The 144179-nt window shown below is 37.2% G+C and overlaps 5 protein-coding genes across 6 annotated transcripts; 2 read left to right on the top strand and 3 right to left on the bottom strand.

Annotated features, from left to right (window-relative positions):
* Nucleotides 1-49432: 49432 nt before the first annotated feature.
* Nucleotides 49433-55897, bottom strand: irf8 (interferon regulatory factor 8). The gene is made up of 9 exons (XM_066714087.1): nt 55589-55897; nt 54568-54752; nt 53596-53779; nt 53093-53175; nt 52668-52776; nt 51611-51658; nt 50878-51264; nt 50471-50586; nt 49433-50153 (listed from the first exon to the last, which is right to left on the bottom strand). Exons 2-9 carry the CDS (start codon nt 54742-54744, stop codon nt 49965-49967), a joined length of 1293 nt encoding a protein of 430 aa, XP_066570184.1. The 5' UTR covers nt 54745-54752; nt 55589-55897; the 3' UTR covers nt 49433-49964.
* Nucleotides 55898-65194: 9297 nt separating this feature from the next.
* dusp22a (dual specificity phosphatase 22a) lies at nt 65195-120316 on the bottom strand. Its single transcript, XM_066714086.1, has 7 exons — nt 120029-120316; nt 119116-119149; nt 111699-111781; nt 110503-110552; nt 79540-79614; nt 78782-78953; nt 65195-67738 (listed from the first exon to the last, which is right to left on the bottom strand). The coding sequence occupies exons 1-7, from the start codon at nt 120047-120049 to the stop codon at nt 67532-67534; spliced, it is 642 nt and encodes a 213-aa protein (XP_066570183.1). The 5' UTR covers nt 120050-120316; the 3' UTR covers nt 65195-67531.
* Nucleotides 120317-127411: 7095 nt separating this feature from the next.
* Nucleotides 127412-131018, bottom strand: cox4i1 (cytochrome c oxidase subunit 4I1). Of its 2 annotated transcripts, none has more exons than XM_066714085.1 (5): nt 130900-131018; nt 129839-129915; nt 129084-129248; nt 128631-128762; nt 127412-127699 (listed from the first exon to the last, which is right to left on the bottom strand). In XM_066714085.1, exons 2-5 carry the CDS (start codon nt 129912-129914, stop codon nt 127563-127565), a joined length of 510 nt encoding a protein of 169 aa, XP_066570182.1. In that variant the 5' UTR covers nt 129915; nt 130900-131018; the 3' UTR covers nt 127412-127562. The 2 variants fall into 2 exon arrangements, with proteins under 2 accessions (XP_066570182.1, XP_066570181.1); XM_066714084.1 differs by having other exon boundaries at nt 130892-130961.
* Nucleotides 131019-131229: 211 nt separating this feature from the next.
* Nucleotides 131230-136212, top strand: emc8 (ER membrane protein complex subunit 8). Its single transcript, XM_066714083.1, has 5 exons — nt 131230-131966; nt 132876-132952; nt 133067-133136; nt 133342-133436; nt 133534-136212. Exons 1-5 carry the CDS (start codon nt 131766-131768, stop codon nt 133691-133693), a joined length of 603 nt encoding a protein of 200 aa, XP_066570180.1. The 5' UTR covers nt 131230-131765; the 3' UTR covers nt 133694-136212.
* Nucleotides 136213-139214: 3002 nt separating this feature from the next.
* gins2 (GINS complex subunit 2) lies at nt 139215-143962 on the top strand. The gene is made up of 5 exons (XM_066714082.1): nt 139215-139468; nt 139718-139832; nt 141856-141955; nt 142316-142442; nt 143353-143962. Exons 1-5 carry the CDS (start codon nt 139379-139381, stop codon nt 143479-143481), a joined length of 561 nt encoding a protein of 186 aa, XP_066570179.1. The 5' UTR covers nt 139215-139378; the 3' UTR covers nt 143482-143962.
* Nucleotides 143963-144179: the final 217 nt, after the last annotated feature.

Raw genomic sequence — 144179 nt, 5'->3', positions numbered from 1 at the left:
CGCCACTGGCAGAAAGGAAGTCATTTGTCTCTCACCAAAAATATCTCCCACCACCAACTGCCCACCCCCCTTGTGTTACTAATTGTTTCATCATCTGCTTCAGACTAGAAAACCAATAATTTATCCTGGATAACTTTTATTTGGGCAAGAACACATGAGATTGCACAGCTGTGAATCGACTGTACTGTGTTGCTGCTTTTCTGTGTTCTTTTAGGTTTTTTTTGTAAACCATCACATTTTTTTTTTGTTCTCTGCATCACAACATATTTCCAATGTCTGAGTAACTTGGACATGCAAATGTTGAAATGAAATGTTAGCTCTGCCCTTGGGAGTATACAATTTAAATTACTTAAATCTAATCAATTCATAACATACACCGTGTTCCATCATTTATGTGAATTCGTCCGTTCTGACATTTGAATAGATTAATGTGTATTTTGTAGTAAATTCGTAGAAATAAAATGTTTAAATAATGAAAAGAGACACTGTAAATAATAAATATATAGAGAAGTATATTAGAAAAAATAATAATAATTAATTTCTGTGATCAGATGCTTACACGCCCTCTGCATTAACTCAATCCACTGGAATCTCTACAGTTACAATCTTTACTTGAGCTTTGACTTGATTGAACCTATCTGAGCTCTTTCTTAGGTCTAATGCAGGTGATGATTTATAGCTGCATTACAGTCTTCTGCAGACTGAATACGTATTTAGAAAATTCTTATAAGAAACAATTGACCAAATAAGTATAGTTTAATTAACAATGGGTGTTAAAATAAATAAGTCACCAAATAACATTTGTTTTGGAGGCATACTTTGAAGAGCAAATTTATGTAAGAACTGACTGTGTTTTCAAAATACAGACCATCCTTTAATTTCCTTCAGATACATTAACTTTCATGTGGAAATTTGTGATGTATAGAGGTGATTCATGTCTTGTGCACCAGAAACCACAGGGAGACATTTAGCGCAAACTATGTCCATTTATCACTCCACTTGTCCTCACAGGCCTGTCTTTATTGGAGTTCCTTGTTGATAAGCAGGATTTATTTCATGATTATAATTCCACGATGGCTTTCACTTGTCATCATTATATAAATACTCCACCCCCGTGCTTAGCAGAAATAAATATTTTTGTTTCTCTGCTCTCCAAAGACAACCACTCAGGTGCTGAAGCGAGGCACGGCAGCAGAAGATTAGAAATGATCCACCTTGCAGCCCTGGTCCTAAATAAACAGCTCAGGGTTTGTAGTTAGGCTGCATGCCGGATCTAGGCCTTCTGCGGCAGCTGTTAGCATCTACATTCTTGACACACAGCCCCAGCGGGGGGGCGGGTTGGCTGTAGCTCAGCCTGGCGCAAGATCTCCTTTTAAGAGACATTTTTCCCTTTTCAGGCCGATTCTGTCAAGGTTTACCCCCTGCTTATTAAAGGCTTGTGTTTTCACAAACTCTGGCAGCACCATAATATTGTGTCAGGGCACACAGGCCTTCCAGTTTAATCAGGAAAATTATGAGGCAGGTTACATAATCCTGTGTGTTGGTAAAGCAAATCTCCCCAAGGAACAGCCAGCAGCTCTTAAAATGAAGAATGGATCAGACTCTCTTCTCATGACCACATCCTGAAAGCCAGTGCAGTATTATGTGTATCTATATCATAAGTGAATACGAGATGTGTTGATTAGCACTTCCTGTCTGATTATTAAAGTGCCCCGTGGTGGGTAAACATAAAAGCAACACACTCCTGTGAGAGGTGGTGTGTTTTGTGTTTTCATAATGGTTTAACCAGATTTAAGGCTTTTTGTTTTACGAGCTGTCAATATGTTCAAGGTGACGAATAGTACTTACATGTTCAGACCCACTCTAAATGACTTAATGATTCACAATAAGATTGTAAAAGGTTTAAGCGAGCATGCACAATTTCAGTCCCAAAATAGACTTCAATACTCGAGAGCTGCAGGAGTTTCTGGTTTTCTGTACTTAATATCACCTTTTAACTCCAGGGGTTAATTAGTACTTAATTGAAAGGTACCTGCAGGAACCTGGCCCTTGAGCATTAGAGTTCCCTGCCTGTAATGTTAGTCTGTCTTTTCATTAGCATGTTCTTTTATTAGCATGTCACAAACGGGAAACAAATACTGATACGATTATAGCATTCACTCCGGACCTATGGACTGCTGTCATACAGTCAATCCAAACTCAACTGATTTTAAAATTAAACGATTTTGATGCTGTGCGTTTGTTCATTTGGAGTAATACTTTCAGTTTGAGCATCACTGTGCGTGTGATACCAACTGAGCATAACTCGAGAGATGCCGGATGTTTTAAAGTAAATAAATACAATAAAAAAACAGTCAATGAAATGTGAGAGAGAGAAAAAAAATAGGTATACAAAACAGACATATTTTGTCATGAAAGCATCTCTCCCTCAGACAAAACAAACAGCTATATTTACAGTCTGGTGCGCTCGGTACGCAGTGGAATGCGATGCGAAGCAGGGAGACACCACTGGCCATGCTAAGTGTTGACAGCAAGATATGCTGTAAACGCTTTAACAAATGTGCCACAAAACACAGAGTGGGTTTCACCACTAATATAAAAATGTGGCTTTTTCAATGATGAAACACATTTTTTTTAGGCTCCCTGTTGTTTTCTTAATTGATAGTCTTGGCGAAAGATGACACAGCTGGTGTGTTTATGACTGTACTCCTAATACTGTGTAGTCCTTATGTCAAGATGACTTCTCCTGCTTATTCTGTTCCGAGACAAAACTCTTGCAGAAACAGCTAAAATGTGTCATAATTATATTTTCATTTTCCATCTGTTGTTCTTATACATATTAGTATTCAATCATTTGTAGCAGGTTTGGGAATAATTATGATATGTATCTGTAGTTTTTTTATATTTAAGGTCAGCCATGGGTTAAGCTATAGCTGATATATTTTTCATTTCATTTCAAAGGTATTTTGTCATTCAAAACAAAATATCCCAGTAGTATTTTATAAAAACAAATATCCCATTGTATTTCCAACTAAACATTGGGTCAGTGTTCTCAAATTATATGTACTACTCTAGGAATAATAAAACATGAGACACAGTACTGAAAAATATCAAATATGTTTGTTGATTATCAATATAACGATCATTTTTTGAGATCAATGTCGATGCAGACTGACGTGCAGTGTCCAAGTCGTTGATTTGTCAGATACAGTCACACGGTAATATGGACCAATCAGGCAACTCGATACAGATCTCGTCAGACGTTATTAATGCTTGTGAATCACCACGAATAAAAGAGGTCGATTCAGCAATTAAAAATAAATCCTGCTGCTAGTGTTTAGACAAAGAAGCTGGAGTTCATTCACAAACAGTGGAGGGAAGGCAACTCACATTAAAATTGGTTAAAAACCCAATCAACAGCCCTGGTACCGCTATTTGCAAGGTGAGTACCGATTGGCTAAACTGCAGCGGGAGGCAGGTCTCATTCACCAATCACAATGAATGTTGTTTGTTTAGGTCTGGACTTAAATTTTAAACCTATGGAATCAAAGTGTTGTTTTCAAATTCCAATCTTGATATCATGGAACACTGGCTAAACTTTGATTTGCTTAAGCCCTGTTTGTGTATTTTATGTATTAACGTGAAAAATGATTAATTATAACTGTCAAATGCAGATAGTAATCATCGAAGACATGCATTAGTTAGTTTAGTTTTAAGTTATTATTAAGAAACAGTCGCTGTAGTATAGTAAGTGATGACTGCCAATTTCTTCATATCTAGATTGTTGTTGATGGAATGTGTTTATTCTAGTAACTTACTTTTGGTAGTTGGTGATGGTTTAGTTTCTATCATTGTAGTGAAGGATACACCTATGAAATAGCAGGAGGTCCCTGAGGGGGCTTACCCCTGGACCCTATTGGGGGTCTAGGCGGCCCCCAGACCCTGCCTTATATATGATTACCATCATAATCTACATTTCAGGTCATTTTCACCTCTATGCCTATTGTTTCATAACGTTTGACTATGTTCAGTTTGTTGATATGAGCAGTTTTCAAGAATCAATTTCCACAATACTTGTTTCTGTTCCCTCCCAGAAAGGTTTAGTGTTGTTTTGTAATACCAAATATTAAAGTGAATGTCTGCCTTTAATTATTTTTTACATGTTTAATTATTTTACACCACTACCTTGGGTTTTGTCAGATTTTAAGTTTTTTAATATTTTGTTTATTAGCTGATTATAGATGCATGGAGTTAGAACCTTCATCTTGTAAAACAAGAAATGTATCAAACTCTTTGCTATGAACTGGTAGTATCATTACATTTTAGACAAAATTAGAACAATTGAGAAATAATTGTCTGATAAATATACATTATTTAAATGTAAATTGATTTCATATTTGCTGTTTGGATATAGAACAGAATAACACAGTTAATATTATATATATATATATATATATATATATATATATATATATCATGTTTGAAGGGTGCCATGAATTAATAACATAAAAAATAATAATCAATTAATCATTAAATTGAAAAACATTAATTTGAATTTGAAATTGTCCAGCACACCATTACTTATGTTGCTAAATGTCTCTAAGTGAACTACCTTTTTAATTATTTTGATTCTGACAGACAGCAGCCTTGCTGACACACAGCCCTTCAAAAATACAAACTCATTTTAGAAGAGATTTTCGCAGACATTTAAACATTTGAATATAAAAAGAAAAACTTTCAGCAGTTGTCAACAAATGGTGACATGTAACACAGAATGTTTGGAAACTGCTACTTTTTGTGACAAAATGCTTAACATATGTGCTGCTCACCAGGGGGTTATTTTCATCAAGAAAGTTTGCAGTCAAAATCTACCAAAACTATATTGCATTTTTTGTGTTTTAAAATGGCGTACAAATCAATACCTTATTCTAGGTCGTCTTTTTTTAATTGGCTAGGTTTCTAGGTGGCCCCTATAATTGTGACAGCCAGTCCATTTACATCTCTATCTATAACTCAAGAAGAACTCTATATCTAGACTCAAGAAGTTTCTAAATATAAGATGTCAGAGTTTCAACACAACAGAATACCATTGAAAGGCTGTAATGAACTGTGGATGTCCTTGTAATTATGGTAATGCCTCAGTGAGGAAGTGAGATGTAGTGCTGATGTCACCACAGTGACATGCTCAAGAGTGTTTGTGTGATGAGCTGGAGACAGACAGAGAAACACACCTTGTGCCTGGCCTGAAATGACTGTGCTGCTCAGTGACCGCAGTGAGGTGGGACATTTTAAATGGGTCAGAGGCTATCACTGCCCACACTAATCAGAGCATGACACAGCCAGCACTTTGTGACGTCTGTTATTCTTGCTCCAGTCTGTGTGCACGCAACCTTTAAACAGTGCTCTGCACAATGAGTGTTCACAGCTTTGTACTTTTCTTTGAGTGTGTTTTAAAATGTGATGTGCTTTTTTGTTGTATTGTGTGCTCATTATTTGTTTTATACGCAAGTCTAACAAAAGAAGATTCCATTCAAAGTATTAATGTAATACAGGTTTACATTTTAAATAGTTCTTCATGCTAAGTTTTTTTTAAATGTACATTTATTTGGAGGTTACAGCACAAAAAAACAACACAGAATACAAAATCTCTTAGAATTATACATGTATTAGTCTCACCAGAATGTTGTTATTTCTATTATGATTGATAATTTTGATTTCTATTATTCCAACTATAGCAGCATGGCTTGATTCAATTATTTAAATTGATTGAAGAGATATCAGCTGAATTCTACAACTTGTCATATAGGGTTCTTCCTTTTCCAAGTTTAAAGTAGGTTCAGAACAGAAGACATTGATTTGTTCAGTAGTATGTCTGACATGTTGAGTGACCCTATATATTTTCAAACCTCTTTTTCACTGACACCACTAAGAGTAGCTTGACATGCATGTTCAAATTAGAATGGTGTTTAAAGTCAAAAAGATTAAATGTATGATTAAATGCCAGCGGCGCATCAAATATTAACATTAGTCTATTTGCATTTATTGCTGTATTTCTTTATGTTTGAAGACATTACATTTCATAAAGTAGAAGTGATCTGGTCATATTTGGATTTTTCCAATAATAATAATTTTAAAAATACTATACATGCCTGGCTGGTGTCCATGATTTTGTCTTCAAATTCTAAAATATTTTTACTTTAAAATGTATCCCAAATTAAACTTAAATAGTAACTGCCTCATGTAGCTCATGTAGCAATGCAGTCAATGCTCTTGGTGCGAATGATTGATAGGAATAGTATTATATTGGGTTGTTTTGTCAGTCACTTATTTACTATAATTTTAGATTTTAATAAGTCTTATTATTAGGGATACATCTGGTCAGGGAGTTGTTTCTGGAGTTAAAGGGTTAAGCAATTACAGATAGTGAATGAGGTTTCCAAATCTGTTTGGGTTTGGGTGTATGGGTTTGAGTGGGGGGTTATTTTGGGGATGGGGGTTACCCGATGTTAGTCTTAATATTAACCTCAACTCGTATCGTAGCCAACCACGACATTGTGAAGATGAGCCTATGTAACTCAGCCTCAGTAAACCCAGTAAAAAGTCACCCTAAACCTTAATGTCTAACCTAAATCTCATCTGAATCATTTACCATAGCATTACAATCACATTTAAACAAATTGTAATAAAGGTTACATTTGGAATACAATCAAGTTCATAATACTGATAAACCTAGGGCTGGGATAAACCTCTGCATCTGGACAGATGTGATAATATTAAGGTGAAGTGAGCATGATCAGGATGTAATTTGTTAGATGTTATGATTCCAGCTCCTCCCAGGCATTGTTTTCCTGCTTTTACTATTATTATTATTATTATTATTATTATTATTATTATTATTATTATTATTATTATTATAGTTTTAGTAACCATGTCTTAGAATCCAGGCAATTATTTACTGTGTGGTATATATTGCTGGAGGAAAATTACTGATGTTTTATGACCCTGAATTTCAGGCTTAGTTTTGAATGGAAGAACTGTATAAATACTGTTAGTAATGTAGCTTCAGGGGAAAGTAAAATAAAGATCCCAAATACTACTGACTTTAGGCTTTTGGAATAAATATGAAAATGTGTCCCTGCTCCATAAACGTGACAGTGTGAACTGAAGAAGTGGTTTCCATTCCCGCTGTTGTGAATAGATGGTTGGTTGCTCTGGATAATGACTCCCCCTACTGGAAATCACCAGCAGTGTGACTGAGGTCTAGGGCTGCACTGGCGTACTGCACCTAACAAAATGTATTGACTTACTTAATAACTTACTTACTGTATAGATTTTTGAAGGTATGATTCAATTAGGCAGAATCGCAATGTCACACCTGGTGCCACCTGTTTGTAGGAGGAACTTAAAATGCATAATATATATATATATATATATATATATATATATATATATATATATATTTCGCCGCCTGTATGGTCTTTTTTTTAAACAACCTTTCTTTTGATTTAGTGTAGTTTTGGCAACATAAGTGAAATACATTTGTACAATTAGCTGTGATTACATTTTTTAAGCCTTTCATGAAAACATTGTCAAGACAGTGAACACTTCAGAGATACAAAAGAAAACAACAGCATATATTATTATATCCCTCGATTAAAATCCAATTCTGCTGTTTGTGTCATGCAGTAAAGATGCAGATGTCCTGGGATCCTTTACATCTCTAATTTTTTTTATGACTTTGCAAAAAGCACAAACATAAAGCAGTTGGTGTTAAGCCAGTGTTAAGCACAGCGGGGCCATTATTTGAGCCACAGAGAAACAGAATGAATGAGAGAATGCATCTGTTGAAGTGCTGATCTCATTGCAATCTTACAGAAAATAAGTTCATTGGCACTGTTGTAAAGGTGGATGGTTTTGTTCAAACCGCCTTTTTCCTTATTATTTTTCATGATAAACTTCTTATTGTTAGAGGAAAATACTTTTGTTTTAGCAATTTAAAGTCCTGTTAGAAGCAGGTATATCAAATCAAAGCCAGGGGTCAATACATGTCATATTTACTCTCTGTTCCAGGAACTTGCTTTCATTTTGAGATCTTTCACAGTTTATAAAAAACAGCCGTTTCTAAAGTATTAATACGGATATGTTGTAATTACGATACATTGTGTCTGATTATTGGTCGACTCAACAAGGCAATGCTACATTCATCCGAAGTTGAAGAGAATGAAAAATACATATCCATCTGTTTCACAGGGCAGTCTGATACACGGTCCACATGTTTTGTGAGATAGGATCTGCTAAGACATTGTTTTGTAAACACAGACTTATTACATCATCACTGCTGATATAAAGTGAAATAATTCCCTAAGAGCTGTTTGCTATACATTGAATACATTAATATACTTAAAGTTTGATACTTTGATACAGTAAATCAAAGTTGCACTATTCCAGTGAAAACACAGCTATAAAATCTTATCGATGTTCAATGAAATACAAATATATTTTTTGGCATATTGAAAAATAAAGGAATAAGGAGTACATGTCTACAAATACCTATCTAACTATCTCATATGTTTGTTTCCCAGTCATATACAAGGACCACATTTTTATTTGCCATATAATTCTATTCATGGTTATATAATATGGTAGTATTATTGTTAGGTTAAAAAGATGTAGATAAAAGAGCAGTCATACTGGAATCTATGTTTTCCTAAATCTTGAGTTCTCCTTTTAAGACATGCATTTAGTCATAATAGAAATTGTATGGTATTAACATTTGATATAAGCCTTCTCTGGGACAATTTAATTGAATTCAGTGCTATGTACACATTTTAAATATACACAATTAAACTCTGAACATCTTGAGTTTGTACCCTCTCTGTAACGCACTCCCTTACCAGTTACACACACACATTCGCTCAACTCTTCATTTACATTTTAATATTGTCTCAGTTTAAAAATCTAAACAAAACAAATCTCTGACACACAATACATGCTTTCCTTCATTAGTTATGGGCAATCTGTGTTGTTATATCATTACAGGAAATTGCATTTGAAATAAGCTTTCTACGGCTTCTTGGAAAAGGAAATTCAAAGGATGTAATAATGAGGTTTAATTATACTGAATTAAATGTAAAACCTAAGGGAATGAATTAATATGTTGCTCAAAACTCCCTTCAGTGCTTTTAGAAAGCTTTAATGTATTTTGATGGAAAGCATATATAAGTCTGGCATATGACTACACCTAGAAATATGGATACAATTCATTTAATAAAATGTTTATTTTGTTATGGAAAGATGTATTAATTTAGCAGAAAACAACACATCTGAGTAATTTGTCAGCCACATTTTTTTTGAAATGGCTAAGTATTTAGTATTTGATATATAGTATAAATTAATTTAATTAAACATAAAAGTTTCCTGTTTTTCTTGCTTCCCTCTTGAATTTTCCTGGATACTGTTAGTGGAAATGCCAGTTTCACACTGCCGAGGATCGTACCCGAAAATTTCGACTGTTGATTTTTATCCAGCTTCAGATTATAAAGACACAAGAAGTAAAAAAGTCATTTGAAACTGCAATTAAATTAGCATTTTTTTGTAATTCAGACTTTTTGTGGTGGGGAAGGGGGGGGCTTAATTGCTTTATAAATCTGGAAATCAATTTAATGTCAGTGTTTATCTTTCTCATCACTGAAGTCCTACAGCTGTCAGTGACAAAGACAAATAATATGTTTACATGGTCAGTGCTCACGCAGGTTACTGTTGAATAGGAAGACACACAAAGATGTAATTTGGGGAAATATGAAAGGCATGCCTCGTACCGAAAAAGAAAAAGACATTGTCATGCCACCACAATGAGGGCAGGAAGCAAATCCCTTGCCCCCATTTTCTCCCTTGTAATGTGCATTCATCATTTCAAGCTGCCTCCAGAGTACCCTGTCTTTCCCCCTTTCCCATGTAAATCACTCCTGTGTAAGAGGTTAAATGTATTACTGTTTTCACAGTATTCTAATTTAGTAACTCAGGGCTCCGCTCCTCGCCAGCTCCTGAAGAGAGGAAACAGTTCCTGCCTCTGGCTGCACGCAACGATGCCTAAATGTTTTTTTCCTGTTCACTTCAGCTCCCTATATCACTCTGTCAACTGCTTCCAGGCATCCATTAATGACCGTGTGTCAATCTGTTTACATGGCGCGAGTACTAGTTTCTGTACAGTACTCTTGGCTATTTACAATACACACAGAGGGAGTTGTGTAGCTGCAGTGTGGCAGGGTCAGCTTGGGTCATACGATTGAATCAGTGCTGTCTTCCCCACCCTCCCACAACGCCTCACAATAATAAAGTCACTGTGAAAATAGTACCTGAAATGTTTTGCTTCATTGTTCAGAATAACATAACTTTTTTAGTTTTTTTTTGCTTGTTTCATTAGTTGATTTTTGTGATCTGCTGTTTGAGTTTGAGTGATAAGAAGTGTATAAATTGTGAAGTAGGGGTTTTTAGGACAGGACTAATTCCTTTATTTATTTATTAGGATCTGTTTTAGAAAAAATGTTAATTGACAAATATTTATAATTATAATTTTTCTGTATTTGACATCTAGAGAAACATCATACCATGGACACTCTTAAGATACATTAATTCAATTTAATGTCATCTTTAAATAATAAATCAGTAAACACTGGAGCATTTTGAACATATGTTCAGAGCAAGCATTCAGTATCTTTCCCGTGTTAGGCATGTCCTTGTGATAAAATAGAATTTAATAGAATAAATATATTTGTTCAGCAGCAAGTAAGAGATATAAATCTTAACTCCACATCAACTAATGTCCAAGGGCATGTTTGCTCTTTATAAATCAGTTTAAATTTCAGTGCAAAACATAGCACGAGCTGCAAGTATATCATGACCTGTTTGGGACAAAGCTCATAGCCAGTTAAGAGTAGAATTATAAAAGGCCCTTGAGGTTTCTAAGTCAACACCGGGGGTTAATGTATTTAAAAACTACTGCAAAATCCATAGCATCCCTTGGCAGTGTGGGGATGTTAAGCATAATTTATCATTTTAGTTACATGCACTTTGCATTTCTGAAATGGCCTCCGGGGACAATTTCTCAAAGTGAAGACGGCTGGCTGAGGAACCAACAGTAAAGTGAAACAGTGAAGAGAACACAACTGAACACATTGCTGTGGCTAGAAATTGTTTTGAGATGATTCCTGTTTGACAGTCCTGAAATAATGGAGTAGCATTGCAAGAGTTTGTCCTTCTTAAGCCTCGGAATATAATTTATCCTAATGTTCTTTCAGTTTATGCTTCTAGTCTTAAAGCTGTTTGCGATCAGAGGATGAATCTGCATTCCTCAAAATCAGTTTGTGCACAATAGTCCTTAGTGTACTTGGAGATTGCTATTGCTGAGAGAAATGGTCATTTATAGACCATACTTTTTCCAAAGTGCTAATAATGTGAGGGTGTGGACTTTAGGATGTGTGGATTTGAAAATCCCAATGGTAGCATCCATGATAGACTTGATTGTATGCCATTCACCCATCCTTTGTGGAGATGGAATAGCTGGGTGCTCCCAACACTCAACATTAATCTTGGCAAACAGGGTTACTAGACAGGAGCCAGAAGTTTGACTCGGGGGAGGGTGGGGGGTGTGGTGTGGCTAGGGGTTGTATTTCTACATGCTATTGCTCACCAGGTCACAGAAACAGGATGCTGATAACATCCTGCAAGCTTCCCCCCGACGCTTGGCTGAGAGAAATTACGACCCCTACCCCCCCCTTCAGTACGCACACTGACCTGCCAGCCACACAGTCACCTTATGGGAGGTTCCCCCTCGATTACTAACATGGGGAGTGGGATTTAATGCGACCCCCTTCCCAGGGAGAGTGTCACAGACCGGAGCAGAAACTTGTAAATGACCAGCGACTGGAAATGTGTGTGGCCACTTGCTAAAGATTTATGGATTTACAAAAGAAAGAAAAAAACATTCCCAATAAAGTAGCCTGGGGGGGATAAGTACTTAGACTGAAAACAGAGAAGACAGGCAGACCTGCACCAGGATTAGGCAGAGGAATTCCTTAACTATCTGTCTGTTTAAGGGAATTTAGCTTGGGCTAGTTAACCTTACTGTGGGAGATTGTGCACTGACAGATTTAACTACTAACCTTTGTGCCGAGAAGAAAGAGCTCAAATACAGTCTTTCCTTTTGGATGTATGCTTGTGGATTTCTAGATTCACCCGCTTGTTCTGATGTGATGGGAACGTTGACTACTAATGTTGTAGTGACCCCCATGCATGAAAACAACATATAGTTTGTATACCAGGACTCTACCAGGTAGAGTTTAATAAACTGTATGTGTTCAGTTAGGTTAACTAGTGAATACACGATGTTATTTGTCAGCAGCTGTGTATCAACTTCTTATCAGGGCTGGATTGAGGCTTAAGCTAAGTGAGCTACAGTTTCTGAGGGGCCCGTAAATATTGAACAAAAATAATCAAATTTAAGTTGAACATAATCGGTTGAAAAATAAAATAGATGGGAAGGGATAAAAAGACTGTAAAACTAACATGTTCCTTCTGATCTGATAGGAAAATACACAATTTGACATATTGCGTTTATAAATCTCTGCAGCACTTCATAGTCCAATCAAATGAAAGCATGTTTGTGTATTTGGATTTAAAAATATGTGTATGTACCTAGTTATTAACCCTAGTGATTTCTGGTAGAATAACACACATTGTTTTCGGTCATGTTAGTGGGGGCTCTTAAGCTTGATTTAGCTTAGGGCCACAGTGTGTCATAATTCAGCCCTGCCTCTTATTGTACTCCCACTGCATCCCCTGTTCTCACACTGGATGACTTGTGAACCATATGTTGCTGTTATTACTATTTCTATTACCATAACAACATTATCTCGCACGGTGAGATGTTTTTTCTAGCTCTCACACCCATTAAGAGCCATCTATAAAAATAAACATTATCATTATTATCTAAAACAATGGGTGTTTTTTTTTTTTTACATTTAATGCTTTATCAAATATTAAGCATTAATGGTTCTGATCTGAAATTCCACCACTCAAACCCCGATAAGCAATGTATTTCCTACTCTGTCTGTGTGCTGAGTAAACTGTTAGTATGATTGCATACCAATCATAGACAAATGAATTGCCGTTCTTTTTTTGTGTGCTTTTTTCTCTTTTTTTTTTTTTTTAAGGCAGGAAATCATCATTCATGCGATAGAAGGTTAAACCCTGCTGTCTTTATTTCAGGAATCAGGAAGAAATAAAGATGACTGGGATTTAGAAGATGATAGCGGAGGAGCAAAGGGGTTCAGCCTCCCAGAGCAGATTGCAAATGGACGGCTCAGTTGCCCCACATCCAAATCAATCGCATGTCCACGAGTAAAGGTGTCTGACTTCATTAATTGATTTTAAATGTTTTTTATTATTATTAATAATATTATTATTATAATGTCTATTGTTGCAAAACACCACATCAAAAAAGGATGGTTATGAAATCAAAATAGTTGTTTAAAAAGGTCATCTACAAAACCCTTGCTTCTGTTTACATTGTCTTCTTTCATTTTGAAAAACTGTTTCTGCACGATTAAAGGTCACACAGCAACATAAATATGTTTTACCACTTTGTAAAGGATTTTACTTCTTATTGACTGTTCTTTTAAATACTTCATGTGGGTCCTCAGGGAGGCCCATTCCCGTCCCTGCGTGCTCAACTCTCTGACAGGAAGTTGTTCAGAAGCGCATGAACGATAGTGTGTTTTACTCAGAGGTATTACACGTGTTTAGATTACACGTCTCTGCAGCCAAGAAATGACTAAAAAGGCCTTTGTGCACATTATTTGTTACCAAACAGTACACAGCAATGCTGTAGGTGCCATTTGTTACTGTCACTGCCGGTCTCAGACACGCCATGTGGACCTCAGCAGCAGGGTATGCATTTCTACAGGTGCAGTCTGTCTGCACTGTTTGCTACAGATGTCCGTTTTATCCCAGAAAAAGACACAATATTAAACACGCACGGAACGTACAGAATGGATCTTGTGATGACAGTGTCCAGAGTGTATTAAGCTTTTTGTGTGTGGGGGTTATGAGGGTTAAGCATATTACATTATATTATATTTCTCATTGATGAGCATTCAGATTCAATACAAAATTAGAATATTAGTTTACAAATTACAAATGAGTAAATATATACATACCACAATGAAGAAATGTTGTTTGCAAATATCTGTAAGTGGTATCTATTTTGTGATGAATTAAGTAAAAATTTTTTAATCATACAACAGTATTTATAATTGACTATTATTCAGCCCATACAGTGAGGTGAGGTACATTTTCTTATGGGTTTTTTCTTTTTACAACACTGTCCTGAAATGACTGTATGTTCTCCTTGTATCGAAAGTCTGTTATGAGGCAGCATTGGTTTTGCATGAGGCCGAAGAAGTGATTAATCACGTATTACATTGCTAGACTTTCTTTGTGTTTGTTTTCCGACTCTTCATTCTTTCATTCATAGATCATATCAAAACTTTAACCTACCCTCAAATCACAAATTACACCCCTGTACCTCAGCATTGTTTAGTTTATTGTCAGAGGCCACTTTATACTACTTATAAATATAAACACAAAAGGGTAGAAGTCTGTAATATTTAATTTGCTGATCCAGATTTACTTTCATTTCTGATCTTTAAAGACCAGAAAATGAAAGACCATTTTCTGTTTGATTTAAAACGATCCTTCTTTTTCTCTCAAGTTGACACACATTTTAAGATCTAAGAGAAAACGTTTTGTTCACACATTTGTATTAAGATCAGCTTATTATTATTACAAATACATTGTGATCCAGCTTTTATTTGTACTCAATGCTGGAAGGAAAGACTATTCTGAAAATGTATTTATTTATTTAAAAGTTTATTGTCAGTGTTACCTGTTACATAAAAATAGTTGTTGTTCCCTATTCAGTTCATGATTTCTTTAACGCTGTGCATATATGGTTGTGTTTCTCATCTGATTCAGTATATTTGTGCATTGAATACTTGGTGGTATGAAATATATAAAACTTAATTTTAAACTGTTTAGAATAAAGGAAAATTGATGAATAATGAAAATATCACATTTCATCTCATGAAGATAGAACTGATTATTCTGAATTGAGCACTCAATAAGTTTCATTTTCACTTAATTGTAAAAGCATGGGAGCATCTTGTCAACACAACCATTCTGTGTTTAGTGTAAATACACAGGTAACACTGACTAGCTCTGCTGTTTGAGGAAAATTCAGAAAGATACTTTTATGTTACACAAAAGCAAGTCGTTTCATTCTGTTTAAATCCATTGTGCTGGGATGTATTTTCACCTTTTCATCGGGTGTTTCCATTGCGCCGCTTGGATTTGGATGAAGGAATCAACAGATACAGGTTTGCACATATTTTAATGTTTTGTGTTTTTTAATGCTTTCATGATGTTACCTACTGTGTAAATTCATATTGATTAAATATTTTTTCATGAAGTAACCGGCTAGATAATCAAAACAATTTAAACAATGCCAAGAAGGTCTATTGACTCCAGCAGCAGAGTACATCATGAATATTGTCCATAGTTGCTATGTTTGAATGTGAATGACTTGAAATAAGTGAGATGATTCCTCATCACGCTGCTTAACTGCTTCAACATAGAAATGTTGCTGAGTATGATACTGCAACTCACTCTGTTTTTCACGCGGACTGAGGCTTTTAGTGTTAAGACAATAGTTTACATCCGTGTAACACTGAATTTAGTCTGATCTTGAGAGCTGCCGTTAAGTGCAAAAATATTTGGATTAAGCTCACTTAATAGTGCTTTCTGTTATATAACCAGTTGAGCCAGTGTATTATTAGCCATGTGCTCTCCAGACACACCCAGGTTCCCTAAATTGCTTTTAATTCTTTACCTGATATTGAAATGAATGTGGTCAAGTTTAAGTGAATTAACTGAAATGTAAAGGTTGAATTGTCGGGTCCCAGCATAGCACCTAATTTTTAGTAGCCTGATTCTTGTCTTTATGATCTTATGAAAGTAAAATATTTGCTACATTTGATTATGTATTGTCCTCAAAGCATTATATAAATAATTAAGCATATAATTGTTGGACCTAGAGGTTGAATTTACACTATAAAATATGAATTTACGTCCAAAAGAATCTTTTATATCCCTACTTTCCCAATAATGTAAACAATAGTGAAAGAAAAACAGTTTGTCTGTAGTCATAGTTACAGACAATTTGCTGGCTTTGTTGCATTTCAATTCTTTAAGTGCAAAGCTGGGTTGTGTAAAAGAAATGCATTTTATTCTGCTCCATCCAAATGGGTGAGATGTTACCTGTCTATTCTTTCTGTACAGTTTCAGCGTGATTTGAAGGAAGTTTAGTAATAGGTTATAGTGCAATAAATGTAATATTTATTTAGAACGTTTTTTGATAATAAACTAAAATTACGTTATTGTTTGGATGCTGAATTGAATGTAAAAATCTAACAATTTTAAATGGATGTATTACTCTTTTTTTTTTAATCCATTAACAATATGCTAATGTGGAGTCTGCAATAAGCAGAAAAGGGTTTCCTCAAGAAACAGTAAGATGAAATACCAGGATTGATTAGATTCTAGCAACAAAACCAATCCTCTCCTTTGTAACCCATGCCTCTGACTCTATCTTTATTAAAGTTTCCAATCACTTTAGCTTCGCCACAGATTGAAAGGTTGAGTGTTTGAAGCTCTGGAGATACAAGGTAATTGAGTTGTTTTGAACATTCACATGTCTTCAACTATACATCTTAGGGCTGTGGAGTCCTGCAGAGGAAAGCAACAATAACTGTCAAGCAAAATGCATCACGTTGCAACAATTGCAGAGGGTTGTTTTGATGTTTTGTGTATTCCCCTTCATAACCACTCTAAAATGTAATTTAAAACCAGTCATTACCATGAATTCATTAAGTCCTAACAGCACCACACAGTGAAAAATCCCCAAAATCCTAAACCTCCCTCAGCTTTAACATGGCTCTTCAGTATATGTAATTGATGATTACTATAGCTGCTGTAACCTGAGTAGGCCACATTACATACTGCAACTGCACTGCCTAAAGTAGACAACACACAGGCCACTTTTTGGCCACCCTGAGTGTAGCTTAGGCCAAGGGAATACGAATCCTGAAAAGGGAATAAGATTATTGCTCTTACATGTGTACTAAGGTCGCTTGCTCCCCCTTGCGGTGACTGTAAATAAATAAGGAGCTAAAACGAGGCAAGAGTTCAGTTCTAAGTAGGATTGTTCTGCCTGAAATACACATTTGATTATTTATTGCTTAAAAAATGTATTATTGCAGCATTAGTTCACTGCGATCTAAATACCTTTTTAGGGCAGTTTAGATCTAGATATGTGAGACTTACTGTCATGACTGTGCATTTATATCCATCTCCTTATTATACAAACCCAAAACATATTCACAATTAATCAAATATTGAGTCACCTCAACGTGTCAGCTGTCTGCAGCAAGAGTAACAAATGACACCCATGGCGAAGCCCTCTGTTCTATTACGTATTTTTCGGCGAAGCTGTTTAAGTGGTAGAATCGTGTTTTGCCAGAACTTCAATTAACGCAAATGGGAGATTTTGCAATGGGAGCCTAATGCATGCGTTCGTAGGCTTCATCTAGGAAATGTTGAGTAACCTCTGAACGAATGTCCTGTGCATGATCCAGAATGACTCATGGAAACTTTATAAACATGAAGTCTATAAACAAATGCTAACATGCACTAAAATTTTACCCCTCGTTAATAGATGTCAGCATTGTGTTCTCTCCCGTTATATTTTTCATATGGGAAATCATTCCTATAAATAGCGTAGTACACGGGAATCGAACTTGATGTCTGCGGTTGGTTGGTTCCTTGGCTTTCTGCGGACGAACAATCCTTTACACACATTCACGAAGTGTATCAAGTATAGCAGTTAGCTCAGTTAAACCAATTCATATTATTAACAATCAATCCATTTTTATTTGATATAGAACCCTGCACAAAGGATTAGTCTCAGAGTGCTTTACAAGATCCATGTATACATGATGCACAGATAAACAGATAAGCCTATAGGCATGAAGGACGGAAAAATAAAAACTTTCAGGGAAGAAAATGAGTCTCTGGGTGTACAAGGCCCAATGCCTGCCATATGGGTGAATTATCCAGAAACAAGATAATCGCTTCATGTTGAGATTTTGACTTTGCAATTTAACCTCAAGAATGAACAATAAAATAAGTCGTTAAAGCCCTTTACTGTATGTAACACCAGTTCATGCCAAAGCAGGAGCAGATTTTCCCGTAATTATTTTCTAGATCTTCTCTCAAACTGGGTGAAAAGAGTCGTTTTTGTCAAATTTAGTTATTTTCAATGTAAATGAATCACTTTATAAAAAATAGATTTCACATAAAAAAAAAACCACACAATTGTCTTTATTTGTATCTGTCCTTTAACAGTTCATATCCTCCGCATTTTAAATGCTTGCCCTCTGTCACAGTCCACTCTGGGGTTTTATCCACTTCTCAGCACTGTAAACCACCAGGGATTCCTTCTTTATCTCTTTTAATTTTTCCTGTTTATGTTTCCTGTCAGATTACTCTAATTGTTATAATAACAGTAGATGCTCACAGGGGACAGTGTAGTTACTTTACAATGGGGAATGTACAGCAATTTTCCCCAGCCACAAATCACTCTTTTTCTGTTGTTGTTTTGGTATGCAGTGGTTTAGAAGAAACACGCAAAGTGAACATTAATTGCCCTGAGACACAGTTTCACTGGCTATGAACATTGATTTTCATACTACTTCAACCATTTTCTACAGTTCTGTACATTTGAGAACTTTAGTTATCACACTGCCCAGATCTCATTGAAGTTTTTCAGGTCTTTTCCTTTTTGGTGTCCATTAACACTTCAAGAGCATTAGGTGTTTGTAGTTTGAGGTAACAGCAGTTTCACAAGGATATTTCAAATATAGATAGATAAATCACATTTCACTGTGATTTATAAGACAATATTATATAGGCAAGGTTTGAATAAAAACTTGACTTTTTAGATATGAATGTCATTTTTACATTTCTGTTGTCATTGTTCATTCTAACTAAATAAGTAATGACCTACAATATGTGTCAACTACTGTAAAACAGGACTCAGGACTTCTTTGTTTTAGATAGAAAGTTAAAATTTAATTACGTTGTGCTTAAAACACTATGTTAAATCACTAAATAGACATTTAAGTAAAAGGCAGGACAAGAGAAAGAAATTAAATAAATGTACTATATGAAAAATGTACTATATGTTGCACATGAACTGCACATGAAGTAGGCTAATCATTTATTAATAATAAGTTTATTAAAATGTTAACTGTCATTTTAATCTATGTTGTCAGCATGTAATTGTTATATTCATTACACATATATAATTAAATGAAGCAGCAAAGTTGGGAATTGTTTTTCTTATTGTGGGCATTAGAAAGGTGTATAATGGCATTTTAGACCCATACATATTATAAATGCATTAGTCCTTTCTTTTTTTTTTCTTTTTTATCATGGTTCAGTTGTCAACATTTATAGTAGTGCCTGTTACTTGTAAATCTGGGGATCAGTGTAGTGTGACCGGCTCTGTGCAGAGCAACTCTCACTGTGTTAATCAAGTCCACAGGGAGCTTAACTTCAAAGTGACGCGAAGTAAATGGTCACATCACACGTCTCAGGGTGAGGTCTGCGCCCTCGCTGTTTCTGAAGTTCTGGCCTTCTAAAGCCATCGAGATATTATCTTGAGCAACCCCACAAAGATAGGGTGTTGTAAAACAATGCCAACAACAAATGAGAATTCCTCAAGACGTTTCACACTCTGAAATGCGGTCTTTGAAAGACTCTGGGTTTACAAAGAGGAGCAGAGTGATTAAACAGATCGCGTGGACAAATCTCAGCCCATCTCTGTGGTGGACAGAGCAGAAGAATGTTGACTGAAGTTTGCTTCTCTACTTCTATATGTTAGCATGACTCTCCATTACCAGCACCTAGGTGAATTAAATCATAACCTCGGGCAGTTAATAATAATGGCTAATAATAATCACATGAATATTTCACTCATCAGGACTGATTGATTGTTACAATGCATTTCCCTGTACATTATCCATTATTACAAGGGAGTTTTGTTGAGGTTGCTAGTGAAATGCACAATGTAGCACTAACAATATGTCAATATAAAAAATACATCCATTAAAAGATTTTGACTTTGATGTATCAGTGGCTATTTAAATGGCAACTACAGGGAGTACCTTAAAACAAACAGTTTCAATACATTTAACAAAATCAAGATTTTAATATATGCCTACAAATAATTATTAACTGCATAAGATGATATAATAATGTTTCTGATAGTTTCCTGTTACATGACTACCTGTTTTGGGGAACAAGTATTTTGTATATCAGTAGAAATAGATAGTGCTACAGAAAAAGTATGATCCAAAATACAAAATAACATCTTCCTACAGTGAGGGAAAAAAGTATTTGATCCCCTGCTGATTTTGTACGTTTGCCCACTGACAAAGAAATGATCAGTCTATAATTTTAATGGTAGGTGTATTTTAACAGTGAGAGACAGAATAACAACAAAAATATCCAGAAAAACACATTTCAAAAAAGTTATACATTGATTTGCATGTTAATGAGGGAAATAAGTATTTGACCCCTTCGACTTAGTACTTGGTGGCAAAACCCTTGTTGGCAATCACAGAGGTCAGACGTTTCTTGTAGTTGGCCACCAGGTTTGCACACATCTCAGGAGGGATTTTGTCCCACTCCTCTTTGCAGATCCTCTCCAAGTCATTAAGGTTTCGAGGCTGACGTTTGGCAACTCGAACCTTCAGCTCCCTCCACAGATTTTCTATGGGATTAAGGTCTGGAGACTGGCTAGGCCACTCCAAGACCTTAATGTGCTTCTTCTTGAGCCACTCCTTTGTTGCCTTGGCTGTGTGTTTCGGGTCATTGTCATGCTGGAATACCCATCCACGACCCATTTTCAATGCCCTGGCTGAGGGAAGGAGGTTCTCACCCAACATCTGACGGTACATGGCCCCGTCCATCGTCCCTTTGATGCGGTGCAGTTGTCCTGTCCCCTTAGCAGAAAAACACCCCCAAAGCATAATGTTTCCACCTCCATGTTTGACGGTGGGGATGGTGTTCTTGGGGTCATTCCTCCTCCTCCAAACACGGCGAGTTGAGTTGATGCCAAAGAGCTTGATTTTGGTCTCATCTGACCACAACACTTTCACCCAGTTCTCCTCTGAATCCTCAGATGTTCATTGACAAACTTCAGACAGGCCTGTACATGTGCTTTCTTGAGCAGGGGGACCTTGCGGGCGCTGCAGGGTTTCAGTCCTTCACGGCGTAGTGTGTTACCAATTGTTTTCTTGGTGACTATGGTCCCAGCTGCCTTGAGATCATTAACAAGATCCTCACGTGTAGTTCTGGGCTGATTCCTCACCGTTCTCATGATCATTGAAACTCCACGAGGTGAGATCTTGCATGGAGCCCCAGACCGAGGGAGACTGACAGTTATTTTGTGTTTCTTCCATTTGCGAATAATCGCACCGTTGTCACCTTCTCACCAAGCTGCTTGGCGATGGTCTTGTAGCCCATTCCAGCCTTGTGTAGGTCTACAGTCTTGTCCCTGACATCCTTGGACAGCTCTTTAGTCTTGGCCATGGTGGAGAGTTTGGAATCTGATTGATTGATTGCTTCTGTGGACAGGTGTCTTTTATACAGGTAACGAGCTGAGATTAGGAGCACCCCCTTTAAGAGAGTGCTCCTAATCTCAGCTCGTTACCTGTATAAAAGACACCTGGGAGCCAGAAATCTTGCTGATTGATAGGGGATCAAATACTTATTTCCCTCATTAACATGCAAATCAATTTATAACTTTTTTGAAATGCGTTTTTCTGGATTTTGTTGTTGTTATTCTGTCTCTCACTGTTAAAATACACCTACCATTAAAATTATAGACTGATCATTTCTTTGTCAGTGGGCAAACGTACAAAATCAGCAGGGGATCAAATACTTTTTTCCCTCACTGTATGTGTCACTGTTTGTGTTTTTGTTTTCTTAAGGCCCTGACTTTCACAGTTGTTTTCTTCCTTGAAAACTAAGGCATTCTGTCTCTGCAAGGCACTGAGGTTGACTGGAGTTAGGCTTTTGTCCTGCGCCAGTGTTCCTAGTTGGGGCGTTGTTTTCAAAAACATGAGCAAGATTAAAACTGTAAATTTAAGGAAGTATGTCAACATTAAAAAACAAACACAAATAACCCAACACCACAGCATACTTTCACAATTTTATATTACCAGAAAAAGGAAAATATTCAACCACAGTTTCAGTTTAAGTAACAAGAACGCATGAACAGTCTAAAGATATTATTTTGTACTGGGTATTTTCTTGTTTTGCACAGTATAAATGTCCTTATCTTGCTTTCATTTTTCTCACTTTGCTGAGACTGATTTAAAGCTGTATTATACTTTCAATCATTTTTCCTTTACTAATTAATGTTAGTGTTCCCTTCCAATCCAATCTATGAGTTTCTGCTGTTGTATAGCATCAGACCAGTAGTGGGCAATAGAGCTGCATTGGGGGGACTATTTGGATAATTCCTGCTGTTCGCCCTGCAGATCGCATGCAAATTTAAGGTTTGAAATAACTGATGGGTCTTTGTATTGATAAATATAGTTTCAGTCTAAAGCATCACCTGCACTTTATTTTTATACATTCAAATGAGAATATCCTGTTATGTTTGTTGTGCCTGTCCTAATCTAAATACTGATATTTGAATTACATTTATTATTTTGGTTTACAATTTAACATTGATTTGTATGCAAGGATTATATACTGTAAATATAAACTACCTAAGCGGTTGTGATTATTCAGTAGGACATTACTGAAAGCTCTGTAACAATATAATTAATAAGTATCAATCATTGAACAATATCTATTCAACTAATTGTATCATCAATAACACAGTTTCACATGAAGGGTGTAAATACTTTTAACTATATGCTGTATATAACTAGCACCTTGTAAACATTTGTTTTCATTTAACCTTCTTTGCTGCTTTCTAAATATTTACTTTAAATCCCTTCTTCAAATAAATGTATATATAATTAATACTACTACTACTAATAATAATAATAATTCATTAAAATGTATAAATGTATATTACATAAATTGATTATTATAATGCTTCTGTTTAATATATTACATTATTTAATGTAATTTTCCCTGTAGGTTTTTGTTTTCGTATTATTTATGTTATTATGTTTTACACTTTTCAGGATGAATATTATGGTTATGGTTATGATTATTATTATTATTATTACTACTACTATTACTTAACTTAATTAATAATCAATCACGATAATAGTGGTAGTAGAAGTACTAATATTAGTTGTAGTATTGTTATTATTATTATTACTCTGTGCTCCAATATTAATAGAAATTCAACATATTTCAGTTTTAGGTTTGTCTAATTATTTTCTAATTTCAAAATATATAAGTACATAATTTCTACATTATTGTGCTAAGGAAGTATTCAGAAAAAGGAATTACTGTCTTGGACATTGTTAATGAAATGCATCAAGGGAATAAATCAACAAACTATTGATTAATATGAAAATCGTTTGACTTTCTCAGATGAAATTACAGGAAATTTTGCCACAATTAGAAATGTATCCTAAAAATGTCTTTCTTGTCTGCTATCACACCTACATACACTGTGCCAGTTGTGTATAACACATGCAGCGTATTGTCTCCTATTCTTGCTAGTGTACTATAATAATGCTGGTATCATTCTCTGACTCAAATTAGTACCAAAAATAGGATTAAAGCCAAGGGATTGCTGAGACTACAGTCGATTTTAAAATAACTTGTATAATTAAATTGAAATGAGTTTCTTCAGACTGTGTTTGTTTTGTAGAAATATAGTTTATATGTATTCTTCCTTTATTAGCTGCAATTCTGTAACAATTTCATAATTGTCTTTGAGGGGTCTGTCATTTTGACATGGCCAGCAATTCTGTAATTGTATAGTTTTCCTAAATGATCTGGGCCTTGTTCTTGAAACTATAATTTATTTATAATTTATAATCTAGTGGTGAGGTGAGAATGCTTTCAGTGCCAACAAACATGTATGAGTTTCTTTTTCTGCTTAGTATGGCCAGTAAACACACCTGGGCACAAAGAAACCATTTGCAGAAGAACAACTAAAATCCTACCCAAAAAACAGGCACTGTGTGGTTGAGAGGCCTCTAAAGATGATGTCTGAGGTTGGACAGCTTTATTCTCTAAGCTGTACACACACATTTTTAGCTTTCTTTTAATACCACTTTTTTTACACCTGTGGTCTCAGTGGTTTTTCGTTAGTAATTGTATTATGCAACAAGCTTAAGTCTTTTTGGAAATTTTGGTATTTGAGCCCATAGTCTACATTTTCGCTCTGCTTAAACTTTACCTTTACCTATCCTAGCTCATGTTTTTAAAGCATTAACAATATAACCTGAGGCAGACATACTTTTACATTTAAGCATCCATCTTATTTACAGTCCAATTACAATCAGATTCATTGCTGTGCATTTGTGTGTACACTACCAGTCAAATGTTTTAGACCACCCCCATTTTTCCAGTTATCATTGAAATGTAAGCAGTTCAAGTCCAGTGAATAACCTGAAATGGTACATAGGTAAGCGGTAAACTGACAGAGGTTAAAACAAAAAGTTTAGGTTACCAAAAACTGAAAAATAATGTACATTTCAGAGTTATATACTGTGTTTCTACACTGTCTTTCAGACGGTCACAGATAACTCAGTTTCGATCGGATTTCTTTGCAAATTTGATGTTCTATCAAACACAGAGAAGTTCAGATCCAATTATGTAAAATCATTGTGTATTAGTATTAGAGTTTTCCATCTTGACATTTTGAGCTCTCTACGGGTGTCTGTTGCTTCTACAAAAACATGGATATTCTGGTTCCAGAATATGTCATAATTGTCAATATTTTCTGAGAGTTTGTATTCCTACTATTCCTACCACAACAAAACAGTGAAGAGTACACATGGGATTAAAGAGAAGCACATGGATTTGGTGCCGTTTTAAGGGTACGGGGGGGTTGTCAGTTTAAGGGGTTAAATTTTGTTAAACAAAACAATTCCATGATTTATTTGATCTCTAATTGTGTATTTGTCCTATGCTTTAATTTCAGAGTACATTAAGACATTAAACTGCGTGCATGTCAATAAAAACTTTAAAAATGGAGGTGTTCCAAAACTTTTGACCAGTAGTGTATATTACTGTATTCCTTAGTAAAACACTGCATTATGTCACTGTAAATGTACCAGTTTCTTAGGAAACCTGTCCTCTGGTAATGAAGCAAGCATTTAGCAGCAATGTTACGTGGAAATCCTCACCTATAGAGCTTGTAGATAGTGTCAAAATGTAGCAAAATATTATACTGAAGCAAATACTGGGCTTGGTATATTATATTATATTATATTATATTATATTATATTATATTATATTATATTATATTATATTATATTATATTATATTAGAATACATTTGCTTAAATCAATTTTGAAACCTTTATAATTGATCAAACATTTTTTTTTCTTCAGCCATAGTGTAGTTCTGGGACTGAGATGGTTTTGTAAGCACCACTGCCAATGGAATTAGACCTACATGTACTATAAGATACTTTATCATTTTTCATGGTGCATTTGAGCATATGACTTGGCAGGTAATTCACAAAATCGTGATTGTAGTTGATGGTATGCAAAATCAGTAAATCACAGGGTGGTATCCTGGCTCAGTGGGTATGACACTTGTTCCTGATGTGGAATATTATGGGTTAGAAATCTGGCCAGTCATGTTGTGACAATATCAAGACAAATATCGAGCAATTCACTCACGTTTGCTGCCAAGGGGAGAAAGAGTCAGAAGCTTTTTGAAATCCACCTAAACATTTTTACAGTTTACAGTTTGACACATTTCAGCTCCTGTGTCTCTGTTATCATTACAATATAAAATGTATAGATTTTATTGGTGTAGTCTTTGATGTGTGTTCTTTTGTTCCATTGTATCATGATAACAACAGGACTGTAGCCTCCAGGACTAGACAGGCAAGCCCTGTTCCAGTAAATGATTCATAAATACTGTTAGTAAGATTATATAAGCCTGCGCCAGTATAAAAGCCCATTCTTTAGTGCATCCAGTTTCAATTCCCTAGTGCATGCATGTATTAATTTGCTTACAAAATGATTGTCTAAAATCCATTATGCAAATCATTGGGCTCACAGATGATTCCCAAGGAATTTTAAATCATTCAGTGGTAGTTTTAAGTACAATGGAAAAAAAAAACACGGAAAAACCCAGCTGTGAATGCCTTCAAATCTTCACACTGCCGTAGTGACATTTGAGCTTCTGAAAAGTCCATTTGCAGTATTGCTTGGTGTCACTTCGGTCTCACCTTCTCTGGCAAGCACTGGGTCTCGGTCGTTCACCTGCCACTGCCAGTGGGCTACGCATTGGTGCGCCCCACACGAGTCTTAGTCAAATCTCCAGGCTGAAAAAGAAATCCCCTGTAGAGATGTACATGTACACATGTAATCTGCCCCCACCCCCCCACACGCACACCACACGCCACACAGTTTTCCCTAATGAGCCTAAATTACTTTCCTCTGGTTAGGAAACCCTGGTTTTCTCTGCTTCTGTCACATGACACTGTATTTTGATAGCAGAACATCCTACCAAGGGCAAGAACTCCTGATGATTATTATTGAACATTTTAAATTGGTAAAAAGAACAACAAATATAAACTGTTTGGTAATAATGTATTTTAATGAATGTATTTTTTTTCTGAAGAAGGCGTTTTATTGCATCTTCCTGACACTCTATTTAATTTTTAAATAGAATTTAGTTTTACCCTTTGTTTAATTGATTAAATGGGTAGTCAAATCTCTGACTTTACACTTGTACTTTTCATGATCTTTACGTGCACTTCATTTCTGTTTTTTTATTTTTTATATTGTTCTTGATGACCCCTACTGTTTTTAAATTTTGTATTTTCGTTTGTATGCAAAGCTATTTAGATTGCACTGAAAAGTTCTATATACAAATTATTATTATTATTATTATTATTATCATTATGGCAACACTTTACAATAATGGGCATTATTTCCTCATGAATTCCAATAGTACAACACAGGAAAAACACATGAATACATGATGTAATTCTTGTGAACTCAGATTAAATTCATTTGTAATTCAAGTATGTGAATTCATAATGATTTAAAGGCTCTTATTCATATGGAATTCATTTTTAATAAATTAAGTTGATCATATATATATATATCATGTCTTCACACATTAATTCATGTTGTTCACAACCCCCTGGCGAGCGAGTAAGAGGGTATGAATTCATTATGATTCATGGTTATTAAGGCTCTTCTTTTCTCCAGTATGTTCCTCATGAATTCATGCCTAATTCCTTTGCAACAAATGGTGTTAATCACGTGTACAAATCAGGACTGGCTATATGAATAAAAGCAAACAAAATGTATTGATTCATCACAATTTTGATTTTTAAAATGTATTTTTTCTTGCAATAATCAGCGTTATGCCAAGTTACATTTTCTTGTAAAGAATCACATGCACTTCATGTTTACAGCCAATGATTTTAAAGTCATGACTTATTCATGTTATTTCCTAATGAACACTGCATGAGCAGACCAAGTCATACACTATGCATTGTATTTCCTAATGAACACTACATGATCAAACAACTATAGTAACCCGAAATATGTGGGTATAGCTGCTTCATGCTATGCTGTAAGGGCATACAATTATTTGTTTTAAATGTTAGCATATATACGTAAATATTGTAGGGATATCTGCTGTATGCTATGTGTGTTCGCCACCAAAACAACAAATAATTGGACCGAGTCATGTTTCCCGCAACAGGCTTTATTTTTCAGAGCATTGTTAATGCAGCAACACCTCTCTGCATCACTTCTGTCCTGTCCTGCTCTGCGGCGCCCCGGGGCCCCTATATGCCCTCGACCGGGTCCGGCTCCCCAATCACGGTGCTGCGCTGACCCATGAACCCGGAAATCAGTATTTTCCACTTTCTAACAGTAATAATCATTAACTACCCCCCCCACCCCAGGCATCCAGAGTCCCAGATATATTAAACGGTTTATTTTACTGATATTTCAACATGAATATCTTGCAGCCCACCGCCTACTGCATAAATATCATGTATTCATGTGTTTTTCCTGTGTTATTATTGTAAAGTGTTACCATTATTATTATTATAAGTTGTAGTAGTAGTAGTAATATACTGTAGTGCACATTAAGTTTCTGCATGTTGTATACATATTGTACACTTTTAGAACAAATTTGTTAAATTTAACACATTCTGTTTGTTCAAAGACAACACATGTTTGTGTTAAAAGTTACCAAATTCCTACACAATAATGTGTTTTTCACCACACCGATTTGTGTTAAAAAGACACTTGTAACACTTGAATTGTAGCGTCTTTGAAGAAGAGTGCATAGTTCAGCTTATGAGAGAACTGTTTCTTTTCTAATGTCCATTGTAAGAGTGGAGCAGGTAGATATTTTGAAACCAGAACTGGTAGAGACAAAAATAGTCTTCCAAAGCAGAAGCAATCTTTTATCTTATCTTAAAATTTGAAAAAAAAAAAGAAATGATTGCACCTGCAATATCAAACAGGATTTTTATTTTTTATTTCATAAGAAAGATTCAGTAGCATTTACACTGAATATCAGTCTTTTATATTATAATATTTGAGTAGAACCATTTGGGGATCATGTAATTAATTCATGGGAGTAGAACCCTAAACATGTTGCCAAGAAAATTGTACTTATTTAGAAAATAAAAAGGTAAAATGCCTCAACTACATGCAGGGAAGGCCTGTAAAATTAATGCTGACAATCCCTGGGACATTTATCAGACATATGATCAAATAATTAATTATAAATGTATTGTATTGACAGTAACACTAATGATGCTTTTCAAATAAAAATCTGTAATGTAGCAGTCACTGAGCAACAAACCTGTCAAAATTAATCAGTTATGGGTCAAAAGTTTTGCAGACTCATATATTTACTTGAAAAAAGTTATATTACTAATGTGAAACCACCAATTCAGTTAGGAAATTACTTTAAAAAGAAAGAAAAAGAAAAAGAGAAAAGTTAGTCTTATCATAATTTGATTGTATTATTGGAAATAATCTATGGAGAACTACATATATGAAGTTCTGAAGATTTGAATTTAACCCCCTACAGATACAAACACACACTAAACCCAGTTGCTCTCTGAGATGTAAAAGAAGTATGGACATTTTGTGGCCTTTTTATGAAAGACAGATATACTATATTTGTAAACAAATGTATTATTATTATTATTATTATTATTATTATTATTATTATTATTATTATTATTATTATTATTAAAACTGAGGTGTTTTATTTTCTTCCAGCAAATGCTGCACATGAATCAGTACTTTTGAATTGCATTATTTCTAATTGGAAGTGCATAAGGAAACAGAATATTTGATATATGATATACATTCGATTTAAAAGGCTGCCTGCACTTGAATGAAACAATTTTTGTTCATATATTGCTCAACGGCAGTACAAAACAGAGTATAACGGTCAGCCGTCACTGGGTACTGTGGGCAATGTCACTACAGCTTTTTATAATTTTAGAGAAGTTGTGTGTGTGATGGAAATGTCCCCCTTCCACAGATTTTTCCTGTTGTAAGCCATCTTTTAGTCAGGTGACCCATTTCAAATCCACCCGTAAACCAAGCTTGGGGTTTGGAGCACAACTGCTATTCCATCTTATGCAACTCTGATTTCCTTTTTATGATCATCACAACTTCATGGTAGAATATATATATATATATATATATATATATATATATATATATCATATTTTTTAAGCTAAAATGACTGCCTCTTTTACTTATTTGCAACATTTAGTGGGGGGGGGCAGCAACATGCAATATGAATTTGCAAAGGATATTTCTTTTTAAAGTACATGTTGCAATCACACATCAAACAAATATGTTTTTCATAGATTCAGTTTAAATCAGTTGTAGCTGGAATGACGTATTATGAACAGTAAATGTGGTGCAAGTCAGTGGTGTCCGTTTAGTTTGTTTCAGTTGTTGTTGTTTTGTGTGGTCTTATTTAGTTTTTTTTAGTTTTTTTAAATCCAGGCCTTGCTTAGTCAGTTTTTCATCAACTTAAAACCATTGTTATAGTAACATTTCTAAATTTGGCTACTATTAGCGACTTTTGCAAGTTACAAATATTGTCTTTCTATAGCTTGTATATTTGTACAATGCAATGTTAAAGGGAGGTATACAGATTTATGTAGATCTTTAATTTAAATGTGTAATTCAAAGGTGTGAAACTGCATAAGCATAAAAATTATTAATAAAAAAAAAAAACATCCAGTTGCAAACAGAATAACAGTTACATTTAATGTGCAGAGATTTTCAAATTCTTTCTTTTCATTATTTCAAATTTTGTACACAAAAATAAAAGTGAAAAAATATGTTTTACTCAATTGTTATTTTTGCCATTATTTAATTTTGTGATATGTAAACATGCATATATGTGTGTTTTATAAAGTTTGATTATTCGTTTGGGGGCTTTAGAGTCATAGCTTTTGAGGAAGTAGTGGTAAAACCAAAATACCAACATTGCTGCACGCAGTGCCATTGGGAAATACAAGCTTTAATTTCCTATATTTCCTATATTGGCAACAGCTTTGGGTCAAAGAGAAAGTTCAGGCTGTGGAAGATGAAATAAGATCCATAATTCCAAGATCTTATCAACACAGCTGGTGAGAGTGTGTGATATAATCTGAGATTGTGCTGTTAGTAAAGACATATGGAATAATTTTCAGTAACATTAATAGAAGTGGGCTGTAGTGAACCGATACTGATTTAAGGAAATGTCTCTGGAGGGACTGCCAGCCTTTAACCATCAGGTGCCAAATTTTCTCTCGGCACCCAGGATGTGGGCTCATCCACCTGCATTTGTACAGCCTGTGCCATCTCACTTGGTCCTTCCAGTTCCTCTCTGTCTATTTTAACATGCCCCGTACATTCACAAAACCCCGGGCTCCCAGGGGACCATGCTCTGATCGGCCATTCTCATTTTCGTTGCATAACAATATCTAGCATTTTTCTGGAAATCATAGTCAAGAAAACGAAACAGAAATACTTTCAATATTAGCAGGGCTGAATGCATGCAAGTTTTTCTACCAGTATATTTAACTTTACATAACTTTTTTATGTAACGTATACAGTGAGGGGAAAAAAGTATTTGATCCCCTGCTGATTTTGTACGTTTGCCCACTGACAAAGAAATGATCAGTCTATAATTTTAATGGTAGGTGTATTTTAACGGTGAGAGACAGAATAACAACAAAAAAGTCCAGAAAAATGCATTTCAAAAAGTTATACATTGATTTGCATGTTAATGAGTGAAATAAGTATATGACCCCTTCGACTTAGTACTTGGTGGCAAAACCCTTGTTGGCAATCACAGAGGTCAGACGTTTCTTGTAGTTGGCCACCAGGTTTGCACACATCTCAGGAGGGATTTTGTCCCACTCCTCTTTGCAGATCCTCTCCAAGTCATTAAGGTTTCGAGGCTGACGTTTGGCAACTCGAACCTTCAGCTCCCTCCACAGATTTTCTATGGGATTAAGGTCTGGAGACTGGCTAGGCCACTCCAGGACCTTAATGTGCTTCTTCTTGAGCCACTCCTTTGTTGCCTTGGCTGTGTGTTTCGGGTCATTGTCATGCTGGAATACCCATCCACGACCCATTTTCAATGCCCTGGCTGAGGGAAGGAGATTCTCACCCAAGATCTGACGGTACATGGCCCCGTCCATCGTCCCTTTGATGCGGTGCAGTTGTCCTGTCCCCTTAGCAGAAAAACACCCCCAAAGCATAATGTTTCCACCTCCATGTTTGACGGTGGGGATGGTGTTCTTGGGGTCATTCCTCCTCCTCCAAACACGGCGAGTTGAGTTGATGCCAAAGAGCTCGATTTTGGTCTCATCTGACCACAACACTTTCACCCAGTTCTCCTCTGAATCATTCAGATGTTCATTGGCAAACTTCAGACGGGCCTGTACATGTGCTTTCTTGAGCAGGGGGACCTTGCGGGCGCTGCAGGATTTCAGTCCTTCACGGCGTAGTGTGTTACCAATTGTTTTCTTGGTGACTATGGTCTCAGCTGCCTTGAGATCATTAACAAGATCCTCCCGTGTAGTTCTGAGCTGATTCCTCACCGTTCTCATGATCATTGAAACTCCACGAGGTGAGATCTTGCATGGAGCCCCAGACCGAGGGAGACTGACAGTTATTTTGTGTTTCTTAAATTTACGAATAATCGCACCAACTGTCACCTTCTCACCAAGTTGCTTGGTGATGGTCTTGTAGCCCATTCCAGCCTTGTGTAGGTCTACAATCTTGTCCCTGACATCCTTGGACAGCTCTTTGGTCTTGGCCATGGTGGAGAGTTTGGAATCTGATTGATTGATTGCTTCTGTGGACAGGTGTCTTTTATACAGGTAACGAGCTGAGATTAGGAGCACTAGAGTGCTCCTAATCTCAGCTTGTTACCTGTATTATTATTATTATTATTATTATTATTATTATTATTATTATTATTATTATTATTATTATTTCTTGGCAGACGCCCTTATCCAGGGCGACTTACAACATAAGTGCAAAAATACAGTAAATACAAGGCATCAATCATTACAAAGTTCAAGATAATACATTTTACAAATTCCAATTTACAATTTACACAAGTACAGTAAGTGAGGTCCTACATCCTGGACCGTGAAAGCTAAGTGCTGTCAAGATGTAGGGTCACAGTCAGGGGTTATGGGAAAAGGAGCAAGGAGGAAATGTTCACTTGCTGCCTAATATATCCCACCCACTGACAGGTGCCATGATAACGAGATTATCAGTGTTATTCACTTCACCTGTCAGTGGTCATAATGTTATGGCTGATTGGTGTATATATATACACACATCTCATTACATTACAAATTGTATACTATAGTATAGTAATTCTTTGATAAACAAATCTGATTTAAAACCTCTCCTGCCTTACACTGTATATCTTGCCCTCTGCTTATTGTCCTTTGCAAGCTATTGAAATGGGTTTACACTATTTAATATATGTTACCTGAGATTTCGATTGCCTTGATCCACATGAGAAATGTTATTTACTCATTTCAAATTCACAGATTATGTGTTGTGTTTGTTGTGTGTGCTTTGCAGAACACAGCTGAGAATAGCAGATTTAACTACATATGCATTCATGTAAAAATGTAAAAGAATAGCACAAAAAACAATTCTAACTCATTACACTGAGGTTACATGTTGAAAGATATTAAACAAATTGAAGAAATATGAAGTAAGGATTCATGCTTAATACTGTGATACGGATTTTGGCATTCAACAGGATAAAGAATCAAGGCTGGAAACAAAATCTTTTTTTTGTTGGAATTGCCAATTATTTTTGTATTTTTCTCCCTGCTAAATTTGGGATCATTGATTGTGTCAGCAGGAGACACTTGATAGTGATGAGCCAAGAGAAGCCCTACTGATTAAACCCACCCCAGCACAGGCAGTGCTTAGCCAAGTATGTACCACCACTGAGCTCTCCTGGTCACAATTGGCAAATGACTTAAGCTGGATTCAAAGCGGCGAATCTCTGCTCATAGGGCTCAGTCTGACTGACCCACTCAGGATGCATGAAACACAATCTTCACACAAGGTTTGCTACAATGCATAGTTAGTTTGAGATAAAAGATATAGACATTTCCATTTGTTTCAATATTATTCTCAGTTTCAAGATTTTAACAACAAGCTGGTTTTAACATAAATGCTCCATTTCCGATAAATGCCACTGACCCTTCAAGAACAAACATGTCATTCAAAGTGATAAGATCAGTATCTATGACCATAAAAAGCTTTGAAGAATCATTGTAGTGCCAAAGTGATTTTTTTTTTCTCAATAGGACACTATAGATCTTTATGATGTTATTAAACTTCACATACTGACACTTAACAATGGCCATGTAAATTCTTTCCTACGAGCTATTAAGGGAAAGCTGTGAAAAGTACTTTGGACTTTTGTTTCTAGGTTTGTGATCATTGCAATCATTCAGCCAACATGCACCTTATAGCAGCACTCCCATGCCCATTTATGACTTTATTCTTTAACCTTCACTCAGCATTTAAAGGAGGAAAACCATGTAATCCAGACCTTTATATCAAGCTAATGTTTCTTTTAAAAATATATAATTATGCAGGCTGCCATGATTGTTCAATTTTCTTGCGGTAGGATTGCTGTGTTTAGCACCTGGAGCAGACAATCGTTGAGTGATTTAGTGATCTCTGGGAATTTTTAAGAAATTATTGAAATAATATACCTCAATGTTGAAACTTCATAACTAACATTCCTTAGCAATTAGCTATTGTGGTAGCTTACATTTGATACAAAGTATGGTTTCTGACATAAATAATAGCCATTTATATTATCCATTAAGGGTATCTTGAAGAATTAAGGGTTATTTAAGGGTTATTTTGTGTCTCTCTTGGACCCATTGTGGTCACAGGCAGTGTATGCTAGAGGTCTGACCAAGCTACACACATGAGTCTTCAGAAAACATTGAAAAGAGTTATCTTTCAAGTAGAGAATGCTACCCAAAAGGGCTTAAACCTGTTACCATGGAACCTCAAGAACACATTTGCCTATATGCCACTCCACGGGTCATACAAACAGTCACTTCCTGTTTTCTATTTGTATGTATCGGGCTGTGTGGAGTAGCTCCTCCTCTTTTTGCCATTTGGGTGGACCTCTCCAGATATGAGCAGAAAGTCTCTCACATTTCTATTTTTTGAATCATAAAATACCATTTAAAAACCTTTTAAGAATAAATGTTCCTACTTTCACTCAGTTAATTTGATTAAACTAGCAGTGTTACACCTCGGGGCTCCATGGTAGTATACCTAGTCTCTGTTTAATTTTTTTGTTAGTGTAATTATATACACTACCATTCAAACATTTGGGGTCACTCCTTGTTTTCCATGAAAACATACATGAAATGAGTTTGAATAGGAAATATAGCAACATAAATAGGAAATATAGTCATTGACAACGTTAGAAATAATTATTTTTAATTGAAATAATTGTGTCCTTCAAACTTTGCTTTCATCAAAGAATCCTCCATTTGCAGCAATTACAGCCTTGCAGACCTTTGGCATTCTAGTTGATCTGAAGAGATTTCACCCAATGCTTCCTGAAGCATCTCTCACAAGTTGGATTGGCTTGATGGACACTTCTTACGCTCAATACGGTTGAGATCTGGTGACTGTGCTGGCCACTCCATTATAGACAGAATACCAGCTGACTGCTTCTTCCCTAAATAGTTCTTGCATAGTTTGGAGCTGTGCTTTGGGTCATTGTCCTTTTGTAGGAGGAAATTGGTTCCAATCAAGTGCCATCCACAGGATTTGGCATGGTGTTGCAAAATGGAGTGATACACTTCCTTCTTCAAGATCCCTTTTACCCTGTACAAATCTCCCACTTTACCACCATCAAAGCACCCCCAGACCATCACATTGCCTCCACCATGCTTGACAGATGGCGTCACGCACTCCTCCAGCATCTTTTCATTTGGTCTGCATCTCACGAATGTTCTTCTTTGTGATCCGAGCACCTCAAACTTAGATTCGTCTGTACATAACACTTTTTTCCAATCTTCCTCTGTCCAGTGTCTGTGTTCTTTTGCCCATCTTAATTTGTTCTTTATATTGGCCAGTCTGAGATATGGCTTTTTCTTTGCAACTCTGCCTAGAAGGCCAGCATCCCGGAGTCGCCTCTTCACTGTTGACGTTGAGACTGGTGTTTTGCTGGTACTATTTAATGAAGCTGCCAGTTGAGGACCTGTGAGGCGTCTGTTTCTCAAACTAAACACTCTAATGTATTTGTCCTCTTGCTCAGTTGTGCACCGGGGCCTCCCACTCTTTCTATTCTGGTTAAAGCCAGTTTGCGCTGTTCTGTGAATGGAGTAGTACACAGCTTTGTACGAGATCTTCAGTTTCTTGGCAATTTCTTCAGTTCAAGACTTTGACCCTCACCTACCGCTGTCTTGACCACACTGCACCAAGCTACCTTCAGTCACTCGTCTCTCCATACATCCCCTCCAGACCACTGCGCTCCTCCAGTGCCAGAAGGCTAACTCTGCCTCCTCTCCACTCTCCTTCCTCCAGAGCCGCTCCTTCTCATCCCTAACCCCTAAGTGGTGGAACGACCTGCCCACCGAAGTCAAAACAGCAGAGTCCTTGACCTCATTCCGGCGCTTACTCAAGACACATCTCTTCCGACAGCACTTGTAATATTAGTCCTCTATCCCTGCTAGATAGCACTTCAGCTTATTATGCTCCTCGCGTTCTTGATTGTTTTCCTCCTTGCTCCCTTTCCCGTAGCCCTCGTCTGTAACCCTACATCTTGACAGCACTTAGCTTTCACCATCCAGGATGTAGGAAGTCACTTACTGTACTTGTGTAAATTGTAAATTGGAATTTGTAAAATGTATTTTGAATTGCTATGTTTTAGCTAAGTTGAATTTGTAATGATTGATGCCTTGTACTTCACTGTATTTTTGCACTTTGTTTGCAATTATGTTGTAAGTTGCCCTGGATAAGGGCGTTTGCCAAGAAAAAATAAAATAAAAAATAAAATAAAAAAAATAAAAATAATAATAATAATAATAATAATAATAATAATAATAATAATAATAATAATAATAATAATAATGTAATAGCCTTCATTTCTCAGAACAATAGTAGTAGTTTCAGAAGAAAGTTATTTGTTTCTGGTCATTTTGAGCCTGTAATCGAACCCACAATTGCTGATGATCCTTGTCTAAAGAAGGCCAGTCTTATTGCTTCTTTAATCAGCACAACAGTTTTCAGCTGTGCTAACATAATTGCAAAAGGGTTTTCTAATGTTCAATTAGCCTTTTAAAATGATAAACTTGGATTAGCAAACACAACATATGTGCCATTGGAACACAGGACTGATGGATATGTAGATATTCCATTACAAACCAGCCGTTTCCAGCTACAATAGTCATTTACATTAACAATGTCTACACTGTATTTTTGATCAATTTGATGTTATTTTAATGGACGAAAAATGTGTTTTCCTTTCGAAAACAAGGACATTTCGAAGTGACCCCAAACTTTTGAACAGTAGTGTATATATATTTTAAAATATATATATTTTTATTCTGTATATATATGTATTTAAGTATAAGTATGTGGTGTGGTGGTGTGGTGTTTTCCTGTTTTCAGGGCTTTATTCACAGCAAACAAGAATCTTGGCACTAATCGGAGGTCCGGCTGGGTCCCCGGTCTGCCACACAGATTCTAACCACCTGAGTGCCTCCATCGCTGGTACACCTTCTACTATAGCCCGTGGCTCCACCTGTAGTTGGATCTGTGCTCTCTCCTCAACCCCCCCTTAGTGCCCAAGACACTTCTCCGCTGTTCTCCAGCGTGATATTTCGGCCTCAACGTTACTCTGAAGCACCCTCACAGCATGGTGCACATGCACTTCAGTGCCCCTGGTACACTGGTGCAGTTTGAACAGCACGGGCCCATGCAGTGTTCTTCCACAGTGCAACCTGGTGCAACTACTCGGTGGACTATATAGTATATAGTTTGTTTGATTCATGTAAGACATAGACAGTAGAGCATGCCTTTGGAGCTGCTTCTGGTTATTTGTTGCTAGTAGAGCGGCAGGCATACAGTTGCTGTGAAGCGGTTGTTGTACAGGTGCTTTTGTCCTGCCATCCGTACGTTTTTTTTATTTCCTTCTGAACAGATATTGTGTTTGGTTTTCTGGAAATGTTGGATGGTGTTGCATAAGCTGTGCTCTGCCCCGGTCAGAATTCTTCTTGTTTTTTATTCCAGTAGAGTGTGACTGTTGTCTTTGAGGGTCCCTTCCCCTTTTGATAGCATTCTCTTTTTCGGGGTTGCATTCACAAACCTATCGTTATCTGGTCTTCAGTCAAAGACAAAGTGTTCTGCTTTTAAGTAACTGATGTGATTTATGTATTTATCTGTCTGTTTGTTTAGGCAGTCCCTTTATATCTAGTTGTCATCTTTTCTCTATAAAGGTTTTTAGTTCTTTTGACACAGGGTAAACTTTGAAAACGAATAAAGATGTGAATATTGTGATGTAACACAACAAGGGGATTCACATCTCCCATTTAACACACCAAAAACATTGCTGACTTGGCAGCTTGGTTCAGCTAGATTTATGAATTTCATGTGGAGTCAGCAATTCAGCACAACTGCAATGATGCAAACAGCGCCACAAAAACCAAAACTATTGGTTTTGATGAATAAGGGACTTGTTGTATATATCTTTCTTTTTTTTCTTTTTCTATTTTCTTTTAATCAAGATGTGCTTTCTTAGAAAGTGTGTCCCTGCTACAGGGTATATGAGAATGCTTGGCTGTATTTCGCTGTTGCACTTAGGTCGGTGATTCTTACGCCTCTGCATAAATGCCACCAAACCCTGTATCTCTGTACTTAAGTTATTAATCTCCAATGGCAATAAAAGTATTGGATGTGAATTATTGCAGTTCCTAAAGGCTATGTGAGAATGACTTTTGCTTTCACCTCTTTTTAAAATTGTATTTACCAAAACACTGTACAATCCCAATATGTCCACAAAAGGACCCAATCCCAATAAACCGCTCCTACAGGTCTCCCAATGTGAAAAGGGTACTTTATCATCTGCTAGCCCTGGCATAATCTATATGAATACATGCAAAGAGGATTGTCGATATAGTCCTCCACAAGGATTTGTAATAGTGTGTATGGGAGGCCAACAGCAAATGTTGTGATAATTAATGTTGAGTAGGTTGCTTTCTGTCATATATTCATATGCCTGCTGCAGTATACTGGAATAAAATTAAAGCTGATGTTAGGAAAATGCATCAGTCTTTTAGAAAGGACAATAAAACCAACATAGGCACTAGCTTCATGTTTTAAAAGGCAGTCCTGCGACGTCTTGCATCCCCTTCTGCTACACCTGGAATGTCTCTTGTTTTCTCTGGAAGATCTCTTGTGCCACAAAGTTTGCACAGTGGTGTCGCAATGAGTCTGGCCGCACTGCAGACACAGCAACCGTTCTCAAGAAAAAAGAGAAAAGAAAAAAAATGGGTTTCCTCAACTGTCACATGATCCCTCTCTTCTCCCACATACTTGTGGTACACTGCGCACTGTGTCAGCCATACAAACCACCAGTTAGCCCCAGGAACTGGAGTGCTCCAGTTCAGAGAAGTTAGGAAACCTCTCTCCTTTGTGACACTTGTCTGTGTTTCTTTGAAAAAATTATTATAATAATAATCAGAGTAATTTACCCTCATAGTTGAGGTGAAAGAAATACTAATCATATACTAACAAGAGATTTTGTTTATGGAACTTTGTTTATGGAATTTATATTATATTTCTTGCAGACCAAGGCTTTCCTTGAATTAAAAGTTGTAACTTAGTGCAACATGGTTACCAGGGGCAGTCCGGTGGTGAAGTGTGGTCCGGGGGAAGGGGGGTGGATGATGCTGCCGAATTGCGGTCCGGAAATCCACACGGGACGAACAGCCCACCAAACTAAAAAATGGTTGGAATATTGATTTAGTTTCACATGATTTGGTTTCACAGTTTTTGTTTATCATGTTTCATGGTTTCTTTAATATTTATTTATTTATTTATTTATTTATTTATTATTTCACCAGGTGAAACCCCCTCCCCCAGTCTGCTCTGCCTAGTTAGCCTTCTAATTGCTTGTTAATTGGATAATGAGGATCAGCTTTTTTATTACTCTGCCTCACCTCCACCCGAGGATGGCAACCGTGCAGTGTCGTCGGGTTCAGAGACTTGCACAGCAACATCTTCTGTGTCCACTTCTTCTCCTCATCTTTCACCTCCTATTCATCTTCCTGGACTGGACTGTAACTGCAGGTCAGACATCTTTACCAGTTGTACATTTCCATCTTTTATAGATCAACAATGTTGATTGGAGTTAGATATTCCCTTTTCAGTTGACCTGCTATAGGAATTGCCCCTGAATTTATTACATGTTTGTTCAGAAATACATGTTGTGTGGGATTGACATTTCTTCCAGGGGAATATTAGCACAAACAAATGCCTCTCAAATCTAAAATAGCTGTATCATAGCTGTCAATCTCATCCTTTCATTTTCTGTTGATAAATATGCAGTCTGTTGTTGACTTTGAATGGCAGTGCAAAATAAATTATATCCTTCAGTGTACAGAACACTAGGTGTAGGCTATATTGTTGCATGTGCTTCCTCCATTCAATTATTTTTGATTGAGATGTCTCAAAATGTTTCTTGTAATGGATCAGTTTATTCAGTTACCATTTATACTAATTAAAATAAGTTTTTCTAATTAGTCCAACCATAATATGTTGAATTCTTAATTGTGAATTCAATTTACTGTAATTTGGGAAGGCTGCAGGGACATCTAGGGCATAGCAGTTGAATTTCAATTTAACATAAAAAGTCACATAAAACACAGTGCCCTAATAACCAATTAACAGCACAGCACAGCAATTTCAGATACTGCAGTAAACTTCAACTAAATAACCAAGTATACACATACACATAACCATAGAAGTGGTTATTTTATGCAGTATTGTAACTATTTATATCTCACACTTAAACATACTTTATCTGATACTTTATCGTTTTTTTCTCAGTTGTTAAGTGGTTTATTTATAGTTTCTTCTGGACTGAATCAGTATTCAACAAACTCTGAAAAGATGGAATTATTTAATACTGTTTGTTTAAAGAACAATATAAGTAAATTAATCACAGAATTGTTCCTTTCAATGAACCACAGCTGCTTCTGTGGTAGAGGAACACTGTCGGAATCGTTATTGGTGTATAATAAAGTAATGCTGTTTATAAAGTTAATTCTGTAATATTACCTCAGACCAGATTAATCGGACCGAAACCATTTCTGAAATGTTGACTTTTCCTAATTGAATATTTTGAATTGCATATTACATATCATGTTGATTAAATGTCTCACAAGTCAGAAAAGCTGGGAAAATACTTTACACTCTTGTCCTTTCATAAAATCTTTACGTGATATTTTAAGATGATGCTAACACTTTAGAATCTCAGAAGAGGAAAGAAGACTATTTGAAAGAAAATGAAAATGTGACTCCAGAGTCGGGGCAAAATTAGATACAGACTCAGACAAGATTTGAAAAGAAACAGACTTGGTTTCCTGTCTCAGTTTTGGGAGAGCTGCTTTAAGTTCCTGTTCTGTTTGAATAAAGGAGAATCTCATCTGAGGGGTATCCCAAGATCATCCTTTGTTTGCATCACTTATTGTCATGGTAGAGCATTATTAGGATCTAACAAAATAATGTGAAGTATAAGATAATTTGACTAGATAGAAGATATACTGTCTTTGTGACGTAGCACATGCTTTCTTATTGCCTGATTTTGCACTTGACTCCTCTTGTTGTATTTGCAGTGCATTTTATAAGAGAATAATGAACTCACAAATCACACTTATTTTTCAAGACAACAGATCTACAGTGTGTTAAGAGAACTGTTCTTCATGGAATTGTGCAGGAACCCATACTGATTGTCTCAGATGTATATTTTTTATCAGTAAAAACGATTACTTAAATTCAATTCAGACATATTTTGGAGGATCTGGATTACAAAATAAAATAAATGTTGAACTGTACAATGTCTCACCACCTTTCTACACCACCTTAAAATGCTTCTATGTAGATTAAACTTAATTTGAATCAGTGGCATGTGCACATTACCTTTTGTAGTGATGTTGTTAACTAGAATATTGTATTATTGTTTTTAAACCAATAAACCAAAATAACTAGAGAATAATGGAGAACATTTCTTTAGAATAAAAACCTAAACTATTTCCACGAGCAGGTGACCTCTCCCTTCGGGAGTTTTAATCCTCCACGGGATATATCGCTCGTCTCATGACTATTACTAATATTGATTTTAAGGTCAAAAGTTGATCAACCAAGAATAATATGACACTGGAGATTTTCCCTTCTACTCTTTAGATAAAATCCCCACAGGATTACATTAGAGAGAAATCTGTTTATTCATTTTGTTATACATCACTAGAAAAAAACCCTTAACCCACACTGGAAAGGAGAGCGCAATGTCTTGTAACAGCATTACACAAAAATAACCCCAGTGTGACCCAAGAGCTGTAATATCTGCCAGACAAAAACAGGAACTGAGATAGCATGGTACAGAGACCTCTATATAGGTGAACAGAAGACCAGGAAGTACCATGCTAATTTATATTGGACATAAAAGTCAAAATAATGTAATTTACCTATTACAAATAGGTAATTGGACAAAAATGACAAATATATTGGTGTTTCTGACAAGATAATGACTTGGTACTACATTATGTGTTTGTCTAATATATGTCAATGATCAATACTGTGTTTTTCATTGCACATAACGCAGTAGTGGTTTGTCTTAGTTAATATATATTGTGTTACATCTTTGTCCAAAGTGTTGAGCTGTATTTTATTCTATTTTGCTTTTGCTAACTCTATTTGCCTTATTTAGTAACTGCTCCAGAAAATACAAATTGTTCTATAGTGATTAGGGAAAAATGCCTGCCTATATGTTGCAAGGACTTTGTGTCCTCCTACAAAGCACAAACACTTTCTGGACACACCATAGTCATTTTTCAGAACAGTATATAGAACAGGCTGCTAGAGTAATCTATTTGTGTGGGGAATTCCAATAAGCAATCAGTATGAGAAATAAATTACAATTATATTCAGAGTCAGGTCAAAATATAGAAAATACACGTTTCTATTAGTTGTTTTAGGTTTTTAGTTGATAAAGTATTTAGAATCCCAGAGTGTTCTAGAAATTTTATATTCCAATTTCGAGATTAATAATAATCATAATCATAATCATAATAATAATACAGTATATATATATATATATATATATATATATATATATATATATATATATATATATATATGTGTGTTGTGTTGTATATGTGTGTTGATTTTTTAAAGAAAAAAGGACATTTTTAAACATAGGACAGTATTCTGTGCATATTTGTGAAGTACTGCTGCACTTTTTGTCTTTTTTTGTTTGAATATTTGGTAATCCTATTAGAAATAATAATATTTCCTTCCAATTTAATCTGTTTATCATATATTGTGCATTGTGCATGGTAAACATGATTCAAGGGCATATGACAAAGGTTTGAATTAGCCTATATATAAGGGCTTTTACATGTTGCATATTTCACAATTTTCACTGAATTTTGTATTAGTCATGTTACACACAGATTTACCATTATTCTCCAGAAAACTGTAATTCAAAATAAATGACAGATGGTGTGTGAAATTAAAAGTGTGTCTGCCAAATAACTGTAAATATATCAGTAACAGTGTTTAGGCTATATTTTGTACATTTCACTGAATTCAAATATGGTCCACCTATATTCATTTTATTTGACATCCTTCTAAATGGCCTGCAAGGTTGTGTATGCCTGGAATCATAGGCAACAATGTGGTTTGACTTTCTCTTAACAGATGTACACAGCAAAGGCACGGCATATATTTTGAAATCCTGTGAACTGCTGCTTAATCGCAGAAATCATATTTTATTCTGCAAGTAATTTGCTAATTAACTCAAAGTCTGTCAGGGTGTTAGCAAATAAAATCACATGTATGATTGTATCATGTTAATTAGGTGTACACTCACAGTATGTCAAATAAATATTGTGGAAGTTGTCCAGTCATTATGTATTCTTTCCTTGAACTGCAGGTCTGTTTTCATATGTAAACATGTCACTATGTGTCGATCATGCATACAAGTCATTAGTCAGGAAATTCTAAGATACTTTTTTATACTAATATGATACTATGATACTAATGATACTAATTTGCTAAGATACTGGTTTATATAATGATAGTAACATTATAATTGATTGATATTGCACAGTCTAAAGAATAATAACCTGTAAGTATATTTTATAAGGAAAACACATTTTAAAAAGTGCATAGTACCTGTTTATGATGATATAGTGAAACGTTTGCATGTTTTTTCGAAGCAGAGATATGGTTAATATGTGAGTAGTATAACATTTTTTTATTCTACTCTAATTTATTCTAATAACAAGATGTCTCTGTTTCCCTTTGATACCAGAAAATACATTGAAATATCTTGAATTAGTTTTTTAATCCTTTTCTGTTTTTCCTGTTAGAAAAAGGTTATCAGCTGTGATTATAGGTTTATGTTGTGTTTATGGGAATCAAACCCAATAAAAGTATAGAAAATGTCAAATGTTAGCGTGCTTTTTCATGATATACCACTTATAGCATAAGTCTACAACAAACTTTAACATCAAGCCTCAATAATATGTAACAAACTAAATGGGTGATTAATTGGTCCAGGGATTCTTTTTAACACAAGTCACTAATTATGATAGCCAGATAGTTTTTGTTTTTGTTTGTTATTCTTGTTTCAGCTGAATTTTTCTTTCTTGTCTTTCTTGTTAATGTTGCCTTTTTAAGGATAAGAAGTTGCTCTCTCAGCAAATAGAGCACTGCCAGCATTGTGCAATTCATGTCCAGAGCAGGAAAGTAGCTAGAAATAAAGCAATAAAACTGTCATATCATGGGAGAGAAGCCAGTGAGTCGCATGTCGCCGGAAGCAGATGGAAGTGATTTGAGCCATTGCTGATGTGTAGCTTTGTGAAATAAGGCCATCTTTTGCCATCAGAAGCTGTTTTCTTATACGTTCTCTAACTTTTAATATGTGGTCGCATTTACACCATCTTATGTGTATGTGTGTGAGTTTGTGTGTAAATTTCAATTATTTTTGTTTGTTTCTTGTTTTTGCCTTTTTTTTAAATAGGTCATATATAGTCTTTCAGGAGTTTGAACAACCCCTAATAGATGTAGATAGCAGAAGGTAAATAGAGTTTATTGTATTTGCCCAACTGAGTTTACAATGACCCACCCCTGAGGACGAGGCCAATCAGAACCTCTCCACTGGGCGCAAGGAGCCAAGAAACTGCTGAAGGACGGTGCTCAGGGCGGAGAAGAAACACAGCTATGGATTTTGGAAAGTGTCGGCTAACAGATTTATTTATTCTTTGGTCAAGTGCATGATTGCTGTTGTCCTCCACCTGAACTCCATAAAAAATGTCTCTTACTGAAAAGATCAGTGAAGGAGGATCTGGCTTAAGATAGTGCAATTTCATCCTCTTTGAAATTTTGAGATTTTTTTTTGTATCACAATAATCAAGAAATGCCTCAATTGATGGTGCATTCAGTTCCAGAAATTCTCTTGCTATGCATTACCTAATTTGTTATTGAACTGTGGACTGAGAACTGTTGGGTATTGAATTTGTGTATAGATTTTTGTTTTGAAATATGGAAGTGTTTGCCATTTTTAGGTTTATTTTAAATATACTCATCACATTCAGAGAGGCCAGGGAATTACCAGAGAATCCTGTTGTAGGAATTAACATAACCATTTGTTTGTTATAGAAACTTATTTTTTTGTGTAATTGGTCCCAAACAAATTTTTTTTTTGCTATCAGCAGTCTATTGTAAAAGAGCACTATGTACCAGATCACACCGGTGTTACTCCACCCTTCCTTCAGTTCAATGGACCATTACTCATGGCTGTCCCACTAGCTCTGCTGGGTAAACACCTTTACGATAAAAAAATACAAAACCTGAAGGTGCCTGTTACTGTGTTTATTTTTTGTTTAATTTGTTATCTAATTTTCACATCCCCTTTTTAAAAATACTTGTAAACTAATTATGATTATACTATGTATAAGAGAACTTACTTTTCAGGCACGATGTAACTTGCTGCTTAATGACATGCATGTAATATATAAAAGGAAACTTACTGTCCTGTACAACACCCACACTGGTACTGTACCATCCCTGAGTGTCTGAATCCCTTGAGTAGGTAAAGAAGATAATAAGACAGTCCCTATAACCAAGAAGTACCTAACAGTGAAATATTTCAATTTTCTGGAATATTCCTATTAAAGCCCATTTTGCTTTAAATCATTTCTTTTCTTTGCTATTCAGATGATTTCCATCTATAGTCTATTTATATTTTCCACTATAGAAACTAATACTCACTGGATTTAATTTTCTACACAAAAACATCATAGGAAGTGAAAGGCTATGTCTTGCTTATAATAACATATGCTATTTCAAAGAAATCTCCCACAAAAGGAACATAAAGGTATTTGTAAAGTTTTAATTTTGGAGTGAAAAATTGAAACCACTGCCTGGTCTGTAGTTCTGCACTTTGCAGATTGTCCTGCTAAAAATACACCCCGGCTGCCTTTTCACTTCCCATTCACACCTGTTGTGGTCTGAACCATTGTGGATAGGAATTTTAAAACTTGTGGAAAACAACTTTCAATGACATGATTTTACATAATCTCATGCATACCCTGGTATGGTCATTTATTCCTGGTCAGGTTGCTGCTATTATTATTATTATTATTATTATTATTATTATTATTATTATTATTATTATTATTTAAGTTGGAAAACCTATCTGTTCTGTTTGGAGGATCTTGGATAGAAGCATATTAAAGGTGAACTGGATTGTAATTTGTGATCAGTGTTGTTTCCATATTAGTAAAGCGTTTGTTTGCTTTATCATGCTCTGGAGCTCTAATTGTAATGATTTAAAAATGTCTGCAATGATAAGTCACTGAAGACTTGAATTCTGCTCGTGTTAAGTCACATACTGGGAACAGAGCTGAGTTTTTCCCTCCCCTCCCCCTCCCCCTGTCTCTCAGACAGTGAATGGAGCAAGACTTCAGTAGACATTTGTTTTATATGTATTATCATAATAAGGGGATTTCCAGAAATAAATTAACAAAACATAATCATAATAATTACAATTATTTTTTTAAAGAAATACTATGCAATTAGCATTTGTCTTCCTTGAGGGAAATATTAATTCAAAATCAGAGAATTGCTTTGTCTCTGTTAAAATAATATCAAGGTAAAAATGCTTAATCTGTAGGGGCTGTTAGTATACATTTTCCTCTATTGTTACCTTATGAATAAAACACGAATTTTCAATTTCAACAGCTGTATATAAGTGCAATAAGGTTCCTATGTTTTGTTGTAATAGTTTACATTTGTAATGCCAGTGTACAGTGAATGTATGGCCATTATAATCATATATATTTCAAATTTCAAGTTTTAAAACGTGTTTTAAGAATGTCTAATGTTATTTTCATGACTATATATTTGGGCCCTGTGAGAACCAAATGCCATTGTCTTTTCATTCCCCTTTCTTAAAAACGTAGAAGTCAAATTCTATTAAACAAAAACCTGTTTCTTTAGAACAGCCTACATTCTTTCACATTTAAAGATTAAGAAAATGGCAAATGATAAATTGCAATGTTGCATCATGCTCTTTTTAAAGAATGCCTATGAGTAACGGCTGTAGAAGAGTTCCAAAAGGGCAACATCACTGGGCAGGAGTATTTCACTTCCAAGTTTCAGTTGATGATTTTCATCAACACTGATGATTTTCCAAACACGTTTTATTTTAATTTTTTTAATATGGCTGTTTCACAGGTTTATTTTCTCATTGAAGTAAAATGACAAACTGTTGTTCATTCTGCTCATTAGTTAGTAGTTACAAGAATTAATTAATCTTATGTAGATTTTCATAACTATTTTTAAATGTGTATTATAAAGAGCAGGTCTTCTAGATGCTGGTATATACAAACATAATAACAGAACCAAAACATAAATATATTCAATGTGTCCACACTCCCTAAGACAAAGATGTTCAGACAATATTTGTATTATGTCCCCATACAATATTATTTTGTTAGGTTTGGCTCAAACTTCCAGTTGAGCTGGAACCTAATGGGTTAAGATTGTATTGCTGATGTTATTGTATATATTATGTAGTGGTTTGGTCATTGAAAAGCCTTGTGTATCAGTTGAATGGCAGTGGGATTATTACTGTAATTGCTTGCTGCAATATTAAAGTATAACACGCACCATTTCTAAAATCATGATTTTATGCATCTTTATGTGTTGTTATAGTGCATAAGCAAGATGTATATGTATCTCTTGCAGATCGATTCTATCATATAACCAATTTATAAAACTTTAAAATGTCAAACCTACCAAATAGTAGAAGATGTCAAAACCCAGCATGTATGCTCCTTCAGTTTTTCAGGATGTGCTTTTGTTATTTTTACATACCTATAGAAGTTAATGTTTTTATTTCAGTTTGGACAAATCTGGATAAGTAATAATACGTACAAGCAATAATTATGATTGTCATGGTTATACACAACTAATATTTTCTTTTTTTGTAGGTGGTGCAGTCACCTCAAGCTGGAGTGTTAGGCTGATTATCTTAAACGACTCTCATTACAAAAGACAAAATTACTTCACACACATTGTACTGGAATAAGAAAGTTACTGTTTACATTGCAAACACACACAGCAAATTCATACACACCACAGCAGACGAGTGTCAGAATCAAGTGATGTAAATGTAGGATTGCACTGTGATCAAAGTAATCGCTGCAGATGTTTCCTTTTTTGAATGTGTGATTGTTTACTTGCACAAATAATCTCCACTGTGGTTGAATCACTAGTTGTTGGAAAGTAGAAAATAGTAACGCCATCTTCACTGTTTTTCTCACAGCTGGGTGCTCCGTAACATTTCATGTTGTCTATGGAAACTATAATTACCATCAAGGAGTAAGAAAATTAAACAGTAACACAAGGTTGACTTAATAATCACTTCTTGAGTTGCTGTGGCAAATATGGTCATTTTGTAGTGTTTCTGCTATCCAGGAAGTTATGACACAACACACCCTGAAAAACTGAAGGAGCGTACATGCTGGGTTTTGACCCTGGCCATTATTTGGTCATTTAAAGTTTTACTAGTGACTTATATGATAGAATTGATCTGGAAGAGTGGTAGGTATCTTATTTAGACACCATACAAAACACGAAAATACACATAAAGCCATGATTTTTGTTTAGCCTGCATGTTTCTCTTGAACAAATCTCTCTATTTTTGCCATAATCTAAATAATATAAAATGGAACCGTGAATTACATAAATAAGAGCAAAATAATGTAGAGATTCAAAAGTTAAACAAAATAGAATCTTTATTAAATCAAGAACAGCAAGTTTGTTAATTCATTGGTAATAATAGCTGATAAAAATTAAGCTTTATGAAATCATAATGCTACATTTATCACGCCGAGATTCAGTTTCTATTCACACTATACATTCAATTATTTAAAAATAAAGCTTAATTTCTAACATTTACAAGTACAAATTACATCTCAGTAGAAAATGTCAATAATAACATGTTTTTTAAGTAGTTTATATATACATATATAGGCAAGTCTACAACATTGTGGTTAACCTCACAGATAGTAAAACCTATCCAAATTACACTGGTTAAAAAATTAAATGGGACATTTCTTCCATTACACAGATGTGGATACTTGAGAAAAGTGTTTATAATGCACTTTCACATTTGCAGAAAATGGTGGCAGCCATAGGTGGCAGCCACAATCCAGTCAGTACAAGGCCAGATAAGGCAGAGTTACTCCCTATCCTTACCCCAAATGCCCTAACTCCATCCATACACCCCAATACCCTTGTTGTCCTGGATTATACAGTAATAGGTAGGTTTTCCCGGAAGCAGGGGCGCGGCTGGCCATTATAGCTGCAGAGGTCTTGGAAGATGCGAGCCATTTGGTCATTTTGAGATTCATCAGATATCTCCAGGTTGCCGCTGCTGTAATTCGTCCTCCTGGCATTGAAGGCATCTAGGACTTGCTGGCAGTTCATCTGAGTGATCTGTACGGCACAGCACAGTTGACAGTAAGTTACAGGAACATTATTTAGTTTAGTACCTCTGACAGTTAGATGATTGTGCATTTCCTGTATAATATGGTCAGATTTGGGGCAGTCCCACACTCAACTTAGAAAGTATCTTTGTATCTGCCTGCTTGAACAGATTCATTTACTAAGTCTATACATTACAAATAAAAAGGGATTGTATTGTATGATGCTTGAGATTTCAGCCTTTATGGGTTTAAAATAGTGTGAAAGTCATCGTTATTCATCTCAGAAGTGTTAAAAGATGTTGAATTTAAATCTGTTCTCTCCCTTACCTGCACAATTATTAACTTGTATTTAGCAGAGTTAGCATCAGGAAACTCCTCTCCAAAACACAAGGTGACAATTGGATCAGGGGCCGGGCACTGGCCCTCCTGGTAAAGCTGCAAACCTGAAATAGCAATAACAAGTGAAAATTTGAAAAAAAAAAAACAGTACATGGATATCAGTTTTATTTTCCTAAAAGGAATTTTTAAATCATCAATATATCACAATAGTTATGTGCATGAAGATGAAATACAAGGCTTCCTTTTACTCAAAAGCTGTCTTTGTTTTGGTAAGAGAACATTCAGAGTTTGCACATTCAAACACACACACACACGCACACGCACACGCACACGCACTAAGAAAGGCCTTCGGTCTCTCCCAGGCCCTGTCTGTCAGTTATCCAAATCCAGCTCACCTGTTAAAAACCTGGCCGTGTCAAAGATCTTGACGACAGCGTCCCGGTCCAGCTTATTGGGGGAGCTGCTGTACTGGGAACACATGCCGCTCCAGAAGACTCTGCTCTGGCACAGCCGCTTGATGAAGATGCCCTCGCGGTTGGCACGCACCAGTACCCCACGCTCCAGATGGGCAAACAGCTTCTTGGTGACGTGGCGCTGCCGCTCATTTTCAATCATTTCCACTGGCGGGAACCGGATGTTCTGCAGGCTGTCGGGCCCGTACAGCATCTCGTTGGCGAGGGGGGGCTGGAACAGCGAGATCCGACAGCCCTCGTTGTGTGTGGTCAGGGTGTTGCCAACTAACTTCCCTCCATAATAGAAGGTGATCATCATCTGAGAGAAGGCTGTGAAGAGATCAATATAGCAAGCCATCTCAATTGACAGGAATTATGACCAACAAAAAGGCTGTCTTTGAGTTTGATTACAAAACCATGCCTACCATAAACAAAAGTACAGAGCATGTTTGTGTAAATGTAATACCATTGAGCCTCAAGCTTTCATATCTGCATTTAACATGGCGAAGCCAGGACACTATAGTGGGACAACATGCAAGTATAGTGACTGTCAAACTTCAGCTGGAAAATAATTAATTGATTTTTAAGTGCACAGTATTCCTCTCCACTGCATTCAAATTAAAAACAGGTGCAAAATACATAATAATAATAATAATAATAATAATAAATGCAATACCGGCGTTGAAATTCCCAGCAGGTGAAGAATCTTGCATTGCTTGAACTGCTGCAAAAACAAAAATAATAAATTGATATTAACTCAACTAGTTGAAGTTAGATTATTTTGATTGCAACTGATGCTCCCAAATTGTTAATTGAACAACATATTTAGGTTACTGAACCATTGTAAACTTTTTTAGAGCACACAAAAATTAAAAAGCCTAGCTGGAGTGTGGCCATTGTAGTTTAATTAAAGGATTCTGCCTTTTGGCAATAGAAAACATTGTGCACACAAATGCCACATTACAACAGTATCTCTTTCAGGGACTACAAACTGATTTATTCTAGATAGGTCAGTTTTCCAGATGCTTTGCTCGCTAGGGCATGCATGAGGTCATGCTATTCAAGTTTGTCAAGATTTCTTTCCCAAAATGGCTTTAATGAGTTGTGAATTAACTGACAGTGATGGCTCACTGTTATTTGTCTGTTCAACAGAAAATATAGCTTCTCCAGCAAAAGTCTCATAGGCCTAACCAAAGGAACATCATATGTCAGCAAAGATATAAAGGAAATTAGCCAATCCAGACTTCACTGCAAGCATATCTCTGCAGAGCAAGCTTCAGGCAGTGCTTATTAGTCTTGTTTTAGCTTCCACAAGAGGAAATTCATGTCTTGTGTTCTTATTTCCTAACAAGCAAGACTGGATTAGTAGAAACGGGAAAATCATATGTGGACATGAGTTCTTACTACACAAGCTTGATTTGAACCCAAAAACAAAATGCCAAGTCAAATGTCTCAGGAAAGCTGACCAAGCTGAGTGATACTAAAAACAGTTCATAGTAGATCAAAGAGAATCATTTAGTAGTTATTCAAATCCATTCCTTGAGGGTAAAGGGAAAATGTAGCTACTTATTGAGTTGAGTATTACAATTTTTCTCTGTTTCACATCAGGCGAACATTTCTTGCCCTGAAGGTCCAGGTTTGAAGAATATCGCAAATGATGTTCTGAGTGCAGCAACAGATGTGAATCTATACTTTCTCCAAAACTGAATGGAAAGTAATGTCTACATTCTTACAGTTCAGACATGTCGACGGCCACCATTCGGGTTGAGGTTGCGTCCTGACAGTATCCTGGGGTGGGGAGTGACTTCTCCGGATTATACCCATGTAGTCCTCAGGTGATGACTACAAACAAAACACCACAACATATTAAGGTCTGTCCAGGTCAATCCATTTGTATTTTTAAAAACTGCCTTTTTGTGATCAGTACCATCTCAAAGTTATCTAAGTTATCAAAGGTGGTAATTTTCCTTCCTATGTTTACAGTGGTTGGAGTGTGAAGTATGAAATGTCCTCAACTGTATTTAGTGTTTTGTTTTCTTAAATGGATCCTTTGCTCTTGAAAACAGTTTGCTTGTAGATTGGAAATGGTGACATTCAGTCAGGCCTCAGCACTGATACAGTGTAGTTTGTTGAGCCCAAACATATCCAGGATCCTCACCTCCTTTATGAGTTCTTCGATTTCTAATGGACTGCACTCCATATCTGTCACATCGCTGGAGCTGAGGGCTGCAGCCATTTTACCTGTTTAAAATGGACCATTAATTAGACACCCTGCATCATACAACATTTCTCTCTGTTAATTAAAAGCCTCTTCGATCTAACATTCATTTGATCATCTGTATATATAAATATCTGCTATATGGCAGATTATATCTAGGTTTATTTATTTAAAGACATGTTCAGTAAAATGTCAGCTAAAAGGGAAGTTAATTTTCAGAAAATCATCATTTGTCATTATTAGAACTTGAATGTGTGTGTGTGTGTGTGTGTGTGTGCTAAACATGCGTTTGTCAATTGATGTCTTTGTGTAATGTTGATTGTTAATATATTGCACCTGTAAGTATGTATCCAGCTGTGATAAACTCTTTAATTGTCAACAACCTTTATTTTTAAGAAAGCGTGGGCTTATGGCCACTAATGGCTATGTGGTGAAATGCTCACATTTTTGCTCTTCCTCTGGAACTATCCTGTACACCTTGTAAGGTTCTGATATGTCGAGCTGGGACCGGTCTGTAACTTCTTCAAAGTCAGGGCTCTTGTTCAGTGCACAACGCAGTCTTGTCTTCCAGGTCGCTGGCTCTGCTTTGTCCCCTTCTTTAAATTTCCCTTTAAACACAGCCCATGCCTAGAAGAGCAAGAGAAAACCATTCGTGTGCAACAGGCCGGAACTCAGAAGACACATGGACGTCATCTGAAGTGCACAGTATCTGTGAAATACACCACGATGTTTCAGGTACTGTAGCATATGCTGTTTTATCAACTATATTTGTTTTCAACATATAAGCAGTACAAATTGCACCCTCCACATGTTTTGTACACCCTTCTAACATATATTTACAGCAGTGTGACATTTTCACTTAAATCAATCTGCTATAGTGCAATTCAGTGAAAAAGCCAGCAAACAGACGTTATTAGGTGCATACTGGTATTATCAGCAACCTGAAAAAACAACCCCCAAATGGACAAAACTATTGCAGTCATCTCAAGAGGAAATGAGGGTGAAAAATGTTAGATTCAAACATCTTCCAAAGCTTTCAAGGACTGACAGAGAATGTAAGTGATCTTTTTGCAGGAATTATAAAGCCATGCCCACCCTCACTATACCGATCTCTCCTCACAGTACAGTATGGTTTGTAAACTGTCTTATGGTCTAATATCTACTGAAAGATAATTACATTATAACAAAATACTCTGCTTGTATGTTGACATTATTTGACATTTGCTTGCATTTCCACGGTCTTTTCCTGTAATAACATGCATCACAGGAGCTTATACACCTACTCTAAAAAGAAACCCAGTGCTGATGTTTGTGAATATTGCAGTGGAAGTGGAACACGAGTGGGCAGGTGCAGCGCGCAGCCTCACACCTCACACCTCAGCTGGGAGATGACGTGCGATGTGCGTCTGACATACTTTGAAAATGGACGCGTCGATCTCCTGGTTGTAGTCCTGTTTCCCGGCGTGCTTCCAGGGGATCCTGAACATGGTCTCCTCGTCGTTCTCCCACAGCAGCCCGGGGTACAGGTTACTGTGGATCTGCTCGATCAGCCACTGCCTCAGCCTCCTGCCGCCCGGGTTTCGGTCAGTCATCGTGCAGCCTGCCAAGAGTAGAGTCGGTGTAGATCAGCAGCGTGTGATTGCATGTCCTTCGCCACTGTGCTGCAGGTTGGACAGTTTTACCTGTGCGAGCTCACCTACACCCCCCGAGCGCACAACGCATCCTCAGCACAGCGCAGTGCGTGTGCATGCTGGCTATTCATTTCTAAGAAAATGCACAGGTGGATCCGTTTACAGCTGCTGTAACTGGACTGCATTTTCGCTTGTCAACATCAATTTTTTTGTTTGTTTGTTTTGTTGTTTTTTTTTAATGCAAAGAATAGTGTAGCATGCACAACACCAAAACAACATCAGTACAGTTCCTTTCAAGGTACTTCTGCACTTGACCGTTAGTAACGTACATATAAATCACAATCTAACCATTTGAGAGAAGCCGTCACATTCAAGTTTGCTGTACATGCATCAAACAAGAAAAGAAAGCAGCACAAAGATCTAATGTAGATATTGTGCGTCACTTTGTGGACTTTCAATGTGATCAATTGCTCCAATATGAAGCAAGAGATAACCATCTACACCAAGTTGCAGGATTGTGATAACATTAATGTGCATAGTTGTTTTCTTATCTTCTATTGCTGTATTATTAACATAAATACCCCCAAAACGAAATTAATTACTGATCTCAAATATACTTCTCTATACAGTTTGACAAAGCATTACAGCAGCGTAACTTGTATTTTCCTACACTATTGTCAGTTCAACCATTTTTTAATTGATCATATAACCCATATGGTAAAACAAAACATTAGAATATATGTAGTCTGCATCAGTATACTATTTCTACCTCTACCCAAGAAGAGAAACTGATCCAAATGCTTACCTGATTATGTCCTGATGATATTGAAGAAACTGCGGCTTGATTGATTATATAGCGCCAGTCCTTCGCAGTCCAAGGTCTCTAACACTAATGCTGGAGCTGATGAAAGTTCTTGTTTATAAATTTCATTCACATGTACAGATTCTCTTGCGAAACCCGATTGGGCGTCAGATTTGATTGACGTCCAATCACAGGCAAGAACAGCTTTGACCCCTCCTAGCCAATCAGCGGAGGTAGATTGGGTTTCTTCTAAACCCAAAGTTTTCCGAGAAATCAGCTGTAAAGGAAACTATGCTCGGGCTGTATGTCTCACAGTGTTAGAAAGACAGCTGAGAAAGAAGTGTAATAATCGGCGTGAGTGCGCTGAACACATTTGTAATGAATTCCTCGGGGGCTCTGGCGCGGCAGTGGGGGTGGTGGCACATTTCCGGAGTGCGGAGCTGTGACGAGCGCAGGGGATTTCTCGCTCGGAGCGGAATGTAGCGTGTCCACTGGAAGTCCCCTCGAATGTTGATGCCACCTTGTGTTCCAAAAAATAGACTTTTTTTGTCTTTGAACTTAAACCAGTGGAGGTCCGGGATTAAAACACATTGTTACCAGCGCTGTGAGACAAGAAGTCATGTTCTATTGCGAAACACTGCTGATATGTAGACGTTATGAGCAATACACGTAATACCTGTTATATATATATACATTCCCACCGTTGCCTTTATTATGATTTCAAAGTGAATCGGTGAATGCCGATTCATCTATGTTAATACGAATTGAAATTAAATAAGTTCAGAAGAGGATGCACACCTACCAGTTCAATTACATGGTATCTTTACAGTTCTACATTACTGTGTATGTACTGTACATATGGTATCCCTGTAGTCTGTCTATATCCGTGTCCTTTTTTTACGTTTGGTTAAATTCGTGTTTTTTATGTATGTATTCAACTCAAATACGATGTATTATTATTATTATTATTATTATTATTATTATTATTATTATTATTATTATTTAACCTTTTCATTTAATGCCTGTGGGAGCAAGTGATATATATCTCACATCACTTAAAAACTTGGACCTTTAGATCAGATCTAAAGTGTTTTAACCATGATGTTCTAGTTTAAAGTACAATTTAATAAATACATGTTATCTTTGATGTGCCAATACTTTTTATTTTCTTGTTTCAGTAGCTTTGAGAAATCATCACATACATACGTAACCTCAAATTTTGTACTCTGATTTGTATTTTATGAAGTGTACATACAATTGAAAGAAACTGCTATGTAGAGGTCCTGCAAAATAATTAGAACCAGTTATTGTATTTAAAATAACATTATTATAACTGCAAGAAGTGAAAGTGGTAAACTAGCACTTAATGTTTAACTCAAAGTACTGTATGCAAACTGTTGTACACAGCACTAAGCACTACAAATAACCAACAATAAATTCCTGAAAAATATTAATACCCCAAAAGATTAAAGTATTTGTGTTCTGTATTATTATTATTATTATTATTATTATTATTATTATTATTATTATTATTATTATTATATATTTTTCATAATAGTGGGAAGAGAGCAACAGCAGCATTTATAGATGTCACGGCAAACCTGAAAGTTAAGAGTTAACTTTTAAAAACTGAATCTGCAGGAGCAGGAAGAATATGTCAGTTTAATTGAAACACAGTATGCTTTTTGAGTTAGGTTAGTATGAAAAAATGTTTCCACTCAGTTTTGATGTTCTTGTATGCATTTAACACAGATTAAACAAAAAAAAAGAGTCTGGAGATGCAGAATGGAATGTGTTTGTATTCCAGTGAAGCAAATGACTTTTTCTCAGACATCACAAACATCACAAAGCATGCACTAGCACACCACTTTTGAAAGCACAAAATCAGTACCTTTATTAAACACCTTCATTATTCTTACCTATACACCAAATGATAACATCCCAAAACTAAAATATCTCTTTCTCTGTCTCTTCCACCCATAGTGAAAACTAATATTAATTAATTTAACCAAAATTGCCCCCCAGAATGGTTTGGTAAAATTAACAATATTTATATTTTTGTACATTTCGTTTCAATATGTGATATTGTTAGTTTAAGTCATGGATACAGTTAAAACTACATTTAGTCTTACAGTAATATTTGGTCTTCTTCTGGATAATATTGTTTAAATAGTTCATCTACATTTTGTTCTTGATTTAAGAGTTTGGACTGAGGTTAAGATTTGGTTTTGGCTAGAGTTAGAGTTAAACTTCACTGTAAATTGAGGATTATGGTTGTGTTATTACTTAATTCAAACTAATAGAGTTACAGATTGAATGCAGCTTCAAATGTTGGTGTTGGCTAGGAATGGGGTTGTTAGGGTTGACTAGTACTAGAAGTCTAACCCAAATTTCAGGCCAACCGAAACCCCGTAGTCTTGTATGTACTGTATGCTGACTGACCCTTACACACAACTGTAACCAAACTTTGGCTGAATTTTTACTTGAAATGTTATCCTATCTTCATTTTTCATATTAATCAGGTACGTGCAGACACTGTTTCTAGCTACAGTTCTGTTGTCAACCCTGACGCACTACCAGCCTAATATAATTACCCAATGCAGAGTTTTCATACATGAATTTGACATTAACTGGTAACATGATCCCTAGCTGTGGGCAGCAGTGTGTGTAGTGGTCAGGGCTCTGGACTCCTGAGCAGAGGGTTGTGGTGTGTATTATTTTAATTTTCGGAGGAGTACAGAGATGGAAAAGGTGATGTGCCCTAAATTAGGTATTTTACGGTGTATGTAAAAGTGTGCATTCAAAGAGATAAAGAGTATTATACTTGTTCAATGGTCAATAGTTGGTGGATGAACAGGCATGTGTGAATGTGGGAGAGAGGGAAGTTGGTCAGTTAAATTATAAACACAAACCAGGCCATCGCTTTATTTTAAGATGATTTATCATGTATTTGCTTTATTGTGTTGTGGAGCTGTACTTTCCTTAATTCATAATGAATAAAATGTTACTGTTGAAAAGTGTAATTGAAGACTTGCCTTGCTCCCTGCATGAACTCTACTTGTTGCGTCTCACTCATGGTGCAGAACTGCTCAATCTCCTTGACAAATAACAGACACTTTGTGCCAATAATAGTCTGCCAGGAGACACTTTATCATTCTTAATCAGTAGAAGTAGAAAAAATATTCTAGTCAGCATAAGCCTAAGTTTGTTTTGTTTAGTTTTTTCTTCTGACAAAATTGAAATCTTGAATCATGAGATGATGACTACACAATAAGTGGTCACATCTGTAGAAAATCTGAACAGTGTCTGTGGTGGAAGTGACCTCATGCCAGCTGATGAAGAGAAAAAGTAGATATTCATAAAATAACATGGAATGTGTTCCAAATTATGCCATTGTGATTCAAAATGAGGCCAGGAATTTTAGTGAATGTAGAATTAGGGGAATGTAAATTAGGGTAAATGGCAGGTATAGTGTGTAACAAAAGAAAAGTCCCTTTAATGAGTGGTGTGGTGGAGAGCCAGTGGTTGTGTACTCTAAAGAAAAAGGGAAATATTTTTGACTGTAGTGGTTAAGTTATGCAAACGTGAAAAGCACTAGGCAATTATAAAAAAAAAGAAATAGTAATGGAATTGGGTTTTATTATGTAGAGTTCCTGAATTCTTGCTTTAATATTTACTTTAATATCTACCAGAATGCAGTTTGCTTACAGAAGGAAATTGGAGGTACCGTGTACTCGTTGCGACAGCCATGCTACCTAGGGGAGCGCAGGTCTTTGTTTTATATAGTTAGTGATGAATCTTAGTTTGCAGGTGGTATTATGCAGGTTGGAACAAGGTCTATGAAGTAAAATATGTTCTTCTATCAAGAAATTGGGAGTAAAAAATGTAATATTTACATTATTTTCTCTCTTTGTCATTTGGGAAATGACAAAATAGAATGTTGCTTGTCTTTATTGTTGCCATAACTGGGGCAGTATTTGAAATCTACTGAAATAAATGCTTAACTTAGCAGACTACAAGATACATATATACCACTTTGTAAACACAGTCTGCCCTCCAGAAACACCTGGCCTACCACTCCCTACAGATACATCTTATTGCACCTGCTTTAATTATTGTCATATTTTTCAAGCCATATTCTTTCATCTGGACTGACACTACATAGCAATGACTATGTTGTCATAAACTGTAGACACACACTAACATATTTTTCAATAAAGCACTTGTCATTCTCTCCATTGTTAAACATGTTTCATATTATAACAGAACATACTACCAAGCCACTTAATGTATATGCTTTTTAGCAAATTCAAGCACCTTTTTTATGCATGCAGACAACCCGTATGTTTAGCACACAAAGCAAATAAGCTTATGCTGAGAAATGTCTCATGCCCAAATGATTAAGGGAACACAAAATCAATGTATTTGATTGGTCATCACAATCTCCAGACCTCAATCCAATACTTGTGTTATGAACTGAAATAAGCCACAGTCCTCAAACACAAGCTACACAGCCTGAAGCAGCTGTTTGTGAATGGAGGCATGTTCGAATATACTGTGAGGTTGATGAACCTATGAATCAACTGCCTCCTTCATATTATCAATCCAAATCAGAATCCAAAAGTACTAAATTAATGAATATTGCTATGAATAATTCTGTACGCCAGGTTTTGAGAAGCACATGTAAACTGAATCGGCTGGTTGCACTACAGCGAAGAGTGAGTCATGCCATGTCAGGCTACATTTCAAATGATCGTACAGCTGGTGGAGTCTTGTAATAATGTCGCTGGGTTCTACTAGGCAGTTAGAAAGTTTGGTATTAATATATACTGTCATCTTGGATAAAGCCATTTGTTCAGTTAGTTGTAATATAGAAATTTAGTAATGTTTTATGGTGAATAAATAATATATCTATGGTGCAGTGCTGGGCTGAGACACTGCTACCTTGCCTGGCACTACATCTCCCAGATGCCAGGGGAGATGACTCATGCAGGGGAAGCACCTGACTTACAGGATGTCCCTGATTGGTGGGCTCCTGTATAAAAGCAGGAAGCCAGTATATTTTGTTGTTAGGAAGGATGGGAGTCAATCAATCCAATCAATCAATCAATCAATCAATCAATCAATCAATCAAGTAAGTTTAGTTAAGCTCAAACAAGGAGCTAGGTTTTTGTTTGTTTTTTGTATGTCCTTGGTTTTGCCCATTTCATTGTACAATGAATCACCTTTCTTGAATCTCCCCTACATCTGTGTCGCTGTTTCCACAAGACACCCCACCTATAGAGTGTCCGTGTCCACCCCACACAGTGCCACGATATATATACACTGAGTGTACAAAGCGTTAGGAACACCTGCTCTTTCCATCCAATAGACCGACAAGGTGAATCCAGCTGACAGCTATGATCCCTTTTTGATGTAACATGTTAATCCAGTTAAGTCAGTGTATACAGGATTTTTAAGCCTAGACAAATTTGAGACATAGATTGTGTATATGTGCCATTCAGAGGGTAAATGGACAAAATATTGCCTAAAAAAAAGTGCCTATTTTATTTCCTGTGTGTATGATGAGTACATGCATCCATCATGCTGCATGTCAACACTGCAGGCTGGTTGTGCTGGTGTGATGGTGTGGGGTGTGTATTCATGGCACACACTGGGCCCCCAATCAGGTGCATCCCCTCATGGCAGCAGTGTATCCTTCTGTGAACGGAGGTCTTCAGCAGGATAATGCTCCAGTGTTGAGTTCTGGAATATTCTGAGACATTTGCTACTGTAATATTGGCCCCAGTGTTTCCCTTTCATATGAATAACTTAGAAACACACAGAAGAAGTGTAGGACAGATACCTGGTAAAATATAATGATGTAAATACCATGCTTCAAAATCCTGTCACATTCCTTTTCTCACTGGGTACCTCTTTTCATTCATCTCCTACCACAGGTATACATTTCATCATTTCAAATTGAAAACAAATGGGCTGGTGGTTACATGGAGTTATCTGTGGTGTTAAATAACATACAATTGATGTAATCTCACTTCTTTTTACCTAGTATTACTTCCTGTTCATAGCCTGTAGTCACCATGTTCTCCTTTCTCATGTAAGCTTCCTGAACAGAGCTGCTTACCAGCATTCCAGCGGTACATGTGCCCTCCTGTACATGTGTTACAGGAACGGTATTCAACACCGATGAGATTGCATCACACTGACAGGTACACTTCAGTACTTTCTTCCCACTGTCTAAAGACACAGACATGATAGGCATGTTCCCTGATTCTACTCAATGGAAATCAATAGATTGGCAGTCAATTCAGTGTTTTAAAACAGTTCAATCAAATAGAATATTCAGAATCCCCCCATCCCCCCACAAACTCAGGAAAGACATCACTGAATCCACTTTCAAAACTCAAGAATTCAGAAAACCTATTCCAAAAGTCAGACTACAGAAAACAGTCTCTAGAAATGTTCTGATTATGTCATGTAAACATGAAGATTTTTTTTTTTCACAATTTCACATGAGAAGCATTTTCTGTAACTACTGCTATAAAAAAATACTTTATTTCTTATCTGTCTGATTTATTGTCAACATACAATCTGCCACAGCTGATGGAGAATGCAGTGGGTTGTACAGGGCAATAGTGACAGTCTTAAAGCACTGGAGGATTCCCAACTCAGTCGAACAGCCCAGGCTTTCTAAAATCCTCACTTCATAACGCAGCACTACGCAAGCTTGTTCAGGATTGCAATCTATCTAAACTTTCAATTCAAATAATTAAAATCCGTGTCACTGCATGACATGTTCTGGCATGTTAGGAGACCTAATTGGGCACAGTGCCAACATGTGCACACCACGTTAAGCAGGCCTTAAAATTGTATGTCCTCTGCTGGCACTGTGAGGGGGAGTTCTGCTGGCTGACCATGCTGTTATTACTGGAAAGCAGCAGGACTGAGGAGGTGCTGTTTAATATTGTTGGCAAATGTCCATATAGCTGCACTGCTTGACTGCAGCCAGGGTTCCCATAACTAAAAGGGCTTTTTTTCAACATACTGAAGTTGGGGGTGTTTCTTAGCATTTCCTGAAAGTTTGTTGCATCACTCCCCACACTTTGTCATATACCAGTCTAATCACACCCACACTGCAGACTTTCACCACACACAATATGAACCCAACAAGACATCATACAATGTCTTTTATTTTTTTTAAGTTTAAAAAACATCTAAACAGTTAGGGGGAAATGTACAACCACATAACCCCAGTACAGTCATTGTTTCATTGGTTCCATTACAATACAGAAAATAGTTCAAAGACCTTCTGCTTACCTTTACAACTTTAAAGTTTAAGTAATATGTTATTTGCTTTTTATATGTATAATAATGGCTTTTCATCTGTATCTTGTGATGGAGTGTATGTTACCATGGGTAAACTGCTATCTGGGACTTTGTGAGAAACCACCGACAACAGTCATTTTGGCTCCCCGACACAGAGGAGATAGGTCTAGAGCCAAAATGGATGCCAGTTTCCCAACGCTCACAAACAGTTGTGGCTATTAGCCAGGGAGCTGGTTATATAATGTGCTTCATGAGTGAACAAGGGAGCTCTGCTTGGTGGAGAAAGTGGGAAGACTAAGTTTGCCAGCTGAGATCTCATGTTTACACCTGCTGTTCAGATTTCTTTATTGATTATTTCAAAGCTCTTCCTCTGGCGTGAGAAAGTTATAAAGTCCCTTATTTTTGTTTTAAGTATTTAGCCGGACTCAGTTTTCCAAATGGTCAAAATGTTATGCTGCAAAACTAGCAACAGTAGCTCCCCATTAGCATTTATTTTTAGTGTCAGGGAAGATCGCAAGCCTAACCCCAGAACATGGAAAAGGTGTGTTCATGAACTCATATTATTCTAAGGTGTAAAAATGATACTTTGCCATTGCAACATGATTGACTTATGACAGATAATTATTTTAAAGCCTATTTTGGCTGAAGTTAAAAAAAAAAATCTGATTCTTCAGAAGGGATGTGTAAATTAACTATGAAAATTATAATGTAAAAGTACACTCTACTTTTATAATTCATTTTAAAACTATAGTAGCCTACTTTAGATAGGAAGCAGGTGAAATTATATTGAAACCTATGTTATATAGAGTGAAAACAATCTATTATAAATAGTTCAACTTGCCATTGAGTGATGTTAGTATTTAACAGAATATTTGATGAATCAAAGCAATCATTAATGGTTTAGTTTTATGCAGCACTAAACTCTAGCCTTTTGCAAATGCAGTCAATCACCCCTTTGTTTGTATTTAAATGATTACCTGAATGACTCGTGTCATTCAAGTCACAAAAATGTGAGTTACAGCCTGGCCAAGTGTTGACGGTTTACATTTACAAAAGTGTCCTGTGTGACTTACAGTTGATCATGAGGGAGCAGTGTTCTCATAATTAAAATTTTCCAAGTTCCAACATTCCTAGCTCCAGGGCACCCAAGAAAGAAGTTAAATAGATTTATTGTAACCTATCATAAGAGTGTATTTCTGTAGGTCAAAACAATCACTTGCCAATGTTTCATCAGGATATTAACATTAGAACTCATGAGGTAAAAACATTCACCTGCTTTATCCCTAACGCATTATAACAATTCACATGGTCTTTTGAAAAGCTTGAAGTATGGAGTCGTGCTAGTCAGTATCATGGGAAACAAAGTAATAAGAGCAACAACAGTTAATGTTTCACTCCCAATCCTGCCATCTGAGAACAGCACAAATATCCGGTGGCGGTTTGACAGTCATCATTTAGAAACTGTGAAATGAGGATGCTGCAAAGGTAAGGTCACGTGGCCAGCGCCATATTTCAGGATCTGAGCCGAGTCTGTGGTTTCAGACACCTTCATCGAATAAGGTGTAGCCTGGGGCAGGGTCGATATAGGGAAGTTGGCAATAGCATCTTCAACGGTGTGACGGTGATGCAAAACTGTTCAAAAACACTGAACTTGACCATTAAGACTAGAACTGTGATTACAAAGCCTTGATGATTTGGGCTTCAGTACACATAATCACACACCTAAATATGTAATGAATACTGTCCTATTAGCATGGTAACAGGTCATTTGATCAACCCAGATTCCAATGTTATTCTGACATTTATCTTGAGATCTTGATAAATCACATAAGAAAACAAAAACCCAAAGCTTGATAATGGTCCAGTATGTATAACCATACAATACTGACACATAACTTTTTTTTGTTTTGTTTAAATTGTTAATGTACGAAATAACAAATTCAATCTAAGTATTCATCCTCTGTAGTTTCATTTGGTGCCAAGTTATTATCAGTGTTAATTATACACATTAAAGCAGTGCCAAAAACATTCACCCTTATCAATCCCAGCTTAATGCGTTTCCATCCTGTACATCTAGGTTCATGTCAGTTTCTTTTCAAATCATGAAAGTTTGTTTCTTTTCCGTTGCCTTTTTGGACCAACTTTTAGGCCTACATAAAAACACAACCCTCTTATCGAATGGTTGTGAAGTTAGATATTTAGCAATTAGTATTCACATCAAACAGATACCAGCCTACATATTTTCATTGCTCTATGTATGTACATGGAAAGAAATGTACCAAATTATGTGTTTAAACCCACCATTTTATTTAGCCTTCAATATCCAAAGATTTATGACACCACACACAATTACACAAAACACATTCTAAAAGAAATAACACCAAAGAACTAAAATATCTCCAAACATCCCATTGTCTGCTAAGAAACACCAGTTCCTAGTTCTACTAATTTTAAATGCATGACCTTTAGAAGGCAATGTTGTGAGTTCCCAGTTCTAAAAATGATAGTTTTGATCTTTTTAAATACAACTACTACAACAATGATAATAATCACAACACACAGCAATTAAAGTACATTTGCTTAAGTAATAATCAGTCCATTTTAAACTAAAGGCAAGGAAAATGGTCTTAGACAGCAATATTTTTATTATATATATATTTGTTTCTAATAAAATATTTCTCTACAGTAAAAATGCATATATACAACAAAGAACATTTGCAGTCTGAAATATCAGTTCTCTGAAAAAGTTATATTTGCTTTTAAAATAAAACCTATTTATTACAAAGTCTTAAATGATATTGGAGGACTGCCTGCTGCTCCTAGAGGAAAATGACAAATTTCAGTTTGAGATCTTACAAACCTTCATTGATCTTCTCTAACGTTGTGTAAAAACATGGGTGTGTACCCAGCTGGTGCCCTCATCAGTGTCTGGAGTGAAATAGGTTGATGGGCTGTTAGCTTAATAAACACTGGAAGGTCTTGAGTTCACTTAGAAGTCTTACTGAAATAAAACTAATATTTTCATGAACTACTAATTAAGAACATTTCTGAATCATCTGAAATAATGCACTTGGATATGTTTTGCTGGCAATCTATCATACAGTTTATTTGTATTTAAATTATTTAAGATATGTATGCTTTAAATGGTTTCTCCATTCTTAGTAGTATTGCAAGAAGATATCCAAGCGGCCACAACATTTATGACCACCACTTACAAAGATAAAAACTGAAAATATGACTGTATTGTGTGTGTGACTTCTTCATTAAGTCCATCAGCTTTAGAGAACTTCTATTGCCGTTCCCTTTCTTCTACTCCAACAGCCTGTACGCATCATCTGTCCTGTCCCAGTGTCCCCTCGTCACTAAAGATCGAGAGACCACATTCATCGCATACTGTTTAGATTAGGAATTAATCGATAAGAACCTGACAAAACCAAAGATGGCTCAATTACAGTGGCAAACCTGCTCATCTTAATCCGTTTTTCACCTCTGTTAATGTACTTAATTTTTCACAAAAATACAGCACATCATATACACATCTGCATTGTTTAACATTACCATGTGATAGTCAACACACACCTCATACAAATGGAGTTACTGTTAAGAGAGAAAAAAGCCAAGTAAAATAAAACACAATTGTAAATTAGTACACGGTATAGTGGTGAACTACATACCTCAGAAATTATACTTGCTCAGCATGTTTATATGGATATTTACAATTGAAATAACTATTTAGAAAAAGTTAGCTGGGCATTGAATTAACTACCCACTGCTTCAAATGAAGTTGTCTTTTGGTATTTTGAGTTATGTTAAGTTGTCATTTGAGTTATTTTGTAGTTATGCTTTGATACAGCAATATGTTTATTAAAACAACTGCCCTCAGTTTATGCACTGTGTGTTCTCTACTTGATTGTCATAAAGCTGCTGGAAAAAAGAAACAGATAACACTCCAGGCACTTTGTAATTGATAATAAAAGTGATTAATCCACTGCACACTCATTTTGTTATAGTGTCAATTTCCTGTAACCTGTTGATTTGAGTTTTAAGAGAATTTACTTCATGTGAAACTACTATGAAACCAAGACTGAATATGCAAAAAAAAAATTTTTGTTTAAATGCAGCTATAATGTCCAAGAGGCAAACCCTCAATTCTCAGTTCCTGCAGTTAAGATGCCCCTGCAGTGCTGAAGAATGACAGTCTTGAGTTTTTGAGTGGAGTAACTGGGAGGGGGAGGGGTTGATTAATTAAAATGATGGGTTTATAATAATCACAATGTCATCTGTGTGTTCTCACAATGTGTTTATTTGACCTATAATTGGCCTGTGCTGGACACTTGCCTTCCTCCTTGATTCAGTGTTGTGCAATGCATCCAAAACGGTATCGCATGAGAGCAAGGATAAATCCAAAAACATCTTATTTAAATAACGGTTATAATGGCATCTGGTTGACCCTTATAACAGAACTACTACAGAGAAACAGGCTGCAGAGATGGTGATAATGAAGCATCACAAGCAGACTGGGCCTTCTGTTTGAGCTGAACCTTGGCAGCACTCTGACAGCAGGCTTAGTCAATGGTGAGACACCTCTGTATCTCGCTGCAGGTCCAACACAGCTACTCCTTATCTGTTGATCCACCTGCTGCCACTGGTGCCGTAGGCATTGTAAGGCAACGGGTAGACGCTGGTGGCCTGGTTCATCCAGCCTTGGTCTCCATTCCTCAGTCTCTGCTGCTGCTGCTGCTCCTCGAAGCACCTCAGCAGCTTCCACACCTCGGCCTGGTCGTCGAAGGGGCAGTGTCTGTACTTGGCCCTCAGCCAGCTGCGGAACTGAGACAAACACAACAGTGAGGGGGCATCGCTCTGCATCCCACCTTCGCACAGGGATGTGTAAGAGAGCTGTGGAAAGTATGGTCTGAGACAGTTCTCCTTTCAGAGAGGACGGAGTGAACGGGACTTTTATCACAGCACAACAAAAAACACATCCATGTCCAAACACAATGCATGTGTTAATGTAAATCTACTTCTTTGCCTCTGGTGTAACATTGTTTTGGCCTGCTCAAGATAACCTCATGCTTACTCACAGAGTCTTTGCAATTTTGACAAAGGTGATGCCAGATTCCTGCTACACTTTGATCTCCATTACCATAATCATTTCCGGTTTTCAAAAAGTAATTAAATATGAGAGATCATCATTAAAACCCTACTATCTGTGATATATCTGTGTTCCCTTTTTTAATAGTTTACATACCTTTTGAACTCTCCCTGATGTCTAGATACTGTTTATCTGCGCGACATTACTGTTAACAGAATGACGGGTAGCACATAAGAGCACTTTTGCAGCTTTGTGAAAAAAATAAAAGAAAGAAAATATTTTTAAATGTCATGTTGCGAGGGTTGTGTTGAAGTCATCAGACAAACAGCAGCTGCAGTATATAAATAATACTCTTGTTCTGGATGACATATTAAGCATTATTTCATCAAAGCTTATATTATAAGGCTAACAATAGCTCTCTCACACTGTAAGATCTGGAGTCATACATATACTGAGTAGCTCTGTCTGAAAATGCATCTCTTCATCCAGGGGACTTCCAGCACTGTGTGGTCTGGTTACTTGGGATTTCACTCCCAGCATCCTACTTGTTTGTCATGATCAGTGATTTAAACTGGGTTAATAAGTGGGTGTGCTTCCATATAACCAGCATACTGTTGTCTGCTCTGTTTTATTGGCACACCGCATCTGACAGGTCAAGGATATTTAAAAGACTTCCTAATAATGCCCGGGGGTGTTCATTATCTATGCAAAGCAATATGTAAATTGCAATGTATTATGTACATAACTCTGAGGTCAGATTGAGTTATTATCTTGTGTGTGCCAGCCCAATAAGCAGAAACTGAGTTTTTAGATCATGTGTATTTGAGGTTTATGTCAAACAAGAATACTTGCTGCTCACCTTGTAAAATGAGATTTACTATTCAGAAATTCACAAATGAAAGCTATTTAAATAATATAATTCTAGATGAATTGGGAACTACAATGATAAATTATGAAGAGGACATTTTTCTAAGTTATGCAACCTAAAATAAACAAACTAGGAGAGACCAAAAACAGAAATACAATTAATACGTTATTCACTTATAGTCAAAATATGTCTCATTGAATCCTTATTGAAAAGGAGTTTAATATAGCTTAACTAGATGAAAAGGATCTAGGTTTTAATTAAACTTTTATCCTCATGGAGAGCATTTGGAAGTATCAGCAATTTCAGTTAAAATCAGACATCCTCTGGGAAAACCCTGGCAGGAATTCAACATTCAAAACTTCTCAGTAAAGCTAAAAGATATTTCTTGGCTCTAAGTTAAGGCATTACTAGGAAAAGTGTTTAATCTTTTCCTTCCTCATCAGACATGTGTACAGCAAAGGACAACCACAAACTGGGGCTCAGGTCAACTGGTGACATCAAATGTAGGCAAATAATGCATAAAAACAGGAAATAAATATTGAATATGTGACACATTTACAGTGCATACAGTGGCTCTAATGTATGTCTGTACCCCTTAATACAAATTATCATTTTGCCCTACTATACACTAGTAAAAGCCAAAGTGAAATTAAGATATTTTCTATGGTTCTGGCACTTCTCTGTCAGATTTTCTGGCAGAATATCTCCAGCTCAGATTTCTCAGAGTTCAAATCACATATGTTCTATAGGATTTTGTTCTGAATATTGCTATGACCATTAAAGGACATTGATTTGGATCATTATACAGCTGTAATGTCCATATTTTACATATTTTCATTTATTTGAGCCAATAAATGATTGCACACTTACATTTTTTTGTTACAATGTATTAATACATATGAATAAATGTGGAATGTGTAATAATGATGAATATAGCTGTAAGCAGCAACTATCAGTGGCCTAACAAGCATAGCATAGTGGTACACACACATATAACAATGTGTAGATGGAGTGGTTTCAAAAGTATATTGCATCATATGTTACACTATTTACATAAACCACTTTAAACGCATTCAGTTTGTTCATATGGTTAGGTAGTCATATTGCATTTAAATTTGGAATTTTTACTCTAAACTTCTCCCAAACTGCTTACAAATACCATATGATATTTCATGCATAGTACACAATAAGTTTGTATATATATATACACTCACCTAAAGGATTATTAGGAACACCTGTTCAATTTCTCATTAATGCAATTATCTAACCAACCAATCACATGGCAGTTGCTTCAATGCATTTAGGGGTGTGGTCCTGGTCAAGACAATCTCCTGAACTCCAAACTGAATGTCTGAATGGGAAAGAAAGGTGATTTAAGCAATTTTGAGCGTGGCATGGTTGTTGGTGCCAGACGGGCCGGTCTGAGTATTTCACAATCTGCTCAGTTACTGGGATTTTCACGCACAACCATTTCTAGGGTTTCCAAAGAATGGTGTGAAAAGGGAAAAACATCCAGTATGCGGCAGTCCTGTGGGCGAAAATGCCTTGTTGATGCTAGAGGTCAGAGGAGAATGGGCCGACTGATTCAAGCTGATAGAAGAGCAACTTTGACTGAAATAACCACTCGTTACAACCGAGGTATGCAGCAAAGCATTTGTGAAGCCACAACACGTACAACCTTGAGGCGGATGGGCTACAACAGCAGAAGACCCCACCGGGTACCACTCATCTCCACTACAAATAGGAAAAAGAGGCTACAATTTGCACAAGCTCACCAAAATTGGACAGTTGAAGACTAGAAAAATGTTGCCTGGTCTCGATTTCTGTTGAGACATTCAGATGGTAGAGTCAGAATTTGGCGTAAACAGAATGAGAACATGGATCCATCATGCCTTGTTACCACTGTGCAGGCTGGTGGTGGTGGTGTAATGGTGTGGGGGATGTTTTCTTGGCACACTTTAGGCCCCTTAGTGCCAATTGGGCATCGTTTAAATGCCACGGCCTACCTGAGCATTGTTTCTGACCATGTCCATCCCTTTATGACCACCATGTACCCATCCTCTGATGGCTACTTCCAGCAGGATAAAGCACCATGTCACGAAGGTCAAATCATTTCAAATTGGTTTCTTGAACATGACAATGAGTTCACTGTACTAAACTGGCCCCCACAGTCTCCAGATCTCAACCCAATAGAGCATCTTTGGGATGTGGTGGAATGGGAGCTTCGTGCCCTGGATGTGCATCCCACAAATCTCCATCAACTGCAAGATGCTATCCTATCAATATGGGCCAACATTTCTAAAGAATGCTTTCAGCACCTTGTTGAATCAATGCCACGTAGAATTAAGGCAGTTCTGAAGGCGAAAGGGGGTCAAACACAGTATTAGTATGGTGTTCCTAATAATCCTTTAGGTGAGTGTATATATGGGGGTAAGATGAACTAATCAGCAAAAGGCTTTCCAAAATCATACCATACAATGTTTCAGTGATTCAATTAAATAATTAATTACACCACAAGGTAATTCATAAAGCATGGTTTTAAATCCTTTGTTAAGCGGCCACCTCCTTTGTCTTATCCGGTGAACACATGTACGCACTGAAAAGGCTGTAGCTTTTATGATTTCACCATAACCTGCACTCTTCAATGTATATTTATTTAGCACCACTCCTGTAAAATCTATTTAACAATCACTACCTGGCATGGTGTGCAGAAATCACCTTTCTCCTCTCAGTTTCTCTTATAGGAAAATCCCACTAGTTCTAAAATCATGGTCATGTGCGTCTTTATGCATTTGTATAGTGTATAAGTAAGATACACACCACTCTTCCAGATTGAGTCCATCATATAAGCAACTTTTACAATAAAAAATTTACCAAATAACGGCAGATGCTGGACTTCAAGCATGTAATAACTCTCAAGTTAGTGTCGTCATAACATCCTGAATTTCGGAAAAAACTACAGTCACCAGATCCGTCTTCCCCACACTGACTAGTATTATCAAGTAAACCCAACAACAGATAAGATTAATCTGCAGGGGAGATTGCAAGATTACAATCACACACTCAAAAAATGAAAATAAAATAAAGTAATCTGCAGTGTTCACTTTGATTGCCAACGCTGGAGTATATGAATTGGTTAATAACGCACAGTAATGTATGTTAGTATACATTTGTGTTCGCAAGGTAAACAGTAACTTTATTTTTTCAGAAAGGACAATCTGCACTAAGTAATTTGATTTTACTTTAGCAAATAACAGGGGTCGTTTATGATAAACGCTGTCCCAACACTTCAGCCTGAGGAGACTGCACCACCTTCAAATAATAATTACTGTATGTATTTTCCAAATAAAAGACACTGCCATATTCATAAAGTAATAAGATGGTAATTTTATATTATTTAGTGAAATAGCACATCCTAGCCCTGTAATGCAAGAGTGTCTTTCAGTTTTAAACAAAGACTCATATAGCTATGTAGTCTCTGAACATCCAGACAAACAGGGATTGGTGGAGGGACTTTTTTATTTTATTTTAAAGTTTTGTCCTAAGCAGACACCTGACCCGTCAGACAGGGTTTGAGGAAGAGGGACCAGGATGTCTTCATTGTTTGCATGTGGAGACATGTCCGAGTTGTGCAATAGAGGGCTTTTTTCCCCAGCATTTTGGTGACTAGATACAAGGCAGGAAAACATTCCTGTATATACAATTTGTGAGATTTAAGGGAACCAAAAACCTTAATCTACTTGGAAATGTTATTTTGTATTCAAAGGAATGAAGGCTCAGATTAGAATCAGAACTTCACTTTATTATGCAATTTCGAATAATTTATTTTTTTATTTTTGGCATAAGATCAAAGTCAACGTCTGCTCTCTCATGTAGACTGGTGGATGCCGGTCCCTTGAAGTCAGTTCGTCCTGTCAGGAATGTCCCAAGAGTCATGTGTGATGTGAACACTACAGCCTACAATCTCTTTCACCAGGCCAGCACCGGCAACACTATATTGAAACTGGAGCATGACGGTTGAGAAAATATGCGCAAAAGTCACTGAACATGAGCTCATTCCAACTCATATCACACACACACCACAGAGAGGAAGAGACTGACAATCCTACCATTACCTGACCAGTCATAAACCCTATTACTCATGATGGCTATCTGTTCTCTTATATGCCAATCTTTGAATGGGCTGCAGTTGCTCAACCCATAATAGCCGATGTCGCACCCACAATATGAGTTTCTGTAAATGAAAAAACGAACATACATATTTTGCCAGTGCTGTGTTTAGTTCCAGCAAAAGATGATGATCTACCAAATGTTGGCGTGCATATTTAAGTCTAATCTTTGTCAAAGGTTTTAATCCATCAACATGAAAAGTAGATTACACCAACAGAATCAGATATAATTCGAATAGTTTTAATCATTAGAAGCAAACAACCGATGGATTTTCTCCCACAATATGCACATGCTGGAGGAATTAACATGACAGGTAGTGAGTCCAAGTAAATTACCCAAGCTGCCACCATCTGGATTATAATTTTTTTTAAGTTAAACTTCCATTTAAGAGAAACTACACAAAAACTCCCCCCAAATAATCAGTGGCTAATTTGTCTGCTTTATTACATCTAATGGAACCAGAAGTCGGAGAGTGAGGTTTTAAGTGTAAGATGAACTCGCTCATACCAAAACTAAGAGGGTTCCCCCTTTTAACTGTACTGATCCTGGTAAACTAAAAAATCCAGTGTTCAAAACTTTGATGAACTTTGTTTAACACACAAGACACTCACTGGTAGGAGACCACCTTCCATTACTGGCAAATAACCGTATTTTCAAAAAAAAAAAAAAATAGATTAAGAGACCAGACAAGAATATTCCATTACTGAAGAAACCTGAACAGAACTAATAATATCAAGGTAGGTGATGCCATACTCTCGGTTCCAGAAATGCATGGTATTCAAAGTCCTGCCTAGTCAGGAAAAATACATTTTGGGAAAATTGCTAGACCCTCTAATTGTTATCTTGAAAAACAATTCTGGAACACACGTATCGAAATAATGCTGCTGTCATTGTGTTCATACAGACTACAGGCTCAGCCCCCTGCAATTAAAACACCGACACCGGCAATCCTGACCCAACATCAATGCCATTTTATTATTGCAAATAATGGAGAACACTTTAAAGGTGATATTTAATTTCCACATTGAAACAAACAGTCTATTTTGTAATTTCAGACTTCCATTATGTCTCCCATCATCACTTCCATTTCACTTTCACTGACACTCTCCTACCAAGTTGGGCAAAGAAAGCCGATGCAGGTCTTTACAGTAAAGCACTAGTATGTCAAAAACGGCAAGTCACATACTTTCTCTGAATCAGACAGTGGAAAGTAATCAGCAGTTCATGTTTAAATATTGAATGGCTACTGTGGTCACATCTTGTGCAACATGGGCGAAATGAAAATTTTCCTGCAAAAGTTGTTACACTATGGGCTGTTGCATAATACATTCCAATAAGAAGAAAAAATATAATATTATAGAGGAAGATGTCTTAACAACAGCAAGGCCTTTACTGGAAAAAGATTAACATTACTGCAGCATACTAGAAGTCTTGCATTAGTCCCTTTTCATTGCTTGTAGTGGGATTTTAATCTGATTGTTTTAAAACAGTTCCATATTGTAACTCATGGTATAACTGATGATAACATGTCCTGCTCCTTAAATGGGCTGATGTTCAGGACATGCACATCAAAAGAATAATATTTATTTAATTTTATTATTTTGATCATTCATATTTTAGAAACAAGTGTCCCCAGTGCGTTTGAATTGTGGTTTATAATGTTTCCAGAACCCCTCAAAGTAACTACATCCCTACAAGACACAATCAGTGCACTTGACCTTTCTTTTAACTTGAAGGGGATATACAACCATTTAGTTTCAGTTCCATTAAAAGCATGATATTTGAAGCCAGAAAGGCGGTTTATGGCACGTGAGAAAGTGATTGATTTCACTCTGCCTGCTAAGGTCAGGGTTAACGAGGCTAAACAACATGGGAAAGGGAGGTGGGCTGACCGCCTTGAGGAGCGTTAGATATTGAAATAGCACTAGGCTACTAGTTGGAGTTCTGTAAGTTTCTGACCCAGTTCAAGTTCATAAACTGTTTGTTTTGCACCAGCTCATGTTATCATGTAATAACCCGAGCTGTATTGTAAACTCAGTGTGAATGGCACACGTGCAGATCACATTCACACCAGTATGCTAATATCATGAATACTCATTTCAAATACGTCCCACTTTATCTCACGGGTTAGCTGATTGGCTGATGTTATACCTCGGGAAAAAAAACAAAACAAAAAAAAACTTTGTCGAGCTAGTTAGAACAAAAATGAAAAATTCACAGAAAAAGATTAAAACTTATAAAAATGTATAAACAGAATAGATACAGATAAACAACACCTGTACAAGCTACCGATGAGGGAAATTTATACCTGAATAATTGGCTTGAAAAGTTATTCCAAAGAAGGAGCTGTAAAGATGTGTATACCCTTCACAATGAGGTTACGGGATGATAGGGAGATCTATAATCCTGTGCTCAGGTGAGAAAAAACCGAAAACAAGAGGTGGGCACTAAAAGACACTGACTGAGCAAATTATTGAATTTTTCATGTGTGTGAATTGCAACAGTGGAAAAAATGGGTGAGTGCGATAATATTGCATAGTGCCTACATTAAACATACAAGTATTTTGTTGCTGTTTGATTAAAGAAAAGAATGCAGCATAAGCACTATACAACATAATAGTACACAAAATCCACACAAGCACTGCGGTATTTAGAGGGAGGAAGTGAAATTACAGAACTGTACATTAAGACGAAAACAGAGCTTTGATTAAACAACTGAGAAACTGAGTGATACAGGAAGCTCCAAAGTCATATATGGGGTGTAAAATCATCTCTGAAGTGTTGAATGGAATATGGCTAAGCTTAAAGGTGTGATGGGAAAGCAAACAATAACCTAGATTCAACAGTGCTTTATTATTGCATGCCAAAGAAAAGCTAGAAATTGCCAGTAGCAATTGAGTGGCTTAGCCAGTAGCGGCTGTCTAGGAACAGCCTGTAGACGGGAATGGTACAGGTGTGTTGCGGGAGTTACCTGCCGCCCACACAAAGGCAGAGTTCACATCTCAGCCCACACAACTCTCTCCAGCAGTTGGCAAGCAGGCCATCACTGCACTGTGCTGTCACAACATACAGTTGGGAAAAAGTATTTGATCCCCTGCTGATTTTGTACGTTTGCCCACTGACAAATAAATGATCAGTCTATAATTTTAATGGTAGGTGTATTTTAACAGTGAGAGACAGAATAACAACAAAAAAATCCAGAAAAACGCATTTCAAAAAAGTTATAAATTGATTTGCATCTTTGCTAGAAATGTATCTTTTCATTGTTTTAATGTGTTTAATGAATGCAACAGCACCTTTACTGTTCTCCCTTCATACTGAAGTCACAAAATAATACCATGGTGTCCAGTGTGGTTTCCCATGTATTATATGGAGTTCTTGGGGTTTTCTAGTCTGCCTGATAGATGCTATTGACAATCACATACAACATAAATATGTGATTAAATCATTGCATGCAATATTAGTAAACAATAATCCCATTTGACTATTGTTGTATTTCCTACAGTCCTGTTAACACACTGGAGGTCTTAGGTTGTGTTTTGTGAAGATCTAAGATATATGGGAGGGCTGACAGCATCATCTCTCAACAGAATTGTATAGGAATCCTTATGCAAATCCAATAAATACCACTGATTCTGAAATCAGTATTATCTACCTCAAGCTGGTGGCCACAATGGTTTACCATATTACTCTTAATACCAAACCAGTGTATCGATAGCCTCTAGTTATGCCTTCCTGAAGAGATTTTCTTCCAGTCTTTCTTCTTTTTATATCTCAAATAAAAATCAAATGATCTTGTCCTAGCAATATCAGTGAAACCTAGAGAGCAGCACACAGGGACTGAAGAGGAAATAAAATAGGATTTATAAATTCTTCCTGACAGGCCATGTTGCAAGCTTGTGACAGTAATGACTGCCACGTGACAAGCCAGATTTTGCTATTGCAACTGCAGCTTGCCTTGGCGTCTCTGAGTTCCCCTAGTCACCACTGCAAGAGTTTATTTTAGGGTATTAATATACACTCAAATTATACTGCATGCTGCCCATGGTTAAGGTTATTATTTTGTAGAGCTGTGTACAGTCTTTTTTTTCCCCAGTGGCTTTTAGAACAGGAAGCCAGTTTTCACACTTGTTAACTGAAACAGACACACAAACATAACAATTTCAAAAACATGAGCTCTCTCTATAATTGAACATGCCCTCTTTAATGGTTTAAGACCAGGAAAGATTCAGACACAAGCTTCTCATCTGTAACCTGTTTCTACGCTGATGTTATGAAGAACTACAGACCAAACAACTGTCTAATACAGGCTGCACAAAAAAAAAGTGTCAATGTCTGCAGTCTACATAAAAGTGATCTGGGCAAAGACTACTTTGTGATGTTGTACTACAGGCTGTGGTTTATTAAAGCCTTTTTTCATCCCACTCTTCTGCGAGTCTGACTAACAACCCTGTTGTCGGGAGATCACCAGAGATATCAAAGCTGTCTGGACAATAGTTGAGAGAGAGCTCCACTAATATCTGTATATCTGTGCGTCATGAGAATAAATGCTGCAGAACGTTAGGTGGATGCCATGTCTTGGGGGATGTGCATATAAACTATATTTTTATTTTCCGAAAAATACCACAACGCTTTATAAAAAATATCCCCCAGTTACTCATTGATTAACTACATATGTATATATAGTTAATCTGGAGGCCTTCTTTGTTGGATTTCTCCAAGTTCAATACAGCAACCATCTCATATTATATTATATTTAGAGACCAAGTCAGATTTACAACATAAGTACAATCACTCCCACTAAGACCAGTAACCAGTATAGTATCAACTGTGAAACAGAAACATTATTGCCGTGATTTATTTTAGTGACGCGTAAAAATGGTATCAAAGTTGCCTATGCCCTACACAACAATGATAGAGTGAAAGTAAAGATATCAAATATAATGAGTCAGGTTTAGGTTATGAGGATGTTATATATATATATATATATATATATATATATATATATATATATATATATATATATATATATATAAATAATAATGTGTTAGGGGTGGGCTCAGTCAAGCTGTATAAATTATGTTATTTTCCTGGGAAATACTGACACTAAAGTAATTCCAAAGTCCAAAGTCAACGTAAGTGACAATGTCCAAATTCAGCAACATAGAATCTATTATATGAAACTGTGTGTGTGTGTACAGAAGCAAGGTGTCCCCAGCCTTTAGCTCTAGATATGGATTTCTCAATCCTAGTCCTCAGAATTGCCTTTGTCTTCTACGGTGTGCTCTTCATCAGTTTGGTTGAACAATCCCTTTCATTTTAACTCAGTTGTGTTTCAGACCTTCCCTTATTTGGTTTACTCTTTCAATCTCAAGTTTTCTGGAACTTAAACAGTCAGGCACATGAAGAACTATAAATGCCGATTATGGGATTGTTAGATACCTCCTACCTGTTCCTGCACATCAAACATTGGTCACCTATTAAAGAGTTGTTTAGATAGCTGCAAGGGAGACAAAATGTATTAAATAAATGAACAGACAAAACAGAGGCCGGTCTGCTACATTACTTGGCAACAATAACTATAGAAGGGTATTTCCAAAATCACAATCTGTTATGCATTCTGAAGTTAATACATGGACACAGGAGGTCCTAGATTAAGACTGAATGAGTTTATTCCAGATATTAATGATCATCCTTGTCAAGATACTAGGTGGGCGGGGGGATTTTTTTTTTTTTTTACCTCAGACACCATGGTCATCTGAAATTCCTGTAGCTGCTGCTGGAAACCAAAGTTGGGCCCAACGAAGGAACGCACCGCCTTCACTGCAGACAGACACTCTTCCCAGCTGTAGTTGGTCACCGTCATGAGGTAGGCCACCACTACTGTGGTGCTGCGAGACACCCCGGCCAGGCTGGACCAAGGGACACAACAACAACAACAGCAACTGAGCACAGCTGAGATCATAGTGCAGGCTTTTGCTGGATTGTACAGACAGAACAATGACATCACATCTGGGATATTTTTCTGTTTTGGTGGTGATTTCTAAATAATACCCATGGTATTTTTCTATTCGATTTCTGATTTTAGGGACCATTGCTATTGACTGATATCCAGGTACAACAAGTGTGTTGTGAAATACTATGTGTATCCACATGAAACACTGTTCTTCAATCTCTCTTTTGGTAAGACTTACTTTTAAGTCAGTGATGAATTTTTAGGGAAGTGTTGCTTATTTTAGATATAATGGAAGCGTCTTGTGTGAGTCATTTAAGAGTTATTAAACAGAGAACATCAATATATAAGTACTGTCAATTTTTTCCCCACCCCAGTTGATTTCAACAAGAAAAAAAATACAGTCACTACATATTTTCAACAGTGTTTTAATCTTGTTTGCTCGGCACAAGTGACTGCAAAACATTCACAGTGGCAAACAGATTCTAGTGCAATTCACACTTCTATTACAACTGGAATTGACACCAGAGTTGCAAGACACATACCAGTGAACAAGGCAAGCACCTCCACTCAGTCTGCTCTCGTGGATAAAACTAATGCACTCCTTGAAATGCTGTATCCTGAAATAAAAGGAACACACTCATATTCAGAATCTGCATGGTGTGTTGTGTCAATTTCCTAAATAGTGGGGGGGGAACTATAAATTCAACAGGTTTGGCTACTCCAATCATCAAGTCAACCGAGTTTTAGTGTTTCTTACTCCTAGATAGTACTAACATTCATAGACATTAAATTTTGCTGTGTCCAAGGCTGTGGGAAAGATGGAATTATCAATCTCCTTTCCAACACAGGGAATAAACAAGTAAACAATCCAACATTCAAAAAAGGAAAGAAAATAAATCTGCAGCGATCACATGACTAAAATAAAAAACAAACTTACAAGAAATGTACACCCAGACAAACTGTACATATGTCATATGTCAACTATTCCATATGTCAATTATTACCCAGGTGCTCCACAAAGCTGGGCTTTATGGAAGACTGGAGTGGAGAAAGCCATTACTGAAAACCCATCCCATCAAATCTCCTTTGGATTTTGCCATCAGGCATGTGGAAAACATGGCAAAGATGTGCAAAAGGTTCCCTGGTCGGATAAGATAAAAACTGAACTTTTTGGCCTAAATGCAAAACGCTATATGTGGAGCAAAGCCAACACTGCTCATCTCCCAGAGAACACCATCTCCACAGTAAAGCATGGTGGGAGCAGCATCATGTTAGGAGGATGCTTTTCATAAGCAGGGACTGGGAAACTTGTCAGGAATGAGGGCAAGATGAATGAAAACAAATGTGAAAATCCTGGAGGAAAACCTGCTTCAGTCTACAAGAGACCTTGGACTGGGGCAGATGTTCACCTTTCAGCAAGACAATGATCCTAAACACACAGCCAAGGCTAAACAGCATAAAAGTGACTCTGAAATAATTGAAAACAGATTGTTAATTCAATGTTCATCTTTGTTTTTTCAATAAAATAATGGCGGGTCTGTTTTAATATTTGATTGATGTGTAACCTATCCTATCTGTCGGCAAGCTCTGTCTCTGGTTTAGACTCTAGTAACTAGCCAACTTGCCATCGTTAAGTTAGATACATAAAACAATGTGATGTGTATTGTCCTTTGTGGAGTGAGCTTACAGTGTGTTTTTAACTCTGTAACACTTCCAACCTGGTTTATATACAAAAATACAAAAAAACAAACCCTGTTATATCTCTGCAGCGGACTACCTTGTGGACCCCGCAGCTGTAGGCTTTATAGAGGGGGGTGGGGGGGCCCACGAGAGCGCCTTGCCCCCTCTGTGCTTGTTAGTTCCACCGCAATTCCTTATATTTACAAAACCAGAGTTTAAAATAAATAAATGCCACACACTTCTTCTGTAGTTTTCATTATTATTTTTAACATTTATTTTTGTAAAATCTACATGGGAAACAGTTTTTGTTTCAGTATCAAATTCATCTTTGTTGTTTAATGGACGAAAAAGACTGAAAGCTTCTGTAAATTAAAAACATTATAATTTTTTTCTATGTCACTCATCCATTTCCATCCCTAAGACTCCTCTTACAAGTCTTCAGTCAGATTTAACAAACAAACAAACAAACAAAAACAAACAAACATTTACCACTCGGAAAAAATGCAGATACCATTTAAACCGTTCCAGTAGCTTTTGACAGAGAATCCTGGACTGTTTGCAAAATATTCCAGGGCAGTCAGGTACTGACATCATGACAGGTGGCAAACTCCCTGAAGTCATGCCAGGAAAACTGCCACAAATACCAATACATTATACCGTGTTGTTCAAAAGAGGAGCTACTAACCTATGGTAGTAAAGACACATTGAGGAAGGTGATTTAACAACAGTGACTATGTGATTTTTATTCATTTGACAGGTTGAAATTCCAGTTTATAGTGCGATTGCTCACATCTTTCATAGCGGTTGCAAGTTGCAGAAATTTCAAGAGTTATTTAGACTGCTTTTGAAACACTCAATATATTTATGGTTGTTGCTCAGGGAAATATGTAAACACCGGTTCTGAGTATTTATGTTAAGATTCAGCACTACAAATTTAAATTGCTGGTTAAGATTAATGCTTTTTGAAAAGTGTGTCTTCAAGATATTGCCTGTTCACATCTTCTCTGTTTTAATGTGAGGGACTCTCCCATAAGGACACAATCTGTGCAATACATGTGCTTTCAACTGTTTCATCATTGTTATCATCATGACTACTGGCTTTTTAAGATACATGGCATCCCCACATTAGGATACAAATATAGACAAGAATTCCCATAATAGGTGTAGACAAACATTCGGACTTGAAAAATATCTTCGCAACCAGATCTTTAATTCCACTCCCCCCCCCCCCCCAACGAAAGCTTTAAAATAATCAAACTATTACACATATAAATGTATTTTTAATGTCTGTACTAAATGGGGAAAATAAGTGAATTTTATTATCTTAATTGTGAGATTTGGGGAAGGAATGAACACTAGACAGTGTAGTTAAATATAAATGTAGGTCAAATTAAACAAACAAAATAAACAACAAAACAAAGGTCCAAAGTAGGAATTGTAAGGTTTCCGCAATATTAACCAAAACTAAATTGTAATCCTGCTGTACGACCTTAATATGAGTCTTGACATTAACTCCACAGTCATGACTTTTTAACAGCATTGAAAAGTAGCAATTATACTATCAAAATAAACAAAAAGCCTTGCAGATTCATTACTAATGCGTTACTAATAAAAGTATATTAATTTTAATGTTTTAATGTTATTAAAAAGCATTTTAAATTACATATCCCACCCCTCCCCAGTCACAATTGAATATCATTGGGAAATGTCTGACAAAGAAAATTGCACAACAGAAGAAAAACATGGTTACAAGAGAGCTGCTCTTAAAAAATAAGACATTATTGCTCAAGCATTTCAGGCTGTTAAAATAGATTTGTGTTGGTTTTATTTTTCCTGGGGATACAAATCTTGAAAAGATGTCCTTTCAGCACTTTATTCTTTCATAGCTAGAGATTTCCGGTCTTCTTGTTACAGTGTGCAGAATTTCTAGATGTAGTCATTATTTGTGGTTTTACAGTGCATGCTTAACAATAAAATAAGTAAATTACATTCACACTGACAACTTGACATTTCAAAGATGTTCACAGGGAAAGTCCAGTTGTCAAGGACATCCTAGATTAATTTACATTTTAAGGACCCAAAATCTCAACTAATGTAATTTTCTCAGCTGTTAAAACTTTCCTTGGATTTTAAGAATTTTACAACTGAAATTACACTTTATTCCAAATGAAGCAGCAACATGATATTTTGAGACTGGGATTAGAATTAACTGCATTGTCAATAATACCATTTAAACTAGTCTCGTTCAGTTATTCACGCATGTGCAGGAGGCAAGCCAGTGCCACAGTGAGAACTGACAGGTCAAAAGTTCTCCTTTCAAGTTTCTTCACATAAGATCATTGCCTGGTACTTGAACCTGGGACAGGAACGACTGTTAATCCTTGGTTTGGTTTTTGTATCATGTTTTTTTTTTTTCAAAGAACAATTCCTTTTCCTCTTAACTATATACGAGACATGACTTCTTATCATATTGCACTCTTAGCACTGTCTCAGGACTCATTAGGATCAGACCTGTGTTAGAGAGAGCAGGTGGAGGTGTACACAGATGGCCATCACTGACAACTTGCCACATAAGGATGGCAGACAATGCCATCATCAGTGCAGGATGGGCAATGATCTCAGAGGTTAAGTGTCACAGTGGTCATATTTTGCACAATACATATTATTTTACGGAACATACTCTCTCGCTTGCACTACTCATGGAAATTGCGGGAATAGCAGCTGGATAGTTCTTTGCTCCAATTCTAGACAATGAAGCAAAACATTTTTTAGCATAGTTACAATGGTGAAAATCAAAGATGAATATTAAAATCAGAGTATTGTGTACAGTTGTACAAAAAATACATTATTATTATTATTATTTTTATTTCTTGGCAGATGTCCTTATCCAGGGCGACTTACAACATAAGTGCAAAACAAAGTGCAAAAATACAGTTAAGTAAAAGGCATCAATCATTACAAATTCAATTTACATAAAACATAGCAATTCAAAATAAAATACATTTTACAAGTTCCAATTTACAATTTACACAGGCAAGTACAGTAAGTGAGGCCCTACATCCTGGACGGTGAAAGCTAAGTGCTGTCAAGATGTAGGGTCACAGTCAAGGGCTACGGGAAAGGGAGCAAGGAGGAAAACAAAATCGAAAACACAAGAAGCATGATAAAACTGAGAAGTGCTATCTAGCAGGGATAAAGGACTAATATTACAAGTACTGCCTGAAAAGATGCGTCTTGAGTAAACATTGTTGCTCTGGAATCAGTTAATTCCTACATCATGCTGTACTGGCAGGTAAAGGAACACAATATTGTTAGTCTCGTACAGATACGATTATTTTAATAGATGTATTCATGATCCTGAAAGGAACTGGCAAAGGCAACACATTTGAGCTCTTCAGAAATGAATAGTGATGCACGGACTCAAGAGGACACAAGTGAAAATGAAAAAAGTGCTTTTAAAACTGAAAATAGGAAGCACTGTAGATTGTGGGAGTCCTGAACATATTAGCCAGCCATGTTGTTTTTGACACTTCAAGAAACAGCTGGATGAAATCCTTAGATCACTTCTCAATTAGCACACCACAAAACATTAATTAGCAGGAGCAAAACAATTACACAACTTTTACCACTGTACATATCCATGAAGTGAGGGGTTAGCACCTCGATCCTGCAGCACTGCACCCCTGAGTCAACAGCTTTCACTGTCTGGCTTCTCAGACTTTTTTTTAGTCCTATGCAGAGTTGTAACACGCACCTTATCATTAGTGGCATCCTGCAATGCTAATGCTACAGTAACGATTTCAATAGTATGTGACTTGACAGTCATAATACACATCTCACTGGATGGTATTAACAAGCATGTTATGTCTACTTTTAAGTATTCTCCTTTAGAGTCCTTCAGTGAGAGTTTGAGCCCCCAAACTAGTAACAATACGTCAACACTAAACACTGAATTTAAAGCCAATTTAGTGTGCTTCATCCTCAAAACATTATGCTATGTAATACCAGAGAGAGAAAAAAACAAGACTAAGCTGCCAGTTACCAGCCACCTCAGGTTGCGCTGATATCTCATCTGGCCTATGGACTAAATGACTAAACTTATAAATAAAGTACAAACTGACACAAAAATAGTCAAAGCAACTGCATAGAATATTGTACAAAGTAATACTCTATGTATACAAGAGCTACTTTCACCACTGCTGTGGAGGACTAATATAAGAACTTGACAAATGTTGTGTGGTGTATAACACAGATTCCCATACCACGAAAGCTTGAAATAATTCTGAACTTGGTGCATATTTTTAAAAAGCTGGTATACATGCTGCTCGGGGCTCTTATTATAGCCCAGCTATAAATAACAGGTTACACTCCTATCTATCTTTGTTAGGCCACACATATTAGGCCCTTGTTTAAACAAGCACCATAAATGTCGAATGTTATATAGGATGTCCTGTTTGCACCAATATATATATATATATAATGACCTCATTTTTATATACATGTTTTTTGTTTTCTTAAAGTATGAATGTGTATACAAACTACTAATCTACAAATCAGAATAAATACATATATTTGTTTCAACAGTCAATTACATTTGTAAAATTAAATGTAGCCAATTCAAATGAATCCTACACAGTATTATGCATTTCTAATATTTATCCTCCCACCGTGATTTTGTCAGGAATATATAGAACATAGCTTGTATTGATTCATGTAACGGAAGGTTAGGTTATTGTCTTGGTGCAACCTTTTACATTAAACATTTTGAACAATGTTTGGTAATTCAGCCAATTAGATAATCTCACAAGTCCTCTGCAGTAACACTTTTTTTTATTCTAAAAGTGTAAAGAAGAATCTAATTTAAGTATAGATCGAAGTACTAGCCTACAAGACAACATTTTAAATTCATTGTTTTGATTATTATAAAAAGGTCTGTGTTTATTAACCAGCTGAGACTGGTAGCAAAGCACTGTCCAACACTGCAACAGGAACAAAAACAACACAAACATTACACCATTCCTACTTCCTATGTTTAAGATAATAAAATACTTGTACAAAAATATCCAAACTAACTCCTGAGGAGAATTAAAACCAAAACAACTGCATTCATAGTTTGGATTGAATTAGTCTTTCAAGTAAATTAATTCTTACAATAGGTCTTATGGTTTTCTAAAATGACAAAAATGTGTAATATTTTGGATTATGTTGTAGGGTGTATGTGCATTCAGAGGTGAGAAAGAGTTTAGTTGTTGCCAGGACAGGGACCTCTAGTACAATTTCAAAAAACGGGAAGGAAGTCAGCAAAGCAGTCACAATCGCTTGAGTAGTATCAAAGGAAGGAGACAACACTGGGCCAAGTGTCAGTTGCAAATTACTTTATAATCAGAGTGAAAGGCGTTAACGGAGGACAGAATACTAATAGTTTCACAGACTGAAGGGAGGGGCTTCTATAAGTATATTTGTATAAATATATAGAAATGTGAGGACATATCTGGTCACTTTTTTTTACTAGTAGGGAAGGAAAATATTACAAGAATCATTGAAAAGATTGACACAGTAGGGAGAATTTGTGCTTTTCTTCTAGGAAAAGGTCAAAGGATTGTACACAAAGTCACAGCATGGTCCTCCCTATACTGAGAACACAATTCATGAGAAGACATTTTGTGAGAAGAGGTAGACGTTTACTGTCCAGCATTTGAACTGTGGAAAGAAAAAGAGGTAACTTGCTCAGCTGTAGCAACAGTACACTAATGTACGCCATACATTTGGTACATTTTTCATCTTTAGTGTTGGTTACACTCCCAGGAAAATACAAATAGTAATTGATGATTTTTCTTTTATGTCAACCTTGAAGTAATCGTTTAAAAACATGAAACATGAAGTTCTGTTAAAACAATGTGTGTGTCGACCCAGCTGATAGTTATGACTGTACGGTGCAGTCCTTCACATAATTTAAATGTTGAACATACCTCCTATACCACTCAGAATTGACCGCTCGAAAATACTTGAATGCTGGCAAGTCATTAATAACAGGAACACCTATCTAACTACATCACTCACAGTACTGATGAACAACAGCTTTCAGTGGAGGCAGTACACAATCTAACCAATCTACATGCAAAAGTACTTTAACTATGCGACTCCCCTGTGCGTGACAGGTTGCTGATAACTGTATTACAGATACACGAATTGGGCAACACTATGGAAGTCTGGGCTTTCAGGATGTACTGACTGAGACGAGTCATTATTCAAAATTAGACTTTCGATTACTTAAACTAGGTACAGAGGTCATTGGTGGACTTGAGTACATATTTCAGCAGTGGGACAGAGAATAAGAATCTCTTCTGAACTAAGATGATGCCGATGTCTCAATTCTTGACAATCCTTTTGATCATCCAGATACAAGCAAACGGGACCCAACTGAAAGTCTGGACCTCGATGCATTTCTACAGTTGACCCAGAGAGGCAGACTGGAATTTACACATGCAGAGTTTGCTCGAGATGATGTCATAACTTCCTGAGCTGGAACAATTATGCGTTACTTCATAGAAAGTCGAGTCATAAGCCCAACCCTCTGCTTATGGAAAGTGAATTTACACCAACAGTGCACTGATGTAGCACTTTTCATCCCAGAGGATCAATATGGTCTTTAGAAACAACACGAAGAAACAAGTCATTGGCCATAATAAGATTGTAAGTGTACTAGTATGTTTCCATTTTTTGCTTTTCACATTTGTATGTTTCAAAATTCTCCAAGAGCAATTCCGTTGAGTTGTACGGGAAAATACCATCCAGTTATTGGCATACATTCTTTGGAAACCAGTTAAGAAAGATACATTAGGACCAAGTCAACATGGTGCTAAGAGTGTAGTCCTATGAATTTAGTGCACATCCTATTAAAGCAGCCTTAAATGTGACATTAATAGAAAGGCACATACCTCACTAATGAGCGTGTTTATATGGCTGTTATTATTATTATTATTATTATTATTATTATTATTATTATTATTATTATTATTATTATTTATTGCTTAGCAGACACCTTTGTACAGGGTTAATTCTCAATTTGAAACAAAAGCCTTTTACAGTGGCCAACAAGAAGTCCTGATATTAATTTAAACTATTTTATGATATCTCTAGAATATCACCTAACTTGAAAGAAACCAAGTTGGAGTTAGCCTGGTAACAAAATGTAGTAGGCCAATAACTGCGTGATATTTTGCCTTTATTTCCTATAATTGGACTGTTCAGTGAAACTGCTCACTCAAATGTCACAAAGTATTTTGTTGGACCACAAATCTGAGGTCATTTTCATGTTATAGCATTTACTTACTCAAGAGTTTACTTACTAAGAAATAAGCCCAGTTCTGATACATTTTTTCATGGTTTGATTTTATTGGTTGCACTATATTTCAGAATATTTACTTGTTCAAGGTGACGCACATTCAACAAGGAAGTGTATAAAAAAATAACTCATACTTCTAAGGTAATATTGTACAGCACTATAACAAAAATTGACTATAAAACAAAACTTGAAGAGCTCTATAGATTTAAAAAAATGCATTATTGCACAATCAATACACCAATATGGATTATATTACACATTTAGATTGATTCTAAATCGTCCCACCAATGTATTACATGTGTCAGGAGACAGTGAGACACTTTAAACCATCTTCACAGCATTGTTAGGAGGCTTACTAATATTTAAAGGTAGTCTTAGCATTAAGCTGAATGACTGTAAGGATTTTAACCTGGTATAGCAGGTGCTGTTGCTCCTGTGAGAGGAGTGTTGAAACCAGCGGGCAGACCGTTGTCTTTATTTTTAAAACCCTTGGATTGTGACACCAGATTTAAATAGCCAATGGAGGCAGTGGCGCTGCTTGTTTTTCAGCAGCTTCCTTCCTCTCCAGTCTCTCACATTGCAAAAGCGGGAGAAACACAGGCTGCAAGGGAGCAGTTTATGTCATCCCCTTTTTTGTCAATTTCCTTTTCACTTTTTGCACATGCTAGGGTAAACTCGACTGTGCAACTTTAATAATAAACTGTTGTTAAGTGTTCAACTGAAGCCACAGAGGTCTGGCAGGTTTTGGCCAAAGAGCTTACTGAACTATTGACTTCACTCACAACCTTGTTTTCAGTTCTTGGACCAAAACGTAGGATCCAGCCGGGACTCTTTCACTTATTGTTACATCTACATTGCTTTATATCTGCATAAAATATTAAACATGGCCAGATTTTTTAATTAATAAGGACTTATGCATTCTGGTTTTAAGAATGTCAATGCAGTAGGCTATACATGTCAAAATTATGAAGCTATGCAAATGAGTTAAAATCCTGGAACACAAAATTCAGGAGGACTGCTGTTATCACTACCATTTTCTGTCATTATTACTTATTTCCAAAATCCAAAATAAGTAAATTAAAACAAAGGTTAGAAAACCAGGCCAGCCTAAACTCCTCCCTGTTGTTAAAAAAAAATTACCAGCCTTCCTTTCCCCTTTAAATGAATAACTTCCTGCCTAAAATATTCAAGCAACTAATAAATGGGTTGTGTTCTATTAAAATCCACACTAGAAGTGCAAATCATAGGGGCAGAAGCTGGTGGTAGACGCATTTATAGCTGTTCAAACCATAGTGAACATAAATGTCCTGCCGAATAAAACACGTCCTATTAACATAGGGCAAAGCAAATGCAAACTCTACCGGTCTGTTAACATGAGACGGGGACAAAACTCTAGACAGAAAAGCAGGGTTTAGACTCAGAGAGGCTCTTTTGAACCTTCACCTGCAAAGCATAAGCAGGAAGGACATACAGAAACTGCAGGCAACTCCCCCAACCGCTTGGCTGAAACAATAGCCAGTAACAGTTAGAGATAATAACTTTAAGTCAAAAGAATGAAGTGGTTCAAAGTGGAAAGTGCTTTGAGCATTACATCAAGGTGCCACGATGGTATTGTATGACAGACAGGTGGGGGGAAGACGCTGCGCCCTTTAAAGAATTGAGAGGCCAGGAAATGAGACCTTCAAAACAATTATGGCATACAGAAATTGCAGCCAAGTAAACCTTAAGCATGGACTCCTACTTGCCTGCATCAAGCAGCTCCTTTAGGAAACATTATGACTGTTATTGGGCATGAAATAGGGTCATAACCAAGACTCATACCCCAAGATTGAAACACCTGCCAGGTAGGTGTATTGAGACAGTGTAGATGGAGACAGCATCTGACAGCTCTATTGCTGACGATCTGTCCCTCTCAGGGGCCAGACTCAGAGCTGGAGCACAACTGAGACAGGACTCTCTCCAAGTAAGCCTGTAGAAGTGGAACTGGTGGGAAGGCATACAGCAGCCATGGGGCCACTGGTAAGCCAGTGCGTCCACTCCCATAGCCGGTGCTGGTGTTGGGCCTGGTGCTTGGCTGGGGAACAAGCGAAACCGTTTACAAATCAGCCTGCATGTCCACTGGTTTGAGAACTGAACACATACGTAACTGGATGTGGGCGTTCCAAAGAAACAAACGACACAGAAGTCGAGAAACACACGGCAACCAAAAACCACCACCATTGCGGATTGTGTCCTTAATTTGCAAGCTTTACTGCTGGCTTTGAAAACCTATTTAACAATCCAAATTCAATTCATTCAGTGTCTACACACAGCACAAATACGTTGTAAAAAAACAAAAAAAAAACGAGATCACATGTAGAAGCAGAAGCGAAAACAGCTATACTACTGTGCGAAGCTAACTAAGCCTTTTATTTGTTTATAATTTGATGCACAATAATAAGTGAATTTGGCAAGATAAAAAAAAATGGAGGTGAATTTAAAACAAACTGAAACCTTTGTCTAAATTAAATATAAAAATAAGATATCCATGTGACATTATCCTAAAGGTTGAGATATTTGAAATTATTTAATTTAATTTTGAATAAGAATGTTTCTTTACTGATGTTTCTATCAATGTAGCCTAGGCTATTTATTTATTATTGCACAAGAATCTGCGTTGTTGTGCACGGTATAGGAGCCCAGTTCTGAAAATGCAGTTCCTTTAAAGTGAATATATTTTACATTTAGTTTTCATTAAGGACACAATGCGTTGACTTTCTTAATTTTTACATATGAATGGGCGTCATTGCACACGGTATATAAGGCCAGTTAAAAGACTGAGCCCTTTTTCATACATTTATGGGTCTAAAACGCTTAATATGGCTTAAATGTACTTAAAACATACAATATGTAATATATAGTATTTCTTTAAACACCCAATCTTTTGTATATAGTACTAGTAGGTGTTGGTCTTGTCCTTTTCAGTACAGTATGCCCTGTTATGCTCTTTCAACATTAAGCGCAATTCACATTAAAATGTATTATATGCAGGGCTTATTGCCATTATTATATTTTTGATATTAGTACAAATTTGCAATCTTTTATTAATAGCATTAGGAAGTGCTTGACTGTAAAGACACCTATTGCATAAAATGTGTCTAATTCAACTTAGGTGATCTGAAATTGTATAATATTAATTGATTATAATATTCAACAAAAACTAAATTTTGTCTCGTTGATATGAATCTGGAAGCAGAACGCAGATGTACATTGCGTTTGAATTTTGAGCCGCAGTTTCTTGAATTGGTGAGAGAAAATGAATGCCAAATCTCATTGAAATTTCACATTTTTGTCAAGTCATGTTCAAATGTTGCATTTATAATTGACTGTCATTAGAATCATGAAATAAAAGCATTTCCCAAAGCTTTTCTGGTTTATTAATAGTGTTGCCATTTCTGTTGTCAAGTGGCCACAAAAAAAGAAACTGGTTGGATGTCATGGTGGAGTGGAGTGCAACAGTATTATCGAGTACAATTTGCTAAAAACAAATCAATAATAACCAATACTAAGCTTGAATGCTTTTGTACTGAATTTTGAATAGTTTAATATATTGTATTCTAAATAAAGATGATTATCATTTCACATTTGAAGTCTCCCATATAATGTTTGCTAAAGATGACCATAGTATTTCATATGCTAAACCATTGTATGCAGTATGGTACATCTGTGGTGCATTTATATGGCAGATTAATACAGTACCATATACACTCATCTAAAGGATTATTAGGAACACCTGTTCAATTTCTCATTAATGCAATTTTCTAATCAACCAATCACATGGCAGTTGCTTCAATGCATTTAGGGGTGTGGTCCTGGTCAAGACAATCTCCTGAACTCCAAACTGAATGTCTGAATGGCAAAGAAAGGTGATTTAAGCAATTTTGAGCGTGGCATGGTTGTTGGTGCCAGACGGGCCGGTCTGAGTATTTCACAATCTGCTCAGTTACTGGGATTTTCACGCACAACCATTTCTAGGGTTTCCAAAGAATAGTGTGAAAAGGGAAAAACATCCAGTATGCGGCAGTCCTGTGGGCGAAAATGCCTTGTTGATGCTAGAGGTCAGAGGAGAATGGGCCGACTGATTCAAGCTGATAGGAGAGCAACTTTGACTGAAATAACCACTCGTTACAACCGAGGTATACAGCAAAGCATTTGTGAAGCCACAACACGTACAACCTTGAGGCGGATGGGCTACAACAGCAGAAGACCCCACCGGGTACCACTCATCTCCACTACAAATTGGAAAAAGAGGCTACAATTTGCACAAGCTCACCAAAATTGGACAGTTGAAGACTGGAAAAATGTTGCCTGGTCTGATGAGTCTCGATTTCCGTCGAGACATTCAGATGGTAGAGTCAGAATTTGGCGTAAACAGAATGAGAACATGGATCCATCATGCCTTGTTACCACTGTGCAGGCTGGTGGTGGTGGTGTAATGGTGTGGGGGATGTTTTCTTGGCACACTTTAGGCCCCTTAGTGCCAATTGGGCATCGTTTAAATGCCACGGCCTACCTGAGCATTGTTTCTGACCATGTCCATCCCTTTATGACCACCATGTACCCATCCTCTGATGGCTACTTCCAGCAGGATAAAGCACCATGTCACAAAGGTCGAATCATTTCCAATTGGTTTCTTGAACATGACAATGAGTTCACTGTACTAAACTGGCCCCCACAGTCACCAGATCTCAACCCAATAGAGCATCTTTGGGATGTGGTGGAACGGGAGCTTCGTGCCCTGGATGTGCATCCCACAAATCTCCATCAACTGCAAGATGCTATCCTATCAATATGGGCCAACATTTCAAAAGAATGCTTTCAGCACCTTGTTGAATCAATGCCACGTAGAATTAAGGCAGTTCTGAAGGCGAAAGGGGGTCAAACACAGTATTAGTATGGTGTTCCTAATAATCCTTTAGGTGAGTGTATACTGCATAACACAAGGTAGTAAAACCTGATAAATTACTATATTATCATCGCTTACAACAGTACACACAATACCCACCTTAGTCAAACCTTATTAAGGTAGTAAACACAGTATCCACTTTAATAAACTCTAAGTTAATGCAGTGACTCACCTTACTTTAATACACTCACTTAGTAAGTCTTAATACATTATTGTATTACCATGTGTACTATAGTATACATAGAACCCACTATTGTAAATTGTTTTAATTTCTAGAACAACTTATTTGCTATAGTATACACTTTATACACCACCGAAAAGCTTGTAATAAATTACAACAAAAATAAGTAAATAATTGAATAATTATTAGTGTTTTTAAACCTTTAAACTTGTCTGCTCTGCAGTATTCCAGAGCGTCAGAGATTTTATAATGTTAAAGGAAGAGATTAGTGGTAATAAAATAATGGCATTTGTACAATTATCTTGGAGCTGCACCGTCCTCAAGCCATAAACACATATCCTGCTATTACTGATAATACAACTAGTAACAACAACTACTACTACTACTAATATTAATGCATGACAAACACAAACATGTTTACATATGATCTCTCTGCCAATCTTCTGTGTCTGCATATATATGTATACATTGATAAATAGCTGATATACAAAAACTTGACATTACCATTATCGTTTAATGTTAAGAATCTAAATCCTGCATTATGTTTGACAAATCCTCTCTAAAATGGTACTGATATTACAAAATATAGTACTTTGAAGTAATTAAAGTCATGATATCTTGATGAAAGCAGAATTAAAAACCGTGTTCTTCAAGTTACGATGTTCCTACAGAAACAAATGAGTGTTGTCGTAGTGAATATGGACATGAATCAGCTGGCAGTTAAAATCTAGGAGCCGACTAAAAATAGCTTCACTTCCAACTATCCAACTATTTATGTTGTAACATTAATATATAATTCTTCCCCTAGGTACACCACACAATTTTAATTTTCTATTTGTAGTCTATATCACAGTCATAAATTTAATCATATTCTTGTTTGTTTGTTCATTGTAAAGAAGGGTTTACCTCCAGTTATTGCGAGTGGGAGTGGAAGGGGAGTAGAGAGGAGGCAGAGTTAGAAGACTAACTCTGCCTCCTCTCCACTGCCCTTCCTCCAGAGCCGCTCCTTCTCATCCCTGGCCTCTAAGTGGTGGAACGACCTTCCCAATGAAGTCAAAACAGCAGAGTCCTTGACCTCCTTCCGGCGCTTACTCAAAACACATCTTTTCAGACAGTACTTTAGTAATTTAGTCCTTTACTCTCCTGTAAGATAGCACTCTACAACATTTTATCATGCTTCTTGCCTTGCGTTACTAGTACTTGTATTATTTTGATTTCCCCTATGCTCTCTTTCCCTCGGCTGTGACCTAACATCTTGTCTGCACTCAGCTTTTACAATGCAGGATGTAAGACCTCATATTGTATTCACTTGTGTAAACTGGAATTTGTAGAATATATTATGCTTTGAATTGCACTGTATTATGTAAATTTGAATATGTCATGTTTTATGCCTTGTACTGAACTGTATCATTGCACTTTGTATTGCACAAATATTGCATATTTTGTAAATCGCCCTGGCTAAGGGCGTCTGCCAAGAAATAAATAATAATAAGAATAATCATTATAAATGTTTTGCAAGTAAGAGAGTTCTCTGCCCTGATGTTTCCAATTCTTATTGCGTTTGTTCATAGTATTGCCACCTACCATGGTTCTCTGGAAACGGTTGTTGTATACTGGAAGATACAGTGGGGGAAAAAAGTATTTGATCCCCTGCTGATTTTGTACGTTTGCACACTGACAAAGAAAATATCAGTCTATAATTTTAATGGTTGGTGTATTTTAACAGTGAGAGACAGAATAACAACAAGAAAATTCAGAAAAACGCATTTCAAAAAAGTTATACATTGATTTGCATGTTAATGAGGGAAATAAGTATTTGACCCCTTCGACTTAGTACTTGGTGGCAAAACCCTTGTTGGCAATCACAGAGGTCAGACGTTTCTTGTAGTTGGCCACCAGGTTTGCACACATCTCAGGAGGGATTTTGTCCCACTCCTCTTTGCAGATCCTCTCCAAGTCATTAAGGTTTCGAGGCTGACGTTTAGCAACTCGAACCTTCAGCTCCCTCCACAGATTTTCTATGGGATTATGGTCTGGAGACTGGCTAGGCCACTCCAGGACCTTAATGTGCTTCTTCTTGAGCCACTCCTTTGTTGCCTTGGCTGTGTTTTGGGTCATTGTCATGCTGGAATACCCATCCACAACCCATTTTCAATGCCCTGGCTGAGGGAAGGAGGTTCTCACCCAAGATTTGATGGTACATGGCCCCGTCCATCGTCCCTTTGATGCGGTGCAGTTGTCCTGTCCCCTTAGCAGAAAAACACCCCCAAAGCATAATGTTTCCACCTCCATGTTTGACGGTGGGGATGGTGTTCTTGGGGTCATTCCTCCTCCTCCAAACACAGCGAGTTGAGTTGATGCCAAAGAGCTTGATTTTGGTCTCATCTGATCACAACACTTTCACCCAGTTCTCCTCTGAATCATTCAGATGTTGGCAAACTTCAGACGGGCCTGTACATGTGCTTTCTTGAGCAGGGGGACTTGCGGGCGCTGCAGGATTTCAGTCCTTCACGGTGTAGTGTGTTACCAATTGTTTTCTTGGTGATTATGGTCCCAGCTGCCTTGAGATCATTAACAAGATCCTCCCGTGTAGTTCTGGGCTGATTCCTCACCGTTCTCATGATCATTGAAACTCCACGAGGTGAGATCTTGCATGGAGCCCCAGACCGAGGGAGACTGACAGTTATTTTGTGTTTCTTCCATTTGCGAATAATCGCACCAACTGTTGTCACCTTCTCACCAAGCTGCTTGGCGATGGTCTTGTAGCCCATTCCAGCCTTGTGTAGGTCTACAATCTTGTCCCTGACATCCTTGGACAGCTCTTTGGTCTTGGCCATGGTGGAGAGTTTGGAATCTGATTGATTGATTGCTTCTGGCTCCCAGGTGTCTTTTATACAGGTAACGAGCTGAGATTAGGAGCACTCCCTTTAAGAGAGCCAGAAATCTTGCTGATTGATAGGGGATCAAATACTTATTTCTCTCATTAACATGCAAATCAATTTATAACTTTTTTGAAATGCGTTTTTCTGGATTTTGCTCTTATTCTGTCTCTCACTGTTAAAATACACCTACCATTAAAATTATACACTGATCATTTCTTTGTCAGTGGGCAAACGTACAAAATCAGCAGGGGATCAAATACTTTTTTCCCTCACTGTAGGCATGGAACATCTGTACAAATACAGATGTTTATTTCCTGTCCATGGCTGTAATTCTTAAACAAAAATGTATGATTCCCAGGAATTATATTATTATTTCAAAATATTTATTTTCTCCAGAATTATGTTGTTCTGTTTTAAAACAATAATAAAAGAACTGTAATCTGAATATGCAATGTATATATGGTTTTTGTATAATTTGTACTACCCTGTGTTACTTGTCCTTTAAGGTGCCACCATGTAAAGATTTGTAATTTTCCATAAGCAGGTGGGTTAAAATGCTGTTGTAATCTGGCCCTCAGTCAAGAATACAGCATTCTGACACAATCAGTTTAGTGCCGAGAGTTTGGAGAAGATTTAGTGTAATTTGAGCAATCCCACAGTGCAGCTTTATTCGCCAGATGCAGAACATACTGTATTAGAACACACATCTCATATTAATATTCCTGCTTCTCAAGCTACTCTATAATATTGTGAGTTTGCACCCAGGAGGCAGGAGGCAGAAACAGAAGTAGGGAAAATAAAACACTTTAATAATAGCCTGGATCCCTTTGGCGGGGAGAGCTCACCCTATCACAATATATGGGCAGATGACAGATAAGATTTTCAAAAATGAAAACAAGTATTGTAATAACAATGTTTTCAAGTAGAAAGTGTGGTTTTATATTAAAGCTATACTTTTTTTTTTTTTTAATCAGATCTTGTTGACATTATTTAAACATTTTTGTTTTTTGCTCGATACTTAAGTGTTCTTCAGTGTAACCACAACCTTTTTGAGAATAATTATTTGATTGTACACTTGCCATATACATGTATATTATACCTATATTATATATATATTATGTTTGTATATTAATATACTTAACCTGTGAAATAGAAAAAAATAAGTTATACCATATTTGTATCTCCTTCAAATAAGACAATTGTTTTATTTGTGTGGAAATGCAACCATTTTAGAACAAATGTTCCTTTAAAACAAGGAAAATACTGCTTACACTGCATGACCATGTTTGCTTCAATTGTCATACTCAAACTAGTGATTTCAATTAAATACAAACAGAAGAGTATATGTTTCAAAATAGGTTGAAGATCAGAGCAAAACGGCTACTGCTCACCATGCTGATGTGATTCAGAGTGTGGCAGATACCTCATGTCCTGATGCAATACATGCTACACTTGTGTACTGTAGCCTGCTTTCAACTTCTTCTGAAGCGAAATGCCTGGATCTTAATGTTAATGGTGAAGATGTAGTTTCGGATTCATGTGGATAACTGCCTGATGGTTCTAGTTAAAGTGGTGATTTTCTATGGAGTCTTTGTTCTGGTTTAACTCTTATACCAGCTCTGATAAGCTGACATTTTTATTTGTAAAATGGTCACCTCAAAACAAGCTGTCAATTAGATATAGAATGGTCAAAACTACAAGGCATATACATTAGGGCTGTGTGATTTGACGATATATATCGTGTTGACGATAGAAAAATTTCTATCGTTTCATATTCTGCTGAATCGTTTATTTCGTTGACGCAAATCCCACTCTTTACGGCAATATTTTTCGTCAATTTGATGACGCTTTGCGTTCTCCCCGGTTCTTCCACACGTGCCGGATGCAGGTGAGAAATATGAGAGTGAACTGACACAAAATAACCAACATAACCAAAAGACACTTTAATGCGCAAGCGCACATGTTCCGCCCCGCTCTCATCGCTGGGCTGAACTCGATCTGCAAGCAGCACCCCCGACAATACGCCATCGCACCCCCACCCCCACTAATTTAGATGTATAAAATTAAAGAATAATAAAGTTTGTTTGCATTTTAATAATTTGGAAAGCAATGTAAACAGATGCAGAAAGTTTAATTTTCTTTTTATTAAGATGGTGAAGTGGTACAACAGTTTTTATTAATAATAATAATAATAATAATATTATATATAGTTGTGCAGTGTGTGGACTGGTGACACAAGGGAGGTATGTCAGCCAATGCCAGTCGAAAGTCCTATTCCCCTTATGAGGCCTGCAGTACCAGTATAACTCTGGTCTGCAGAAAGTCACCTGCCCAATCATAGATATCGCAACTCACATGGGCATGCACAGATAGAGATATCCATAGTTTATAACTGTGAGCAAATGTGAAACTATACACTACAACAAGTATTATAGATAAAGAGAGATAAAGATATATTGGCTGAGGTACTATTATCCATAGTTTGGAACTGGGTGTGACTTTGAAATCATATGGTACTCCAGGGAATTTACTATATATACATATACACACACACACACACACACACACACACACACATATATATATAAAGCATTGTTCTACAAAGTACAGTATATGGTTTGAGATATGTGAAGGATTTTATTATGCTTGAGCACTAAGCACATTGAACTAAGAATTAAATAAAAGGTGTTTGTGATCTGATTTGTAATTGACCTTTCGCAAAAGCCCCACCCACCTTAGTTACCGTTGCTATGCCCGTCAAGCTGCGCTGCTCTGTAAGCGGTAACTACTGTTAACTACGCCAGCCGAGCATGGAGGGGAAAAGCAGCACGTTACCGCTCTGTGTAAGCGATTCTTTCTGGAGTAATACCTCCGTGATATCCTTCCAGATCGAAGCAAAAGGGATTGTGATATGCAGTGGAAGGATATGTTCAGAATAAAATCTTCTGTAAGTCAGCATCATCCTATCAACCTCAGCAGAAAGTCACCTGTTAAAATTAAGCCAACGAGCAGCGGCATGTCCAGAAAATGTTCAACGGGGTGGCCGAGTGGGGGCACAGGGCAAACTGAGGGGGCCATCCCATCAGCACCGCTCTGATGGAGTGTTGTTTACACTAGCAGGTGGGGGGGGTCTGGGGGGTGGCTGTTTTGTTCTCGCTGGCGGGGGGGCTGACGGTGTTCATAGGAGGGGCGTTGGGGGGGAGCAGCCTCTTTTCAGGGGGGCTTGGCCACCTCAGCCCCCCCCCCAGATACGCCCCTGCCTACGAGTGCCCCGGCGAGCTAATTTTACAGGTAGCTCGCTATCTACCTAACGTTAGTAGTAGCAATTTAGTCGTATTAATGGTCACATTAGCACTAATAACTATAATGTCAGCGTTAGTTAACACTGTTGGAATAATTATGTATAAATGTTGACAAAAGCAAAGATATCCCCCCTCTAAACTTCAGCATTTCACCATCGTGAGCCTGAATAACGAGAGCTTGACGGACCTTCTTCAAGCAGTGACCGGTTGCTAAGGTAGGATTGGACAAGGACCATTTGGGGGCGGGGCTTTGTGAAAGGTCAATTACAGAATACTGCAGTAGTGCTACACTGGCGATATTTTTTTGTGTTATTAAAAGAGAAAGGGGCTCCATACTAAAAATGAACAGGTGATGTATTCCAGCTGTAATTAAATTTGATGTGCTTCAGTTGAGATGTGGTTGATGCACTGAATCAATGGGGGAAAACAGACAATCTTAGCAAATGGGCACAAATGCAAGGCACCATGTCTTGCCACTTCCTCTATGTGCTTCCTGGAAACAAGATCAGAATAGGCAGTCTTCTTGGAATAGTTACTCAGCTTGAGAGAGAACAAATCTAACCATAAAAAGCACAAGTAAGAGATGCACAACACAAGAGAAGATAGGAGACAAGTAACTGAAACAATAAGGAAACTGCTGTTGTAAGAACTTAAAATTATGAACTACAGGAAATAAAATACAGGAAATCACAGAGTCAAAGACAATGAAATAATTGAATTGAGCAAAGGCAAGCAACAATATCCACCTGGTGTTCTGCACACAAATGGGTAGAATTCATTTTGCACAGCTTGCGATTTATCATTGGGCCACACTCAAAAGTCAACAATAGGCTGGTATTTATTATATGAAAAAAGTAGAAAACAAAAGCCTGAAAGCTATGAGATGGTGTCCTCTAGTAAAAAAACATAAGGGAAAATAAAAATGTGAACATCGACAAGACATTATTGTCTGACAGATGCATTTGTTTCTGCTAGTACTCCCATAGAAAACCCTGAAAATCCTAAATTGCGTGCATTTCTAAACAAACATGTAATAAATGCAGAAGCAATTCCTAATGCTGGTCAACCAAGAAGAGAATATCTACCCCAAATGATTGATTTGCACAAGACAGGAATTGTAGGACTGGTAAAGATGTCTGACAGTGTAGTTACTGACGAGTCTACAGATGCAAAATTATGCTTGTTCCCCAAGAGCTATTGAATACCTCTAAAGTGAAAGTAATATTAGTGGAAACAGTTAATCTGCACTCACATGTTTAATCACATTTGAAATTAATTGCAATAATATGACTGGATTTGTCTTTGATAATACCAGTTACATGATCAAGACATAGTGACATTCTTCATGGATTACCAAATTTCAATAAATTTCACATTTAATGCCAAATGGCATTTAAAGAATGAATAAAGTGCAGCCTATGAAAGCAGGTTGCATAAAACACAGGGTCCTAGTTAGAGTAGACCAAACAGCAGTTTAGCCCATCCTGAATATAGACCTTTTAAGTTTGCTAAAGGTACCAGAAATACATATCTACAGGAGAGAGAATTCCACTTAAAAGTAAAAAAAAAATTTTAACTTGCTGGGTATGTTAATTAATTAAAGACCATTCCCTTTATCAATCTGTACATTCACTGCATGGAGGGAGGACCTGTGTGACCCTTTGATGTTTATAGATTTGTATAGGCCTTTCTAAGTAACAACTAAGTAGCAAGAAATAACTTCAGAAACATGCTGTCAGAGCTGCTAGAGAGGAACTGACATAGGGAAGTACAAGCTTCTCCAGGGAGTGGGATCAAGTCACAACATTTGTGGGGCCTTGTCGGGATGTCTTTTTGCTGAAACAGGTACATTATGTGGTAAACCGCAGTGAAACACTCAATGGGAGTAGTATGGGATATGATATAGTTGGGGTTATGGTTAGGGTTACAGTCTTCCAGAGTTAGTGAGAGAGAATGACACCAAGATATTTTACCGACCATAAAGCAGCGGTTCTCAAACTTTTCAGGTTGTACCGACTTTTATCCCTTCACACATACACACACACAAAGAAATAATCATAAAAACAAATAAACAGGAGCTTAAAATAAAAATGTTGACAGTGAAAGTTACTCACTTTGTTAATGCAACAGATTTGTTTTGAGAGCACAGCTGTCCCATTCTGGACGTGAAGTTTGAAACTTATATGGGGATAATTTTACACTTGGGGCCTGTTCGGGTTAGTTTCAGGATAACTTGGCATAAACCTGGGATTTTCCGTTCTCCAAAGTGAGTTTAAAGTACAGCCAGCTATGTTACCAGGGTAACATGTGCAGCATCTCAAACCTGCTCCTTGGCAGGTTAACTCGACTAGCTGGCTAAGAAACTGAAGCACCTGAAGATTGGATTGTTGTTTATTTGTTATGTAAGTGAGAACCGGAAGGAATTAGCGCATCCATTGTAAATCTGGAGAATACTGGGGACTCCCTGGTCACTAATAGTCAGAAATCATAGTAGGGTTGAGGGAAAAGGCTGTCCAGAAAGATTGGTCACATAACAAATCCAAAAGGGAGTTTTCGGTCTTCGAGATTCAGATACAATTCCAAAAGTGGGCATGGAGACCAGGGAGATGACAAGCGATTATTATTTAAAACTGACTATTTCTTCCTGCTCCTCCCCAAATGTATATACCCTCCAGATTGAGAACCCTGGCCCTAAAATGCTCGATTATTATTATTATTTGTTATTATACACAAAATGTATATCTTAGTCATGTCAGTTCCATCCTTTCTTGTTTGTTCGCTGTAAAGCATGCATTATCAAAGGTAGGTAGATTTTAATTTATAATTTCCCAGCTGGCTAGTTTCTGATCGGTAACTTGAAGTCATGAAAAAAACTGTGTAATGAATTGTTATAGTTTAAATTTTCTCTATTGTTTAAATGTGTGAAATCTGTTTTTCTGTTAACAAACAGATGGTATTTTGCTTAATTCAAAATGTCCACCTTCTGACCTTTAACTTGCTGGGTAATTTAATATTAAGTGTCTAATTATTACATAATAAAGATTATTTCATTAACAAGTCGCTGTCACAGAGAATTCCACATGAAGCATATTTTATTCAACCTGATGTAGAGACATGTATTAGGATGTTGTTTTCAGTACTCCAAAGTGTAGACAATTGACATGAAGAGAAAAACACGTGTACTATGTGAAGTATATAGCTATCTATTATTAAATAGTAAGATTTACAATCCATTTAATGCCATATTTCATTTTACTTTTTTATTATTATTACGTAAATGGGAATCCGGTATTTTTCACTTCAGGTACTCAGATTCCAGAATTTCTACTTGGGCCAACCTCAAATAAACACAAAACCGACCCAGTCCTACTCCTCCTTCTACTAGTTTCACATCAACAATAGATGTATTCCACAATGTGAAAGTCCAATCACTAGGGTGTTTTGGAGAATGCCTGCACTTCCACAAAACCTAATATTACAAGAAATGATTTATTAAGCAAAGTTTACATTTTTTTAAATGTGTGGTGCAGAGACAAACGACACAAGCAGCACACAATTCAATGATTTAACATGCAGAACCACATGGCAGAAGTGTGACCTGTGCACAGTTCACAGGTACTGGATGATATGATCTTGTGGCATGATTGACACCTTGTGTAGCTGCGGTCACGCAATCTCCTTATCTCAAAAATCTACACTTCCTCACTCTGAAAGTGTAGCTTATGTCTGAACGGCAGCCAGGCCACAGTCACACAGTAATAAATCTATGTTGGTTAAAAATCATTGGCAATGAATTTCATCGTTGATTAGTTGGGTCTATCTGGGGTGTGGCTACTAAATACAAAAATGTAAAAGATGGTGGAGGCTGCAGCTACACCCGTGGAAAGCTGTGTAAGTCTTATTATATCCACATGCTACACTCAAGCAAGAGTCAAACAAGCAGTACAGTACATACAGACAAAACAAAGTAAACAAGAAAACAAGCAAGATAGCCTTTTTTATTGCTTACTCCCCTTTATTGGCTAAGAGGATTTTAAAAATTGCAAGTAACAAAGGTAACAAAGTAACATTTCTTTAAACTATCATGTGTAGGGGCACTTCTCAGAGCCTCTGGAAGTGCGTTGTACAGCCATGGCGCAGTGCTGCAGAAGGCTCGGACTATTTGATCAAATGAGTGCCATAAATATTGAATTAAAAATATAAATATTGGAAACGAAAAAATAAATGGAAAACGTTTGACTTTCGTTTTGACTTTGCAAAGGTGCTGCTGAAGCAATAAGCTTTTACAAAAATGTAAAAAAAGAAAAAAGTATCGCACACAAACTACACCTCACTATAAAGACACAAACTGAGTGCATGTTTCAATGTTAAACTATTTATTTTAAAATGCACACTAACCCTTTACTGTAAATTTGCAGGTCATTTCTAACAGTATTCTACTGTATTTTCATAAAACAGTAACATGCTGTATCTTTAACAGAATGGTTGTAAATATACAGCAGATTTCAGTTTTCAGCCCGTTTCATTCGTAATACAGTGTCATACTGTAGAGACATTGCATTCTGGGATTTATTTATTTATTAAGTCTAGCTAACTAGCAAATACTAACTTCTACATTTTATACAAAGTGTTTTATGTCTACTCTTCAGGGATTCATGAGATGATGGGAACAGCAGTAATTACACTTCTTTACAGCTCTGGTTTACTTAAATATCTTTGTGTTCCTCACAGTAAGTAAGTAAAATGAATAAATATGTTGATTAACTTTTTTTTTTTAAGCAGATCTTCATTCTCAGCATAGAAAACTTAACATTATTGCTCCCCCTATAAGATGGTCAGAACAAATGTATGAGCTAAAGATTAATACACCACTATGGAGAAGATTCAAAACATATATGATATTGTATTTAATTAAATAGTCATCATTAATCAGTAATCCTACTTTTACTTGACATGGGTAGACAATACAAGTATGCCAGTTGCCAAACTGAACACAAAATATCACATTTGCATAATAATGGTTATTTGGCAGCATCCACTTTTTGAGGAGCTGATATGATATCATTAACATAAACTGGAAAAATATTATTTTATTTGTATTCACTCCAATGCAAGTCTGAGACCAAGACATTAAGTAAAAATAAAAAGCCTGAAATTCCCACATCTGTGCGTGACATTGCTGTGGAGGAAGTAAAGGCAAACTAAATCAACTGTGACCGCAGCTCTGTGGAGATCCGTCTGATTCCACCAATACCACACACCCAGCGCAGCACAGAGCATCACAGCGCAGCACCGGGCAAGAGAGGGAAGCCCAGGAATCACACCATTTTCTCAAGCATGTTGCCCCCATCCCATGCAAATAATGAAACCTACAAAACGTAGTTTGGGACTCCACCGATTGCAGTAATCCATACCCACAAAGACATCACAATGATTGCATGTGACAAGAGTTATTAAGGCTACACTATACATGCCGTGGGAGAGGGGGGAAATCCTCACCACAAAATTTTCATAACTTGTTTTTGGTGTGGGCAGGGGGGAGGCATGTGCTGTACATTCAATTAATATAATGTGTCTTTGAAACTCATTATTTATCCTATATTGCCATATTTGTATTTATCCTACTTTCTCCCATTAAAAAGTCATCACCCTAAAATAATTATGTTAACAGTTCTCTTTTCCAGTGCAAAATGTGATCCACTTTGTCTGTCCCTATATGTTCAGGTCCCAATATGTTCCAAAACCATGTGTAATTGAAAAACATTAACTTTTTATCTTCTCCACACATATGTTGCTTGGTACTTGGTTTTTTTTTTCCTCTCAAGCAAGTTTTTTGAGATGGGTTGAATACAACTGTTCATTAGCAGTTCTAGAGTTATGTTCACCTGATTATTCTGCCCATGACTTGAACTGAACTGGGTCCAAGAAACACACCTACTTACTTACAGGAACTAAACTTAATTTGGACACAAATTACAGATTATTATTACTTTTCCCCTAAATGAAATGTTTCACAAAAACATTACCATATGCAATATTATGCCGCTGAGCCTGATAGATTGGGAATAATGAATCTTAATGAGAAAAATCGAGTGATCTTACAATATCTTAATTGAACCAGATTTATGTCAGTGTAGTTGTTACTATACTGGGTCCTGATTTACAAAGATTATAGTGATATTTATATAAATCTGTACTGCATGATCACTATACAAGTACAGGTCAGGTGTAGTCACTGCACAGGTGTGTTAGTGCCATTTTTGATGACCTATTTAAAAATATGATTATATATAAGTAGTGGTATTAACAATAATCACAATACATTACAAAATAATTTCTATGCTATGTGTATTCATTTTAGGAGTAAATGAAAACAGTCTAATAATGTGTGGTCTGTGCATCTAAAAAATAATTGTAATAAATTCCATTATCTACAGTTAAAGTCCTTATATTTTAGTTTGTAAATGTTAAACTATTATAAAGGGCCCAGGAAACCAGTGCAATGACAGCAATGCAGAGTTGTACTTGAAGCTTTCTGAACAAGTTGAACAATGGAGACAATTATAAAACAAATGAAAACAGGTTTAACGTATATAGTGTCATGCATGTTAGTATGCCCAGTTAGTATGTATAAAGGTTATGGTTAGAATAAAATAAAATAAATATAATAAAATAGTGGTATTCACCCCTCAAGGACTTTTTCACATTTTGTTATATTACAATCTGGAATGAAAATGGATTTAATTGTCATATTTTGTGTAGATCAGTGACTTAAAATCCCAATTAAATCTATTTTCGTTACACAGTGTAACACCACAAATGGAGGGTGAATACATTGTGTATATGTGCCAAACATTGGGCTTACTTTTAAGAACTTATTTTTCAGTGCATTGTCAAATGACAAGAGCATTTAAAAAAAAAAATCATATAATTTCCATATAAAAATATAGTAAAATGAGTCGTTTCTAGATGAAGAGGGAAACTTCACTTTTTGGGTCACTTGTCATATAAATATATACGCCGGATCCGTCCCTTCCTCACCGACTACTCGACTCAGCTACTCGTCCAGTCACTGGTCCTCTCCCGCCTGGACTACTGCAACTCCCTCCAGGCCGGCCCGCCTGCATCCACTACCCGCCGCTCCAGCTCATCCAGAACTCTGCGGCTCGTCTGATATTCTCTCTGCCACGATTCGCACACGCTACTCCACTGCTCCGCTCCCTCCACTGGCTCCCGATAGCGGCACGCATTCAGTTCAAAACATTGACCCTCACCTACCGCTGTCTTGACCACACTGCGCCAAGCATCCTTCAGACACTCGTCTCTCCATCCCCTCCAGACCACTGCGCTCCTCCAGTGCCAGAAGACTAACTCTGCCTCCTCTCCACTCTCCTTCCTCCAGAGCCGCTCCTTCTCATCCCTGACTCCTAAGTGGTGGAACGACCTGCCCACCGAAGTCAAGACAGCAGAGTCCTTGACCTCATTCCGGCGCTTACTCAAGACGCATCTCTTCCGACAGCACTTGTAATATTAGTCCTTTATCTCTGCTAGATAGCACTTCTCAGTCAAATTCATGGATTATAAATATTATATATAGAGAGAGTATATACACTGTATAGTACTTGTAATACGAGTCCTCTATCCCTGCTAGAGAGCACTTCTCAGTTTTATCATGCTTCTTGTGTTTTCGATTTGTTTTCCTCCTTGCTCCCTTTCCCGTAGCCCTTGACTGTGACCCTACATCTTGACAGCACTTAGCTTTTACCGTCCAGGATGTAGGAAGTCACTTACTGTACTTGTGTTAATTTGTAATATGTATTATTTTGAATTGCTGTTTTAGCTAAATTGAATTTGTAATGATTGATGCCTTAACTGTATTTTTGCACTTTGTTTGCACTTATGTTGTAAGTCGCCCTGAATAAGGGCATCTGCCAAGAAATAATAATAATAATAATAATAATAATAATAATAATAATAATAAATGTGTAAGCAACTTTGTTCAAGAAATTGGTTACACTCCAGCATTATTAAAGCACTAAACCTTTCCTGTTGTGCTAGAATGCAGATCAGACTGAGATTTAAGTGACCTGCTTCTAAGACTGCACTTCATTCCTGCCCATGTAAGTTGGCCATGTATTCCATTTAGTTAATCCACTTATTGGTTAATAATCTCTCAATTCCTTTAATCATTTTATCTCCTTCTTTCCATCAAGGTGCATTGATTAAGCAGCAAAAGCTACAGACTTTTATTTAAAGGGACATGGCTTATTACCAATCAGTCGTATTCAATAGTATTTCTTAGAATGTGTGAATAAATAATTGAAATGTTTCAATTTAGCAGTTGGAACACATTTTGTCAGTTGGTTAACTCTGCCCATCCCAAAGAGACTGATGTTGTATTTTTTGTATTTTTGAACTTTGTATTGTGCTTATATTTCGTAAGTTGCCCTAGATAAGGGCATCTGCTAATAAATACATACATACATACATACATAAATACATAAATAAATAAATAAATAAATAAATAACATCATCTACAGAATTCATTACTGAAAATATATATTTGAGCCTGTCATATTCAATTCAGAAATAATTCTTAAGCTTTTGTGCAAACTTAAATATCTTTGTGTTTTCTGAGCAATTTCTGAGCAATTTCTGGAAGTCTTTTAACACTAGAGTGATTGATGAAATGCACATTACCTTTTGCTGAATACAAGTGATGTATTTGGAATGATATTCAGCAACCGAATACCCAGTGATACAACGAGTTTTGCATGGCTCAAGTGGCAACTTTATGGATAAAGTATAGACTTCTTGTTGGATTGCTTCAGTCAGGTGGTCTTTAAAATGTGTAATGGGTTAATAGGGGAATGGTGGTGGGGAGGGGCACAGAGAGGAGATAAAAGGGATGAGGAAGTGGAAAGAGGGGGCAGTGTATCCAGTTACCCTCTGTGTGTATGATTGTGCATAATAGTTCATAAAGCTACTCTTCAACCTGACATAATGAATTGGTTTTTACTCCTTGGAAATCCCCGCAAATGAGTTGTTTTCTGCTCGGGCAACGTATAAATCTTTTTAATCAGTTGCAATCATCTTATCTGCTTCTTGAAAAATAATTTTACATTTTTCTGGCAAGAGGTATATCCGGGCATCACAAGTCAAATATACTTAACTGGCAGTAAGCCTCAAAGAATGTCATATCATGTAACTGGCATTATCAGAAACAAATCCAGTCACATTATTAACATTAACTTCAAATGTATTTGAACATGTCACAATATCCTGTGAGTAATTTTGATTGCAGATTAATCGTATAGGCTAATATTACTTTCACTTCTGACAAAATGTGCAAAACATACTGATCTTTTGTATCATTAGACTAGTTAGTAAGTACATGTACCACATTAGACACTTTTACCAATTCAATCAAGCTGTAGAATGTGCATGTTTGTTGAGAAATGCACGCAGTTTGGGATTAACATTTTCTTCCAATATTAACATACACAAATGCCTCTGTGAAAATTAAAATAGCATCTTTTCAGTATTCAGGACTTTCTTTCCCTTATGTTTTACTGGAGGAGGTTGTTTAATTGCTGTCAGTATTAGCCTTTCATTGCAAAATAAATTAAATGTATCAGTGTACAGAATACCAAGTCTATATTGTTTATTTATTAGCAATGTTTAGGTCTCTCAATGTTCCTTTTAACACATCAGTTTATTCAGTTATCATTTATACTAAGTGTAATTGGTTTTTATTTGGCCAAAGATTGATTTATTAATTGTGAATTAAACTACTATAACTGGAGTGGCTGCAGTGACATCTAGTGGATAGCAGTTGAATTACAATTGGAAAAAGTCAAGTCAAAATGCAGAGCCTAGTTATCAGGTACAACCCAAATGTAAATTTAAAACATTTAGTCTAGCCTTTGAATTCTGAGGCACAGTTAATAGCTTTAGAACATAAAATAATACAAATATAAATTAATTATAATGTAATCAATATTGAATGAAGGCTGCATTTCTAATAGTTACCTACATTATATAATATATCCTTACCATCAGGGGGAGTTAATCTAATGTTGATTTAGTGCATATTATTGATAAAGAATGAAAGAAGGAAGTGAGGTTCAGATCTAGTGGTAGAGAAATAGCCAGCCCACACTTTACACCCTCAGGAATATTAATCCGTTTAATGTCAATCCTCCTGTTATTTTGAACATCTGTTAATAAACTTGACTAACAATTTAAGATAAGTTAATTTCATGTTTCCACACCTACATAGCCTGCAACAAAAAAAAATCGGACGGAGCCATGCTACCGAATTTCAAAAACTTACAAATTTTACTTCAACACTTAATTTCTTCACTATCTCGACGGCAACGTCTCTGTAGAGGACCACTGGGGGGATATTAGAAAAGACATCTAAGCAGTAACAACAACAGAGAATCACACCGGAAATGGAAAATAGTAAATTCAGCAACAAAGAATTTTAACGAAAGGGAAACTGTAATCATAAACTTTCCCCTAAAGAGAAAATATCAGCAATTCATAAAAATAAGTGTAAAACAACACACAATGCTTCAACTCTTTATGAGCCATGTCTTTTTCTTTGCTATGTTCATACGTTAGAAGCTAAATGTTTTGATTTTGTTTGAAATATACTACAAGACAATGTAAGGTTTATATCTTTTACTTTTACTTTAATTGCACAGGGAACATGTATATATATTCCAGATTTTAAAGGTTAACAAAGATATCCAAGTGTTATATGCATTACATTTTACATTACATTATTTGTCATTTAGCAGATGCTCTTACCCAGGGCGACTTACATTTGTACATTTGTAGGTGAAGTACCTTGCTCAAGGATACAACAACATGTGGGATTTGAACCCACAACCTTTGAATCATGAGTCAAGAGCCAAGACTCAAGAGCTACTCCACAGTGCTGCCTGTCTACTCCATAAAGTAATGGACTGTTGCATGGAAATTGAGACCAAAAGTTAAATTAACCAATTAACTTCTTGAAGCATGCGTGCTCATCCACACGCTAAGACTGCAAGGTATGTCTAGATTGTACAATGTAAGTAAAGCTGAATAATACCTTTTGTCTTAGGTATTGGTTTTGGGGATAAATTAGTAGAGATTTGAAAAGGGAATTTGAACTCACAGGTTCTGGTTAGAAGAATCTGCTGCTTGTATACAAAGATAGGTCATGTCCTGCAATACCAACAAAAACATGAGAAAATCAGAAACTAAAATAAACAAGATAAATACATTTTTTTTATTATATAATTACGTATGGTAAGAAAGCCTCAATGTAAATGTTCACCATGAAGAAACTCTGCATCCTAGTGACCAATGTGAAGAATGACATGTAAAATGTATTTAAAATTTGCCATTTCTTGAAGTACATTTAGAAAGTCATTATTAAGAAGGGATGTCTATAAAATCTTAAATAATGTATTTAATAAAAAAAAATAAAAAAAAAAATAATAATAATAATATATATATATATATATATATATATATATATATATATATATATATATATATAATAACAATATTATGTTTTTTTTTATCTAATTGACAAACCTTTTCTGAAACATAATATTAGCAATACCATATGAGGCTTCGGTTGAGGAAACGACTTCCTTATTATATGCTCATTGTCATTCATGCCTCTAGAAAAAAGCAACAGAATATCAGCTTGTGGTCGTTCACAATAGAGGGAGTGACAGTGATGTTTTTACAGCAAATTCTGCCATCCCAATGTTCCTGCATTTCTTGGCTAACATTTTCAACTGTAATGATTGGTTGTGCAATCAATGTCAGTAAAGGGTTTCAATCTGCTGGTTAAATTGCCTACACTGGTCTTAAACACAAAACAGTGACACCCATTTCTGATGGGCGGGGGTGTGGGGGGTGGACAAAAAAGCAATACAGATTTGATTTGAATGGGCAAACAAATGGAGTAAACCTAAATTAGGCAGTTGTGTTTGCTTAATTTTTAGTGAAGCAGTATTAAAAACTAAACACCAGATTCAACATACGAGAAATATGTTTTGACACAAAATTACTGCAAAATGTTAGACAGCATTGCACAATGGAAACATGCCATTTTGAGGAAAATACTGTTCAGATTTCACAGATTAGCAATAGTCTTGGACTACTCTAAATAACACTGGGCAATACAGAACTAGTGGTGTTTTACACCAGGACAGTATAACAATGGAAAGCTGTATTTCAATTATGTGCAATTATCTGTTCTGAGTCAGATGCAACTCCCTAGCTATGCTGACAATACATTACATTTTAATTGTGAATATGGTAACAGACATTTCACTCGGTGTTCTCCATCCTCACCTCCATCACAGGTCTGGCGTTGTTGTAAACAGACAGAATTTGCGTAATCCCATTTCTGGCCAAACTGTCACGGTCTTCAGAATCTGCAGAGGGAAAAACAAATATATTTTAAATACCATTTGTGCAAAATTGTGCATCATCTTTAGAGCTATTATAGTTAAAACCTTGATGACACCGAGCTCTCTTTAAATGTCATTATAATACAAGTCTAATTCAGAAAGAATGACTTAATGCTGCTTCAGTTTGATATACACTAGTCTTTCATTGACACACTGTGGTCAAATCCAGTACTGCACCAGCAATGAAGTTTAAAAAGGTGAAATTTTCTACTGAAATTGATTGGCTCCTTATACCACTTTGTTTCCGCTCATATACTATATAACTTAGATGCCCCCAGTTATACTTCAGGAGTTTGGACTACTTTAAGCCTCACTCAACTAAAGGGAACAATGACCTGCACATAGGAAGTGCTCCCCCAACTGGATAGAATGATCTTCTGCAAAGCACGTAATGATGGAGAAGTGCATTTGCTGCTGGATACTTATGCTTGGGAAGGCAGAAGTCATTCATGAGGCTGTTCTCCTCCTGAAACTCAGTTTAATACTCCATAAAGCAATTTGTGTTGCTTTAATACAGGGGTTCCCAATGTCTGGTGATGGAGGGCCAATTTCCTGTGGTTGCATGGGATGGGGGGCCGCAGTAGAAAATTAACCACCGATTTTATTTCCTATACATTTCTGTTAGGGAACATTTATTAACTTTAATTATTGTTTTATTTTTTTTACCTCCAAATTACATATCCAATTTGTAACAGAAAATTGTCATAAAGTGTAAAAATTAAGAAAAGCTTCAGAAAAGGGCTGGCTGAAGGTTGGCTTTGGCGGGCCGCACCAAAAATCCTCGAGGGCCACACTTTGGCAACCCCTGCTTTAATAGCATCTAGAGAAACCAGCAGACTGTTTAGATACAAAACAGACAATGAAAATACAACCCAACCAAAAAACTAACAAACGTGTAATGAGACAACTATACATTTATTTATATTTGCCACATAGCATTTTGCATTTAGGTAAAAATAAAACAATGTATTGTGTCATCTGACCAGAGAACTTCTTGCCAAATCTTTGCTGTGTCTTCCACATGACTTGTGGCAAAATCCAATGGGGATTTGATGTGAAAGAGTTTCAGCAATGGCTTTGCAATCTACTTTATGTAGATCAGTGACACAGAAATCCCAAATAAATATTTTTTTGTTCCAGATTGTAACAACAAAATCTGCAATAGTCCTTGGGGGGTGAATAGAAATTAAATCCACTGAAAGTGTTTTTAGCTAAACTTTTAAATAAGTACAAGCTTGGTGCACTTTCTATTTAGTTATGCATTTATTCATTATTCTCAGACTTGTGTAAAAATATTTCTTGACATTCAGTATTCAGTGGGGTGTGACAAGGAGCAACGGCACAAACAATAAAACAAAAATCACTTCAGTGGAGCAATGAAGCAATACAAATGCTGATCCAAATAGTCACACTTACGGTTTTGTGTGCATGTGGTCTATATGCAGTTTATGTACTGCAGATTCAGAACATCTTGTATAGCAATCATTAGAGCATCTAAAATTAGAACTGAGATGCACGTAATGGATTTTTTTTCACAGAACACTTGACCAAGAGAACTGTGATGGCCAGGAGCATAAGGTTTAATTTACTATCTTGTTTCTGAAGAACTCCACTTGTCAGCAAAATAACTGTTCCTTACATTGACATTTTTATTCTAAAAAGGGCTGTTGTGTTGATCAGACTTTAAACACATAAAAAGCATACATCAGGTACCAACAAAGGAAAAATATTCAATTTACAATAATTTCATCATTCTACCAGTAAACACAGCACACATCTACCCCTATCCCCCCATTACAGCGGTTTGTAATGCTTGTTTTACATGTTTAACAGTCCACTGGCAACTGAAAAGAAGGTGGGAAATCTGAATGGGTTCTGGAGTGTAAAATCTTCAGCTGCTTCAATATGACTATTTTGTAGCAGGTATTTAAAGTGTGCAAATGTTCACATGGATTATATTTAATGTTCATTATTATGCTTGTCCTTTTTGCGTGTGATATTAAAGTCCATAGGCATGAATGAACACTACAAGTAGTCCTACAAGTGATTACCATTTCATGAAGAATGCCCAAAAGTCAGTGGTTTGTAGGGTTGCCACCTTTGAGAAAGGAAAAAAAAAAAAAAAAAGGAACAGGGGGCGGAGGCGGAGTCAAGCTAGGGGGGTCCGGGGGCATGCCCACCCCCGTGAGAAAATTTTAGGGAGAACACATCTGAGAACATAATCCTATTATTTTAAGTAAACATGAGGTCAAAAAGTGTTCCAGTTACAAATATGCCTTTTCATTTTTGCCTTAGGAGAAATATCCCCTGCTGTGGCATCACCAGAATAGATTAGATTCAGGTTAATTCTGTCTATAGCCTACGTGGGAAGGGGGCATAGGGCAGAAAGACAAGCATTCAAAAGTACCTTAAAAGCATTGCAATGCTTTATTAACAAAATGCAAGTAAAATACACAACGTTTGCAAAAACTGCAAGAAAAAAATAATTAATAAGAATGAATTTAACTGTAAACATGTTATTTTCTCACATTTAAAATCATCTTTAAATCATCTGACTGTCCTCATTACTTCTTCCACTTGGCGTTACTCCCTGCAGCCTGGAGCAGTGCCTTGTCTTTTCAAAACAGTTCTGTAGAATTCACCACAGGCCATGTTAAAGTTCAAGATGATAGGAAGCTCTTTTCTTGTGTATAATATCATATTTACACTGAATTCCAATATACATTTAATGTGTGCTTTGAAAGAAATACACATGTAAAACACATGTATGTATTAAGTATTTCCTTGCCAGATGTGCACATACAAATGCATGGAACACATGGAAAGTGTGTTATAATATAATTATAATATAATATAATTTATAATGCAGTCTACATCTAAACAGAAGTGGGGCTAATGCATTGGGACCACGTATGTGCAGATAAATTGAGAATCTTTTAAACTACGGACCAGGGAGGCAGGGAGCTCAATACCAGGAGTATAAGGAACAAGATGTTAGACCTATAAGCCACAGTGTTAGCGGGTGACTATGATGTTGTGGGAGTGACAGAAACATGGCTTACAGAAAATGATGGGGATGGATTGTACAGTGTAATCAGGACTGCATGTAGCAAGGATGTGGCTGTTATAATGGGGGATTTCAATTTCCCAAACTTAGACTGGGAAAGCCCAGTGGGGACTACAGAAGCAGAAATAGAAATGGTTAAGGTGGTAAATGACTGCTTTCTAACTCAATTTGTCAGGGAACCAACCAGAGCGCATGCATTGACTTGATCTTTTCAAATGACCAAGATAGAGTCAGAGGGACAGTAGTTAGAGAACCAATGGCAAACTGTGATCACAATATGGTTAGCTTTGAGGCATACTTAAAAAAAAAAACAAGGACCAAGTCTAAAACAATGATCTACAATTTTAGAAAAGCAAACCTTGAAGAAGAGTTAAGACTGGAGCACACTGGATACAGATTCAGTTGAAAATGGATGGTTATATTTTAAGAATATACTACTTGAGGCTCAGAAGAAATGTGTACCAAAACGTAGCAAATTGAGGACCAAAAACACTGGCCAAAATGGTTTAATAGAGGTATGCAAAAAATATCAAGAGAAATAAAATGTTGTATAGTGCATACAAAAGGGATAGAGATTAAACAAAATACAAAGAATATGTTGAACTGCAAAGAGATCTTAAGAAAGGGATCAGGAACGCAAAGAGGGAAATAGAAAGAAACATAGCTCTTGGAGCTAAAACTAATGCAAAGAGCTTTTTTCAATATTACAACAGCAAGAGGTCAATAAAGGAGGAAGTGAAGGTTCCACACCAAAGACTGATCCTCAAATTGGAAGATTATTAATTAAAGTGGTTTAATTAGGCAGACTGCATGGTCACCTTGTGCCAGGAGGAATTAAGTGCAGCCTTAGAAAGCAGTCTGACAGTTGTTGTTTTTTCTTTTTTCATATACATACAGGGGGGTTTAAACAATGCTTTATACTGCAGATTCATGGATTGGTGTAACATGATGTAAAACATGGGAGCGCAGGTCTTCATAACCCACAGCTCAGGTCATTCCACTGTAAAACACTAAATCAGATTAAATCAAAACTTGGACCCCCCGACTAATAGCAAACTACAAACTTGTATATTATACTAGCAGCTAAGATAGGAGTAGAAGACAGTAGCATCTTACAAAACATGAAGTCACCACTGAGTACATTGCTGTCTGTTAGCAGCTGGGTAATAGTTTTGATTTAATCCCAGCCCTGGTTAATAATTATTATTAACATATCTGGCAGACACAAGGTAACTCACACTGAATAATGAAAAAGACTGATCCTCAAATTGGAAGCTGTAGGCATTCAGGGTAATGCAAGTACATGGATTTTGAACTGGTTGATGTATAGGAAACAGAGGGTGTCGATTAGAGGAGTCGCTTCTAACTGGAGTGAGGTTGTTAGTGGAGTCCCACAGGGATCAGTACTAGGGCCTTTGTTGTTTCTAATCTATATTCATGATCTGGACTCTGGGATAGTTAGCAAACTTGTCAAATTTGCAGATGATACTAAAATAGGTGGCTCAGCAGATACAATCTCGGCAGCACAGGTTATTCAAAGGGACTTAAATAATATTCAGTTGTGGACCAACACCTGGCAGATGAAATTCAATGTGGACAAGTGCAATGTAATACATGCAGGTAACAAAAATGTCCACTATAATTACACTATGGGAGGAATAGAACTAGATGAAGTAACACATGAGAAAGACCTAGGAGTCTATGTGGACTTTCTCTATCCAAGCAATGTGGAGAAGCAATAAAAATGGCAAACACAATGTTAGGGTATATTGTCAAAAGTGTAGAATTGAGAACAAGGGCAGTGATGTTCAGACTGTACAATGCACTAGTTAGAGCCCATCTGGATACTGTGTGCAGCTCTGGGCTCCACACTTCAAGAAAGATATCGCTGCTCTAGAGGCAGTTCAGAGGAGAGCAACCAGACTTATTCCAGGTCTGAAGGGAATGTCCTACTGAGAGACTGAGGGACCTGAACCTTTTCACCCTGGAACAGAGGAGACTACATGGGGACTTGATTCAAGTCTTCAAAATCATGAAAGGCATCGACCACATCAAACCAGAGGAGCTTTTCCAGATCAGCAGGGACACACGCACCCGGGGACACAAATGGAAATTGGGCTTCAAGGCATTCAAGACAGAAAACAGGAGACACTTCTTCACACAGAGAGGCGTCACAATCTGAACAAACTCCCCAGCGAAGTGGCTGAAGTTGAAAATTTGGGAACATTTAAAAATAGACTGGATAGGATCCTTGGATCACTCAGTTATTAATGGACACCAGACGAGCACGATGGGTGGAATGGCCTCCTCTCGTTTGTAAACTGTCTTATGTTGTTATGTTCTTAAAGCTTTCCTCCAGCGCTATAACATGGTCCATAATGGAAATTTAAGAAGCATTCAACTGCCACCCTTGGTATTGAGAGTACTGGAATGAGGAATGAGATAAAAATCACACAAAACTCCCCAATCAAGTCACCCAACTGTGACGTTTGAAAACAAAATGTGATACTTTGTAAACAAATGGATTTACATCAGTCTAGATTCTGAAGGACTATTAATAAAAAATAAAAAAAATCAATGCATGTATTTTTTACTAATGACGGAAAAAACTAAACCAAAAAAACTGCAGATTACTGATCATTTTTAATTCAACTGGAAGGAAATGACTGAGGTTTAACTTCATCTCGATCCAGAATTTTACTTTGATGCCAATTTCTTTTCTGTAATGCTTCATTCTTTCAACTCCGACATATTGCTCTTATCTGTCATTACTTGGTCACAGCTGTCGCAGAAGCATTAATCCCTGCTTTTGTTACATCAAGGCTGAATTATGGCAATTATTTTTATATTTATATTACTTAGATTTCCAGAAGAAAAAAAAACAATAGACAAACTTCAACTGGCCAGAACGTCTCCTACCAGAACCTCTACTGGGATTTTCTAGGAGATGTATAGAGTGATGCCGACCGGGTGATTCACACAGATGCAAAGGTCTGAATTGATTTAACAGCACTCCAATACTAAAGTTCACTTGATTGTGTGATTGAAAAACTCCTGCAGCTAGCGCACAGGGAAAATCAAAGCACTCACTCTGCTATAGCCGGTCTTTTTCTAAATCACAGGAGAATTGTATTTAAATTAGAATCAGTTTAGATTTTCACTGGGACCAATACATAAGCTCTGAACACAGAGTCATGGGAAAAATTGCTCCGTTTTCCTAATTTCCTAAATATTATATTCCCTTACCAGGAAACCCCCTTTTGAATAGTAGAATAATCATTGACCACCACTAAGATACAGCACTGTATAACCTCAATTTTAGGCTCCATTGGATCCCTCTTCCACAAAGAATAGAGGATAGTCTGCATGCTTACACCTTCCTATACCTGTGCAGTTTTCAGTTCTATGTCAAGCAGTACATTAAACAGAGTCTCTGTCTGGTACATTGATTCACTGATTAATGAGTCTATTGTTATAAAAAAAGGAGAGTATGAAACACAGACCAAAAGTCACTAGTGCATATTACAACTGAGAATTGGTTTCAACAGTTTTTTTATATTAATCAGCACTGTGGGTAGAAACTGAGGAAACTGATTGATTCACCACACAAGATAAAATCATGCAAGAACTGAAGGTGGATCTCGGTTTTCCTCTTAAAACTGAAACGAAACTGAGAGCAGAGCAGCTAGAAGTTGAACTGATTAAATCAGCACTGTAAAAAGAAACAGGGAAACATACACTGAGCAACAGAGGTTCTCTTGCCAGGTAAACCAGTTATTTCTTCCCACAGTGCTGATTAATCAGTAAACTCTTGCAGCTGTTCTTAATTGAAAGTGTCAATCAAGCTCTGAGAAGTATCAGCTGAATACCATCTTTGTGCAGCACTTGTGGAAATTAAGGTCGAGGAATAAAATAAAGGAAACTTGTTTTTTCTTTGAGACGTCTTTGAGAGTGTGGTGGGCCTTTGTGACAATCTCACCCGACACTGCTGCAAGGCTTACAATACATATCTACAAACACACTTATCCATTAACACTTTTTGTTAAAATGTACCCCATAACATTTCACTGCACACATCAGAAGATCTATTTTTAAAATGTAGTCCCACATGCAATATTATACTACACTACTTAAATGTTTACTTTAAGCTCATAGTAAATATATAGTTAAAGCACAGATATTGGCCATAATAACAGATTTTCCAAAACATAATTTAAAGGTATCTACTTACCCCTTATATTTCCAAGATACAGGCCATCTACTATCTAAGGGAAAAAACATTGAGAGCATTACTAAGACATTCTCAACATGTAGGTTTTAAATGGAAAATGTGTGACAAAAAATTACAATAAATGAGAGAAAAGGATACATTGTTGCGGTTTGTTTTCATAACGTGGTGAAACTCAGAATGAAGGCAAGTTTCACTATCACGAAAGCTTGAAGCTTAATGCATGAAGCTTAAAATGGTTTCTAGAAACACGTTATATAAACTAGGACATATACATAAATTACGGAAGACGAAAACTTATACAGTAAAATGCGAATTGGTGGACAAATTCAGTTACAGTTTAATACTTCAGCTACATCTGAAAACTGATTTCTGGTTTATACTTCTGCTTCACTGCAAGTTGTGAATATAGTGTATGAATAGTAGGGGGGGAAATGTGATAACAGTAAATATAAACACATTGCTGTAAGTATGTAAAAACGTGAATAAGCATTAAGAAATGTAAGTTACTTAGTAGACGTCACTAAAGTGTTAATATCGCAAACAATAGTAAACCAGTACCCTGCACTAAAAAGCAATACGATACCTTGTTTGGATTTTTACCTGGGCAATTTACCAAACAAGAATATGAAATTGACTACAAAAACACAACTCCACAGAGATCATATTTTTCTGCTTGATGTTTCTATGTATATTGCATTGCAAACAGTACACGAAAAGGCACAGCAACTTCGCATTTGAATTAAGAGCTCAATTGAAACGTACCCTACACAAACAATACCAGTTCCCATCTCCATCTTACAAAATACAAGCATGTCAGCTACTCGTTTGCTTGTTTTTGCAAAACAACACAGCAAGCTGTTCGGATCGTGCGTCTCTGGCAACGAAACAAGTCAACAAAGTAACCGTGTCGTACCTTACTCATCCGGGTCCCCATGGCTGCGACCACCGCCGACACGTGTCTGTGGAGGGACCGGGCTCCCCGGGACTGTGCCGCCCTACACACAACCACACGTGTTTGGCCGGATTAACCGATTTGTGGGTCGCCACGAAAACACGCCTGTAGGATCACAAGTGCGTATCACACGGCGGGGCGCTGCTGCGTGTCCCTGTGGCCGCTCGGAGAGGTGTCGGACACTGCCGTGCACTGGAGCAGCACCTCTTCCGCTCAGCTCCTGTATCCAGCCGACACAGACACCGTGACAGCAGGACCGGACTGGGGTGAAACTGTTAACTCCTGCAGTGCTGGGCACCCTGTCAGCCGCTTCATGTGCCGTGTGTTCTGTTTCGAATCATTTGTCTGACAACGTTCGACTGTACATTTTATTAAACGCAAACTGAGAATATTGTTTTAAATGACATGTGTGGTGATGATATATGCCATGACATTGCCAGTGTCAGTAAGCAAATCATTCCGGAGCAATTACATAACCGTTACATTTCTGTCTTATGAATGTAACACTACTGTAACTCCCCCAGTATTAAATACTTACATGTTCTTTAATTGTAATATGAATCTTTATAACACAATGTCATAAGAAAATCTAGTGTAACTTATTGTGCTTTCTTGGTTCTTGTTTTAAGGGTTTTGAAAAGGGTTTAGAAAATAAACTTGATTGTAGCAACTGAAACAACTGTAATGTTTACTCTCTCTCTCTCACACACACATATTTTTATATATATACATTTATATATACAGTGAGGGAAAAAAGTATTTGATCCCCTGCTGATTTTGTACGTTTGCCCACTGACAAAGAAATGATCAGTCTATAATTTTAATGGTAGGTGTATTTTAACAGTGAGAGACAGAATAACAACAACAAAATCCAGAAAAACGCATTTCAAAAAAGTTATAAATTGATTTGCATGATAATGAGGGAAATAAGTATTTGATCCCCTATCAATCAGCAAGATTTCTGGCTCCCAGGTGTCTTTTATACAGGTAACGAGCTGAGATTAGGAACACTCTCTTAAAGGGGGTGCTCCTAATCTCAGCTCGTTACCTGTATAAAAGACACCTGTCCACAGAAGCAATCAATCAGATTCCAAACTCTCCACCATGGCCAAGACCAAAGAGCTGTCCAAGGATGTCAGGGACAAGACTGTAGACCTACACAAGGCTGGAATGGGCTACAAGACCATCGCCAAGCAGCTTAGTGAGAAGGTGACAACAGTTGGTGCAATTATTCGCAAATGGAAGAAACACAAAATAACTGTCAGTCTCCCTCGGTCTGGGGCTCCATGCAAGATCTCACCTCGTGGAGTTTCAATGATCATGAGAACGGTGAGGAATCAGCCCAGAACTACACGGGAGGATCTTGTTAATGATCTCAAGGCAGCTGGGACCATAGTCACCAAGAAAATAATTGGTAACACACTACGCCGTGAAGGACTGAAATCCTGCAGCACCCGCAAGGTCCCCCTGCTCAAGAAAGCACATGTACAGGCCCGTCTGAAGTTTGCCAATGAACATCTGAATGATTCAGAGGAGAACTGGGTGAAAGTGTTGTGATCAGATGAGACTAAAATCAAGCTCTTTGGCATCAACTCAACTCGCCGTGTTTGGAGGAGGAGGAATGACCCCAAGAACACCATCCCCACCGTCAAACATGGAGGTGGAAACATTATGCTTTGGGGGTGTTTTTCTGCATTGTAAATGCAATGTATCTTCATTCAGCAAATTTTGCAAAGAATATCTGGAAGCTCACTTTGTTATAAAAACCTATTACACCTCCCCTGTGCGTAGATATTCAAATAAAAACCAAACAGAATTAGTATTGTAAATTATTTATGTAAAAAAATGTAGACAACATATTTCAAATGATACATTTGTAGTTACACTCAGGCCGAAATCAGAGAGTGTGAAAAAGATAAGCCTAGTTGTTCTATCAATTGACATTTCATTTCTGTGTATACCGAAGTACAAAGCTGAACAAAATGGTCCCAGGATGATCTGCAGCAGGTCGGCGATGAGCAGGTTGATGATGTAGATGGGCACCACAATATCAGACCTGATCATATGGTACAGGCTGTAGATGGCCAGGCAGATGGCGGGAAGCAAGATGACCGAGAAACCAATGTCAATTACAGCTGGAGTGTCCCTTAATATAGTGACATTTGAGCTGTTCAATAAGTCAATGTATGAGTTGTAAATGCTGTCCTGGTCAGTGGGGGCTGGCATGGTGTCCATCTCCTCTGATCTCCCTGCTTCTCCTCGCCGCTCCTGGGGGCTTCAAATGGGTCCAGACAGAGATGGAGAGGCTGTGCTGCAGTGGGTGGGACGGTTTGGTCCAGTGTGGACAGTTGCTCAGGGAGGCTATGAGCATCCAGAGACCTGGGAAAGGACTGGATAATTTGGAGCTGAGATTAAATATGTGTGAATGAGTGATGTAATGAGTTCACAAGCAATTGGGTTTGTTGTAAAAGCAGTGTAGCAGCACACACATTTGCATATGTATGATTGATATAAACCCAAACTTCAGAATAATAATAAGGAGAAGAATTATGGTCTGTTTCTCATTGATGCATTTCTATCAGTTACAGACATCTATAAAAACAATAGCTACAGCTTACAAGTGCTACAAATTATGCATTCAAAATAATAAATATCTAAACAAATTTATATTCATTCTCATTTGTGCTTTTTAAACATAATTGATTCACTCAATGTATCAAATGCGTTGCAATACCTAAGGAACAGCATAATTTCTGTTCTTTCTTTCTTTCTTTCTTTCTTTCTTTCTTTCTTTATCGTCTTCAGGAGAGGCTAATGGCATTGTTCAACAATAAATATTACAAGGGAACCATAAAAACATCAGCCACAAAAATGACACAATTCTCCAAGTTCTAAACCCAGACACAGGGTAACCCAAAATATTCAACCTGATATTCAAACAAGCTGACTGCTCTCAGAACCTCATTTGGGGTTTTGTAATAAACTCCTTTGTAAGAATTTATATGACATGCAGCATCTATCCAATGTCTGCCCTTCTAAAACAGTTAGCGATTCTGTTGCATTATTTGAGCTGTAAAAACCCTTTCTAACCTCCTATCTTTTAGAAGTCATGCTGATTATTGATCGTGTCTTAACCTGAACAACATTTCCCCCTTTGCGTGAACTAGAGATGTATTTTACTATCGTCTACACATCCATATATATTAATGTATCTTGATCACTGCAGGCAAATCAATCTCTGAAACATTGTGAATAGCTACTCAGATATATCCATACGTGCAAAACTGGACAGACCTCAAAACAACAACAATATGGTCCTTTACACAGTGTACATGAGAACTGCACTGACCTGGAGATCGCTGCTGTCCACTGGAGAGAGAGAGAGAGTATTACTACAGTCACCTCTGTTTGGTCACTGACACACAGAGACAAGGGTTAGAGTCATTTATAACCCCCATTGAAATTACCTGAACCACAGGGGCCTGGAAATGAGCCAAAGTCATGATAGGCGTTACACAACATTAAATAAACCACAATATTCCCATCAGGCTTTGCGTTACGAACAGTGTCGCACACAGGGATTTGTCCTACAATGGGCAGGATTGTTGTTGTTGTTTGTCGTTTTCCATTCAAAGGTGCACACACACACACACACACACACACACACACACACACACACACACACATGCAAATGCTCAGAGACACTCTCACATATACAGACGGTATCACTTTCTCACAAATACACATACAGCTCTGGAAAAAACCAAGAGACCACTTAACATTGATTTCTAAACTTGGAGTGGTCTCTTAATTTGATCCAGAGCTGTATGTACAAGTATGTGTGTGTCTAGTAGTGTGGTTAGGTTATAACATGGTTATTAGTGCAGAATTATTGGTGTACTAAAGGTTTATATGTGGCAACATTAGTCATATAATCCACAGTGACCTATCTGTGTTTGTCAGCAGTGTTGAGTAGTGGTCAGGGCTCTGCACTCCTGTGTAGAGAGCTGTGGGTTCAATCCCGGTGGGGGATACTCCTGTTGTACCCTTGATCAACATACTTTAACTATTGCTCCAGTAAAAACCCAGCTGTATAAATGTGTAATTGTATGTATAAAATAATTCAATATTTTGTTAGTCACCCTGGCTAAGGGCACCTGCTATTAAATTTAATAATAACTATATTATTGCATGTCACAGGAAGAGATGCATCTGTAGTTACTGAGGTGCTGTGTAATTAACACCAAAAACACATATGCTATCACAAGTCGCACACAAACCACTCACACAAGAATCGTTTGTTGTGCATCCAAAATCATTTCTCTATTGCTGTGCTGTGGCAAAAATAATGATAATAATTACTATTATTATAATACTATTTACATAAATACATACAAAACCTAACAAACAAGGAAACACAAGCAAATGATCAGATGATCACACACACTGTCACTTGGGTACAGTTGGGTGAACCTTAAGCATACTTCAATATAGCTCCTTGTATTAATGCTATACTAAAGTGTACTTGTAATAGGATGGTGTCATTTATGATCATTTTGATTACTTAAGTGCTGTGTCCACATCCTTCTCCTGAGTATTTTTCATTCTATAAACATAAGACATTGAATATTCATTTCCCTGGCATAAAAAACATAAAAATGAAAGCAATACATCTAATACGAGCAGCCTGATTTTGGATGTTTACATTTGAGCGCTGCTCTTTGTACTCACTTGACAAGTTTGACAATTAAAAAGTCGGGTGACTTTAGGACATGGTGGCCAAGAGGAAAACAAAACAATACTGTCAGAAAGTGATGATCAAATGATTGTATATTAAACTTTTTTTGCATGACTTTTCAAAGTTTTTAATTTTTATTTTCAATGACATTTCCAAACTTTCCATGACCTGTACAAAGAACCCTGTTTAACCTACACATGGGATTCATGAGTGAATTTCTCAATTAACAGAATAAGACATATTTTACTTTGATATAACTTAATATTATGATTAATGAAGTTCACATCTGGAGATCTCAATACATTAAACATGCACATGCATGGCATTTATGTAATTAGCTTTCCATTGTATTGAATTGTGCTTCTATTTATTTATATTTCAGGTGGAAGTGTGAAAGGCTTTCACTATTTTGTTTTTGAGAAGTTGCTTGATAGACCAGTTAATTATGCCATTGCTTGTTACTCTATGGATAGTGGATGTGTGTGTGTAAATATACAGTGAGGGAAAAAAGTATTTGATCCCCTGCTGATTTTGTACGTTTGCCCACTGACAAAGAAATGATCAGTCTATAATTGTAATGGTAGGTGTATTTTAACAGTGAGAGACAGAATAACAACAAAAAAATCCAGAAAAACGCATTTCAAAAAAGTTATACATTGATTTGCATTATAATGAGGGAAATAAGTATTTGATCCCCTATCAATCAGCAAGATTTCTGGCTCCCAGGTGTCTTTTATACAGGTAACGAGCTGAGATTAGGAACACTCTCTTAAAGGGGGTGCTCCTAATCTCAGCTCGTTACCTGTATAAAAGACACCTGTCCACAGAAGCAATCAATCAATCAGATTCCAAACTCTCCACCATGGCCAAGACCAAAGAGCTGTCCAAGGATGTCAGGGACAAGATTGTAGACCTACACAAGGCTGGAATGGGCTACAAGACCATCGCCAAGCAGCTTGGTGAGAAGGTGACAACAGTTGGTGCGATTATTCGCAAATGGAAGAAACACAAAATAACTGTCAGTCTCCCTCGGTCTGGGGCTCCATGCAAGATCTCACCTCGTGGAGTTTCAATGATCATGAGAACGGTGAGGAATCAGCCCAGAACTACACGGGAGGATCTTGTTAATGATCTCAAGGCAGCTGGGACCATAGTCACCAAGAAAACAATTGGTAACACACTACGCCGTGAAGGACTGAAATCCTGCAGCGCCCGCAAGGTCCCCCTGCTCCAGAAAGCACATTTACAGGCCCATCTGAAGTTTGCCAATGAACATCTGAATGATTCAGAGGAGAACTGGGTGAAAGTGTTGTGGTCAGATGAGACCAAAATCGAGCTCTTTGGCATCAACTCAACTCGCCGTGTTTGGAGGAGGAGGAATGACCCCAAGAACACCATCCCCACCGTCAAACATGGAGGGGGAAACATTATGCTTTGGGGGTGTTTTTCTGCTAAGGGGACAGGACAACTGCACCGCATCAAAGGGACGATGGACGGGGCCATGTACCGTCAGATCTTGGGTGAGAACCTCCTTCCCTCAGCCAGGGCATTGAAAATGGGTCGTGGATGGGTATTCCAGCATGACAATGACCCAAAACACACAGCCAAGGCAACAAAGGAGTGGCTCAAGAAGAAGCACATTAAGGTCCTGGAGTGGCCTAGCCAGTCTCCAGACCTTAATCCCATAGAAAATCTGTGGAGGGAGCTGAAGGTTCGAGTTGCCAAACGTCAGCCTCAAAACCTTAATGACTTGGAGAGGATCTGCAAAGAGGAGTGGGACAAAATCCCTCCTGAGATGTGTGCAAACCTGGTGGCCAACTACAAGAAACGTCTGACCTCTGTGATTGCCAACAAGGGTTTTGCCACCAAGTACTAAGTCGAAGGGGTCAAATACTTATTTCCCTCATTAACATGCAAATCAATGTATAACTTTTTTGAAATGCATTTTTCTGGATTTTGTTGTTGTTATTCTGTCTCTCACTGTTAAAATACACCTACCATTAAAATTATAGACTGATCATTTCTTTGTCAGTGGGCAAACGTACAAAATCAGCAGGGGATCAAATACTTTTTTCCCCCACTGTACGTATATATACACCTATACACAAACACACAATACAACTAATTCTCAGTGGGTAATGGAGACTGCTAAGTGGACACTGAGCTTAAAGACTTAGCCCAGGAAAATTATTAAGGATCCCAACCGCATAAACAATGGTTTCTTCTCAGTGCTGTGGTCTTTGATCTTGTTTTTGTTGTCTTTCTTTTATTGTTGTATACTGAGTTTTATATTGGTTAATGCAGTTAAGGAGGCTCACAGAAAAAGGATTTCAAGTGAGAGAATAAGTACACCTTAAGTATTAAGAATGTACTAAAATTAAATGTTTAAAGGTTTGGGTAAAAGCCTAATTACACGTTTCAGATGTAGTAGTTTTTTTATTATATATAATATATATATATATATATATATATATAAACACACACACCAAAGATGCTTATATAAATGGACTGTAATCAGAAAAAAGGCAAGACAACCCATATGATTATATGTATACTATTGCACTGTCCTCTGTAGTTGCAATTACTGCCACAAAAGAAGCAGAGTCTTTTCAGTAAACCATTGGAGCTTTATTATCGTTAAAATGTACACATTAACCTTAAGAGGAAGTCTTCTTCCAGAATGCATTTACTGAGGTAACATTGTGAAATGACAGTAAGATTGTTTGTAAGTAAGAGTTGACTGGCCCATGAGATGGTTCATTTCTTCCACTGTTTGTTCTCGTAGTCCCATTTGGCTGAAAAGCCTTCGACTGGGTTGATCCTCATGTCCAGCATTCTCTGCAGCTGAGCCGCTTGGTATTCCTCAGAGAGGGTGTGAGGAACATCACCGTACACTGCACACACAATTGAAAACACAACGGTAACCTCAAGAATATAATACAAAGTTTCCTGCTAGCACAAAGATTTAAGGTACCAAGTAGAGCCTTAATTGGTCATTTGTCCCAATAAACCTTAGTGGGAGACATTTTCATTTTTTAACCACCATGCTGACAGAGGAACAGTAGAATGACTAGCTCGTATAGATAAAAGAAAGCTAAAACAGGGCTCTGCTAATTCTAATTATAAAATATTAACAAAATATCTTGTATATCTTATTCCAAAACAGAAGACCGTAACACATCGATTGTAGATCAAGATGTATGTTTCTTACTAGCCGAGTTATTGGAACAGATATACTCAACTAAGCCAACACTTTAAAGAGCAACAATTAAGAAGGAAAGGGGGGAAATCACTACAATCCTAAATGGACTTTTACATCATGTAGTTTTACTTGCAGACTTAATTAGAAAAGCCTTTTGTACCTAATAAAGGTTAATCTTTTTCATTGTCCAGTCACAGTACAAGCTGTGTTATCCTATGCCTATTTAAGTATTACAGTACCACTGCTCATCTAGGAAGTAAATGTTTGCAATATTTATATCAATTTAATCTTCAAATGATAGACACATAATATAAAATGTTAACAATTGAACATGCTCCTTGCTAATAAGGATTCAAGGCACACGACTCCATCAGCAAGTTGCTGCTCATTGCAGTGGAGTTCAATTTCCAAAGAAAGTCATGCTTTGTGACTAAAAAAAATACCTAAAGTTTAAACATGCATTTTCACTATTGTATTACATTTTATTAGGCAGATACACTATGGGCATCATTAATAAATACCCTTTTATATCTGAACACTCAGTTTACTGTTGTACAGACAATTAGAAACAGGAGGTGAAACATGCAAAAGTCAATAAAAAAACTAAAAAAAAAATCACTCACCAAACTTCCTCTGCCATAGGACAATGAAACCAGTAAAGCCAAAAAAGAAGAATACTCCGGCTACAACAGACTTCCATTCCTTTGATCCCATGTTCATTTCAGCAAAGCTTTGCTTGAAACTAATACGATACACTGTTGATGAAGACAAAGCACTTGGGTTATTTGTATTATTTACACACCACACACCATCTATCCCTGAGGACAGTAGGCACACCTGCATACATTCACATTTGCCTTACTCCCGTCTCACACAAGTTCCCATTGTCACAATGATAAAGTATTAGGAATTCCTTCCAAATTAATAATTTAGACATTTCCAAAGCTTTGGGTTGTCTCATTGAGGCAAAGATTTTCAATTCCATGTAAATACAGATAAATGCATAAATTGACAACTTGATGCAAATGGCTGTAGTATATTCTCGGGTCACTGAATTACACAATTTGTATACCTACATGCAATTTTCTCTTCATTGGACAGTGTTCCCCACGATCCCTTTTCCTTCTCCTTCAGAGACTTCTGCTCCTGGCTCAGCTCATTCACGAACTTGACTTCAGGGAGGGGCGTCTCTCGCCGATCGAAATATGGAGGAAGCGTGTAATCTTCCACCTTGGCAACCCCTATTTTGAGGTGATCAAAGACACAAAGCTCATTGAAGGAAATTTAAATAATAAGACCACACAAACTTGCATGCTTGGACAGGATTTACACTGAGTAAACAAAATCATACAATGTGGTTTTACTGCAGTTTTTATTTGTTACTCAATGCGATTTAACCAAGAAGAAAATCAATGCAAGGTTGTTCTCCCCTAGAGAGACTATATAGAACTAATCAGTTTAAAAACATAGCAACTGCTCTTCATTAGGCTATTCAATACTAACAGATGTATTTACAGTCAGGATAAAACACATGCCGATTGTGCTTGTGAAGGTTAAACTTAAAATGAGATTTAAAACCACTAACGAATCTATGACAATTAATCAAACTAGCCTGGTGCTAATTAATATGATGACCTTGATGCAAATGCCTCAAGGGAATTCTATTTAAGGCATCCAGACTACAGACAAAGGTCACTTTGATGGGTTTAAGGGACATTAAACAGTTTACATGACACCTTGGATCAAACTAATGCGCAAAATGCACTCTCATAATCATTCAGTGACTGTCATCTCGTGTCAAAAGAAAATGAAAGAGTAATCAATCATTTACCATGTCCACCACGCAAGCAGACGGAGGTAGAGATCGCCCGCTTCCCAACAAGACTCAAGGCTCTGGAGGACAACATTCTGGGACGAGAGAGTCACAGACACAGAGATCAGACAACACAACACAAACCTGTAATCACACAGACACTGCGAGATCAGACATCAACACACATCCACAATCACACAATCACACAGACACTGCGAGATCAGATATCAACACACATCCACAATCACACAGACACACAGACACTGCGAGATCAGATATCAACACACATCCACAATCACACAGACACACAGACACTGCGAGATCAGACGACACACACGCGTGTAGGCGGGACCCCTGCGCACACGGCGTTCTCTCGGGTTCAGCTCTGGCCTGTCAAGCTGTTACACTAAATAACCTTCATACAACAGTATTATCTTAAGCTACATTTCGTATAACAATGAAGTGATTCAAAAAACGTAAAATAAAAGCCAAATCTAGTATTCTTAGCTGATCCCTGTCGTTAGCCTGGTATACAACTAGTCATGATCGGTTTAACGGTAGCGATTACACCGGCACCATACAACTATAAAAACATTTACAAAAAAATCGATTTAAGGACGTTTTTATTTTTATAATTAATCTGAGTTTAAATGGTTCATGATCACTGCCACACTGCGGTGGACACAAATGCACTTCCGATATATTCGATGCACAAGGTCAAACTGACCTGGGGGGAGAAGCAAAGGAAATTAATACATATACAGCGAAAAATGTCTTCTTTGATCGACTTAATCGATGACATATTATACATGAAATACAATAAGATAGGATTTTCAAAAAGCTTCTCCTCCAAGGTCTCATGCTTGACACAAAGCGGCTTCCTCAGCCACTTCCTCCTAGACTCAATGTCACACTGAACACTGCCGAGAATAAGACCACTTCTGATTTTCCAAACAACAAACACGATGTATCAAGTATTTTAGTTATTCATAACTATATTTCAACTGAGATCCAATGCATTAGTCAATCAGTACGTTTTAATACCGCGAATATAATACCGGCTTTTTATACCTCATTACCTGCTGCTCCTGCTCCAGAAAGCGCAAAGGAACACAGAAGGAAATGAGCGCTACTCGAGAATTATGGGATACTGGAGGACAACAACGTGACCAACGTTTCGCTATTATTCAGATCTTGTGTTTATCGATATTTATTATAATTACAATCAAATACAAATATGTTGTGAATGTGCGTTTGGTATTCTGTTATAATTTCTTATTTTTATGCGGTGTATTGGATTATTTATTTTTTTGCGACAGTTTTGCAGTAGGGAGCCAAGGTTACGCTCTAGCACGCCATGTTGGCTCAGTTTCCTCTATTGTTCGCGCCCGGTGAATGCCATTCACGATGAGCCAACATGGCGTCCTTCCTGTCCCTCGTCGGTTTTTTGGGGGGTTGTATTTCCCTGCTTTACGGTACCGGTGACAGCAATCAGCGTGAAAGCCGAATGAGGTGAAAGTGGACATTTGCAGTCGCTCAGCTTATGAAGCTTCTTGCTCAACTATACCATCTCCACCCGGCTTCCGCAAAGGCGCAGCAGCGTGTGCGGCTCATGGTGAATTAGTTTCCTGGTTGTAAAGTGCGGAGCGGCCACACACTACCAGCACATCTACTTTTGTAACAAGTGGTCTCGCCATTTCACTCCTACGACAGTTTCGCTGGTTTGTTTGTCGACTACAAGCGACGCTAAGGGAATACTAATTGATTTGTTATTATTGTCGTCGTGTATTTTTTGTATTTGGCTTAGTTTTTTCGCAGTTTACTCTGATTCTGCAACAGTGCGACGGAGCTATGTTATAGCATATGGTTATAGACTCGCAAGCTTAATATAACCCGTCTGGAGTTGCGCTTTTGTACCGATCCGGTTGGCAGGAGCTCGGTGGCGATGGCGGTGAAGCTGACCACGCAGGCGTACTGTAAGATGCTGCTGCACGCCGCCAAGTACCCGCACTGCGCGGTCAACGGGCTCCTGGTGGCCGAGAGGCAGAAGAGGAAGGACGGGCAGCCGGTGCTGTGTGTGGACTGCATCCCGCTCTTCCACGGCACCCTGGCGCTGGCACCGATGCTGGAGGTGGCGCTGACACTGGTAACACATTATAGATCCAGCCGTGTAGTGTGTTACGACATCGACAACAGTGCCATGCAAGTGTGGTCCTTGTCTGTAGATCGGCTGGCCCTTTCCTCGACTGCATGTCTCGTACATGGGGAATCATGTCCTGCTTACTGAAGTGTATGTCCTGACGTCTGAGCTCATGCAATATATCGCGATCTTCAACTTTTGTTAACTGGTCAGAATATGGGATCTAGGCTACATCAACCAGATCTCTAGTTATAAAGTTATGAAATAGTTTGACACTGCACAACCACATCTTGCTACAAGGTCCAAAAGACTTAATTTTTGTGCCACAGTTTAAACGTGTGTTCCACTGAACTTTATTTTGAAGATGGGAATGACTATTTATTTATTGTTAATGTGGTCTTTTCTGATTGGCGTTTCAATAGCACTTTGTGGATAATGTCTTGGATGTCCTAAGATCAGGGAAGTTAAACTCAATTCTTGGATGGCTGTGGTGCCCTCTGCCTTTCAATCCTTCTTTAATTCACTTTACACATATAACACCTCTGTTTGCCTTGATGTGGTGCAAGTACGGCAATAAACTGAGCCCCAGTGTCTGAAAGAAAATCAGATGATCTTTGTCTGAACTGGAGTTTGACTTGAGTCTGAAATGAATAATGTTGAGTGAGTTAAGTTGTTTCCACTTGCATTCTTGAGTGGCTAATCAGTGGTACAGTATTTCATATTCCACTGTAAACATCAACTTTATATAAAATAAATAAAGAATAATACAGATTCTGTTTTAGATGCTGGTAGATGAATACGAAATCGATTTCAGGAGGTTTTAGTTTTTACTCCTGCACACTTGTGGATTTCAGTGTCATGACTTGGCTGCAACATGTGTGTTTGTAATCTTGAGACTCAATTGGTCTTTTCTAGATTGACACCTGGTGTAAGGAAAATAAATACATCATAGCTGGATATTATCAAGCCAATGAGCGCATGAAGGAAATCAGGTGAGCTGTTCATTAATTTATCTATTCATAAAAGTCAATGACAGTGCTCACTTCTTTATGCTGCCTTTGTGAAGATGGAGATCCTTTATCTTAATATTTTCTACACATTTACAGACCTAACCAAGTTGCTGAGAAAGTGGCGGCCAGGATTGCGGAGAACTTCAACGAAGCAGCTTTAATAATGGTAAATCATCTCCGGTCTCTTTTGATAATGTTTTCTTTGTGATTTTTGAACGTTTCGCAGATCAGGATTGACAGGGTAAAGGAAAGAAAGAGATCCATTCTTGAATTTAATTGAAAACGTTTTGTGTGTGATTTACACTTGTCTTGTTTTCCAATGAGGGAATAAACAAACTTGGATCTCCTTAACTCTATGATTTGTATCTCAGGTGGACAACAACAAGTTTACCATGGATTGCTGTGAGCCAATTCTGACTGTTTTTGAGCACCATGACAACAAGTGGAAATGCAGGGAAACAAATGTGTATGGAATCATTCATTTCCCAGTATACTTTTATTATAGTTGACTATTTGAGGGTTTGAATGAGATTGTAATAAAATGAATATATTGTTCTTTACAGTGATTGCTGTGAGGACTGGTTAGAAGCCCAAAAGATCACGTCCGCCCTCCTGGAAAGCAGGTCCTATGACAACCTGACAGACTTTGACAATCACCTGGATGACCTGAGGAATGACTGGACTAATCCGGAGATCAACAAAGCCGTCCTGCACCTGTGCTAAGCCGACCTGGAACTAGCTCTCCTCAGCCATGTCTGCCAAACGGGACTCAGATACCCCCCCCACCCCCCAGTGAACTGCTCAGAAGGGTCTTCTCTGCAGAGATGTTGCTGACTAAACTCCATTTCTGTAGGACAAGCTGAACATTGCCAGAAAATAAGTCTAGTGGAAAGTTTTTTCAGATGTCTTCTCAAAAATCCCTGTTGACAACGGTTTGTGTCAAATAACTATATACACTGCAGTTCATTTGCTGAGAACCACAGCTATCTGAACCTGCAACTACTCATGGCTATGTGTCTTACTGTAGGATAAAAGTTACTACCAATGTACACAAATGTCTGCAGGTTAGTGCTGATTTTAGCTAATACAGTAGTTGTGAAATTGACATATTTAAGAGGATTTACTAATTGAAAATAATGTTATTTTGCTGATATACATTTTTACAGATAGGTACTTTTGAGGTTTGAGTAGAGTAATGTGATTTCTGAATTTAAAATCTGTCTTTAAGTGTGTAGTGCGAGTCTCCCTACGTTTATATTCACAGAGAAGTCTCTGCTTACATCCACAACCCCCAAGAGAAATTCTGAAGTGCTTTCTGTCTAATTTTAGGTATGGCAGGTTAGAGTTAGTAAGTCTTTGTGCATATTTTACATGAATATGTCAGTTGTCCTATCTGAGGATTGAACGATGGTTTGAAAGATGATATGAAGATGCATTACATGGCAAATTAAGTTAATTTTGCTCTTGAGTTCTTGGCATGTAAATGCTGTTTGTTTGTTCGTTAGTTATGCTTCTTGTTTTATAACCATCTATTTTGAGTCTTTAAATAAAACTGATGTTTTTGAGATTATTCTTTTTGTCTTGTTCAACAGTTTATGCTCAAATCTTGGTCTATTGGAGGATACAATTAAGGTTTATAGTTAGTGTAAATTGTAGTAAAACTGTATAGACAGAAGTGGGGACGTGTACATGTTCCTTGGGAGTGTGATCTCATGACTGATTTAATTATAGAGAGTTATCTTTTTCTCCTTTTAACCTTAACCGTAAGCTTGAGAATAGTGCTTTGTACATTCACAAGAGTCTTAAATGTTTTGGCGTTTTTTGCATTTCTGTAAATGCATTAGTCTGCACAACACACATTCTGTTAACAATTGCTTTTAACTTGCTTTTCACATTTTCTCTCCTTGTTAAAGAACACCTTGAAATATCTTATCTTGAAGTTAATGTGTTTTCCACTGTTGGTTGAGAATGTTAAATTAGATGGAGTCGCCAGAGTAAATTTTAGATTAAGATTAAGGCAGGGATTAGAGAGAGAAAAAGTGTCACTTTTTGTGTATTTTGCCTTTCTAATGGGAATTACTGAAGATTCAGAAACTCCACTGTAATGTTTGATATTAACTCCTACCATTATAAATAAAGATTATACAATTGTTGTATATTTTTCTGATCTACAATTTAGGTAAATAATCAATTATCTTTTGTGTTCACAGCCTGGACTGTTGCCTTTTATTGGTCAATATGTGGTTCCACTCATGAAATTCCAGAAATTCTAGTTATACAGCTAATCCTATTTTATGACTTTTTTTTCCTAATAATATTTGTATATACTTTAAAAACAGTACCACTTCAGTCATTTGATGTAAACATCTACCTGTGACTTACTAACCAGAGAAAAATATAATTGTAGTCCTAAATATTTACACTTCATTTTTCCCAGATTAATTTAGTGGGTGCTTGGCCAACACCAGATAAAGAAACAAACATTTCGAGGTCTGACTAGCTCCAAAATAATGGGACAGTCCACAAGATTTTTCCTGCTACTGCTTTAGGCGTGTGAATGACAGAGCAGAATTTCCCAAACATTTCAATTTCTACCTTTTTTAAATTGTTGATGCCTTGTAAAATGTGACTTTTAGCCTTTGTTTGATAACTTCATTGTTTCTGAGTTATATTACTATATTCAATGGAGCCATGAGGTCCAACATACTGGCTATTTTAAAGATTAATTATAGATTGTAATTTGTTTTTAACTGGAAATGCATTAGATTAGTACTATATGGTTAATTCATAATTTTTTTCAGTGTTGCATTTCATAAAGGGATTTAGTTTACATTGACCAAATTATCTTATAAATCTTATAAAATGTGTTATTATTTTGTAGACCTGGTGAAGGGAGGGTTTCAATATTTTGATAGTTGGTAGGCTTCCCCATTTGAAATGAAAATGATTCATATGAGATCTTCCAAGCTGGAATTATGAAATTTGTTCTCTAAATGGACCTATTTTCAAGGATGTTTCTTGTAAATTCTCAAATCTAGGTTTTTTACATTTTATTTTAAATAGCCAGCTGTAGAAATTAATATTTTTAAAGCTCTTTAAGACTACATTGATTGTTACTATGATAAATAATGCATTTGGTGTAACTGTAATGTGGTACTTTCCCCATTTATATATTAACTGATAGAGCCCAATCTGTCAATAAGAATTTACTGTGTTCTGCAATAAAGTTTATGAGCACTGAAGTCCTTCCTTGTATCCTAATTTCCAATACATTATAGTATTCTTTACCCAGTTGAGTGTATTCAAATCTATCAGAGGTCTACACTGATAAATAATTGTATTATTAAAGGATCCTGAAGAGAGAGGGGGAGACTGGGAACATTAAAGGCTGATATCTTCTTTCATCTTCCACTTTCCTACCTACCCATTTTCACCTACAATATGTTGGTTTTAAAATCCACTCTATATAAAGTGTCCATTTAAAAAATATGAGTATGTAATGCATCTCAGATAATAAGCAAAAAAAATCTCTGCCAGAGAGTGTTTTGTATATGACACTAGGGCTGAAACAAGATCCCATCCTTTACACTTCCAAATCATATTTTATCTGCAGAATTACAGTGGGGGAAAAAGTATTTGATCCCCTGCTGATGTTGTACGTTTGCCCACTGACAAAGAAATGATCAGTCTATAATTTTAATGGTAGGTGTATTTTAACAGTGAGAGACAGAATAACAACCAAAAAATCCAGAAAAACACATTTCAAAAAAGTTATACATTGATTTGCATGTTAATGAGGGAAATAAGTATTTGACCCCTTCGACTTAGTACTTGGAGGCAAAACCCTTGTTGGCAATCACAGAGGTCAGACGTTTCTTGTAGTTGGCCACCAGGTTTGCACACATCTCAGGAGGGATTTTGTCCCACTCCTCTTTGCAGATCCTCTCCAAGTCATTAAGGTTTCGATGCTGACGTTTGGCAACTCGAACCTTCAGCTCCCTCCACAGATTTTCTATGGGATTAAGGTCTGGAGACTGGCTAGGCCACTCCAGGACCTTAATGTGCTTCTTCTAGAGCCACTCCTTTGTTGCCTTGGCTGTGTGTTTTGGGTCATTGTCATGCTGGAATACCCATCCACAACCCATTTTCAATGCCCTGTCTGAGGGAAGGAGGTTCTCGCCCAAGATCTGACGGTACATGGCCCCGTCCATCGTCCCTTTGATGCGGTGCAGTTGTCCTGTCCCCTTAGCAGAAAAACACCCCCAAAGCATAATGTTTCCACCTCCATGTTTGACGGTGGGGATGGTGTTCTTGGGGTCATTCCTCCTCCTCCAAACACAGCGAGTTGAGTTGATGCCAAAGAGCTTGATTTTGGTCTCATCTGACCACAACACTTTCACCCAGTTCTCCTCTGAATCATTCAGATGTTCATTGGCAAACTTCAGATGGGCCTGTACATGTGCTTTCTTGAGCAGGGGGACCTTGTGGGCGCTGCAGGATTTCAGTCCTTCATGGCGTAGTGTGTTACCAATTGTTTTCTTGGTGACTATGGTCCCAGCTGCCTTGAGATCATTAACAAGATCCTCCCGTGTAGTTCTGGGCTGATTCCTCACCGTTCTCATGATCATTGAAACTCCACGAGGTGAGATCTTGCATGGAGCCCCAGACCGAGGGAGACTGACAGTTATTTTGTGTTTCTTCCATTTGCGAATAATCGCACCAACTGTTGTCACCTTCTCACCAAGCTGCTTGGCGATGGTCTTGTAGCCCATTCCAGCCTTGTGTAGGTCTACAATCTTGTCCCTGACATCCTTGGACAGCTCTTTGGTCTTGGCCATGGTGGAGAGTTTGGAATCTTATTGATTGATTGCTTCTGTGGACAGGTGTCTTTTATACAGGTAACGAGCTGAGATTAGGAGCACTTCCTTTAAGAGAGTGCTCCTAATCTCAGCTCGTTACCTGTATAAAAGACACCTGGGAGCCAGAAATCTTGCTGATTGATAGGGGATCAAATACTTATTTCCCTCATTAACATGCAAATCAATTTATAACTTTTTTGAAATGCGTTTTTCTGGATTTTTTTGTTGTTATTCTGTCTCTCACTGTTAAAATACACCTACCATTAAAATTATAGACTGATCATTTCTTTGTCAGTGGGCAAACGTACAAAATCAGCAGGGGATCAAATACTTTTTTCCCTCACTGTATGTTTTGAAATTGGTAGAAAAAAAACTACAGTCCAGCTTGGTATAGTATAATCTAAATGATAGTTCTGGGTTCTATATGAATTAGATGTTACTATATCATCAACATATAATAAGAACCATTCCTATTTAATAGTAGTACTTTGTAAATGACATTGTAACACAGCAGATATTTCAAAAACAACTAACCTAAATCAACCCTTAGGAAACAAGAGTAAAACATGTCACATACAGACCTGGTTAAATGTCTAATAAATATGAATGTTTATGAAATGTTTAAAATATAGGTTAGGGGTCAACATTATTTCTAGTTACATATGTAAAGTTTGTGGGGTATTTATAAAAATAATCTATGATCTCAGAAAACTATATTGATAAGTAACAAGTTGTAAAGGACACCTATGTAACCTGAAGTTACATAGTACTCCGGCCATCTGTCACACTACTATAACACCTGCACTTTGTCATTGACATTTGAAGGGACTGATCATTCATCCTCACTACTGGCCTCTCTGTGCCCAGGTGTCATACCTGTCCAATCCAGGAGAGGGCATGAGTTAACGTGTGTGAGGAGACAATGGCACCAGTACTGGTTTGTATGGCTGTAAGTGCCATTTCCAGTCATGTTAGCTATTGATTAATTAAGCAAATAGAGTCACTTTCTCAATTAAACTCTGGTGCTTGAGGGGCCTGATGGATGTTTATGCAGTTTCGACATGACTGAACTTGTTAAGCAGGTCTATTTTATTCATGGAAATTAATATAAAAGCTTGGATACATTTAGGATTAAAGGGTGGCCAGTAAAACCTGTTGGACTGGTGCTATCCAGGACCAGCATCTTAACAATCTTAATCATTATAATCATAATTACACTTGAATGTCTCAGAATTGTATCTCATTTAGAAGACCCCTACACATAACTAGTGCTGTACAGAAACATGCAAATCCCCTGCATTTCCTTTAATGGTGATTTACCTCTTACTGTTCGTAGGCAGCCCTTGTTAATAAAGGATTGTTTGTTCAGTATTTTCTACTGCAGTGCGGAACTGATCGGCGGTCGGCAGCAGTGCGGGGCGGACGGGACGTGTGTGACGCAGCCGCCTCTGTGCTTCACTTCCGGGTCACCGATCTGAATTTGGCGCGGGAAGTTACTTTCTGGCTGCTTTTAGTTATTTTGTGAACATATTTAAACTATACTTCAACCATGGATACCTGCGAAGTCGAGTTCCTCGCCGAAAAGGAGATGGTGACTATAATCCCCAACTTCAGTCTGGATAAAATCTATTTGATTGGGGTAGGTAAACGAATGAAGTGCAATGATTGACTGAAGTAGACCAACTTTATTCTTGACATTTCATTAGTGGATACGTTTTGCTTTTTACTCAACAGGCCACGTACTTTAAAATGTTATTATGTTTGTAGAAATGTTAAGTCATCGTTTGGGAGTTAATATTTTAAAAGCTGACATGTTGACAGTGTCCAGTAAACGAATACCACACTACAACACTGTTACATTTTATTTCGGTGTAATGTTTGTGTGCAGGGGGATCTGGGTCCTTTCAACCCCGGGTTGCCCGTGGACGTGCCTGTGTGGCTGGCTGTCAATCTGAAGCAGAGACAGAAGTGTCGGATTGTGCCTCCCGATTGGATGGATGTTGGTAAAGACCGCTAACCTGGGAAGCACATGTGGTTTATAAATTCCCAATATATTCATATTCCTTTATTTAAATGCTTAATTTCTTGCATGTGTGGCACTTGTATTGTGTTCTGTATATATGCTGGTACCACTGTAAAAAGTGGAACTTAATTACTATAACAATATAAGAACATAATTTACAATCGAGAGGAGGCCATTCGCCCCATGGTGCACGTTTGGTGTCCATTACTATCTAAGTGATCCAAGGATCCTATCCTGTCTATTTTTAAATGTTCCCAAATTTTCAGCTTCAACCACATCGCTGGGGAGTTTGTTCCAGATTGTGACGCCTCTCTGTGTGAAGAAGTGTCTCCTGTTTTCCGTCTTGAATGCTTTGAAGCCCAATTTCCATTTGTGTCCCCGGGTGCGTGTGTCCCTGCTGATCTGGAAAAGCTCCTCTGGTTTGATGTGGTCGATGCCTTTCATGATTTTGAAGACTTGGATCAAGTCCTCACATAGTCTCCTCTGTTCCAGGGTGAAAAGGTTCAGGTCCTCAGTCTCTCAGTAGGACATTCCCTTCAGACCTGGAATAAGTCTGGTTGCTCTCCTCTGAACTGCCTCTAGAGCAGCGATATCTTTCTTGAAGTGTGGAGCCCAGAGCTGCACACAGTATCCAGATGAGCTCTAACTAGTGCATTGGACAGTCTGAACATCACTGCCCTTGTTCTCAATTCTACACTTTTGACAATATACCCTAACATTGTGTTTGCCATTTTTATTGCTTCCCTACATTGCTTGGATGGAGAAAGTGAGGAGTCCATGTAGACTCCTAGGTCTTTCTCATGCGTTACTTCATCTAGTTCTATTCCTCCCATAGTGTAATTATAGTGGACATTTTTGTTACCTGCATGTATTACATTGCACTTGTCCACATTGAATTTCATCTGCCAGGTGTTGGTCCACAACTGAATATTATCTAAGTCCCTTTGAATAGCCTGTGCTGCCGAGATTGTATCTGCTGAGCCACCTATTTTAGTATCATCTGCAAATTTGACAAGTTTGCTAACTATCCCAGAGTCCACATCATTAATATAGATTAGAAACAACAAAGGCCCTAGTACTGATCCCTGTGGGACTCCACTAACAACCTCACTCCAGTTAGAAACGACTCCTCTAATCGACACCCTCTGTTTCCTATACATCAACCAGTTCAAAATCCATGTACTTACATTACCCTGAATGCCTACAGCTTCCAATTTGAGGATCAGTGTTTTTCATTATTCAGTGTGAGTTACCTTGTGTCTGCCAGATATGTTAATAATAATTATTAACCAGGGCTGGGATTAAATCAAAACTATTACCCAGCTGCTAACAGACAGCAATGTACTCAGTGGTGACTTCATGTTTTGTAAGATGCTACTGTCTTCTACTCCTATCTTAGCTGCTAGTATAATATACAAGTTTGTAGTTTGCTATTAGTCGGGGGGTCCAATTTTTGATTTAATCTGATTAGTGTTTTACAGTGGAATGACCTGAGCTGTGGGTTATGAAGACCTGCGCTCCCATGTTTTACATCAGGTTACACCAATCCATGAATCTGCAGTATAAAGCATTGTTTAAACCCCCCTGTATGTATATGAAAAAAGAAAAAACAACAACTGTCAGACTGCTTTCTAAGGCTGCACTTAATTCCTCCTGGCACAAGGTGACCATGCAGTCTGCCTAATTAAACCACTTTAATTAATAATCTCATACTTTAATAATCTCAATTAGTCTTTGTTAAAGCATGTTGATTAAGAAGCAGCAGTTGTAGAGATTTATTTTAAGGGACGTGTATCTCTTAATTACTCATCTTATTCAATATTATGTTAGTGTAAATATTTTAAATGTTTTAATTTACTAGCAGGAACACAATTTGTCAACAAATGAGTAAACAAAAACAAACCGCAGTTTCTCAGAACAATTTGTATAAAATACTGAATTCATAACATCAGTGCTGTAACATGGCCAATAAACTCAGTGCTATTCAATGACTCCTTTTGTAGAAAAGCTGGAAGAGATCAGAGACCAGGAGAGGAAGGAGGAGACTTTCACCCCAATACCCAGTGCGTACTACATGGAGCTTACCAAGTTACTGCTGAACCAGTAAGTAGGACCGTCCTCCGCATGCCTTGAGTTGCACGAAGTGACAACCTCCGATAACGCGCCACTCTGCTCCAAGCACAACCAGTGAGATGCACACTATCATGAATACCATGCTGCTCCATGTTCCTACCCCTGCAGCAGCGGCAGCTTGCTTCCATAGCATTGCAACCAACACTCCAGAAAAATATAGCGTTAAGATTTCAGTTAATGCTACTTTGAACAATGGTGTGGGTTCACAGAATTCTCTCTGAAAAGTAACCATACGTTTCCAGACAGCACCACCAATGCGTCTGTGTGTTTTTTCTATTTACCTGGCCTGTTACTTATACTCAGTGCTCATTGTCCTGATGTTTTTCTTAGCGCTTCAGACAACATCCCCAAGGCCGATGAGATCAGGATTTTGGTGAAGGACATCTGGGACACACGCATCGCCAAGCTGCGCCTGTCCGCCGACAGCTTCGTCAACCAGCAGGAGGCGCACGCCAAGGTACGCCCCCGTCACTCCACTCCCCATCACAGCCTATGCCTGGGAATGTGTCCACTCACATCAGTGGCACACCTTTACCATGCTTTAACACAGTGTCAGTGCTGGCCATCCCTGGTCCCTGTGGGGATGCAGGGGTGAGGAGGTCTTTGCACATCTGACTGACCTGGACACCCAGTCTGAATTGTTTGAAATAGAGATTGGGTTAGCCAATGAAAGCTCAGAGAACTTAAACCAGAAGGCAGAACCTGAGTTCCCTCTGGCATCGCTTCTGTGGTCATCTCCACACTCAACCTTTTTACCTTTCACACCCACTGCTGCCAGACACGGCTTTGCTCTCTGCATCTTTGCCTTTTGCTCTTGCTCTCCCCCACACTTGACATCCTACAGCTCCAACAATCTGCTACATTACCTGTAATGTAAGAGCGTTAAACATTAGCTATCCATATGCAGTTCTCTTCACTGCACTTTAGTGTCATTTTGAATTATACTGCCTTTTAGATGAATGGCCTACTGCTACATATCTGCAACTTCTGTTACTGCACACTTGTTTTTATAGATGTTGTATATTTTTATGATTTTGTTGCATTTTCTTTGCTATATTGTTTCCTTGGCTATTTTTTTTATACATTTTGAATGATTGTACTTCTTTTACACAAGTGTAAATTGTCCTGGATAAAGGCATCAGGTAAGTAATAATTATAATAAATGACTCTTGCAGTTTTCTAGGATGGGAAATGGCAGCCTCTTCCTAGACTTTAGATTTCTCTGTCTTTGTAAAGCTTATTCTTAAGATAATCTGTGAACTGCTGGGTCTCCTGTCCTGCTCCTGGAGAGCCCCACAGGTTTTACAGGTCGCCCTTAAATCAGACCGCAAACGGCTATTTCATCTTTGTTTTTTTTTTACCCTTAGCTGGACAACCTGACGCTAATGGAGATCAACACAGTCAGGACCTTCCTCTTGGAGTCCTTGAACCACATGTACAAGCTGCGCACAAACCTGCAGCCTGGGACCGAGGCCACCAAGTCCCAGGACTACTAATCACAACCCACGAGCCTCCCTCTAGGGAGAGACTGAACCCTCCTCCTCAGTGCACGCTCCACCCCGAAATCACTGTCTCGTCTTCATAAACCTGGGGCCCTGCAATCCTGCTTGAAGGACACAGTCGATTGGGGGGGGTGGGGGGTGTATCTATCATTCGTCAAGAGTAAAGAGGCTGGATCAGCAAAGCAAACTAACTCCTGTTAAGAGCTGAGGTGTAACAGGAGCTAGAAAGAGCCCAACAGGACTGACTGGAGACCTGTTTGATGCAGTCTGACTGTAGTGGCACTGCTGGGAAGAGCTCAATATGAATGACTGGCAGAGTAGTTTTTATTTGCTGCTGTAGGTCAAGAACTGAGTAACTATTTTTGCCTTTTTACTGTGTACAACCAGCAGCACCTGTAGCTTTTTGTGGAGAAGGTCCTGCCCTGTTTTATAGATTTTTGTATTTTTATTTAAATAAAGTGTTGTTAGTCTGTGACTGATTTATCATCACTGTGTCTTCAGCCACAGTGTGAAAGTACATTAGCGGTCTCATCAATGGCACTGTGTGAGGAGACAGACCTGGTGCTTTGGCAACAGACAAGTTTGAGATTGGTAACACTTACAGTCTGGATTCAGAGATGTTAAAATATGATTCTCTCATTCTCATCTTCACCTGACATAACTAACCTGATTTGATTTCACTGACTCAGTGA

This window comes from Amia ocellicauda, chromosome 9 (genome assembly GCF_036373705.1).
Source record: "Amia ocellicauda isolate fAmiCal2 chromosome 9, fAmiCal2.hap1, whole genome shotgun sequence".
Lineage (NCBI taxonomy): Eukaryota > Metazoa > Chordata > Actinopteri > Amiiformes > Amiidae > Amia > Amia ocellicauda.
This window is presented reverse-complemented; position numbering and strand designations above follow the sequence as displayed.

Bases quoted from the DNA above. Each gene is read 5' to 3' on its own strand.
- irf8 (XM_066714087.1), bottom strand. From the start codon at position 54,744: ATGACTGACCGAAACCCGGGCGGCAGGAGGCTGAGGCAGTGGCTGATC. The intron at 51,659-52,667 runs GTAAGAATGTAG...TTGTTTTTGCAG, and splicing joins GCCGTCGACATGTCTGAACT to CAGTTCAAGCAATGCAAGAT. The intron at 50,154-50,470 runs GTAAGGGAGAGA...TGTGCCGTACAG, and splicing joins ACAAGTTAATAATTGTGCAG to ATCACTCAGATGAACTGCCA.
- emc8 (XM_066714083.1), top strand. From the start codon at position 131,766: ATGGCGGTGAAGCTGACCACGCAGGCGTACTGTAAGATGCTGCTGCAC. The intron at 131,967-132,875 runs GTAACACATTAT...GGTCTTTTCTAG, and splicing joins TGGAGGTGGCGCTGACACTG to ATTGACACCTGGTGTAAGGA. The intron at 133,437-133,533 runs GTATGGAATCAT...TGTTCTTTACAG, and splicing joins AAATGCAGGGAAACAAATGT to TGATTGCTGTGAGGACTGGT.
- gins2 (XM_066714082.1), top strand. From the start codon at position 139,379: ATGGATACCTGCGAAGTCGAGTTCCTCGCCGAAAAGGAGATGGTGACT. The intron at 139,833-141,855 runs GTAAAGACCGCT...CTCCTTTTGTAG, and splicing joins TCCCGATTGGATGGATGTTG to AAAAGCTGGAAGAGATCAGA. The intron at 141,956-142,315 runs GTAAGTAGGACC...TGTTTTTCTTAG, and splicing joins ACCAAGTTACTGCTGAACCA to CGCTTCAGACAACATCCCCA.
- dusp22a (XM_066714086.1), bottom strand. From the start codon at position 120,049: ATGGGGACCCGGATGAGTAAG. The intron at 110,553-111,698 runs GTGAGGATGGAG...TTGGTATTGCAG, and splicing joins ACGCCAGACCTGTGATGGAG to GACATGACCTATCTTTGTAT. The intron at 79,615-110,502 runs GTGAGTTCAAAT...CTTTTATTTCAG, and splicing joins GATTCTTCTAACCAGAACCT to GATACAGCATTTCAAGGAGT.
- cox4i1 (XM_066714084.1), bottom strand. The intron at 128,763-129,083 runs GTAGGTATACAA...CTTCATCAACAG, and splicing joins CAATGAAGAGAAAATTGCAT to TGTATCGTATTAGTTTCAAG. The intron at 127,700-128,630 runs GTGAGTGATTTT...TTGTGTGTGCAG, and splicing joins CCTATGGCAGAGGAAGTTTG to TGTACGGTGATGTTCCTCAC.